General features: G+C 38.1%; 4 protein-coding genes across 4 annotated transcripts; 2 read left to right on the top strand and 2 right to left on the bottom strand.

Annotated features, from left to right (window-relative positions):
• Positions 1-17,649: 17,649 nt before the first annotated feature.
• LOC140232128 (85/88 kDa calcium-independent phospholipase A2-like) lies at positions 17,650-30,490 on the bottom strand. The gene is made up of 12 exons (XM_072312276.1): positions 30,372-30,490; positions 29,149-29,362; positions 28,219-28,403; positions 26,482-26,764; positions 26,059-26,173; positions 25,098-25,229; positions 23,876-24,154; positions 23,224-23,374; positions 21,851-21,984; positions 20,359-20,513; positions 18,626-18,787; positions 17,650-17,868 (listed from the first exon to the last, which is right to left on the bottom strand). Exons 1-12 carry the CDS (start codon positions 30,488-30,490, stop codon positions 17,650-17,652), a joined length of 2,148 nt encoding a protein of 715 aa, XP_072168377.1.
• A 9,537-nt stretch (positions 30,491-40,027) lies between these two features.
• LOC140232127 (hatching enzyme-like) lies at positions 40,028-45,222 on the top strand. Its single transcript, XM_072312275.1, has 9 exons — positions 40,028-40,228; positions 41,043-41,160; positions 41,606-41,790; positions 42,172-42,376; positions 42,608-42,769; positions 43,010-43,183; positions 43,430-43,557; positions 44,179-44,314; positions 44,816-45,222. The coding sequence occupies exons 1-9, from the start codon at positions 40,028-40,030 to the stop codon at positions 45,124-45,126; spliced, it is 1,620 nt and encodes a 539-aa protein (XP_072168376.1). The 3' UTR covers positions 45,127-45,222.
• A 3,014-nt stretch (positions 45,223-48,236) lies between these two features.
• Positions 48,237-61,536, top strand: LOC140232373 (COP9 signalosome complex subunit 3-like). The gene is made up of 13 exons (XM_072312499.1): positions 48,237-48,315; positions 50,314-50,443; positions 51,704-51,825; positions 52,754-52,896; positions 53,562-53,636; positions 53,844-53,948; positions 54,770-54,910; positions 55,438-55,539; positions 56,877-56,948; positions 57,586-57,672; positions 58,259-58,372; positions 59,412-59,492; positions 60,476-61,536. The coding sequence occupies exons 1-13, from the start codon at positions 48,261-48,263 to the stop codon at positions 60,524-60,526; spliced, it is 1,278 nt and encodes a 425-aa protein (XP_072168600.1). The 5' UTR covers positions 48,237-48,260; the 3' UTR covers positions 60,527-61,536.
• Positions 61,537-70,959: 9,423 nt separating this feature from the next.
• Positions 70,960-122,380, bottom strand: LOC140232126 (protein unc-13 homolog D-like). The gene is made up of 30 exons (XM_072312274.1): positions 122,265-122,380; positions 118,814-118,907; positions 114,637-114,723; positions 113,354-113,461; positions 112,494-112,553; positions 111,436-111,502; positions 106,657-106,852; positions 104,585-104,629; positions 102,449-102,526; positions 100,117-100,201; positions 99,544-99,648; positions 96,650-96,846; positions 95,864-95,981; positions 93,226-93,350; positions 92,144-92,234; positions 91,404-91,676; positions 90,512-90,642; positions 89,495-89,618; positions 87,990-88,058; positions 86,963-87,037; positions 86,345-86,446; positions 85,543-85,827; positions 84,822-84,901; positions 83,128-83,194; positions 82,409-82,459; positions 78,464-78,619; positions 76,927-77,056; positions 75,850-75,973; positions 74,620-74,819; positions 70,960-73,049 (listed from the first exon to the last, which is right to left on the bottom strand). The coding sequence occupies exons 1-30, from the start codon at positions 122,378-122,380 to the stop codon at positions 72,958-72,960; spliced, it is 3,531 nt and encodes a 1,176-aa protein (XP_072168375.1). The 3' UTR covers positions 70,960-72,957.
• Between the last annotated feature and the right edge of the window lie 2,500 nt (positions 122,381-124,880).

Below are 124,880 nucleotides of genomic sequence, written 5' to 3'. Positions count from 1 at the left end.
ATACCCCCCTCCTCTATTACCGTCCTCTTCCCCTCGGACTGTATACTAGTAGCTAAACTGCACTTTAACTGTCTTCTCTCCGACCCCACCCACCGTCTCCCCTAACACACACCTAATTATTGATTGTAACGGAATTAATGACATGAGCACAATATATAGGCCCTATATCATGCAAATACTAGGACTCATTTTTTTTTTCTCAAAAGTCCCCCTCCCCTCTCTGTCTTGTGGACCTAAGATGGCGTGTCTGTCTGTCTTCTGTCTGTCTGTCCATCTGATCCGGGGCCGGCGGAGCGTTTTCATAAGTGGGGGGGGGGGGGGGGGCACTTCCGGGTTTCATGAGCTAACAAGCAAAAAATATAAATAGATAAAAGGTCCTCAGTTCATCTCTCCCCCTCATTTTCGGGTTTCTTCAGCTGACAAGCAAAAAAAAAAAAGTCTTCAGCTCTCTATCTATTTCTTTCTAGTGCCACTTACGTACTTCCGGGTTAAAAAAAAAAGTGGGGGGGGGGACCAAAGTGATGACACCTCATGTATTCATTTGTATGGTGCACAAAAAGTGGGGGGGGGGGCGAGCTCCCCTGCCCCCCCCCCCCCCCCGGTTCCGCCTGCCATGTGATCTGTCTGTCAGAAGCAGAGCCAGCACAACCGGGTGGGGGTCTTCCCCTTTCATTTTTTTGTTTCTTTTCATAATACATAGGGTCTTACCACTTTGGTGACTTGTCCCCATCCCCCCCCCCCCCCAAGACTTTTGAAAAAAAAAATAGGGTTTGACTTTTTGTTGTCTATCTTTGCTTCTCATGAGCAGCCAAAGTTTCAGAGGGGGAGTGGCATCAATATACACCGCCTGAAGCATGGTCCTTTGATCGGCACACAAATTTGATATCTAGTACGATTAAAAAAAAAAAATCGATCGTTCTTTCAAATTAATACTTGAAAGTGGATAATTGTTAATTTCAACATCATGTTCGTTTAATGACGAGACTATAATCATAGAGACAGAATGATAGAGGCTTCATCGGAATTGAATGGCTCAAAGAAATCTTCACTGAATAGTGATTTTTATTTTTCGACTCACATATGTATCAATCGCAAAAGAAAAAAGACTATCCTTGGCATCACACTATGGAAAGGGGGGCATTCGGGAATTCATATAGGGGTGGGGAAGAGGTATTTATTGTCTAATTGCAGTTGCTAAATCAAGGACCAAATACATGAGTCTAACTATTTTTTTTTTGTTCAAACCATATACGTGTACTTAAAGGTGGAGACATCACCTCTCCCAATTGGTGTGCATGTATTCAGTCATCTGTAAATCTTTAATATTCCACAAGTTAATTTTCTATAATCATGCGTGTCTGTTGATATTTTGATGAAACATAATACACTGCAGATATCGCTTTCTGCTCTTGTCATTAGACTCCTACATGAGCATAATAGTGTTGTCGCTTTACTCTGTATTGAACGGGATAAACTGTTCAAGACAGTCCCGCATGGCAAACTGTGGATTTGTGAATTTGTTGATGCGATTTTATTTCTCATTGATATGTCACGACTACAAACAAATACAGCACATGATATCACTGAAGAAAGCAATATCAAACTCCTGAACAACAAAAGCAAGAGATCAATTAAGCAGAGGGGTGACGATCGTTGTCCACACAAACGTCATAACCCCTATAGTACAGTCTCCAACTGTCCCAACACCAAAACTAAAAATTGGATAACTTTTGCATCGATTGTCCGATTTTCCTCAAACTTTCACTGATGTGTTCTACTGATGTTGCTGCTTTCACTCAATCCGCATTGCTCTTTGGTTTTAAGGTTCCCTTTAACTCGTTTATATGTCAATCAGGATCTGTACACGCCTCTCCAATATATCTCAGTCATCAGTTTGTTGCGTTCTTTTTTTCCACGACAAACAACTCTACGATATAGATATGACCTATAACTCTTATACATTACATTCACACAGACAGATACCAAATCATTATAACCATTATCATAACCGATATAATCTAATTTGACATCGTGATTGCGACCCACTGTCACTGTTTCTTAAAAGGTGAAAATTACTGTACAGTGCTATATATACCTTTCTCACTAAACGTTATGTATTTGAATGAAACTTCTATCGTTCATTTTGCTGGATTTTTCTTCTGCCTGTTGAAATTGACCTGAACATGACAAGTACAAATTAAATGTTTAAATGCAAAATCAACAACGTGATATATTTGAGATTAAACCTGTTGGAAACAAAGAATATGATCAAAATATATAGAAGAGAACAGGCGCGCCGGAAGCAGTTTTGGATTGGGGGCAAATATTGGAGGGGGCTCACGATAGACCATATACGTATGTTACACAATATACACATACACACACATACACACAAACACACACACCCACACACACACACATACACACACACACACACACACACACACACACACACACACACACACACACATATATATATATATATATATATATATATATATATATATATATATATATATATATATATATAGATATATATATATATATTAATGTACAGTGGCGTACCGTGGGTCGAGACATTGGGGGCACCTTGTGGAAAAGTAATTTTGAGGGTGTGTATGCTTGTGCGTGTGTGCGTGCGCTGTCAGTCTGCAAACTAATGGGACCACAATACATTACGGAATAATTATGATACATTCAACAACGCAGTCATTGAGCAACATTGTAAGTTTTCCTTACATGGATTATGGAACGACGGTGCGAAACTAAAAATTACTGTCAGCAACATCAGGAGAATTGCATAAAAATAAAATGCGAGCGAGTGGAGCGAGCGAGCTTGAAAATTTTGACATTTTACAGTCCCGAAACTGCCGTTTGTAGCTATATCTTTCGCTTTGGAAATTAAGGGGGGCGCACTTGGCGCAACTGCTGGCAATCACTGGCAGGAACATTAGGAGAATGACATAACGATTGATGCGAGCGAGCGAAGCGAGCGAGCTTGAAAATTTTGACATTCTACAGTCCAAAAACTGCCGTTTGTAGCTATGTTTTTCGCTTTGTAAAGTAAGGGGGAGGCGCACCGGGCTCAACTGCTGGCAATTACTGGCAGCAACGTTAGAAGAATGGCATAACGATTAAATGCGAAAGAGCAAAGCGAGCGAGCTTGAAAATTTTGACGAGTCCCCAAACTGCCGTTCGTAGCTACAATTGTATATATTTTTTTTTTCGCTTTGGAAATTAAGGGGGGGGGGGGAGGGGGGGGGCGGCCCAGGCGCAACTGCTGGCAACTACTGGTAGTAACATTCTCTTTTACAATGGCATGAATATGCAAGCGAGCTTGAAAAGTTTGACATTTTACAGTATAAAAACTGCCGTTTGTGGCTATACTTTTTTCACTTTGGAAATTACACTGTAAAAACATCGGTGTTAGATATAACACTATGGGTGTTAAATCTAACACCGATCAAGTGTCAATAGAGGACCACACCGACTGGTGTTGAAAGTATTTTGTGATGGTGTTGAAAAGTGTTCACCTGGCACTTCGTGGTGTTAATTTGACAATGTAGCTGGTGATATTCTGACACTGCGTTGGTGTTAATTCAACATTGACACCACATGGTGTTGATATTGTTGATATTGCTGGTGTTAATTTCAATGGTATAACACCCGCCCAGCTGCAATAAGGGACCACACCAACTGGTGTTACTGTGGTGTAAATGTTATCACACCTTTTTTTTTCTCCAAATATTCAAGTACTTTATCGGAAAGTTCTTGATCGTTCAAAATCAACAAGAAAAACAGTAACCAAGTAACTAGTCAAAAAAACATTTTCATACATTGAAGTGACACCAGGAGGTGTTAATTTAACACCTAAAATGAGCACCGAAATTTTTACACTAGCTCGGTGTTTCATATTTAACACCGAACGTTTTGCAGTGTAGGGGGGGGGGGACGCACCGGGCGCAACTGCTGGCAATTACTGGCAGCAACATCAGGAGAATGGCATAACGATTGAATGCGAGCGAGCGGAGCGAGCGAACTTGAAAATTTTGACATTTTACAGTCCAAAAACTGCCGTTTGTAGCTATATTTTTTCGCTTTGGAAATTAAGAAAGGGGGGGGGGGCGGTGAGGGCGGGGGCTAAAACTATTTTCCGGGAGCGCTACCTACGTCAGGTGTCACGTTAGTAACAACTAGCGGTGGAAGAGGGACGTATGGAAGATTTTTTTTTTTCTCTCGAGGGGGGGGGGGGGGGGGGGGCACACGTACAAAAATTACAAAGCAAAGAAGAATATTGTTAAAAAGTTGCTTCAAAAGGAGGGTTGGCATGGGCCAGTTGTGCCCGCCTCTAAATCCGCCAGTGCTTAAAGCTAACATTTTGATATTAACACGATTTTCCATAGCCAAAGGCCTCTGAAAACTGCAACGGTTACCATTGAATGCGGCTGAGATAATCTGCTCACACGCAACGAAAAATGAATGTCTGAACATTAAATGAGAGTTAGAATTACTAGTCTTAGCTAATAAATTGCCCTAATTGTATTTTACATATATATATATATATATATATATATATATATATATATATCTTATTTTATTTATTCTTATCTATTTATTCATTTCTTATTATTTTTTATGGGAGGGGCTTTTTTTTGGGGGGGGGGGGCAAAAATGCGTTTTGCCCCCCCCCCCCACTTCCGGCGCCTATGGAAGAGAATACAACATTGTCCTACACCTCATCATGCCTCATCCATGAAGAACCCAACTTATATAGACATATATATAAATATGTCTTAAAAAAACAACAACAACAACGTCGTATATTTCATCTCTGCAAGCCAGCTGGCAAACTTATTCTTCCAAGAAGCAATCTTCCACAGGAACAACCTTCCAAAACAAACTGTAACTTCTAACAGTTTAGACGTATTCAAAACCAAATTAATGGTGCAAAAACTCACATTAATGTATCTATAATTTAGTCGCAAAATGAATCCCCACTCTCGTCCAGCCCTCACTGAGTAACCTTTCCCCGGAGGTCTTCGGAGAAATAAACTACAAGGTATACAAGGTGCAAGGTATGTGGGTATGTGATATAATTTTAACGAACAATGCACCTTCGAAAATATTTCTTATATCTTATACCATAGAGTGCATAACATTATTAAAAAGACCCTTTTTTTCTGTTCATGTTATATAACCTTAATTCAAACAGTTTGGAAATTACGCTAATTTGATTTTGCTTTCAAACTCTTCCATTGTGCTATATGTAGGCCTAACGATGTTCCAATTTGAGAGAAGCAATAACGTGTCTATAAACATTGAACGTACATTCCTGCATTTATATGCGGCGTATATAATCCCAAACGAACACCCCAGAATACTAGCAAAAGGGCAACGTATTATACGAAATCTATGAGCTGGCAATCATTAATGACACAATAAAACAAGGTGTATCATTACAACAGTGTGATGTGTGTTATCACAAAGCCATGTTTTAAAGTACTCATCATAAAACATACATGGCGTGCTTTCGCTCACGTAGGCACGCAATAAATATGCAATCAAAATTTATATTCCTTTTAAGATGGAATTCAGGAGAACAAAATCGCATTAAGAAATCAGTTTACGTGCAGATACCAAAGAAAAACGTTCGTGCAGAGATTGATATATCTGATTCGAGTATTTTGCTATTACTCCTTGTCATCTGCTCAAACGATCGTAATTGGTCTGTGATTGAAAAAAAAAATGCATGTCAAAAAGGCGTTTCAAATAAACTCGCTTTAATGGTATACAACAATAATTATCTATTTTCTACGTGTATTAACAATGCATTGATCATGTTGATTGTGTCACGGAGCACGCATTACAATTTTATTTACAAACATGACATTGTTCCCATTACACTATAGCTTAATTTCGAAATGATTTATCAATGGGGCCTACTTTCGCGATGTATTTATTGATGTATTAATATTTTGATGTCAATCTTTTATGAACTGTCTCTTCTTGTGAGAAAGAGAAAAGTCCACTTTTTTAAATCTTAAAGGGGAAATTGTTCGCCTACCAGTGTTACAGACTATAGATGTTTGATTGTAGTGCAGCATATCATTCGAGCCCGTGTCTGTCCATAGATGCCCATGACCTCGTAGTCTATCAATCATTGTGTTATTTTGTCTGATATATTTAGGTGCAGTTTTAAGTCGTTCATAGAGATATCCATAATGGCAAGAGTGTTGAATGCTGCATTGACTATATTATAATTTTATGTACATGTACCAGTTAACGGGAGGACTATCACCGAGGTTGGATCAATGTGAATCGATACTGAGAGCGCGTTTCTCCGTTGCCATGTATACCTTGTGGTACTCGTGGTCCCCAGAAAGATACACAAGTAGGCTAGAATGTTATTTTGTACGTCGATCTGGCAATAGCGCTTTTCAGTGTTGAGATATTCCTTCGACGTACAAAGAGGAGAATTTTACCTCAAACATTACGTGCATTTAGTCTCATAGCAATATATATAGACCTATGGATAGTGTAACGCATCCGTGAAGTTTGAGGAAAATAACATAAGCCGTTCAAAAGATATGAATGGTTAGATATTGGTGTCACCATCACTGGATATAAAGAGGCTACGTCATGTAATACTGTAGTAATAGTTCGTGATGTCATCATTATAGTAGTGGAACGATACGAATAAAATTCCTCAAATTTTGTTTTCCTAATGTAGCATTATGAAGGAGCACTTGACATAAAGGGCCTACCACCTTCAGAAGGTAGTGATAGAGGAGTAGAATCTCTTTCCAGTTTATGCAAATTTATGAGTATAGGTTGTTATGAAATTGACTGCCTAGCATTCCACTGGCTTTGGTGTTCCACGCTCCAAGCCGCTCTTCTATAGTTTTGACATGGAAACCAAAGAAGAGCTAGATTGTTGATTTTAACAATTTAAGTTGTATTGCCGATGAATTATTGTTAAAATCCTTTACGGAACTTTCAGGAGATATGACTTGTTACGGAATAAATCCTTTCAGTTTTTCTTCAATTCCAGCTAGTTATCTATACCCTATGCAGGACTGAAAAAAAAATGGATATTAGTGTCTTGTGAAAAGCTATAAAAAAGATAAAAAGTTACCATTTTACTATCTTGCGCACATTTTGTGCATAATTTTGTTCGCCAATATACCTGAATGTGAAATCTTTTGGAATATGTGATTGGCTAATGCGTGTTTAACAGCATTTTACAGTTAAAAAACTACATTTTTTAATGATTTTCGTCCGCGTGTCCTATACTCTTTGTGAGACACATTAAACAATAGTTGAAAGGGACAGCGAACTGCTGCTCGCCCGGGGTTTGTTGTGATTGAGGAATGGCGCATACGTGAAACAGAAATACTGTTTCTGTCAAAACATATTTGTTAACACCTGCTATAAAGCGCATCTCTCAGCGGCACGGAGCATGGGTACAACGGAGACAATCTTGTTTCTTCTCCTTCTTTAACACTCCCTGCCTTAACATAATGTAAGTAATAAGACGAGGGAATGTCAAGTTTTCAAAAAAAGGTTGAATATTTTGGAGTTCTCTTGATACTTAGATACTTATACCGGTTTTTTTTTTTTTTTTTTTTTTTTTTTAACTGTGACATTGCGAATAATGCAGGCTTTTAATCAGCAATAGAATTTAATTCGTCATGTGGCTCATAAAAAACGGTAATATTTGTATATACGTGGATTGTCTGATTGTCCTTTAACTTCATGACGTGTTCTATATTTTTTCGCATTCATTGAAACCACATATATGTTTGGGGTAAATTGCATTTTGTATTCATACTCTCGGTATTTCATCAGGCAATTACTAACTAAAATCAATCTATCTCAAACCACCCACCGAACGCTCTTGATCGTTTATGTCCTGTGTGACGTCAAGGCCGATAAAACTTAAGTCATCGTGACATTCTGTGTCAAAATTCCCCAGTGGAACAGAACAACAACACTTGTAGCAATCAAATCAAGGACTACTCGCCATGTTATTGACCACTATGTCAAATAGAAAGAGATAAAAATGCTCACATATTAGGCGATAGAGTTCAATGCTAAAACTTCTCGGAGAACAGAAACGTGCAGCTTCAACAATGACATTGAGGACTAAACACACACGCGCGATTCGTGAGCAGCGGGACACGGGAGAGGAGGGGTCGCAAAGAAACACAAACTTTGGACTTTCAAGAAAAAGAAAGAAAAACTAAGAAAACACGATAATTGTCAAAGTGGTTACAAACTAGAAAAGAAATACGTTAGAATCTTATCTACAAAATCCCAACAAATATACCCAAAGTAATGTACATGTATTACACGATTTTCCGGGGAGGACTTGCAATGTTGCTCCTTGGACCCGCGTTCCATTTCGCCGCCCCTGCTGTTGTTGGTGACGTCATGGCCACATTTAGGCCGTGTACTGCGCATGCTTGACAGTTTGAGCAGATTGGAACATGATACACGGGTCATAGCCATGAATCATTATGTGAATAGAATTAGGGCCTACCAAGTTTGAGCCTACATGTACTACAGTCATTTAACTATTATGAAAAACAACAAAAATATAATTTGAAATAACGAAACTGACAAAATACGTATACATCGGGATTATAGTCTCTTATACATTCTGAAGAGATGATCATATTGATTGACAAAATTTGCAAATGCACAATTTTTTTTTTCAGTAGACCATTCTCATGATATGAGAAACAAACATGTTTATTACTTTTATTTATACGCTTGCCAGGAGATACTGTAACGAAGTGGATAAGACCGCAGACTATTTGAATTTCAATGTTCCTGGTCGGATTCCCCTGTGTATGGCTGCAGCGTTTATGCCCTCGGCAAGCTACTTTATCCTCAGTTTTTTTTTTTTTCCTTCTTTTGAGTTCATGCTTAGGTGTTTTTAGAGAGTATTTCATGCTTTCTTACAAAACATATTAATTCAATCATTCATTCAAAGACTGGCGACGAGTATGAAAACATGGCGGCTGATTGTATGTTTACTCGAATAGTTGAATGTTTTCATAGCTACTGATATAATGTATCATCGTGCAGGTGCCTTCATCTTCACATTTAGCTTTGGCGTTTAAAAAAAAAAAAAAGTACATGTAGTACCTGATGTTATGTGGTGTCATAATTTCTCTTCTGTTGTTCCATATTTTCGTTTTAATACAGGATATTTGACCACCTTAAAATACTAAATCAATAATAGTATTGACCGTTGCAAATCAAACACCCACACACCCTCTCACCTATACAAAGGCACAGGCACAGACAGACACACACACACAAACACACGAATACACACACACTCATAACGCACACACACACACACACACACACACTACATTTCTCCATTAATCCTGTCCCCATTTACCTAGTTACAATGCCATTTGGTACATTGTACTGGTCCACATCAGGGGCGGATCCAGGAATTCTGTAAAGGGGGGGGGGGGGCGTGACTAATATTTCTGGTGCCACTTCCGGGTTTCATTTCATTTTTTTCTTTTTATTTCTTTTGTTTTTAACGAAAAATAAAGGGGGGCGTGCGCCGGTTGCGCCCCCCTCTGGATCAGCAACTGCATAGTGTTTTGTCAGTAAGGTGTACCATCAAAGAGGTACATCAAACCAAGGAGGCACCCTTTATACCTCCTTTATCAGACGATTCATATACTCCTATGATATACATATACCACTATGAGAACAAACTTTCCTCCCTCTGAAAAGCACCCATACCAACAGGTGCATTAAAATTAAAAAAAAAAAAACTACACAGGGACACAATAAAACAAAATCAACAACAAAAGTTTATATATCGTATTTTTTATCTGTTACAAAAGTGAAAGAGTTGGGCATTATTTTTCTCATAAGAAAATACAAGAAAATCATTTAAAAAGTTAATCACACTGAATTACTACTTTCTCAAATGTGAAGCATGCAGTAAAATACCAAGCACACAGGAGCTTTCCAGCCTTTCTAAATCTCTCCATGAAATTAAGAAAAAAAAAAATATTGACATTTTGCTGACGAGGGTAAAGATTCTAGATCTCCTTGTGGGTTAAATTGGTATTTGAAGTTCCTTGCTTGAATGACGATTTGTCATCGTAATGTCACCATTATCACACACTGTATCCATTTCACCGATAATCATACAAAATGATTTGCATACCATATATGTCCTATTATCTCTGAGCCAACTTCAGTGTCATTACACTCGATGACATAAAAGATGACATAAAAAGTTCTATGTGAATTTGTTAACATGATCTTGAGCTTACAGCCACTACATACACGCAATGCGACAGAAAATCTTAAAATACTTCAACAAGAATCCAGATCAGACAATGGCATTCTATTGTTTAGCTTCAGATGAGGGAAACTGCTCTCAAAGCATGCAGATGTCAAAGTGCTTGCTTCAATGTTATGTAAAACCAGAAATTATCGCGTGCATGAAACTTTTGCGAATTTCGCGAGGAGCCAAGATTCGCCTAAGTAAAATTCCTGCAAAAGATTTTGTCTACGCAATGCACTAAATGTCAGTGGCAAATCAAGAATATCTCATTCCGCAAAAAAAGGCTGTCAGCTCCAATTCATGAAAATTAACGTCGCAAATGTTTCTTTTAACAGTACTATTACCTGTTGAATCTGTGCATATCATTTCACTACTTCAACTTCTAGTTACTCATCTGGTGTGGCCTACAATCTCTTTTCTTCTTATCTCTACCTTCTTCTTCTTCTTCTTCTTCTTCTTTTCCCATCTTTATTATCTTCTTCAGTTTCTCCTTCATTTTCATCTTTTTTTCTGCTTCATCCCCTCCCTTCTTTCCTTTATCAACTCTATGTCCTTCTCTGTTTATAATAGAGGAGTTGTCTGTGTGTGTGATCTTTAAAACTTACTCGATTTACTCATCATGTTCTGCACATGACTGATATGTTATGATAAAATGGAAATATTTTATTAAGTAGAGAATTTCACTACAAAAATTTAGTACTGTGATAAAATAGGCAAAGTGAATGATTATATATATTAAATAGTCAAGTTTTATACATAAACCACTCTTTAACCCTATAATGTATTGAGTTCAAGGAGATGTTTGGCCGGTACCACGAATGTCTCTCTACTAGAGCTAGTTCCACATTCAAGTGCACTTACAAACTCATAAATGATTGCATGTGACAGATATATTCACAAATCCTCAAAATGTTATCATGATCCAGCATTAAAGAGGAAGGGGCAATAGATACTGCAAGCAATACATCATTCCTGCATACAAGGGAATATCCTTTGACTTCCATAAATTTCGACTTACACAACAGAATTCACAAATGTTTATATCCCTCCCGTGCAGAATTTTCCTTCAACTTCGCCAATGATTCAAATTTGAGCAAGGTTAACCTAGGCCAGATTGACTGTGCGTGTAATATCTACCTACATAAAGCTATTTTCTAATATTCACTTCAAGTGATTTAATTTCCACATAAAGTAATACAAAGCAATATACATAACGCTAACATGAGTACATAATATTTTAAGGAACTTTGAATCACATAAGTTTCAACAAACCATGGACACAATTATGATAATATAAGCTTAGTTTTTAGATAAATAGACAAGTAAGCAATATAACTTTATTTTGTAAGCCTTCATGGAATCTAGGCATTCACAAGAAAAGCATAGCTTGTAAAATTTGTGAATTACTCTAGAAGATGAGGGCATCTCAAGATCCATCGACAACTCCATGTATATATATGCACGTACATCTATCTGGCAGTATGTGATAGAGTCACATTTATAGTGAATATGAACACCACACACACAAATAAATTATGTCAGAATTTGCACAAGTGAATACAGTATTGCATGAAATGAGTAAAAAATTACTGATTTGGCTTGAGCTGCAACCATAAAGAGAATTCAACATATCAAATCAACTTTTGCAAATACATTTGTATCATGAAAGACTGATGTACTACATCACAACAGCTTAACCCATTGCATATGTTTACTTGGTCTACCATGTCCAAGCACTACAGAATTATCATATCTCAGAAGCAAAAAGAAAAAATTAAATTGCATTTATTCATACAGAAAAAAAGCCTCAAATTCTGTGAAATTAGCATCATATATGCACAGATGTTATGTATGTGTTTACAATTACAAAATATTTGTGCTAACATGATGACAAAGTGAATTTTCATTAATAAAACACATTAATTCACTATCTGAACTTGGGATCATCAGACTCTGTAATGTCAGCACGACTTCCATGATACACCTCACTGTTGCTTGTTTGTACCAAGTTCAGTTTGCAATCATTACCCCTGCATTCCTGACTGTCGGGGGATAGACTTTCGTGTATTCATGTATTATATGTTATGCATGTTACGTATGACCCCAGTTTTTGCCAATGAATGTATATCCTATATACACTGAGAGTAGCATACAGGAATTGTTATCGCTACGATTTGTTTGTATGTGGTACCATATACAGCGAGGAAGTTCGAACAGTGTACAGAAGCCACACTCATTACAGCAGAACACCACAACAAATATATGCTCATATGGAATGAGCAGCAGTACATGACGACAATCACTAGGCATAGGGGCATCTGAAGGATAGTTCACAGAAAGAAAGATTCGTACGAGGTGCTCGAGAGAAATGGGTTCAACAAGAACTGAAGAGGATCAAAATGAGTCTCAGGAGCAAATGGTTCCTGGAAATGAGAAAGAAGGTATCAAATTATTTCCAAGATCAGGAACTAGTCTGAAAACCTTGAGTACAGGAAGTTTTGGGTGAGCAAGTTGACGTTATGAGTTTTCCTCACTGACAAGAGAGAAATCGCCTGGACTTTCAGATGGAACTGTCAAATCTGAAGAAGGATGTGGCTCAAATGGCAAAAAGTGACACATGCTCAAACTGCTAGTGCGTGGCAAGAATTTCTGCAGAAGGGCCATTCGAGACTCACACATGTACTGAGAAGATGGTTTGCTACTTCTGTGCTGGATATGCCAGCAGAAGCTGTCCAAAGAAGAAAACAGAAACCCCTACCGTCCCACCATGCTGCTTCAAATTTAGGATGACTGGTTCCTAGTGCTGCAATTGCTTTTACCCACGAACACGATGAGCGCCCTCAGTCCCCCAACCTACCATCAGCAGGATAAGTAACAGGACCAGAACCCTCAAATGAAAAGTGCTTAAAATTGATGTCCAGTACAAGAAATGTTACAAGAAGCTAATGAACTAGAAAATCACTTCAAGACCCATAAATGGGGGGGGGGGGATATTCAGCAAGCTCTTCTTGCTGACGCAAACAAACTCAGTGTTTCAAAGTAGGATAGAGCTGTTATTACTGACAAAATCAGCCTCATGGCAATCATTCAGATTCATCAATCAACAAGGTCAGCACTACTGTGATGCCGGGCAAAGCACTCCAACATCACAGATGCTCTCAAAGTGGACCAGAATGTGGCTGGGTCTCTAGACAAGCTCCCAATTCTCAAAGACAACAAAACTCTCAAGCCCACAGTGGACAAAATGCTCTATAATCTCTCTAGGGGTTGTAAACCAGAATGGCATGGTGCTAAATGATAAGAGGTACATGAAAATCTGAGGTTGTTCATCTATGGTGACAATAAAACTCAAAAGCGACTTACATCACAGACTTGTTGTTTGACCGCTGCATTGATTTCCCACAGCATACCAGTAGTATAAGTGGGATGCGGCATGGACTTGAACATTGATGAGTCCAAGTGCAACCAGCGTAGTCGAAAGACAGGAGTTCAGCCTTAGCACTTGGCGGAATTTGAGAGACTGTCCCTAACTGACATGTACTTTGCTCTCTTGCACTAATATTATATGACTCATGTAAAATGTGATCTTTGAAAATCTGGTCACTCTGTTTGTAAAGACTGATTTTGAATTCAGAACACTGTGCGCTGGTCTTGTGTTAGATGCTCCAGGAGACAGACTTGATTTCTCTACAAAATACATCTGCAGACACTAATGCCTCGACAAGTGTGGATATGATGGCACAGTTCTTTAAACAGGTTGAAGGTTTAAGAAGAATTCCCAAGGGCCGGCTATCAAAGTTTTGGGGACCTCCTACAGATCTGGAGAATCTAGCCTTGAAAAAAAAAAAAGTTTGAAGAGTTAGAAGAGGTGATGGGATCATTCAACCTCTCAGATGAGAGGGAATCACGCATCCTCATTGACTTCCTTGCAGGCCCAGCTAGGGAAGAGGAAATGCATCTACCAAAGGCAGCTAGACTCGAGTCAGATGAAATCAAGGAGGCACTTAACCTGTGCTTTGGACAGGATGAGACATTCTAGTCCCTGAGCAGTGCATTCTATGGTTGGGAGCAGAAGGATAGGAAACTGTGGTCAGAATCCAGCCCTTTACTTGAGGATGTAAAGTAGGATGGAAGCAGCAGCTGGCATAAAGAGAGTTGGAACCCCTACATAAACTCAGTGACAAGAAACTGTGTAATCAGTTTGTTCAAAGGACAAGAGAGTTCTCAATGTGCAGGGAGCTATGCCGGATCCAGCTTGCTACCAATTCCAAAGGCTTCGACACAATAAGGAAGGAGGCGCCAGTACTATCCCTAGAGGATAAAAACACTGGACAGACTAGCCAGATTCCAGAAGTGGTAAATGAGGTCACCATGAAACACTCATTCCTGCAACAAATGGTGGAACTGCAGAGAGTTGGCATTAGTGGTCACCACACTCAGACATGAAGTGGCCAGTTCAAGCATGAGTCTCCACCAAGATGCAAGCCACTATCAGAGGTTGAGTGCAACAAATGTGGCCATGGAAAGAGCATTACAAGAAGTAGTGTCCACAGAGAGGTGAACAGGAAAAAGAGGAGAATCAGGGAAACTAAAGAGTTCTGCTGTTGCAGGCAACACATCAGAGATTACAACAGCTTTGCCCATGGCATGTCCAAATTCAAAATCTGCAGGGATAGTAGGTCAGCACTCTTGTTTGTAAAAAGCCCTATGGTGATGGCTCAGGTTGGGTCAACAGAAACTGGCTGTCTGTTGGACACCAGAGTGGAGGTTTCCCTTATCCCTGCTGAAGTACACCATGAGAGGTTGGAGAAGCTAGGATTGATTGGAGTAGTGGATTCCTTCATCAGGATTGTTGGTGTGGAAGGAAAGGAGATCCCAGTGCAGGGGTATGTGCAGGTTACATCAGTCTCCACAGGAAGATATAGTGTCATGGTTGAGTTCCTTATTGTCACTCATAAAGTGGTGCATGGGATTGACAAAGTGGACTATCAAATCCTCTTAGGTTGTAATGCTCTATGTAGTTTGTTGAAGTCAGAGGACGTATGCCATCTTGCATTGAAAAGCAAGGAAGGAACTGTGAGCTCGCAATGGTCCTATGACAGATGCCGTAATTCGATGGAACTCTGAAGCAGATGCATCGTTCCAGAATGTTAAGTATTTACTGATCTCATCACCTGTATTATCCTATTCAAGGTTCAATCAGGAGACCTGATACATGCTTAATCTGTCAGTGGAAGGCCAGCATTTAATTTTCACAAATGTCTACAGAAGGACATACAAGACTGAAATGTACTGAGGAGATGATTTCCAACTTCTGTATGGGATATGCCAAGATAAACTGTTCAAAGAAAAAGACAGAAGCAAGTGGTGGTGAACCCACTTCACCTGTTGGTCCAGAAGCCAAGAGGTGTAGTGACATGAAAGAACTGATCTTCTAGTCGCCAAGAGCCCCTCTGGCACTGTATTGATTGGACGGGTAGAGGTTGGCTGCACTGTGGACACAAGAGTGAAGGCATCCATTATCCCTGCTAGACATTCAGGCAGACACCAAATCTGCTCCGTGATAAGTTCTCCAAAACTCTTTACCTAAACCAAGATGTGGAAGACCAAGTTATTAGCTTTATCATAAAAGAACTGCACATCTTGACATGGTGGCACTGGCACCTTGGCATTCAAATTTGGATGGAGCAGTAAGTGTAAGTTTTGTGCATCGGCCATTTTGTAACTCTCACTCTGGATTGCCAATGCCAACACACGTAGAATCCATGAGGAGAAAAGGTCCTCCAGTCTCATATTTGTGAGGCTATAAAATGAACACTAGCCTTACTTTCTAAGTCGTTTACCTTTTTGTATGGTTATTTCAACGTATCATTTTCTCTCTATTCCTCGCCATCTCTCTTTGTGTAATGCATATCATATGGCATTTTTCATTGCATTAGGGACTATGAAAGTATGTGGCAATCCCTGTAACAGAGACAGACAAAACAAACTAAAGTAACTACTGAGAAGGGGAGATAACAGCAAAGGTCAGCATGATCAAAATTACAGGTCTTGAAAATTCCACATCCAACTTTCCCCACAACACATCTAAATAACTGGGCATGGTTTCACTCAAGATATGTAGCATTGAAGCAATTGACCACTCCTTCCCATATTGAAGGAGTACAAAAGTCATTCAACATTTTACACCAATCAGATAGGAAGGCGACTATGCCTCCATCTGTTTCCAGGCTGCTGGTTGCCAACTAACTCTGATCTCTATTCACCTGTTGAATCAGACTGTGATTCCGAGCACAAAGGTGAGCTACTGCTGGTTACTGTCCAATAAGGAGCACATATTATACAACACACAGATGTGATATAAAATTTAGATATTGTATAAAAGATAAATACAACATTAAGTTCTGTACAGTAATATAAGGGAGGATTTAAAGACCAAACCAACACAGCACCCAACAATGGATTTATCCAGAATGGGCACCCATGGTAGTACCCTGTGATGACCTGCTGACACCATGCTCAGAACACCCAGATGAGCGCTTGCACTCATGCCAGCATCTACCCCTGTCCCGCCAGCAATGACCCCTTTACAAATGGCTGGGTTCAACCCAACCCCCAAAGGACACTCACCTACCCCAATCCAATGTATTACCAACAAATTAAAGAATACACCCATTTTTACCGGTAAGGACAAGCAGGGCCAACGAATCGAAGATTCGGTGAGGTACCTCCTCAAGGTGAAGGAGCCGGCTGCTCCTATATTGTTGTACCACGAGGTGATGTGGCACACTGGTAGGGGGCCCAGAAAACTAATCTTGAACATAGAAGGCCACTGCAAATGGTACCGTCAGCTGAAGAGGTATATTACAGAACTCATGGAGAAGTCTGGGGAGCTGGACCTCACCGTCTCTCCAATGGCTGCCTTCTATGTCCATCTGTAAATGCCAAATGAGACCATAACTGTCTACGCAGTCACCTTGGAGGCATTGCCATTGAGGCTCGACTAGTGTTGAGTGGAGCACCAAAATACATGTCAATTCTCTGTAGATTATTCCTTTGAGTACCACTCTCCCTGGCCCTAACCAACCCAACACATTACAGCTAACCCCCCTACCCCCAACATTGACTATACTCACCCCCATAGGACCACCATTTCACAATACCATTGTACTTGTATGCAAAAAGTTGCTAGTCGTACTAACAAGGTTAAATGACAGCTTCACAGGTAACTACTCATGTTCCACAGCTATTTTTTACTTTTGTGGGAAAGTGGTGAAATGATCGAAGAGGGAAATGGAGAGAAAGTTGCCATGGACAACTCAGAGAGAGTTGATCGTGTTGGTGAGGGCCCCAATCTCATCTGCTCTCTCAGTGACGTATCTCATGCTGTCACACATCATCTGCTCCAGCTTTGTGTCATCCTTCTCATCCAGGGCGACGTGGCCGCTGAGCTGGGGGCTGAGGCGGAAGAAAGGCACCCCGATGGTATAGCACCAGGTCCTTGCTCTGTCCACGGCTCGCAGATCTGAGTCACACACCTGTGGGAGAGACATCAAGGACCTACTCACTGACGAAATGCACATTCCTGAGCTAGGGGTCACAGAAATTTTGGAGAAACCTTCCAATCCACTGCTTTTGGGTGATATGTTCAATCTCTAAATTACTTGTAATTATTGTTCAACCTCTTCAATGTGTCCAACAGAAAATGCAGTATCATGAGGTCATCATAGGCAAACCTGGAGTCAATGATCAATAACCTAGTAGTTTGTTTTCTTGCACTTCTCATCAGAGTAAATACAATCGATCACTTTGGGGAAACCATACAACCCATTGCTTGTGGGTGATATGTTCATTCCCTAAATTACTGGCAATTATTGTTCAACCTCCTCAGTGTATCCAACAGAAGATGCAGTATCATGAGGTCATTATAGACAAACCTCCTGGAGGTGATAATCAATATTTCTTAATCATACAAAATATTTGTTTCTTGCATTTCTGATCATGGTAAATACACACCTAAGAAAAAGTGAAAACATTGCACTACAACATTGCTAAAGTTATCAGACATTCACAAGTTTTTGTGATGTTTGTCTAAAGAAATACAGCAATTGACATTTCATGACCTGTCATCTTATTAGTATTCACCAATCATTCCAAATTGTCCTCCAAACCCCGTACCCCAATAACTGCCCACCCCATATACACCTATACATATATCTCATTTGTATACTTAAAACTTTTGCATGCATGAAAGTAAAGAGATTATCAGAAATGCCATGAATAGAATGCACTTACCTGCTTAATCATGAGATCCAGCAGTTTTACACCTCCTTGTAGATTCTGAAAAAAGTGAGCTGGTTCTGTAGGATAGAAGATCTCAAGTTTCCCCACAGGCGAGGGCGGTCTCCATCCTGTACCCAGAGAGACGACAACACCAATCTCACGCACAGGCTCACCCTGTCAAAAAAAAAAGCAATTGAGGGTAATGAATAGAATCAACATACACAGGTACACACACATTTTGATTTTACACACTAACACTCACTCACTCTCTCACACACACACACACAGTGAAGCATGCCCAAACATGAAAATAACAATTATACACAAAAATCAAACTGTTACAGTGCATTTCAAGTGCAAGTAGGTTGATCTTTAGAAAAATATGTGCATCCTGATGCATATCACTAATGACACAGATCACAAACGTTTCCTTCAAAGCAGTTTTTCTTCAAAAGAAGAGTCAAGAGACATAATTCCCCGCACTACAAACAAAAAACACTTTCCATCTGGTTATCCCTTTCAGGGACTGTTTCATTTCCTTAAACTAAAAGACAACCTGTTTATTCAATCATTATGTTACTGATGATCATCTATAAATATGCACTGTGATTACAGCTTATTACACTGGAAGTTATTTCACAGTTAAAGGAAACCCAAACCCAAAGAGAAATGTGGATTGAGTGAAAGCAGCAACATTAGTAGAACGCATCAGTGAAAGTTTGAGGAAAATCGGACAATCGATGCAAAAGTTATGAATTTTTAAATTTTGGTGTTTTTTGGTGTTGGAACCACTGGATGAGGAGACTACTAGATGTTATGACGTACGTGTGGACAACAATATAAAGACAATATAAAGAAAATTTCAAAAAAATTAATTTTTCATGAAAATTAAATATTCCATCAACTTGATACTGACATATGTTAAGGGTAGCCATTATTCCCCCTGCTTTCTGAAAGCAGTTAGTCAAGTGCTCTTTCATTATGCTAGAAAAGTGAATTTTTGTGGAATTTTCTTCATGTTTTCTTTATATTGTTGTCTGCACATACATCAGAACCTCTAGTAGTCTCCTAATCCAGCGATTCCCACACCAAAACCTTAAAAATTCATAACTTTTGCATTTGTCCAATATTCCTTGAACCTTCACTGATGTGTTCTACTAATGTTGCTGCTTTCACTCAATCCACATTGCTCTTTGGGTTTGGGTTCCCTTCAATCAACCTGCTTGTCAAATCTTTGCCATCACGTCTTCTTTGTTACCATGCTACAGCTCTGACCTGTCATCCTACCCTTGTGATCATACTGAAGAGACCCCACTGTTGGGTCAGAGGTTAAAGTTCAATTCTCTGGACATGTCCATTTTCCCTGTTATACAATTTGTGTATTCTCTAATTGACAGTCATAAGCATATAGATTTAGACATGAGCGACAGTGGAGTGTATGCATGTCATGATGAAGCAAAGGACTCGATTTGGAGCAATCAACTATTACTATAATCGATTTGGAGCAATCAACTATTACTATTATTGATTTGGAGCAATCAACTATTACCATCTGAAGTTATAACTTTCAATACACTTTTGCATAAAGATCACAACTTGGCCAAATCTTTACAAACTATAATGAACTTTCTGAGAAAATGCACATGAAGATCACAACTTCAGCAGGACTAAAAACATAATACAAGACTAATTTGAGTTGAAATTTTTACTAAGGCTTTCAAATATCAATTCCACAGCAGCTGTACCTTTGATTTCTTGTGGATGTAGAACTCATGAATCTCTGTCAAGGCGTCCAGGGTGGGGTTGTTGCAGATGAGACCCCCATCCAGGAAGCGACCCATCGGAGGGAAGAACGTCGGGGCCGCCCCCGTGCAGCGTGCCACATACCATGCTAAGCCCTCTATATCAGTGAAACAAAGAAAAAAAACAAGGTTGGGGAATTATCAAATTCCATGAAAATGTATGTTTTAGAAAAGAGATGCCCATATTTGTTGTATGTTAAAAATGCAGTGCTAATCCTAATGCACCTACCAGGAGAGAGCCAAGGTTACCTGCAACTCTGTCCATGAGTCTGCCCCCAACAGAGGAGATGATTTAGAACACAGAGGGGATATGGGTGCATCTCAAGAACTATATTCACTTTTCCCTTCAATACAACATACTGCATGTCCTTAATGCTTGGGTTCGACTACACAGTAAATTGCCAGAGGGTAGAATCCTTGATTTTGTGAAATTAGTTCGGGATGGGGTCCAAAAAATATGATTTCTTTTTTGGCCAATTTAAGTAACATTTTACAGATTTACAACATATAATTTCCCTGACTTACAAGAGAAATCTCATCATGGAGCACTGGGTGATGTCTAGGATAATCAATTAATAACTGGATAATCGATCATGATGGAATTGGAGAAGAATTCAACTTCTGACCTTCCATCACTGGGAGGAATGATAATTTCAAAAGTCTCTTTATCTTTGTGCTAATTTATATACATCTGTTTCTCTCTCTCTCCCTCTTTGTCTGTCACACACACACACAAATATATTATACAAATGATGCACAGGATAGAGTGTGACAACGGTTGCAAACATGCACTCGGCTGCGCCTCGTGCATGTCGCACCATTGTCAATACTCTCGAGCGTGCCGCACCTTCACTAACGCCACGAAATAATCCTGTGCATCATTTGTTTTATAAAATGGGTCGAAAACCAACAGCATTATTCACGTACCTTTGTGGGTCAATACCAGTCAGCTACATGTAGCACTCGCTCAAAAGTCAAGATGTCCGAAGATGTCCGTCCCAAACATTTACGCATGTCGCACTCGGAAATCCCGCACATAAGTACTGTACGTACGTATAAGAGTATACGTACGTCACGTGTTATGCACAAGAAAGGCCGCCGGCTGTTGTGGCAGCCCGCGGCCCAAACTAGAAGTTGTTTACAGGATTGACAGCGCGTATAGTAGCGCGTGACGCACTTGTAACAACTGATTGAGTGCGCACTGCTAGTGTAAACATTGTGACGTACGTCAGGCCAGGGAGGTGGAAGAGAGACTCTTCTTAGTGCATTTACTAAGAAATTAATGCACGCACACGTGACTCATTTCAGCGCTTCCAATTGGCTACATTCTTGAACCCATTTTATAATTACAATTATAGCCCACACCTTGCAGAAATATGGGATGACATAATCAAAAAACCATGCCAACAGCAACATTTTGCTCACGGATACTTGCCCTGTGGCTGTATGGGATCAAACTCGGGTCGATCCGCCCCTATCCGCGCAGACGATGTCTTGGGGGCCTCGAAGTTGCGGAAGAAGTGGAGAGCAGCTGGATTCCTGTCAGCCAGAGTTCCAGAGACCAGGATTCTGAGGAGGTACAAGTGTATGGTTGCATATTGCCAAAACCCCAACAGAAACATCGTGAGATTTGTCCAAAACACTGAATGCAGAACTTGATTACTTTTGTCAGACTGACATACGAATTGTACGGAAATATGATATACAGTATGTCCAAAAAAGAATTACAATCAGATTTTTGCATTGATAACACCCAATACAATTAAACCGTCTAAATGCTACTTCAGGGTCTTAAAATATAACATCTTAGCTCTATTTTGCAGAAAACCCCATTCAATTTGGTTTAAGCGGTCACAGAGAAATGCGCATTGTTGTAAAGCATGTCATGAGTCTGATTCTCCCAAATTTAGCACTTGGATGCTCTTGGAACTGCATACTAATGTGTAAACACAATAGAAAGAACTTGGAGGGAAGGGATTCTTGACATGCTCTACATAAATCCTCATTTCTCTTTGACCACTGAAGCAAACTGAATGGAGTTTTCTGTAAAATGTGGGCAATGAATTATAGTTTCCTACCCTGAAATTGTCTTTGGATTGATTCACTATTTTTAAAGTTATCGTTGTGGAGGGTGCTGTTGTAATTTTTTTGGGGGACACACGGTATATTCTTAATTTTTATGTTGTTGGCAAACTGATGTATCTACAAGCTCGACAATTTTTCTGATGTTCTGTTGAAAGATGGGTCCAGAAGGATGGGTCCATATCATCCCAGTGGACATTGGTTCCTAATAAATCTATGTCATGTGAGCTCTAGTTTGTAGACAGACATATACAATAGTCTTGTCAACTTGGCTCAACTGCCAGGCTTTCTATACACTCTACAGAAAAAAATACAATGTCAAAACTTTTAAACAATGTATCTAGTTTGTACAAATGTGTATCAATTATAAATCCACATAACAAATACAGATGTATACATAACAAGTATACGTCTCTTAACAAGTAAAGAGACAGAGAGTTTGTGCACATAAATGATACAATGATTTACTGATAAAGATATTGATGGAGAACTTTTATCAGCTTTCAACTGGATCACATAAAATTAGGAGCAATATATGAAATAAATTTTGATCATGATGAAATTCATTCATGTTAAATCATCACTTCTACAAAGTTTTTTCCCATTTTTTATGAATTTGCAAAGAAAACAAAACGAGCTAAATGTATTGTCAGTAGTAGCTCAGAGTGAGAGAATTATTTGTAAGTAAGCAATTGTATCATCATTCATCTCAATTTTTCCACTTACCTTGGATATTTGAACTGGTCCAAACGTGTCTTCTCTCCGAGATAATCCTTGAGGCACTGTTCAAGCTTGCCTGCATCATAAGGTCTTGGGCCATCGAACACTTTGTCTTTAAGATCCAAGTAAAGCTTCTGGCACTTTTCCACCGAAAACCCTGATAAAATGGAAAAATGTTAATCCGTGATTACCATCCTCTTTTCTATTTATCTTCCAAACTGATGCCAGGACACAGACAAGGGCAACACATTTGGTTCTTTCAAATGATTAAACGTAAAGCAAATAATGACAGACAACTGGACTTGAAAATCTCCTAGCCATGGTCAATAAACTTAACATGATTGTCAAAATTCAAAATGTGGCTCATTAATTTGAGGGCAGCCTCAAAGGTACATGCAGTCTACTTCAGCTAAAGGATCTGCCAATGATTAGCAACAACTTACTTGCTCACTTACTTACTTACTTACTTACTCACTTACTTACTTATTTACATACTTATTTCAGTAAAGAAAGATCTTCAAATCACCATTTTTTCAAAACATTTATCACTGCAGATATATTTTGACAATATTGATATCTTCTACAAATACAGTAACATCATACAGGAGAGGGAGTGTACATATGTCAGCTGGCATACTTCAAACACTGTCATCATTACCCTGCAACAGCGCAATGGCCAGAATGCCACCCGTGCTGGTGCCGACGATCCAGTCAAACAGCTCTGTGATTCTTCTTCCGGAGGATTTCTCGATGGCGGCCAGGAGCTTTATCAGAACAAGTCCCTTGATCCCTCCCCCATCCAGGCAGAGGACAGCATCTTTGGAGCGAGGCTTTGGCGGTGTCCCCCTCTCCTTCATTGCTATGGCAACACCATCGACCTCATCCCCACCACGTCCCAGCGGATTGCTGATGTTCACTCGGCAGAGTCTGTCTAAAACTGAAAGGAGGAAATCAGCAAAGGAGGGGTCAAAAAGTTAAACCAATATTATTTCAAAGGGCAAAGATATAAGACAGGGGTGAGGCACTGCATAACAAGAAGGCACCTGCCCTCCAGTAAATTACTTTGGTCTTGGTCTTGAGTACATAAAATGTTCCTATCATCAAATATGACAGTCTAGGAATCTATGCCACTCAGAGCACATGGTACTGCACTGCAAAATGTTGGATTTTATGCTGTTGAGCACACTCAAAGTTTATGATATTGCCAAAACAAAACCAACAAGAAAAAAGGCCAAAATGAATTTTCACCTCTTTAGGTTAATAGAGTATGTTCTAAGCTTTAAAATGATATATAACTTGTTAAAATCGGACAATCCTAACTCGTTCAAAAAGTGATTGAAATGAGAGAGAGTTAAGAGATTCAGTTTCATAGGAAAGGGAGAAAATTGGTCACTCAGGTGAGCTGTGCAGGAGTATCGGTGAGAACATGTTCTATTTTAATAGACTGAAAGCAGCACCTGCCTGAAAAAATATGGTCCGCAAAAACTGTTCATATCTCGATTTCAGTTCTGTTTTAAGCCACCAAAATTTGACAGCAAGTAGAAAAAAGATTATTCTCCCAGGTTAGATAAAATAAAAAAATAAAAAAAATGTCACTCTATATTTCATATTCTGGTCCATTACAGAGAATCCTAATCTACAACTTTTTGTGGGTTTTGAACCAGGCAGTCATGCATGGCAAAATCATAAATCTGGTGAACAGGTGGCACTCAATATTGCATAAAACATTAATTAAAGAAGAAAGGTGGTGAAACCTCATTAAGCAGTTAAACATATTCCGATTCAGACGATAGGAGGTAAATAGACAATAGATGGATAGGAATAAATGATAAATGATGAAATGAAGACTGGAAAATATTAAGCTCAATATTAATGCTAACCATGGTTTTGTTGATTAACATCTTTCCTGTCGGTGACATCATGCCTGCCATCCTCTTGGCATCCCCTCATGCCTGGTTTGCATCGACTGGCACCAACGCCATGCAGAAGCTCTATTATCTCAGAGTGCACATCTGTGATAAAAATAGTTCATGCAATAATTTGAAATTGCAGTGGTGGCTCTGGGATTATGGGCAGTATAGAACAAAATATATTCATTGCAGTGTTTTGGGACAGTCACTTACATTTAAGATGTAAAAATTTATTCTTTATTTAAAACTTCTTTAATCTTTACAGGATTTTTTTTACCCAAACATGGCCATGAGGGGAGATCCAGAATCCCTGGTATTGAAAAAAAAAATAAAATAAAAGAATAAACAAATAGCTCCAAACCACTATTGTCACTGTCATGAATGATTTATATATTTTACCTCGAGGAGTATTTATATGAAATTTAATGTGCAACTGGATCTGCCAAACAGATCTCAGAAATTTTCACACTTTTGGGTTTTGAACCCTGTTGCTGGGCACCAATAGGGGCGGCTTGAACCACTTGAAGAACTTTGTAACCTCTGCTCAAAAAGACTAATTCCTTCCAAGTACAGTGGATATTTGTTTGTGTGTTTCAAAGAAGGATGTATGTACAAAGTCTATGAAAGATAGATGACAGATCACAGACTGAAAGTGATTGCAATATCTCAATCGAGTCCTTCGCTTAGTAAGCTTAGAATAACAACAAACAAACAAACAAACTTTCAAAAATAAATATTGACAGGCCTCAACCCTGAGTTTGTGTTTACTATACACCATGCAGGAGACGACAATTATGCAAGGTCTTTGACATGAACGTTTTCTCCAAGGGAGTTAATAATGCTGGTACAAAGTCGGTGACCACTATACACAAGTGGTCTCTAGGACAGGTTTGACAGTAAATTCTCAAATCCACTGACTGCCACATATTACCGTCTCCTTGGATGTCCTTGGCAGCAAGGTGTCTAGGGGATTCCTTGTCATGATTCAGACGGTTTACGTCAGCATCACGGGAAACAAGCAGTCGAATGATATCCCGATCCCTTTTCTGATGAAAAGAAACAAACATTACCATCATAGAAATGATGTTTTAGAAGAAAAAAAAAAAAGAGAGAGTATTAATATTCACCACTTACTCTCTGCATGTCTAGATGAAGAAGATTATAGACCCAGAAGTGTGGGGAGATTTATGCTGGCCTGATTCACTGCCCACAGGGCTACATTCTAAAACCACTACTGTCTATGGTCAGTGTGGAAATGAAGAGTGAACACCACATGATTGAGATGGGAAGGTCAGTAATCAGTAACATAGAAATCTGAGAGAGAAGCTGAAAACAGGTGTAACCCTTGCTTCACCTTAACGGCATAGTGGAGGGGGGAATTTCCATCTCTGTCCGAAAAGTTTGGATCAGCCCCGGCGTTCAGAAGGTCACGGAGGCACTCTATGGGTCGATTGCGTTTCACCATGACGAGAAGGGCAGTGTCGCCAGTCTTGCTCATGGCGTCGATGTCGTAGTCCTGTTGGAGGACTAGCTTGACGAAGTTGGAGTCCCTGGCCCAGTGTAAGGGAGTACCGCCATGTTTGAAACATGCCTTCTTGCCATGCTCGCGGTGACGGTCAAAGATGACTGTTGCCAAACTGTGAGATTGAAATTGGCAATTGGTTATTTCAGTGTCTGTTATCAGAAGAAAAAAAATCCAGCCACTATTAAAACAGTTTGTAATGCACATGCTGTCTTCATTAAAAAAAACACAGCAGTATCTACTGACAACTACTTTTGAACATTTGTTTTCAAAGTTATCATTTTCAGACTTCATTTCAACATTGTGTATGTTTTCTACATAAGGTGTTGATGATACGATAATAAGATAAAGACGTCTACCGGAAGTGTTTTCTACCTGAAGTTTACCCTGACAATCTTGCTAATAATTTGAACTAGATATGATTTCTATCATGTCTTGCCTGAAATGCCCCCCCCCCCCCCCTTCAGATGTCAAATCAAAGATATGACTCTAAAAATCTGTTTTTTATGCACTGCACAGTGTATGACAACCTCTATTAAGAGGCAAAACATTCTGCCCCTTGGGCAGAACATAAAATTGGAGGTCATGGGTGTAGGGGTGCCATAACCCAGCCACGTAAAGCATCCTGCTTCATTTCTTGCAAAGACCAGGGTGTAAACCCAGTGAAGTGGTCCCCCACCCCCATGCACACATGTAAATGGGGGAGATGCTGACCCTTCACGGTCCATTCCGGTTGATTAGAAATAGTCAGTAAATGGTATCAACCAGGCACAGTGTGCCATATGAAGAAGAAGAAAACCTCAATCATCTACAATTCATGTGGTGATGCATTCATCAATATTTATGACACAAGCATACGTACACAATTTACCAATGCATAATATGCTAGCCTAAATCTCCATTGATTTTTGCTCCTAGATACCATTCTATGAAATCTAATCAGCCATTAAAAAAAAAAAATGATATACATTTCTCTAAAACAGAATGAGGTATTAAGTGAAAAGCTGATGTAGTTGGCAAACAATTAAGACTTTTTATCAGTGCTTTCATGCAACTGCATTGACAACATATCTTCAGCGCAGGAAGAAATGTTGCACTTATCAGTACTGTCGAACAGTTCAGAAAGAGAATTTGTTGACATTTGCAAAATCACCTTGATGTAATCAAACCCCTAAAATGTTCACAGAATTAACAGTTTTATCAACATCCCAAGGGACAAGAAGCAACATGCAGACAAGTGGCCAGTTCCTTACATCCTTTGGTGATGACTGAATCATATGTAGTGAAATGCTCAGTGACTTCCAGCTGTAGTGGCCATTCAGTGTTACAAAATCTGCATATACCATGTGCTGTTTTATCCTCCATTTTATAGGCATTAATCTACAAACAGCAACAACCATCTTCATTACATTCCCTCAATATGCTGGAAAACTCAACACTGATATCACATTATTGTTCTTTTAAATCAGCTTCACCAATCACATCTTGAATCAATGAAGATATCCATGCTTTCAAAGACCAAATAGCATCTTCAATCAGTCAGACTTTAATGCCCACATGGCTACTCACTCCATATGGCTGTGTTTCATGGCATAGTGAATGGGATAGCCAAGGTCATCCATAACGTCCACCGTAGCTCCTGCTTTGGCCATGACGAGCGCTGTGCCAAACTTCCCCAGCTGACAGGCCAGTAGCAGGGCCGTTAGTCCAGACTGGCTGGGTCTGTCCAGCAGTGCCCTGTCCGGGGGCAAGAGCTGGACACAAGGTAGCATTTTAAGATAGTAGCACACATTTGTTGTCTACTATCTGCTGTTTGTCACACCATTTCCCTTTTAAGAAACCCTACAGGAGCTTGACCATAATCTTTATGATTTATACTGTAAAGCAAAATATTTTTGTGGTGAGAAATTTTAGTGAATTGGAGCCAATGGCCTTTTGCTCAGCACAATATTTTTGTGAATTGCCACTGGCATTCAATGCATATAATGTACACAAGAACTTCCACATGCACTTTAATTTCATGAATCTTGGTTCTGGTGAAATTCAAGATAAAATGCACATGAACATTTCTGGTTTTACAGTATTCCACCATGTACTTTCTGATATTGTCAAGACAGACCTATTTCTCAAACACCGTGCCTAAATAGAACAAAATGATTGAAATGGCAAGCATAGCAATTTCAGAGAACTGTGCCATCATCTTGCCATATTTCCCATGATTTACAGCAGTAAATATCAATGGATGTTCAAAATTCTTCATTACACAATGATGCATTGATATGATTCCCTAGCAGTTGCCTTATGTCATACGGCAAGCTCCAAAAATCAATTCTTTCAGAAGTCAAGTTGCCAATTATTCTCATAACTATAAACTTTATGCCCTCCTTGTTAATACACATTTAATTTGACCTTTCAAGTTTTGGGTGTTTTTTTTTTTCAGTGAAACTTGCATGAAGTCATTATGTTCCATTACACAATTTGTTTTTCATTTGTTTTTACCTTGGCAATGTGGTCCCCATATCTTGGTATACGGGCAGCATAGTGGTAAACAGTTTCTCCATTTCTGTCCCCAATGTCTGCAGATGCACCAAAGTTGAGAAGCTGTTGAATGAAATCTTTGTCACTGCTTTTCACTGTCCTTGACTTCGAGATGCATTCAATGGCCAACAGCAGTGGGGTTTTTGCTCCAGAATAGTTCTGACTGTTGATATAGCTGAAATGATTCAACGAACATAGAGTGTAAATTTACTATTAATTTGATTCCAGGTCTAAAAATCTTGATCAGTCTATAAGTAACCACCCTGTACACACATGTTACATGAGCCCGTTGAGGACGTGTCAACAGTATACTCGGGCAGATGTCTATGGAAAATGCCTGTTGTAGCAAAATCAAACTGTCCTCAACTTATTAAAACTTCTTCATAGACTGGTTTGCTGTAAAAAAAGAAAAAAATGATGATAATAATAATAATTAAAAAAGAACCAGCGAGTTAATTCTGTGTAATATCCTGATTGACATTTGACATTGACATTTCATGTGAAGCATAGCACAACTATCTTGCAAATGAAACCAGTCCTCAGATCTTTTTCCAAATTCAAACATCATACAATCTCCTTCACTCTGTTTTCGATCATTTACCCCCATTTAAACATATATAGCAAATATGCACTTTATAACAAAAATATACCTAAAATTAAGTAATATAATTGGTATCTTATTTTTTGAAAATGCAAGAAAAAAAAACCTCTTGAAGGTTCACTGAGTCTCATAGCTGGTAGCGTGCTCACCAAAAACATGTCGGTCACAATGTAACAGCTATCAGAGTACAAATTGAAACTGGGGTTCAGAGTTTTGCAGGATTACCATGTTGTTACAAACAGCAGATATTGAACCTAACCATAATTACATTTGCATTAGATAACTTTCCCTAGGAATCAACATTTTTGTTTTGTTTTGTTTTTTGTTTTTTCCTTTTGTTGACTGCAGAAATAAAGTTTGCAAGAAAAAAACAAACACACTTAATACTTGAATACTATCATGATTCAAACTTAATGACTGAAATGAGTCTACGGCAATTACCTCTAACCCTAATCCAAAACCTAACCCTAACCCATTAATCTTTACTTTAATCTTATCACCAATCAATATTTGGCGGGGGGGGGGGGGGGGGGGGGGGGTAATTGCCCTCAAGGGGTAATTGCCCTGATATGGACAGAAATACCTTCGTACTGCTGGGTCTCTGATGGCCTCTATGTCTCTCTGAAGAACTGCATGATGGGCTGGGGAGCACCCCTGACCAGGCTGGCCTCCAGAACCAAGTTCCATGTGTCTGGTCGCCATATAGAAATGCTGATCTAGATGACACAAAGTGTCAGAACTTAGATTTATAAAGCCTATATTGGCTGAAACATTGTTGGCATGCGAAAAGTTTGAAATAGAGAGTTAAATGTTTTACTGATGGCAGGGGAAGATTACTTTTGATTTTAATTTGTCTCATGAACAAAGAGCGTCAATGATGTTTCAGCACTGAATTTTTTTCATCTTGATTCAGGAACAATATTGTTCAAATTGATTGATTAAGCATGCTCATCACCATGAATCAACTGAATTGTTTCTCATTCCATTCCCTAGTTATGACTAACATTGTTCTTTTTTTTGGGGGGGGGGGGGAGGGGTAGTATTACAATCACTGATTTCATCACAGTGGCTGGAAAGGGAACACAGAATGATTTTTGTTTGTTTGTTTGTTTGTTTTGTTTTTAAGAAGCAGAGCAGACCCAATACACCCATTTGAATTCATATAATGGCATGGCATGCCTTTTGCTTCACTTTACTCTGTATTAGAGTTATCAACAGTTGGGACTGGAAAGCTCAAGTTAAATCAGTGCTATATCCAGCATCAGGGCCAACCTTGCAGAGGATGCAATCCTACAACTTTGACAAAAATACCAAATGTTTGCTTTCCATCATAGCTACCTTCCCAGTACATGTTGTCTGCCTTCAACTTCAGACAGCTCTAACTACTGCAGCTGTGTAAACTGTTGGCCATGTACACTGAGGTCCTGCAGATACAGATGATTTTTTTTTAAATAGACACACATTGCTCTTTTTAAACCAAGACACTGTACATAAGCCTACACTGCACAACAGTACAAGAATACACCTATTAAACCGCCATGGCCACCCCAACACGTTCAGTTTCTGGTTGCAGCACCCAGGTTAGAAAGCAAACGGTGGCCTGTACATGTAGTGAAGAAGAAGAAGAAGTACTCTTCTCTTGCGACAGGAATGTACTCCAACAGAAGAAGAAGAGGAAGAACAGGAATGATAAGGGGGAAAAAAGAAGAAAAGAAAAAGAAGAAAAAGAAAAGAAACTAGAGAAGCACTCTGAGAGTGCAGACCTCCACCAAGCAGCACATTTGCACAACTGATCTTGTTCTTCCATAGAGATCAGTGATTTCCATCCATATGTATGCATGCTGAAAATCTCTAGATTTCCCAATATAGAAGCCTTTTGTTGTGTGATCAACTTCCAACTGTGTGGCACGCCTCACCCTAGCAGAAACTAGAGCATGCACTTTAGTGCATATATGCAAACCTCAAAAACTGCACAGCCTGAACTCCCAAGTTCATTGACCCTACCTGCCAAAATATTGAAAACCCTCCATAAAATCAATAAAATTTCCCAGATCACTACCAAAATTTAATCATCTGCTCCTTGTGTCATTCTTAACCTTTTCTGTAAGTTTCATCCAAATCCATTTCCAACTTTTTAGTTATTTTGGACACAGAAACAAAAAACAAACCAGCAAATTAACAAACAAACCAACGCCGATGAAAACGTAACCTCCGCCCTTGGCAGTGGTAAAAAAAAAAAAAAAAAAAAAAAAAAATTGGCTCAACCACACTAGGACTTACAGTAACAAGATCTGTATTATTGCAACTGATTGACAAATTGCCCTACATCGACGTAAATAAGCACTGAATTGATCAGTGTTTTAGTAGTAGCCATGATAAAAAAATCATGGGCGTACATACTTGAGCAGGATTCGAACCTACGACCTCCTGATCACCGACAGGCGTCATCTCCACTAGACCACCGAGCTTTCGCCCGAAAGCAAGTGTTGGTTCTAATCCTTATAGCATGCAGCGGGCACTTTGAAGATCTGTATTAGTATAGAACTACTTTGTAAATCACTGATACATGTGTGCAAGCTAGCAAATGACGAAATGTTGCTCAGAATTGACAGTGCTTTACGTTACGTGTTTCATAAAGCTGTTCGTAAGGTTACGAACGACTTACGAGCGACTGGTGATCAGTTCTTGTGCTGAATTATGGAAATTCTGATAAGTATAGCACATCGAAATGATCACCAGTCACTCGTAAGTTGTTCGTAACTTTACGAACAGCTTTATGAAACAGGGCCTTGCAACTACTACTTAGCCAATACACAAATGGGCATACTCGTGAAATAGGCCCCACCACTGCGTGTCCGTACTATAGTATTATTACGGCGGCTAGCCTGTTCATACTAATGAATTCAGCCCCACCGCGTGGTGTTCATTGGTAGATAAGAACGGCGGAGGGGCTTTATTCCACAGTATAATACTTGTGAATGTGGCCCCACCAAACAGCGTTTACGCGAGATTGATACAGCGGTGGGGCCGACTTCCACAGCATAGCATCTTTCGTCCTCCCTTTCTCCCGTTTTTTTCTTTGGTCTTCAACTTTTTATCCTCATCAGGACTCCCTAATGTCCCTCGACTAATTTGACAGCCAATTTAACCATAACCCTAACTTAACCTTGCTTGCCAAGTAATGCACGGGTGCACGTGCACTGCGGTGGGGCCGATTTCACGATTTTGCCCACAACTGGTTAAAACAAACTGATTTCTTCTCGACGTTTTACTGCACTTGTTCACGACACATACTGATATAGATTCTAGTATCACTTGATCATTACCAGGGTCGGGAGGTCTTTTCACCTCTCCCCACTCATACCCACCCCTGGGTTCAGTATTTAAAGGCTATATAAATTTATATGCGTCTTCTTTAAGTGCTACACCTAATCTGCTAACCAGCTAACTAGACATAGATTCTATACACAGCCCAGTCGCTGTATAAATAGCGACAGGCTACTAACCAGCATACTTCCCACAGTAAAATACCACATCACATGTATTAATATAAATTTAATTACTAACTGGTTAGCCCGACCAGACGTTGTTAATACGCTGGAGCTGTGTCGCTACTTACTACAGCGACTGGGCTGTGTATAGTTACTAACTGGTAGTAGTCAACTCACCAAGTGTGGTTCTGCGGGCTTTTGATTGTCGATCTATTTTTGAGCGACTGCACTAAATTGGCCCTAAATTGTTACGAACTGTCTCACTCAGGTTGTTTACAAGTCGTTCATCATAAGTTGTGTCACTGCCACTGGTCACACAATCGACGACGTTATTTTCACGGCGGGATCGAGATCGAGGGTCGGCGGATTTGGGTTGTGGATGGTGAACTCAGCCCAGTCTACGTGTGGTGTACGGTACCCACTCTGCACTTCTTCCTACTTCTTGGGTACCTTCGCTAGCGCTTGGTGCGGTGCGGGAAATCCCCGCGTCCAGGGATTCTTGGTGTGTAGGCTCTGTGCCAGTAGTTTTTGCTCTTTGTACTGAAATGCTATGACGTCAATCTATATCCAGGTCGCCAAAAAATAGAGTCTAAGGTTTTGATATGCGTTGCAAAAAATAATATTCGGGGATTCAGTGATTCTCATCCTGAACATGATATTTTTTTATAAAGTTTTTAATACGTAGGTATGGAATTTAGACTGGATGAGTGTTATCTTTGAAGATTGTGTTTGTACATGTTCAACGCTTGCATTGTCGGTTTTTTTGTTCTAACTGAAGTGATCATGGAGATATTGTACCTCCATGAAGTGATCATATGTATTATTGAGATGTTTGGGGATGGGGAGTTGGCTCCCTAGATAATGTGTCACAGTGACTCACAGGATCACATGATTATGCTTATCTATTACAAGTTAATGAACAACTACTAGAGTAACTATGCCTGTTGTTTAATTCAAAAAGTACAAATCTGTAGGTCTACCAATATAATAATAATAATAATAATAATAATAATAATAATAGTGGCTACTTGTATAGCGCACAGGTCCACTTTTCAGTGCTCATGGCGCTTCAAAAATGAAAAAAATATCATATATGACAGATCCTATGCCATAAAAGTTCAAACAAAGAGAACACGGGAGCTCAAATCAAAATCTTTGTGAAAATGAAGCGTTTTGAAATCATAAAGTCTCAGGTGAAAACGTGCAGAATAAGAGTCCGAGGTTTACAATACATGCTGAAAGAAAATATAAAAAAGAGATAACTGCGTCAACAGGAATTTCATTGAAAGTCATTAAATGTACATAATTATCCCACGAGACAATCTAAAGAATTTCATCTTCCTTTAGTGAGAACTTTACACACTCAAAATACATTTATTTATACCGGACCCTGCAGATTTGGAATAGCTTAGATAATGATCTAAAAGAATCTGTGAAGTTAATTACATTTAAGTATAAACTCAAAAAAAAAAAAAAATATTTGTTTTCTAAATATACCAGTTAATTCTGTTCAATGAAAAAAACCCGTCATGTTTCACTTTTCCTTGAGATTTTGTAGTGTGTCCACAGACCTTTTTCATCCCTCTCCTTTTCCCTCTCCTTTTCCTTCTCTATTCTTCCTTGCTCTTTTTTCCTCGTTCTTCGTTGTCCAGTATCTGTCTGAGTGCATTTCCTCAAGTTCTGTTATTTCTGTGTTTTGTGTTATTGTTGTTGTTGTCGTCATTGTGGTTTGTTGTTGTTGTTGTTGTTGTTGTGTTTTTTGTGGCCGATTGCATATCTTCCTTTCCGTTCAATTTTCCTGGCATGTATAGTGTCTGTTCCACAAATGTGATATGTTACATAGTTTATACGTTTGCATTCTAAAATCCTAGTAAGTATTGTTCATAGTATCAGCATCATATATCAATGAGTATCAAAAATGAATATGTTTTATTGGTATAACAAATTGGTGCTGTCATTGTTTTGTTCCAGTGTTCCACGTCTTACAAGCTTGGCTTTTTTAGTGGAACACTGTTTTCCATCATTGTGATTATTTACTATTTTTGTTGCCATGGCAAAGTGCATCGTTTCTTTTTTACATCATTCGTGTATATTCTTTATATTGTATTAAAAAAAAAGTCCTTTATCAGACGAGTGTAAGAGAAATGAAAAAAAAAATTGTATCACTTTGGATTATGTCAACTTTTTTTTTCTTTTCTTTTCTTTTTGATGATGGAAATAGATGAACTATTGAATTGAATTGAATTGAAAAATTGAATGTTCTCCTAAAGAATGTTTTATCCCCCCCCCCCTTCAAAAAAAAAAAAAAAAAAAAAAAAAAAAAACTAAGCCGCAGACAAGATATAAAAATTTGTCGATAGAGGGAAACTCTGTGATACATGTAGGCTTATGTTAGGGCCTATGATAGTGAAAGTGTAATTTTAGGCTGAATGTTTTGACACTCTGAACTTTGTTGATATGTGTATACATATCTTTATTCTTTTACTGAGCTTCAGGTGCTTTGGTTTCTTGCCTTTCTCATGTAAACAATCTCGTCTTTATCAATTTGATTATACTAGAAGAGGATATCACATTCGTTTGCGATTATGATATTTATTATGCCTGACGTGGACAGTGACAGTCTGCGTTGGTTAACAAAAGTGTCAGACTTCCTTGGTCCAGAATATCTCAAGAGTTTTTGTCATAAATTAAATCTTAATGTTGAGCCTTTATAGCAACAAAAAAAAGAGAGAAAAAAAAAAGAAAACAGTTTACCCAAAAAGCAAAAGTTGAGTTACAATAAAAAAAAGATACATTTAAGTCATCAGAAACTTTACGTGAAATTGTGCAATTTAATCTTATAATGCTATATCACGAAACTTATAGGCCTAATTCTTCGCCACCACATCATCAAAATTTTAATTGTGGAGATGTTGCTAATGATTTTATATACTGATGTTCTACGGACAAGTTTTCCATTATTTTGATAGAGTACAAAGCTTTCCTGATTTTTGTTGTTGAAACATTTTGTATTACCCAAAAAGAAAAAAAAAACAAGCAAGGGAATTTATGATTCTTTGACCGTTAAAATTCATTTTACACTAAACTTCACTGGAGTGAGATCGAGCTATAATAATACAAACGGCTTTAACATCGTTCATATTATGCACGATAAACGGAATCAAACGTGCAAAGTCTGTGCTTATTAATGATATGCTGTGCATGCGATGGTTGTAAGGATAGTTTGCCGATTCTCGCAATAAAAATAGAGGAACTTAACATCAGACATCGAAGCAGGTGTTAACGTTTCTTTCATAGTTCACTAAATTGTTTGCCCTTAATGATTAATTTGCAACACACGTTATACGTACGAAACTATTATTGTATACAAGTATTTGATGTCTGGGAGATTGTATAGACGATGGCTGGCTTTAGATTGCTGCTGATTACAATTTTCAGACATGACAAATTACCTCATAATGTTCCTTAAACTGTCAGTTGTTTGGGACATGACCACAATCCTGTCCCAGGGAATCCCATTGTAATATACACACAATACACCCGGATCCAATCAACGGACACGGAGTCCTATTCATACCACTAAACGTGATCTCAATAGGGCCCATGATGGTGGTGATGGCCTATCTATACAGATTCGTGGGTATCACTCCTTTATAATCCAGCATTGTACAGGAAGGCTTAATTCTACAGGTAGGAATAATAGACATTGGATAAAAGAAACACCTGGCAGAACTCTTCTCATTGCATGGCCATAAGGCCTACTCAAAGAAAATATTTGACGGTTACTGGGCAACCTCTTGTTGTATATCACGACCACACGAAGTTTTCACTCAGACTTATAAATCGTTCCCGGTTACTTTTATTGAAATATCGTAGAGATACATGTATTGCATTTTCCAACGAAAAAGAAAAAAATGTGCAAACTTTACAGAAAAAAAATCCATGAGCGTTTGTAGACCAGGTTGTTGTTGATAATTTTCAGTCAAAATGACAGAGAAATTACTGTTTCACTCACCGAGCTTAAGTGCTGTTTGACGAGCATCAATAAAAACGGCACGGCCTGTATTTTTTTTTTTTTTTTTTTTACACCTGTAGGCTACCGTCTTGTCATTGTGTCTATCTTCATCGTGTTGTTCAGTGTTTAAGCAGGGAGGTGAGAGGGAGTCTCTCTTCCACCTCATGGTTTAAGGAACATTGCTGAAAAATGGCTGTCGAACCCATATGTTTGATTTGATTTTAATTTGATTTGATTTATTGATTTCCGCATTACTATATCATTGTAAATGTACACATATTGTTAATAGTATATAAACAGAAATCTTTATATTGGATTTAATATGTCTTATAAGTGTATACATACGCGGTACAAGAGATAATTAAAAAAGAGCTACGGCTTATAGCTTCTGCTTGCAGCCATGCAAAGAGAAATATAGAGAGGCAGAGGGACGTGTGTAGAAAAATTAGAGTATATTGAACTACAGATATACGGTATATAAAGATAGAAGAAAGGAAATAAGGAAAGGGAGATTTGACTGCCTTCCGAAAGGTTCGTCGTGTTTATTCACACAAAATATCACCTGGATTACCATTCGGCAGAATGGTGTTTATTATTCCGAAGGCTCGTTATTCCGAAACACACAAACTCCTTATACTTAGAGAGGTTCGTTGATCCGAGAATGAAAAAAAAAAAAGAAGAAGAGAAGAAAGGTTTGTTACTCCAAACATATACGTTATTCCGAAGGTTTGTTAATCAGAAAATGAATTAGGGTTCGTTAATCCGAAGACTTCAGCAATAAAAGCTCACAATCAATTGTACTCCGTTGTATGAACATTTTCAGATTTTCTAGTGGGATAAACATGTATAATATTATGTATATTCTCGTTCAACTGAAATAATGAGAAAAATAAGATGGTGAACTACACATGTAGTCATGTGAAAATGAGGCAAACAAACAAACAGATTTACAGCAGCAGCAACTACAACAACAACAACATCATCATCATCTACTCAAAGCCTAAAGATAATTTTATTTTTTTGTTTGTTTCACCTTTAAGTGTCGCCTATTTCTTTCTTTCTTTCTTCTTCTTCTTCTTCTTCTTCTTCTTCTTCATCTTCTTCTTCTTCTTTTTTTTTTTTGTTCTTTTCGTTCAGTGAGTTAAAAGTAACACAAAAGAGTCAATTCAGGGAATAAATCGTTTTTACAACTACTAGCACCAAGTCTAATTTCCATATTATAAATGAGAGATTTCATTTTCAATTTCATTTTTTATAATCGTCCAATCTGGAAATTCCCGTTTTGTCAATTCGTTGTACATAAACACATGACCACAAAAAAAAAATAAAAATAAAAATAAAACATAAAACATGCAACGTTGTTGTTGAAAAAACCAAACTTCCACATCCCCACAACAATTTTAAAACAATGAGAAAAAAGTCACATGGATAAAGCCGTGATGCACAAAACTGCCACCATCATCTATAAATATATAACTGAATTAAATTCTTGATATTTTCCAGAACAAATGGGGTTTAAAACGGTGCATATACCGGGAATAAGTCTATGCAATTCCAATTACGATACCTGTCAAGTATGCGTTTGCAAAAACGGTGCATGGTATACTGGGGATTATATTCAATACCAATTACTCAAGTATATGGCAAGTATGTGGTAGCAAAACGGTGAATGTGCTGGGGATTAAATATATTTGACTGCGAAGATATCACGTCATGCTCTTACATATATGCACCACCCTCTTGAAGTGTAAAATCATGACTGTAATCCTGTCCACCGTTTCTAAACGATCAGTTGAATACACTCAGTAAATTGTAAGTAGAAAAGGGTGTACTGAGTAATAAAACCAAAACAAATAATGTAAATGAACAATTTCTTTATCACAAAGAAAATCAGATACCACCTTCATGGTTTATATTCATCACTATTTTCTAGTCATCATGTATTTAGGATTTGACGTTCATCTTCAAGATGTTTAATATTACCCTACATTCTGCAAGTCATGAACGAGTTCTCGAAAAATTACAAGCATCTAATTTCGTCTGATATATTATAATAAACATCAGCTTACAATAGCAATAACCTTATGTATGTGAGTAAATGTTTATTTGCCGTATAATCATGCCATTTTCTCCTCTTTTATTTCGCTGGGGAATAAACTTCAAATGTAAGATACAAAAAGTTGTGGAATGTATTCACCGAAGAATATTAATATCATTATACGTTTTGTCACAGTTTCAACTCTTAACAGCATATAAACGAAAAATATGGACTGATCTGTTTATCGTTGTCATGGAGATAGAAACACGTTCAAATTCAAGTTGATTTAAAGCTACTTAGTAGGAGAGGAAAGGAAGAATAGAAGATGGTTTCAGGTGAGCTAGGATTCAGTTACGTAATTCCTTGATACACCTACACCTTAACACCCACGGACAAATTGAAAGCAAAACCCGGATACAGCAGCAGCAACAATACTGCAAGGCCTGGCGGCACTTCTTTTGTATTAAACCAAAGCAACAATGAACGTCCAATCCACGCTCGCTTCTAAGAGGGCACCCGCTGATTGGCTAGCCAATCAGCGAAGAGCAGAGTCTTCTTTATGTCGTCACCCTCGGAGAGACCCCTTATAAATGGGACCGAGATGGAGAGTTCTAATCACATTCTAACCAAGGGGAACTTTGGAGAATAATTAGCAGTCCTTCTCGAATCAACACATTAGTAGCTTCACATCCACGATGGACAAACCAGTCTTTCTGATCACCTTGCTTACCCTGTGTAGGTTGTGGACATCAATTTCTGTGGCGAAAGCTTCAACAGATTCAATCCAGAGCGATGTTGACATTCAAGATTTTCTCACGACGACGGCACAGCCATCCGGATCACCCATGGTAGTTGTTGAAGATGGCATCGAACTGTCAGAAGTGACGAAACTCAAAGTAAGCCTCACAACTTGCTACAAAAGTTTGATTTTGAATGATGATCCATTGATTTATATACATGTACAGTCAACGCCTATATTGCGTTCAAAAACTAACGATGCTAGTTATACTGAACTCTTTTGTATGACATCATAGACTAAATGGTAAAGTTGTTATCCATTTTCATTTTATGTACATTCTAATTCGTATGTTTGATTAAGCGATAGAAAGACTCTGGTCCAACTATTTCTCGTTTAGAGCTTTCATATTCGTTGTTAGGCAAATATCAATGTCAATTAAAGTCATGTACTTTTAAAATGGACATCGTACTGGTTTTATTCTGGATGTTCCTTTTATAATCTTGTTTCCCCGTATTCACGCGAATTTGACTATTGGGAATGAGCTGTATGGGGACAGGTTGAGACGAAGTTGAATAACCACTGCCGAAAACGTTTGGTACTTAGTAGTGCGCAATCATGAATCAGAATGCGCAAATGCGAAATCGGCTGCGACATAAGTACATTTGAAAGACGAAAAACGATTTTTGATGATGATATTTCAATTCATGTGCGTATTTGACGAAAATTCATTATTTTAAAATGAAACTTAATACGACAAGACAATGACATTGGTCTCGAAAACCTGTATTATTGTTCCATGAGTATATTCTTACAGATCTGTATACTGTCGATATCATGACATTACTTTCATAGAATACGAGTTTGCAAATTGGCAATCAAACCAAAATCCATCAATGTACTGAGTAGTCGAGTATAGACAATTTTAGATGATCGGTTTTCATTGTTCTATCATGTTCCTTCTCTCCACAAAGGGTCAACTTGAGCAGTTCGGCTATCTGCCACCAGGCTCCTCCTTCAACCCAAGTACCGGAGTCAATCTTACCAAGGTGCTGATGGACTTCCAGAGGAACGCTAGTATTCCTCAAACAGGTGAGGTCACTCACTATTATCTCGTCTTAAACCAGGATGGCTTTTGATATATTTAAGTTGCCACTTGGAAAATGAAATCATCTGTATTTTTCTTTCTTTTTGTTTTCATCTATGCAGAGAGTTTACACGTTTGGTTTTTCGGGTAAATAAACTTTTGTGAATTATTGCACATCCACACATCCATTTTAGGGACAAGGACAAGTGTATAAGCGTGTACTATACTTTGTACTGTAAAATCAGTGAAAAATGTATTCTAAGAAATGCAAAATTTGGAAATAATGACCCATCTGTATTGAGGTCTTTCCGAGAATTTTCGTTATCTCCTCATTACTGCTGTTGGTTCATTTCATATCAAATCTATGCAGAGTATGTCCTTACTCTTTAAACGCCTTGCGCTGGTTGGTATTTCAACTATTCAGTTTATATTTTTCTTTGTCGTTGACAGGCATTCTTGATAATGCAACCGTCGAGATTCTGAACACACCTCGCTGCGGAGTGCCTGACGTGCTTCCCTTTGTGGCTGCTAGAACCAAGTGGCTCAACAGTCGGGTAACATATCGCTTTGGCGCCCTCACCGCCGATATCCCATCATCATCCCAGGTGAAGAGCGAGATCAGACGAGCATTCCAGGTAAGACGAAGTTATCAACTTTCGGGCAGTTGGACGTTTTATGGATTTCACTTTTTGAATTCCAATCGAGTTAATCTATCCAAACGTTTCTTTTATTTCGATGAAAATGGTCTGCTAAGATGTGCGATACGTTTTTCGGGCTTACGATGAATAATGATACGGAAACCCCTTCTAAAGTCAGACTGTATGTTTATATCACTCTTTCATGCTTGTCGAAACAACAAAGCAAAGATCACTCCTCCTTGGTCCCTTGCTGTATCTTGATAAAGTATCATGCAATCAAGAAACAGTTACTGATATAGTTTGTACGATATCACTTCAGTATCGAATGCGTGCATGTCTGTTTAAAATCGACTTTCCTTGGCGTTGTTTGTTTCACAGGTCTGGGAAGATGTGTCAGGCTTAAGCTTCCAGGAAGTCATCGGTCCTGGTTCAGTCGATATCCAGATCTTGTTCGGCAGCTACGAGCACGGCGATGGTATCCGGTTTGACGGTCGTGGTGGTGTACTCGCTCACGCCTTCCTTCCCCGAAACGGAGACGCCCATTTTGACGAGTCTGAGACATGGACAATGAATACATACTCAGGTGAGTCACTCATCAAGTAAAATGTCTTGATGACTTTTTTTTTTCTTTTTATATAATGTGAACTCACCTGTTTTCTCTGAGCAGATTTTTGGCCAAGTTTATGTTTTATCTTCGTACTCCCTTGTTTATTCCGGTGAATATTTTAAGACATAACCTCAAAAGTACATTGATGCAATTCGCTCTTCTGCTTTCAAATCCTCAAGTGTTAACTGATTTGTCTCTATTAATCAGGTACCAACCTGTTCCAAGTTGCCGCCCACGAGTTTGGACACAGTCTTGGGTTGTATCATTCGGACGTGTCTTCTGCCCTCATGTACCCCTACTATCGTGGTTACCAGCCCAACTTTCGTCTCGATCGGGATGACATCCTGGGAATTCAAAGTCTGTATGGACGTGAGTATCTTTAATCTTAATCTTTCTTATCTTTCTTATCCCTCGTGTATATGAATGAAAGTATGTAGGTATACGCAGCCACTTAAAAGCCTGCGTGCGTGACAAGCGATGTTATCAACCTCATGTATGGGATTTTGTTTTCTTTTTTTAGTTTCTTGTTGCGTGCTGATAAGTACTTGGTGTTGACCATGCATTGCTACGATGCTTACATTCTTCTTTCTCTTTCTGTTTAATCATCAGCGAACACTGGCTCTGGGCGACCAACAACCACAACAACCCGTCGACCGACGACCACGGTATCAACCACCACAACACGCCAACCACCCACTAGCCCGCCCCCTCCCAGGTCAGCTTGCAGCGGTTCTTTTCAATCCGTCATTCGAGATGTCAGGGGCCGAGTCTTTGCCATCAGTGGTGAGTAAAGCACGCCATTTTACTTATACGAGTGTGCTTGTCACGATTTTACGTATCTTCCTCACTAATAATCTTGTCGTGATTTTTATCTACTGTTATACGGATGTTATGAATAAGTACCGCTTGCTGGTAGAAGTTTTTATCTTCCAATAGCAGTTGAAAATCTATATATTTTGCAACTTTACAATGATTCAGATTTCTGTATATATTAATCATTTCGTTTCTTGTGTTTATTCTCTTTAACAGGACCCTACTACTGGCGACTCGACGAATCGACCGCGACGTGGGGACGAGTCGACGCCAGATTTGGCACCAATTTCCCTTCAGCTCTTGACGCTAGCTTCCAAGATGGCATCTTCTCATATTTCTTCGAAGTAAGTTGCTTGACTCCGTTGTACTTATAAGCAATTTCCCATCATGAATTATTGATATTGTACTTTTATTTTGTTGACCCATCTTGAAGGCATATTTTGTATCAACAATATATATATATATATATATATATATATATATATATATATATATAATGCTATAGTATTCTTTCTTTATTTATATTGTAGAAACTTATTTATGCGCAAATATGAAAACGTTGTTTATAGTTTTAGTATGCATGTAATGGGTGTGTGTGCATAGATATATCACAGGAATTGATAGTGGCAGCAATAAATTGAAATTTGTAGCAATGATTGATGTTATTTCTATTAATGCTTCTCTGTAAGATAGACATGGTTATATCTGCTTAAAGAATCAAATTTTGCAATAACGATGGCCTGAAGTATCAATCCAATCCCCACTTATCACGATCAAGTAATGAAGATATATAGACAATTTAGTACAAGCAAAATCATTATACATTTTGCAGGTAAGGTTATGTGCATTGTTTGAAAGAAAAAAAATCTTTGAATTACACTGTATTGAATAATTTTTCTAGGCGCCAAATGCACATTACGTTGACTCAATTACATCAAGCATTTCCCTTCTGATCTCGTTGGCAGGATTGTTTCGTGTATCGTCAAACTATCGCCAATCATAACCAGTCGCCTTTCCCGACGAACCGAAGATGGGTCGGCCTTCCTTGCAACATCGATGCCGCCTACCAGTCAGGAAATGGCGACAAGTACTTCTTCAAAGGTGAGCAACGTTATAGTTTACTGCTCTACTGAAATTGTTCACTTATAAAAAGGTTTCCCCTGACAGATAAGCCATCCCATTAATATGTTAAAAAGACTTGGACATTGGGACTTAGGAACCAGAAAGAGAATGCTTTTGCGATTCTGGGGGCACGAGTGTGGGAGTATACTGTTATTATTGGACAAAATTCTCGCCTTTCAAACAACTATCCCGAATCCGAATGCATAAGCGTTTGGACGAGCTGTTACCACCTATGGTGTTTCTCTCGACCCTGGTGTGATCCCGTGTATCATATTGCTAAACTTAGTTTCGTCTGTCTTTAGTGCTGATTTATTGTGATTATTACCATTATTATCTGAATCATAATCATTATATCTGTGTCGTGTAGGCGCTTTGTAAACTTTCCTGCAACTTGAATCAAAGTTCATGATTAAGAATGTTCGGGTAAATATTCATTATCAAAGTGTTTTTATTTTTCCTTTCCAATGTCTGCATGAACAGGGAGCTTTGCCTACAAGTTTAGCGGCACCAACAGCTTACTACGACGGGCTCGCATTACGAATATGTTCGGCAATGTACCCGTGGCACTACGGAGCGGCGTCGAAGCAGCAAGTTTGTTCGCCGACGGCTTCGTCTACTTTTTCCAAGAAGGTCGCTACTACAAGATGAACGACGCCACCATGTGGTTCGAACCAGGTTCCTCTGACGTCATCAGCAACCTTCTACCACAGTGTCGGAATCTGAATCTCAACAGCCAATCAGATTGCTCTTCACACACACATCAACACGACTCTGGCTGTGGCTGTTCGTGAGAGTTCTTTTCTGAATTACTTTTGTGATATGTGAACTTCACATCACTTAGCAATATTGATCTCATTATAGCAGCTTTGTACATTTGATCACAAAAAGCCGAGAAACTCAATTTACAGGCCCGTAACTAGGGAGCCCTCGTCCCCCCCCCCTTTGTCAGCAGCAAAAAAAAAAAAGAAAGAAAGAAATAAAATAAAATTTTAATAAAAGAACACATGAGTCGCGGACCCCCCCTCCTCCACCCACCTTTTTTTTTTTGGGGGGGGGGGGGAGGAGCTTGTCTGCCGATGAAATCCAGAAGTGGCACGAGAAACCGAAAAATTGCACGGGCAGCCTTTTTTTCTTGTCAGCTGATTAAACTCGGAAGTGGCACCAAAAATATTTTTATAAAGATCCACCTCTGAACCCTCCCATGAATATCCTAGTTACGGGCCTGATTTATCAAGAATACATTCACGCCTCTCTCAATAACTACATACATTTGATTAGTAGGAAGGACTTCGAAATGATGACAAGTAATGTTGTCCTCTGATGCCTAATTATGTATGGGTGCCTGTGCCTACGTTTTGCCTAGTCTTTATAGAAATATGACTGAACCAATGTTTACATTCACTTTGATGCTAATAAGTCACATGTTGTGATAAACGATTGAGACGGCTTTAGCCTTTTGTTGTTGTGTTTTCATCATCACCTTAACTGCATAGGCTATGGTGTATTCAGCTTCTACTACGTACAGGTTAGATAGTTAGCATAACATGAGTTGTCAAAAGGTATGAGTTGTCAAATAGTGCAGAAAATATTCAATGCAATGAATATTAAGCATGGACGGCAATATTGTTTAAAACTACCGAAGTAATGCTAAGACTGTTGTGGTAATAATGTAAAAATGGAGAGAGAATCAGGAGATTTGTTGTGTGTGATTTGTATTATTGACATAATGTAAATAAAAAAGAAATCAAGTAGAAATCTATGTCCTCGTATGTATTCATAATTATTCTAGGTGTCTTCTTTTGTCTTCGAAGTATTTCTGTGTTGTATTTAAGCTAAAGAGAGACCGTCAGCAGCATTTCTGTAGAAACATAAACACAAACACATACACACACTCAAAACAAAAACACACATACACCGTCACAGAAAGCTTGAAGTACGAAACATAAACCTGAAAACACACACACACACACATACACACACACACACACACAATGGTTCTTTACATAGGAGAACACTTCACAATCCCATCCCGACAGGAAGTCCATAGTCAGCCACTGTAACTATCCTTCAAAAAAAAAAAACAAACAAACAAACGAACAAACAAACAAACAAAACTGCATCATGTATATGATATATATATATATATAGCTCTCTGACAAACCTAAATTACAATTACATCTCACATAAATTACAAGTCTGATTGGATCATCTTTTATCATGCAGAAAAAATACAACAAACAATACGGAGGCAAAACAGAAAACACTCTTTATTGTTTTGCAAACACCCGCTCAGATACAAAAATACAACACACGTCGGAGTAAAAACTCCATACACAATTCATTTTAACCCAATCCCAACGGGAACCTGGTTTCGTAGCTATTAGGTCTATCGGATTTTAGAATTTAGTCAGATGTTCTGGATTTCAACATCTTGCATCATCGCTATTAAAGAGAAGTCAATGTGTCCTGTTAATGAGTATTTTACATGTATACCGAAATTTTATCCCACCATATGATCCAAAAAATGGTCTTAATGATAATCATGCGTTGTTCAGGCATCATCGTGATTTTTTTCTGCACAAATTCATCGGGAGACCAAAATGTTTTTTTTTTTTTCAATTCAATTCAATTCAAATGATTTCCATATAAACTAATACAAAGCAATGTACATAACGCTAACATGAGTACATAATATTTGAAGTAACTTTGCATCACATAAGTTTCAACAAAACATGAATACAATATTATAATGATATCAACTTTGGTTTGGATAAATAAACAAGTATATAAGCAATACAATCTTATTTTGTAACTCTACATGGAAAAGAGAAATTCACAAGAAAAGCATAGCTTGTAAAATTGTGAATTACTCTAGAAGATGAGGGCATCTCAAGATCCGTCAAGGACTCTGCACAATAACTTATTTGATATCCTGACGTCAGGCGACACGATCAGAAAATAAGAAAAGGACTATGACAAGGAGGACTATGCGTGTGTAGATATCGGCAGTAGATCGAAGTCTGAAGGCATCCCGCCAAGATAAACATCAATCTATAGTATTAGCCCATATTGAAGTACAGTGTATCAAATTTCATTGCCTTTTTCTCCCCCCCCCCCACAATAATAATAATACTCATTGTAATAATAATAATAATAATAATAATAATAATAATAATAATAATAATAATAATAATAATATATAATAATAATAATAATAATAACAATAATAATGATAATGATAATAATAATAATAATAACAATAATAATGATAATGATAATAATAATAATAATAACAATAATAATAATAATAATAATAATAATAATGATAATAATGATAATGATAATGATAATAATAATAATAATAATAATAATAATAATAATAATAATAATAATAATAATAATAATAATAATGGTAATAATAATAATCATCATCATAGTCATAATAATGGGAAGAGGTATGTCTTGCGTCGACCCAGATATGCTAAAAACTCCCTCCGGTCTGACAACATCATTGGGAGAAAAACAATCTGACAAAATCACTATCATAAAGTGGGTGTGGTGTGGCGGATGTTATGTGTTGCGGTGTGCTGTGCTTTGATAAGGAAAACCAATTAATCGGAATCTTCTCTCGGCAGACAGCTCGGATGAAAAAAAAAAAAACAACAACTTGATTTGGATTCAAGGTAGCACAGTAAATTTGAGAGTTGACAATACATGTATCACCCCATATATTCTGGTATCATCTACCAAAGTTCTTTGACCTCACCCCTGTGATGCAGATCATCCAGGATCGTCTGCATCATCATTTTAGTGATCATGATGTATGGGAGGTGGATAATGGGATATTTCGATGTGAAGATAATGCCGCAATTTGGACACTGTAACTCTAGAGGGCGCTTTTAAGAAGTTGCGAATTTAGTGAAACATGGCTTCACAACTCGAAGGATTTGTCAATTCTGTCGTTTCGTGTTCTACAGATGGTGAGAATATGTCTTCATTTCCATAGCATCTAATATGAGCGCATGTATGGGTTTGAAAAGTAGATTATGAGTGTCTTTGTGAGATAAACTCCTATATAAGAACCATAACCCTCCCGAAATGGATATTGTAGTCCCATCTACTGACATTTATGATGGCTTCGTGTGCCTATTATTTTGCAGTTTAGTCGGCAGTCCTGATCACCTGATGCGCGTTGTGTTGATTAAAAAGCCACTTTGTACTGACTGTTAGGAGATAACGTGGTGTCGTCAGTCAACAATAATCAACGCAAATTATTTAAGCTGAACGTTATGCTCTCCTGTGGGTTACTGTATCCATCCATAGAGTAAAAACCCCCAGTTTTCGGCCGGCCTCCAATCACAACAAGCCCGCAAATTCTGTCACAACAAACGCATATCACATCATTCACATACTGGCACATTCGTTCACTACAGGAAAGTGCGTGAGTTACCTCCAAAAATCAATTTAAAATCCCAAATTTTGCTGTCAAAAATGAAGAATTGGTGCAACTTTTCCAAAGCGCACGCAACTTAGAAAATAGACTATTAGTACGGTATTAACGTTAGTCGTTAGTATCTAAGTCCCGTGTATGTAAAGAATCACGGTCGCCGAAAAAGCACTTAAAAATTGAAAAATTATGCCATTCTGTTGCGAGATTTTTTGCTTATCGCAAGCTCAGAGTATGATGGTATCATCAACAACACAAAAGAAAAAAAATATCCGTACATGCCAATGCAGTGAATAAATGTAGATAAGCTATAGTAGGGGCTGAATACGAGTGCTGAGTCACCAAAATTCGGACACAAATGGGCGCCGCAACATCTGGGATGCAACCTTGCACCAACAAGGTATGGTGCATGCTCATTTTTCAGCGACCTTGTATGCGTATTAACATTGAAGGCGCAAAGCATGTGTCCGAATTTTGGAGAGGCTGTCTGAATTCTGGGGAATTATCAAGGTGATAATATGTGGGGGTTTTGTGAAATTTTATGATGTATTTAACAAAATCAATATTGGGAAAAAGTACCACAAAAGTTTGATATATTTAACATACATCGTTATGACTTTTTATGTATTATTTGAGTTGAACAAATATTGCAGAAAGGCATAAATGTCCGGAAACTGACAGTGGTTTTACTCTCAGTAAGGAGATAATTAGCACAAACAGATGGGCCAGTGGAGGTTATCACCAAAATGCACAAAAGCGCACATGCACATACAGTGCATGCACATCCTTTGGTTATCACCATGTATGTACAATTGTAAGCATGTGTCAAATTTGGGGGAGGGATGCTCTAGCACGGAAACCGATTTGCCATTCTCAGTTATCAGCAAAGAGTATAGTAGTGCACGCAATGCTTATATAACTTTCGTTATCATTAGCGTATGGATGTATTATTAGCATGTCAATGATCTGGGAGCTGTATCCTTTTCCATGAAAATTCCACTCAAGTCTTTAATATTTCAAACAACTGGTGAGCGCATTGTATTAATGAAATGTTAATTTTACTATTCAAGTTTAAATTTGCCGATCTAGGGCTGTGATTTAGTGTGAATTAGATGCAATCAAGAAGGATGACTTACCTCACCCAATTCTCCATAAGGACAGTGGTTAAGAGTCTCACTACAGTGACGTATGGGACTCGATTCCGTTTGTCTACGGAGGAGAGCCAATAACGTCAACAAAATAAGAGACTCGGGAGGACAGATGGATCTTTCTGTGTGGGTTTGACCATGCGCAAAAGCACATAGGTTTCTACATGTAGCAAGCGGTCAAATTTAAGACGGCGTTATGGTCGAATCATGGATGGTTTGCGTTAATAGTATATCATATTCATATGTAGATCCTACAGTAAAGGCACATCTTGGAAATATGGAGATTTGTTTGTTTGTTTGTTTTTTGTATTTGTGTTTTCCCAAGCATAATCATGCCTGTTTGTGATTTTTCACTTGTCTTAAATGGCAATGGCTTGAACCAGGAAACTATTCACAGCTTTGTGAGGAGGTCACCAAATACTTGGACCTTTTGAGGAAGAATGCAGCACATCTTGACACTATCCTGGAAACACTTGACCCGCAGCTTCACTCAATCGGAGTTCTAGCTATCCTGTAAGTTTATCGTCTTCATTGTAGGAGTTAGTGAATAATCAGTTGAATTAGTTTTCAATTGATGAGTAATCATGTGACTGTGCCTCACAAAACCAAGTAAAAGTCACACCCCTTGATTTCTCGTGAGGACTCAGAAAGGATGAAATGGGTCAACCAAGTCAATTTTGAGTTTATATATTTTCTGAAAGAGCTATTCTTCAACCTAGTTTTCAGGTTGGGATCATAAAATGAATAGAAAAATTTATTGTGAACATTTTTCTACAACCCTTTTTGGCAGAGTATAGTGTGATCAGGTATGTCCAGAGGCCCTTTTCATTTCTTAATGAAATCCTTTGCACACTCTTCACTTTCAACTCTGATAACTTCTGAAAGGATAATGCTACTGCATTGAAAGTTGGCATTAATCACAAACAGAATGTGTTAATAAAGCATGTATAATTTCAGCTTAATCTGATAATCTCTTTATCGTTGTTGCTCTGGTGGTTTACATTCTGTTTTTAGTCTCATTCATCGCACAGACAGCATGGCTTGGTATAAATCAAGCGCTTGAATAAGACCCTGTACTTCAGAGCCTCTGTTCTCAGTTCACATTTTTCCAGAGTATGAGCTTTCTTTCCAAGATTTAGATAGGTTACGAGAGTCCATTTGAATTGAGTTATGCACCATTTTAAAGCTTAGAGTCTGCTCTTTCAGAATCTGTCCTAAACTAAAAATCCATGTCTGGCAACTTTTTGTTGGTTTTGTGGTGCAGGGTCTCAAATGTAAGTACATGATAGATTTAGGATGGATGGATAGATACGTACTGAGATATGAAATCAAACACACAAAATGAATAAATTCATTAATGAATAACATGAATAAAAGGAGATGCAGGGATAAATGAAGTAGCCAAGTTACGTATCATGCTATCTGAGATTCATTACTTTTCATAGTCTTCTTGAGATGATTAACACCTTACCCTGTCAGTAATTGATTTTCAGCAAATTCAGGACATTTCAGTACCATACAGATATTGTCATTGATACCAATATTTTGTATTATTGTTGAGCAACCATCACATGATGCAGTATGTGGTGCCTTGGTGTACCAACTATAGATCCACCATTGGATTGTCCGATTTCCCTCAAATGTCACTGATGTGTTCTGCTGATATTCTGCATTCACTCAATCCACATATTTTGGTTTTATTCCCCTTTAAATGTTCAGTACCACAACTATGACCGTGTATTGCCTTTCCTTTTTTTCTTCTTTTTATGACAGTAATGTCAAGTTTCAGGTAGCCACATCACCCTCAGTTACAGAATTTGAGACCCTCTTCTCTCAGACACAACTCTTCTTCTCAACATGCAATGGAGAACAAGTGCGGTTCACAACAGAAAATTGTAAGTTTGCTCACTCAGAAGACTTGTAAATTTGCAACTTATTCATAGATTTGCATTGTTTGGTAATCATTTTACCATAGACCATGGTAACTACTCAAATCCATGTTGCAAAATTACACAAATGAATACTGTTGGTATATCGGTAGATTTAAAAAAGAGAAGAAGAAATTGTTGCTGAGCACTTCATGAACTGGCATAATCATAATAAGCAAGATATACAGTTATTAATTTAGCAAGGCTAGCTATCTCTACTCACACAAGGTTGTCTCAATACTTTGTTGTTGTCATTTTGAACAATTGTGATTGAGCCTAATATAGGATATTTTCTAGTGCTGGTGTCAGAAGGAAGTAGAACAAGACCATGTTGCCCTATAGATATTCGTGCCGATAGCATATACCATGATAGCAACAAGGAATCTGCAAATCCAAATGGCTGCTAATTGTTGTTTATGATCGCAGTTGTTGCATTGTAAAGTCTCTCTCTTCACATAAACATTTCTATGGCACAGATGTAAGTTTCACAGAAACTTTTCAAGGGCAAGTAAATTCAAGTCTTAAATAAGGTCTGTCAAGATATTTTGAATTTTTTTAACCAAAACGAGCAGGTGCCTCAAACACGCAACTCGCCAACCGATACAAAACTTTATAAGACAAACCAAATCAGCATCAAAATATAGTAGCAATTAGTACAGACAACTCCCATTATAACATTATAGTCCTTGGAACCAGCAGGTTTCTTTCATTATATCAATATTTTGTTAGAGCTGAAGAAATAAATTATATAAAGTATATAAGGTACATGTATGTAGATAATTATTTTGGGACCGGAAGTTTACTTCGTTGTAAAAGAAATTTTGTTATAATTGGAGTGCGCTGTAACTGCATGTTGCCCATATATGTTGTCGTTGTTGTTGTGATGGTGTTGTAGATGCATCACTGGCTCACCATCTGACCAAGGGCTTGATCCAGAGAAACCAGGCCATCCGGGGCATCGCCATCCTGCGCAACGCCATCCCCCGCATCCAGATCCACCCGGGCCAGCTGACGTCCTTACATGCAGACCTCTGCCAGGTGAGTGAGAAGAAATCTGCTCTACCGTCTGCCTGGTCCTGAGTCTAGCCACACTGGAGGAGGCCAGTGGCTTCCTCTTTATTGGAAATGAAAAGAAGTGACAGAGTGGGAAGGAGGGATGAGGAGGAGGGAAGGAGGTGTAGAAACTTTGACACGTATTAATGTTCGCATTTGTATTTTTCACATGTTCGATTTAGAAACCGAGTGTAATGGTGTGCAACACTAGCTATGTCTTTTCTTGGGGTATTAGCATCTGAATGTTTGCAGTTACATTACAAGACAGGTACCATCATTAGTATCACAATGTGTATTTGAAAGTTACCACTTCGTATAACAGTGGCGGATCCAGAGGGGGCACACCAGGCGCACGCCCTCTCTTTATTTTTGGTCAAAACAAAAGAGATAAAAAGAAAAAAATGGGGGGGGGGGGGCATGTGCGCCCCCTGTAATTTTACAAAGGCACGGAATTACTGGATCCGCCCCTGTATGATGTTGTGTGCACCACAGTGCTAATGTGTATGATTCCACATGTCATTTTCAATCTGATTCATGCTGACCGTTCTTAAGCACTCTTTCAAAGATGAAATGACAGCTAGCAGGGAAATGACTTTTGTGATTCTCGCATAGATTGAATTTAGGTAATTTTTTCTTCTGCTTCCTAACAGCTCTGTCTGGTGGCCAAATGTATGAAACCTGCCTTACCCATTCTGGACACAGACATCACGGAAATTAGTAAAGAGGTGAGTGAATATCAGTGATGAATTTCAATTTCACATCTATTTAAGAAAAGTGCATGCACTCTATATGTATAGGTAGCTGAATTCATAATTTAGCCTGTGACAACATTAAAAGTGCAGACTGCTTGGACCATTTCAGCTCATGATTTTGTTGACAGTGGAAAAGATTAATGTGCAGTGATTATCAAATCTGGCTTTGTTTTACTCCAGGGCGGGCATTTCGATGCTACACATTTCCTGTGCTTCTACTACTACGGTGGCATGATCTACACAGCGCTAAAAAACTGGGACAGAGCAGCGTATTTCTTTGAAGTGGTGAGTGACAGCTGTCACATGGTCATGCATATATTTTGACAGGTACCATAAGTGTCCTTGCATCCCTACATATGTGCATGAGTGTGAAGAGCAGAAATCCCCAATGTGTGTCTGCAGTCTTTCCAAATATTGATGTTAATTGCCAAAGATTTTGATGATTCTGACTTGGTATAAGTCAAGTTGTTTACATTTGTCAGTTTTGGTTTTATTTTCTAAGATGGATGGTTTAGTTGCAAAAAAAAAACAAAAATAACAGTCTTTTTGCTAGCACTGTGTGGCAGCAGCAGTGAGCAGAGAAATCGTTTGAAGTTTTGCCATGCCTGGTCCATTGCGTGTCTGAGCCTCATGAAATTTTGGCATTAAATTTGATGAAGGTCACTCGACTTGGGTTATCTCAGATCTTGCGTCACATTGTCGTGTTTACAGCACGTAGCACAAGAGACAAGAAAAAGTGTGATCTGAAGGTAGTACATTTGTATTGAAAAAAGTAATAATAATAATAAATAAATAAACAAAAGTGGGTGTGATGGAAGCATTCCAAGTAGGTATCATGTCCTGACATTCTGCTGTTGTTTTTTTTTTTCATCTCAGATATGTTGGTTACATATCAAAAAACAAGAATGAATGTCAGTCATGAATATGCATGTGTGCCTTTATATCTTTAGTCTTCAGAGATGTATTAAAGAAAGTACAAGTTATGTTGTCAGCTGAGTTTGTTGCTTCTCTTTCTCTACCCTTTTTGCAATGTGATTCATGAATGGTCCTTTCTATTACGTATTTTAACAAACTACACTCTGCAATCTCCCTTTCCGTTCTGACAGGCCATTACGACGCCCTCTATGGCAGTAAGCCACATCATGCTGGAGGCCTACAAGAAGTTCATCCTGGTCTGTCTCATACAGCATGGCAAGGTCCCCACCCTGCCCAAGTACACGTCGCAGGTGGTCAACCGTTTCATCAAGGTAAGGATTTTCCCAGGTACAGTAGATTCTTGTTGCAGCACAGCCTTGGGACTAATGAAAAATATTTTGTTAAAGCAAAATGTTGTTTTACCACGGGTAGAAAATGAAAGAATACAAAAAATGTAATGTGTGGGTGGAGAAAACTAGCTTTGTTAAAATTACAGTTTAATGTATAATTGTTCTTTTAAATGAGAATGAAACCCAAATTGATATGTGGATTGAGAGAATGTTGCAGTATTAGTAGAACACATCAACAAAGTTTGAGGGAAATTTGACAATCTGTTGGAAAGTTATGAATTTTTAAAGTTTCTGTGCTGCCACCACTATTTAGAAGAATACACTGTTCTGTGATGAGACCATATCAATATCAAAGAAAATGTTAAAGAAAATATGAAGAAAATGCAAGTTATATGTTTTCTTTCTTTCGTGTACGGAAATACTAGAGATAACAATGAGAAAGGAAACTTTGTGTGATGTGATTATGAATTGTAGAAATGACAACCATATTATTGCTTCCCTCTGTCCAGCCGCTGAGCCAACTTTACCAGGAGGTTGCCAACTCCTACAGCTCCAACAACCCGGGTGAAGTCAGCAACGTCCTGGACAAACACGCTGACCAGCTCAATAGGGTGAGATGAATATTCTAGGCTCTCCTACCTGAAGATATTTGGCCCACATACTTATAAAAACAGGGGAATGATGTTTGTGTGCCAGTTTTAACACATAATGCACTGCAGCGTAACCCAGGGTATGGCCTTGTGTAGCGCCATCTCATGTTTGTAAGATGTACTAAACATGGCCATCACAGCAGCCAAATTTTTTAGCATTCGGTGATAATATGCCAAATGCCAATTTAGCCGTTCTGTGACGTTTTTATGAACAATAATTACAAAAATAACAATTATCCTTTTTTTTTTTTTTTACAAATATATTACACCAATTTTTAACAGTTATTCAACATAAGGTCATTTCGATCTACAAATTTGCCGCATGATTACTCATTTTATGTCTTCCATGGACTGGTAATGCGTAGTGCTGGTGCAGCTGTCTGTTTGTGACAGTGAGATCACTGGTGTAGTGTGTGTGATGAGAGCTGATGTTATGATGCTGCTGCACTGATGAGCTCATCAATACAACAAAATTTTCTTCCATAAAGCACCATAAACTACTGTCACCCATTTTTGGGGTAACCCATATTACAGTGGTAAAAAGTAAATGATAATGATAATAATAATAATGATGATGATAGTAAAGATAATAGCTAACAAAATTATAGATTTCTATTTGGTACCCCAGGATATCAGAAACTGCATCACATATTATATGGCGAAAGAGCTTTGGGAGAGAGAGAAAAAACATAATCAAACATCTTGTTCTGAAAAGGACTGCTGTGAAAGATAAGAAAGAATGTTGGAGAGCAGAGAGAGTAAAAATGTAGTCAGGAAATTGAAGAGAAGAACAGAAAAATTAGCCCCTGTAAACAACTATAAAGTGATGACTATAAGGAGTCCTTATCTGTACACCAATCCTCCTTGATCATTACACCAATTTTATGTTAGAGAAATCCAAGTCCAGTTCTTTCCAAGAACTGCGAGGAGCTGGAATTCCCTGTCGTTGGAAATTGTTTCAGCGCCATTTGTGGGATCATTCTGTAACCAATTAACGGTTGATCACAGTTGCTAGTTATTTTCTTCAAATTTGTTATGTGCTTGTAAATATCTGTAGATAAACTGTATTATAATGTCACAGTCTGCCAGAATCTTCAGCCTATTGAAGGAGGCAGACTTAATCAGAAGAAGAAGAAGAAGAAGAAGCCATGGGATCATGTTAGACCAAAATGAGAAGAAGATGGAGAAGAACTCAAAGTGTGTGATTATGGCACATATAATGCTGTAGTTAAATCTGATATGCTAACTTATAACATTGCCAACAGTTGGATTTGCATGTACCTTCTTCCACTCCACAGGACCAGAACATGGGTCTCGCCAAGCAAGTGGTCTCTTCCCTGTACAGAAAAAATATTCAGAGACTGACAAAAGTAAGTGAGAATTCAGTGGTTATCAATGTTTTGGTATCAGTAAGACAAATTTTTGTTATCAGTCCCTGAATATCAAGGGAAATGATATCTCTTAGAGTAAATGCTATGACAGTTTAGATATCATATGTTAGCATAGTTTGCGCTCATCGATTGATTTATACCTGTATTTTGCAGTCACTGCTCAGATTGAGAGATTCTTATGTCAGCTAATTATTGTATTTCTGCAAGGGATTTATTGTTGTATATCAATGCCTCATGCTGGTTTGGGTTTCAGAGATGGGAAATGTCTGTTTATCAGGCACATTTCACTCATTGTTGGAGGAAATATTGACATTTCTTTCTGTCTTTTGTTCATGGAAGTTAAAGCTACTAGAGATCTTAACCCGATGAGGATGAGCTCAATTTGCTACAAGACATGTGTTTCATAGACACCTGCCCAAGTATACTCAGGACTAGCCTTATTGGTCAGGGTGAAAAACACACATTAGGAAGTTGCTTAAAGAGTGTTTCGTCACCGGCTGGCATAGCAGTACAATCCCATGTTTTATGAAGGTGTCCTACCTAGTAGTTGTGAGCTAAACTTTGGTTTTGTATTGTTTGTTCTCTTTTTTGTGTGTGTCTCTGTGTCTTCCTGTAGACATTTTTAACTCTCTCCCTGAGTGACATCGCCAGACGAGTCCATCTACACACAGCCCAGGAGGCAGAACAGTATGTCAGGAACATGGTGAGTCTCCACCAGTGTTACTGTTACAAATGGGTTGTGACCCTTTGAGAACTCGGGCACTTAGCTTCACTTGCCCAGCTGTTTCATCAGCATTTAGTAATAATAATTATATTCAAGTTTGACCTAGTTTTAGATTAGTCCACCCACTCGGGTGTAGCAATGTGCCTCAGGCCAACAGGAAGGCCATGGTGATGCAGTATAGATGAGAAAGATTAGGCAGTCTGTAAAATAATTTGTTTCCAGACACCTATGCCAGCGTGTGCAGTACAGCTTGTGTGGCAGTTGGCATACATACATATAGCACAGTCAGGGTTACACAAAGGTTCCATTGTACGTCAAGAACACGCTTCATCCTTTGCCTGTTTGGTGTGTACAGTTTACCGTGGTATGCTGCAAACCCACGTTTGTCTATCATGCAATCAGCACTGGTGCAAGTCTCTGTCGAGAGCATTTCCCGCAAGTCTTGTCTAGATATTTGCGTGGTAAAATTTACCATGGTATAAAGTTGTTAACTGGTGCAAAATGCATTAGAATGTTTCACTAGATATTTTCTCAAATGCCGTATCTACCTTTCGTGTTCTGACAGATTGAAGATGGAGAGATTCACGCGACAATTAGCAAACAGAATGGAATGGTCCATTTCCATGACAACCCAGAGAAGTACGATAACCCAGCAGTTCTCAGACACATGGAGCAGCAGGTAAGAAAGAAAGAGAGAGAGATATCGATGGTCTGACTTTTATTTTTTTCCTTCTTGCTTGTACCCTTTCTCGCTCTGCACATTGTACACGTTACACATGGAATGGATATCATGCACCTGTATTCATCATTGTTATCACTGATGATTTCAGTGACTTCTGTGTGTTTCTAAATGGAGGGATCAATTTGATGCAAATGTTTAAGAGGTGTTTCTTCTTAGTTACAATCATTTCATGACTTTCCAAAAGAAATATTTGCCATTGTGAGATAAACCAGGTCATGAATATCTTCCATAATACTTCTATCTCATATATTTTGGATGTCATAAGAGAATGGCATGACATTTGTCCGTAGCTCAGAAGTGGAGCAGCTATTGAATCTCTCCCATTTATTTCCCTGGCCAGTTTTTCCTTCTCTTGCTCCCTTTGTTAAGAGGTGTCATGGTATAGTGGATTGCTCTGCCAACCTGCAGGGCAAGGATTCAAGCCCTGCCATGACACTTGTGTCCTTTAGCAAGACACCCTATCTACAATGCTCCTTTTCACTCTGGTGTATGAATGGGTACCAGGGAGGAAGATTAGTGTTATCGTGCTCAGATTTGACAGTGTGTATCAGAGGATAGCGAAAATCCTTCCTGGTTTATAGTTGAGTAACATCACTTCTGGTACAAGGTTGAGTCCAGTGATTGGGACAACACAGAATGCAGCATAATATTTCACTGTGGTTTAATTTTTACAAATTTCTCGAGCCCACTGATACTAGCAAAATGAACAATATGTCAAAATATTGCCTCCTATTACACAAATAAAATGTATATTGCCTTCAAGGTGGGTGTGACTGTGGTTCTCGACTGCCAGTCTAGCAGCTTTCAAAATTGTCTCAATTGTATCGATTCACAAAATATGCTAAATGATATATAACTTTGGTGCATGTATTTATGATGTTGTAGAATGCTTTTAGCTTGTCAGTGTGATGGAAATGTGCAGTGTAAAACAAAACAAAACTAAAAAAAAAAACAATGACCTTCCTCATTACTGCAGATGCAACAGTGTATCAGCCTGGATGATAAGTTGAAGAGCATGGAGCAAGGCATTGCCGTCAACCCACAGTATGTACAGAAGGTAAGTTGGAAGTAGCATACACTAGAAGGGCATGTGCTTTTACTCCAATCTTTTGGTGAGAGGGAGCATGCTGGAGTGTTGGATGGGGTGTTGTAAGCTGTCAGTCATTAGGTCCTAGGTTCAAGTCAGACAAAAACACCTCTTCTCACCACTCACTCGTAGGCAAAGAGAAAGTGTGCTTATGTGTGGGATCGGGCATTATGAGCTTTAACTCTTGAGGTCATGGGTTGTGTTGGTCACACACTTCCCCAACTGGCCACATGTAGTGTCTGCTAACACAGTACTCGTTCCGTCTACCCAGCTCTGAAAAGCAATGTCCAGGGACAGGGAGTAATGTACTGTGGTGGGCTGTAAAATCTAAATTATAGTGTACCCAATGTGCTTGAGCTCATTACAAGAAAGAATATCATTTGCGCTAATAAAGATGTGATGTAGCATCAAATTACTACGGTGCAGATTTACAGAACTTGACCAGTTTCATCAAACTTTTCTCCCTTGTAGGATACACTACAGTGAAATTCAGTGTTGGCAGTTTGATGTGGTCTGCAGCAAAACTTTCCCAAGCAATAATGTGCTGAACAGTGTATGTGAATGTATTATGTGTATTATTGTGTTTCTAAAAACTTTTTTTTCAAAATTACCATCTGCACTTTCAGTGACATGTACTAGTTGATTTTTGCACAGTAGTTTCAATGTAAAATAATGTCATCACAAATTTGAGCCAAATGGCAATGAAATATCAAAAAGGAACTGATAAGCTAGAAAACAATTAACGATAGGAAATGCAAAACATTAACTTCAATATTAAAATTCTTCCACAAATACATCTGCAATGTTCTTGTATGTAGCTGTTCATGAACACAGATCATTGTGTATTAGATAGTGACATTCTGTCCATTTTCATTTGTGATAAATCATGTAAAATGCCAATGCCAACTCACAGATTTTTGTTTGTTTGTATGTTTGTTTCTGTTAATCTACAGAGTATGGGAGTTCGGGAAGATGATGATGTTGGTGCATTCGGTACGAAATAGGCACCTTCCCCTCCCCCCCCCCCCCCCCCATCCCTCCTGCTGAGCTTGGCCTGTACATATTGACCATATGTTCATAAATATGGAAACAGTAAAAACGAAAGCCAGAGTATTGTAGCTATTTATGTGGAATTCCTGCATCCTGCTGGGAGGTGTGATAAATGGTGTCACGCGATCTTTGCTGAGGATAATACTTGGACTAAATGTTCATCAAGACGGCATGTACTCCCAAAATATGCACTCCCAAAGAGGAATCAGTATGGAGTGACGTCCCATTGGTTTTATCTTGCGTCAAGATATCAATGCATCCAACCTCTTGAAGTTGATAGCAAATATTCTATCAGACTTGTACCGAGTCTGTTCTTGTAGAAATGAATTAAATGATAAACACCACCAATGTTATAATTCAGATATCCGTTATGATACTTGCTTTATTCTATTTATGATAAACGAGTGAACTCCTTACTTTTGAACCACAAGTTTTGATCTACTTGGCCCAATGTATAGCCTTGTGGAGTCCTGTCGGTAAGTGACAGAAAATCTGCATTCTTCAGGGCACATTTAACCAGCAAGTATCTTGGTCAGAATGTGGTGTTAGTAATCGGGCCACAAATAGGGGGAGAGATTCCTTACTCACCTGTGAATACATAACTTTGCAGAATTTAGTCATTCTGTATATTTTATTTCAAGTACTGCCTATAGTCATGAAATACTTTAAAAAGAAAGGGAGCACATTTAGGAAAAACACCTGTCAACTGTCTAACGGTAATACACTCAGCAAAAAAAGAAAGTAAACACTTCTGTATATTTTCCAGTTAATATTTCCCATAGAAGATTTTGATAAAAATCAATGTGTCATATACCATATCAAAGATTATTTAATTGGCTATCATCCTGGTAGGTTTATACAAAGGGAAATTTTACGCATGAGTGAACACATTCGTTTTTGTTCTCCGAGGCAGAAAAGTAAAAATTGCAGAATTTGACATATTGAAATTCATTTGCAAATGCCCTCCAAGATAGCAATGATAACAAAAGACCAATTTAACGCAATGTGAGACATGAATGAAACTGCAGAAATAAGTTCCCATTACCTTGTTTCCCTTTATATTCAAAACAAAAACATAGTGGGGAAACCGAAGGTGAAACATAAGCATTTTCCATCAATTCAAACTTTAAATGACAGAGGGAGTAAGCCGTAAGGGTGATAAAATCGACAGAATTTCTTCATTTCACCTTTTGATTAAGGAATTTAAAAATGCACGAGGCAAACTTAAGAACCAAATATTATTACGTTTCAAATTTAACTTTCTTTTTTTTACCATAATTTTTCTCTTATGTCTTTTGACTGCGGATTTGACACAAGATTCTTCATTTTCCTCCATTATTTTTTGCCTTTCTTCATCTTTGGAGGGTTACAGAGACATAATTGAGATCATAGGTTGATTTTTGCAAATTAATTTGCATTTCTATTGTGTTGAATTTGTCTTTTGTTCTCATTTTTATATGGAAGAGCAAATACGTTTGAATAACAACTTGTCCATTTTGCAATTTTTACTTTTGTCCCTTGGAAGAGAAAAACAAATGTGTTCACTCATGCGTAAAATTAACATTTTTATAGCTAATTTGATAGCTAATTAAATTACCTTTAACATGGCATATAAAACACAATTTTTGGCCAGATATTCTATGAGAAAGATAAACTTGAAAAAGTGTTTACTTTCTTTTTTTGCTGAGTATATTTAGGAGTAGGGGTGGAAATAGACATAATTTCTCTGCCTTCAAAATGTTACACCATTATTCTGAGAGTCAGGTATACTGCACAGAAAGAGATTTTCTCCTCTTAAACTTCAAAAGAATGGAAAGAGAGAAAATGAATCGCTAGATTTTGTTGACAATCCTTTCTAGGCACACAGGATCTACCATTTTTTATTTACTATAGTTTCGTTTGTTTGTTTATAGAGGTTTCAATTCTTGTCAGGAATGAATATTTTTTTTTTGATACACCACAGAGTTATATCAGTTATAAACATGGTATAACTCCTTGATAGTTTGAGCAAAAACTGGGTGCATCCATCCCCCAAACTGTCGCAAGATGAAAGTGGATGGGTATAGGAAAGCTTTCAAAATAGAGTTTCTTTTGTCAGAAAAAAAAAAGAAAGAATGAAAGAAAAGAAAGTCCCTTGAAGGGTGAATTTCGTAAACATAGTTGCTCTCTAGACAGGTGCTAGAGAAAATTGATTTCTATTTTCATTTTCTGGAGCTTGAAAGTGATTTGTCACAGAGACAGCCTGTTTAACCCTTTTTGTGCCAGGGGACTTTAGACATTGTGTGCAATGCCATGGGGTTTTCTTTGTCAAATGGCACCCAAAGGGTTGAATAAGAATGTAGGGAACGATGATGTGCACTGAACAATGTCACTGTTGTTTGTGAGTGAGTCCATTGTCGCAACTTATTCTGTGATCTGTACTAGACAACTTTTGATCCAAAGTTTACTTGATTTTATGATACACAGAATATCGTTTGAATGATGTGAGATTTGTTTATTATGAACATGTACCAAGTACTTCAAATGAGTGTTGCAAGGTTCTCGCAATTTTTGAATGTTCAAGGGGTTCTTGGTGCATAATAGCATTTAAGCTGTTGCTTTTGAGATGCTGGATTCCCTGCAGGCCTACTGTGTATCTTACCCAATTCCCATAAGCAGTGGATTAATAAGAACGCTACTGTTTGTAACCCAGTTGCCCGAAAAGTTGTGATTAAAATCTAGTATGATAGCCAAGTTCAGCTTGGCTTTTGTTAAATCACAACCACGGATATGGACCTACCATTTGTTATTCAGAAATAACTCTTTTTCCTTTTTAAATGCAACAGGGCAGTGTTTGATGATCATCATCGGTACACATGCTTGGTACTTGTGTGATATGCAATGTATCATGTTTTATTAGAAGTGGTTAGTATCCATGTTCTATTTGCAAACCATCAAATTAGCTAAAATGCTTGCAACTCTGGTTACGATGTGATTGAAAGTACAGTAAACCTCGGATAAGTCGACGTCGAGTGAGTCGAAAATCACTTAACTCGAAGCAAAATAAAAAGTCCCGATTTTTCCCTATGTATTTTCTCTAAGAAATATTTGGATAAGCCGAAGTACGAGAGTCGAATTTCGGCTGTGTCGAAGTAAAACATTCAGTCCCTTTTGTACAAAATACACGTAGTTTACATCACTTGAGCCGAAGAAGATTTGTCTGGCATTCTCATTACATTTAGAGGAGAACAAAAAAATCGGCATGTCGCAGAACCCCGTCCCTGGCCTGCTGCAGGTAAGCATGCACACTCACCCTACCGCTCTGCACGCATGTCGAATACATACACATGTATACATGTATACACACAGCACATCGATCCATATACTTTATCCATACACACAGCACATCCATACTTTATCCATATCAAGCCAGAACTCCTTGGTCAACCAATCGCTGCTTTAATATTTTAGTGACAGGCCAAGTGGGCGGAGCTTGTTTGTGCGTGCCCGGCTGGCTGTATAGTTTTGTTCAATGGAGGTGGGATGGGCCTGGGAGAGTGTTTGGGTAGGTTGACAGAGATGGCTATACCTATGTTGCACCATAGACAAAGCACATGCACATTGCCACATTAGCGTAGACATTCTCAGAACTACGTTTAACTACTAGTATTGATACAAATTCCATGTTCAATTTAGAACAAAATAAGAACATTATCTTCAAGAACAGACAAATTTGAATGCAAACGCACACACGCACACACACACACACACACATACACATGCATGCAAATGTACTATAATACATGTACATAACTGTGAGTCGAAAAAAAATCGACTCTCGCGAGAGTCGAATTTCACTTAAGTCGACGCATTTTTGTCAGTCCCGAGAGCTTCGACTCATGCGAGGTTTACTGTACTACAGCAGTTTACCTTTTATATGCTGTATATTTTACAGTTGCTTCAGTCTCCACAAATGTAGCAAGCAATATCCCATTGTAGCAAAACACAATAGCAGTTTAAAAAAAAATACCATGCATGTGTTCTGTGGTGAGTGGCCTGTTGTAAATCATGCATGAATGTCAAAGGACAACTGTAAAGTCTGAAACACAAACATTTTTTAAGTCGAGTGTATGTTCCAAAAGGTGTCTGCATGTTCAATCAGTATATCACAGATAAGGTAAATAACTCCCGCTTTTGAAGACATGTCTTTGCGTAATCGTGTTCATTTCATTCCCTCTAATTTCACAGTGATACAGTGTGTCAATTTTGATATTCGGTGAGACATTTGCCGCAGAAATGTCAAACTAGTGTTGTACAAAGTGGATATCAGAATGTCGTTATGAATACATTTCACCCCTGTGTGAAAAAAAAGTTTTCATTAAAAAAAGGATAAAAAATAAGTTTCCTCTCTTTATTTAGCTGTCATGTACAGTACAGAGTGTGTGTATCTGACATCATTGTGCATTCATTCATTCATTTATTTATTTGTTCATTCATTCATTCATTCATGCATTCATTCATTCATTCATTCAAACGATCATTCATTCATTCATAATACTGCAAAATCTTACAATCAGTTTGCTGATGAGCGAGTGAGTCTAAAATTGACCAATTAGTGGTAAATATTTTGGGATTATATTGATGAATACAATGATTACATGGAGTTCACAGTTTGGAGGCCAAGGAGGACATTGCCACGATTGACTCAGAATCAAGGGCTCAGTAAACTCCATAAAAGCAAGAATGGTGAAGTATTGTCACATGCCATTATTTTGTAACACTACCAGTAACTCTATCTTGGGGGATTGCATTTTTTAATAGATTTGTAATAACTAGGTTTCCTTGTATATTTGCTGCCATTTTCAGCGAAGTGAACTAGAAAGCTCAGTTTTTACTGGTACACACATCATACATGTATATAAAACAAATCTTTGAGCTTATGTCAGTAATATTATTTGTGATAGTGATGGTCAAGAGTAATTGTCATCACACACATTCATTTCATTGATAATACACTGTAGAACCACAAATTCCTTTCATGTGAACCATCGTTGGCAAATTCATAAATCTGGATTTTTTTTTTTCATACATAAAGGTTGCATATTGACAAATTTTGACACGCCATAGCACCTGCATCTATACACTGTGTTGATATTGAAAAAGGTTAGTTTTTAAAATCAGGTTTGTCAATTAAAGATGGCTCATGAAACAAAATTCCTCTATAAGATTCAGTGTACTTCAGACTAAATTTATTCCCCCCCTGTGATAAATTGACAACCTAGATATATACTTCACATACACTAAGGTTATAATATCCCCCCCCCCCCATAACTGCCTCAATCAACAATCAGGATTCTTAGAGAGGTTTGCATAGTTTAGAAAAGAAAATTCAAATGATTTATCACTGCAGTATCAAGCACTTTCATCTTTTCACTGCTCTTTAACATTGGCACATACTCAGAAGAAAAAACAACAACAGCACACACATCAGGTAATCATAAAACAAGACACACAGGAAGTAAGTCACATAAGAATTAAAGCAACCAAGAGACTGTTTATTTCATTTCTTGTGTTTTACAATGCACTGATATGTGCATTGTCTACCAAGCTACAGTACACTAGACAAACACCACATTAAACTAAAAGCACCTACATATCATGTAGCTCACATCTACACCTACTGTCAAATACTGTACTAGCTGCTATTTTCGCGTACTGATATTTTTGCGAGATGTTTTTGCGAATTAACAGTAAGCAGTCATAAGGGCACTATTACACCAGTGCACGGGCGACATTTCCTGTGTTGTTAAATTCGCTGTCCAACAGTGATTCGCGAAATTCACGAAAATTAAACCACCGCAAAAATAACAGCTTATACAGTAGATGTACATGGCTCTTATTCATGTATACTTGGAACCCATATGGAATGCAAGGAGGGAATGTACATACACCAGATCACATGATCTTGGTTTCTAGAATGACTTTTGCCTTTTACATGCAAGAATTTGGGCTAGGAGACGATTCTTAAAGGCTAATACAACTTATACTGGTATCATATCTTGTTTGATCCATTCACTGCATAGAATATGAATGCTTCTATCTTTGTGTTCGTCACCCTCTCTGGCCATTCAATATCAAGGAAATCTTACAAGAGTTGCAAGAGATACTAACAAAAACTGAAATTTCACACATGCCTCCTTTCTAACAAAAGCTTTTATCCAGCAACCAGAAAGCCTGCCTGAGTCTTGTACAAAGTACAGCATAGCAAGAACTAAACCGCACTGGATTCAAATGATCGATATGAATTTACCAGAAACAAGTACACTGGTTATATCATATGTCCTAACGGTACGAATCTATATACTGTATAAGCTGTTATTTTCGCGTACAGATATTTTCGCGAGATGTTGTTATCGCGATGTAACACCGAGGCCTTCGTAAGTGCACTATAAGCATAGTGTATGCCTACATTTTTGCGCGTTGTTCAATTCGCGGCCCAGCTGTGTTTTGTGAAATTCGCAAAAATAACAGCGTATACAGTATCTATATAAATATAGTCATAAACTAGTCAAGTAGAAATGAGTCCTGTATAGGCAATAGAGTTTCTTTTCCTATTGTGCTATAAATAGGCACTTCAATCAACAGAGTTCTCGTGCGCTAGATTTGTGGAAATTGATTACATGCAATGAAAGCCCATGGTTCTATTACAGTGCATCGGGTGAGAATGAGAAGGGCGTTAAAGGGATGGTACAGTATTGGTGAAGATGAGAATTGGGCGTTTAACTTTTTGCGAGATACCAAGAAAACACTTATGATATAGTACAGAGCATGCCATTTAAAGAGGAATTCAAAGTTTATTTGATGAAAATCGAGCTTCGAATGACTGAAACATCCAAAAACAAAGTAAAACAAAGCGATCGTAATAGAGTGTGGGTCCCACACTTTATTAGAATCGCTCTTTTTTGGATATCTCAGCCATTTCAAAACCGATTTTCATCAAATAAACAATGAATTCCTCATAGAATTACATGCTCTTTCATATTTGGTAAGAGGTTTCTCATTATCTCACCAAAAAATGTTAGAAACCTGAAATTAGGTCTCGACCAAAACAATACGATCCCTTTAAATTGCCACTAAACCCATAGTGTTCAAGACAATTTAACGCCCTTCTCATTCTCAACCGATGAGTGTTACTGTATATGCTGTTATTTTCGCGTACAGATATTTTCGCGAATGACGAGGTCATAGACATTTTCGCGAGATGTTGTTTTCGCGAATCGATGCCAACGCTTACGTTAATGCTCTATTAACAAAGCGCATGGAGACAATTTCGCGTGTTGTTAAATTCGCGATCCAACTGCAATTCGCAAAATTCGCGAAAATTAAAACCTCACGAAGATAACAGCTTATACAGTAATGCATATAGAAGTCACCACATGTATAGCACTGTCATTGTTGACTTCCAATGACATTCCATGTATCAAACTCCCTCGATATCACATAGTCAAACCTATGAGCTATCCTGTGGAGTAAAACAGAACTGAACAAGGAAAATGAACAAGATTCACAGAAATATGTGACTTTTAACAGACCTTGTTTCACTACTTCTTAATAATATGTGCTGAATTCTTTGGCACAAATGATTTATGGCCTTTATCTACAATTTTGTGCTCTTAAATATATCCCACAATTTCAGTAATTGATGGAATTCAGTTTCTGACATAGGCCTTCATTTACAAAAGATTTCTAAAAGTTTCTTTGAAAATCATGAACAGTGTATTCTTAACCAAAACTCTTCTGCACTTTTAAAAGCGATATATCCTCTGACTTCATTTTCACAATGCCGTCATAAATGAAATGGTGGCATACAATCAGAGAAGTACACTATGCACACAATGTCATATGCCTTACACACTGAACAATTTTCTCTCCTAATCATGTTAGAGTAGACTGAAAAATAAGGAGGTTATTAATTTTGACCCATTTAGACTGACCTGACTCACGAAATTTGCGAAAATAAAAACCTCACAAAATATTTGGCGTATACAGAAGCCTGCTCATTTACATCTATCACTTTTTGTTTTTCCTCCAAGAGCAGTTGTCTTCACTTGATAGAAGAAGGGCTCGTGCTGAAATGGCACAATGAGCAGTACATTGTACCTGCTGATTTGGCAAGTATGACATCAGATAAACATTTTGGAGAGAAAAACTATTTAGTAATTGATGTTTGACAAAAGACATGCCAAAGCACCGAAATAAAAAAAACATTATAAAGGCATTTTTTCTTTTTGTTTTGAGGAAACTGCAGTCCCTACAGAGTTTGAATACTGTGTGTCCTACCAGGGTCCATTGGAAATGGGTTTTCCTGTGTGACCCGTGTCCCTGATGTACCAGAATGCCCTTGCACAAATAAAAACCGCCAAAATATTCATTGTACAGCCAGAGAAACCCTGTAATAAGTGCTGAATTCTGTGTGGCATTTTGTCTACAGACATGACAACAAATGACTGTAAAAGCGGAAATTTTCTCACAAGAAAGATAGATTTTGTGTTTATGATTTTGCAGAATCAAACTATCAAAGAATATTACATATAACATGCAAAAACTCTGCATGATTCTATTTTTGCACTAGTTTCATGCCCTGCAAGGTAAATGAAAATCTCCAATTTTACAGTACTCTTTAATTGATGTTGCATAAAAAAAAATCTATGCCTTGTTTATCTCTGATGAAATCCTTATGAAACTGGTAACCTGACATGTGCACTTAGAACCTCTATGCAGAATTTATCAGGAGGATTGCAGGAGAAAAGAGAAAACCCATTATGATAATGTAGACATTTTAAATATAAAACTGCTACAAGCATGGTGACTGGTCCAGTATCTTTGTAACAATGATAATGATGATATTATGATGAAATATAATGATGGTACTACAATTGTATGTTGATGGCAGTTAATCTAATGGAATGTTTCTCCCCATTTAGCTCTTTTTTTTTTTCTTTGTCTTTCTTTGTTTTGTTTTGTTTTGTTTTGGTTTGGGTTTCTTTTTTTTTTTTTTTTTTTTGGGGGGGGGGTCAATACTACCCTGTAAAGGGGGTATGATATAAATACTGTACTCATAAGGCCGATAGGCAAGGATACTATACTGTAAAACACGATAATTTCGCGGCATGAAATCTTTGTGGATTGGAGTCAACGGCCTTTTTCGCAGCATGAAATTTTCGTGAGTTGCCTCTAACATTCAGTGCATAAAGTGTATGGAGAACTTTCGCGTGCATTTTAATTTCGTGAATCTTGGCTCTCACAGAATTCGCAAAATTAAAATGCACGCAAACATTCATTTTACAGTAGTAGATAGCATTCACCTTCCAGGTAGGAGCATTAATCCCTGTACATCATGGTAATGCAATCACAAGTGTTCCTACTGATATTTTTCTCATAAATTCATCCACTGTTATAACTGGCGACATGTACTTTTTGAGATATATGATGCCTGCCTGCTGCACAACAGTTCATGAACTACACTGCTTAATTAGGCATACATACAGGGCTTTGGGATTTCTGTACATTTGTAAACATGCAAGATGTGTTCTGGCAGGGAAACTCAACATACCAGGCAGTTTGAGACTACTCTGCACTATTTTAGGTAGAGCTTATTCAGCATAGTTGAGAATATGCTTCTTTATCAAAACTAGCATAACCTTGAGCCCTGTGTGACATCTCATGTAATGCAAACACTAAAGCTTTTGGGGCAACAACAACAACAACAACAACAAAATTACACTTCATTGCATATCAACACATTAAAAGTAAATAAATGCAATTTTAGTCTAACACAGTAGGTACCAATTCAGCAGGCTCTATAACATTCATGTTTGTGGTATTGACACCAATATTGCTGCTTTATCTGAGATATCATGCAATGCTAATCTAGTCTGGCCAAATTAAAGAGAGTCATACCAATATGACTCACACAAACACATATACATCACCCAATTCTGCTTTGGTATTCAGCATCAGGCAATTACTGCTAATGCCTGAATCTTAAGAGTAGTTTCCATATTGTGATCTGCAAAACTTTACAGGAAACATAAGACTAGATGCAATGTCCTCTTTCTGCCTTTTCGTCTCCTTGTCTATTTCTCTCTCTTTTTTTTCTTCCCTTCTTATATTTACTTTCACTATGTTTCTCCCAATCTCCATTTTCTTCCTCTTCCTTTATTTCATCTATAATACCTTCTCTCTCCCTCTCTATCTCTCTCTGTCTCTCTCCCTATGTGTGTGTGTGTGTGTATATATATATATATATATATATATATATATATATATATATATATATATATATATATATATATATATATATATATGTCTTTCTCTCTCTTTGAGAAGGGGTACTAGAGTACACCATGTTCTTTGTTGTTGCATAATGAAGTCACATAACATTTCAAGGAGTTCAACTCCATAATAATCATTCTAAGGAGTTGTACATCCAAACAAATTTGTTGACATCGCACAGAGCCCGCCACAAATGTCAGCACTACCTACATGCATAATTCTCCTTCATTCTCTTTATAAATGCATCAAACATATTTACAAAAACAACTAATCAATTCATTCTAGAATCTCCATTTTCATAGAAACTTTTATCCGCATTAAACTCTTTAATACATCTTTCAATTAGGTATTTCAACTGTATCCTACAAAGAATTATTGGTATAGTACTGTATTAAAAACAAATTGTAATTTAAGGCTTTCTGTGCATTTCTGGCAAAGTTATACTCATTAACTTTTAACAGGCACATTGGTATTAATGACATACTATTGATTATAATCACAAGAAATACCTTCTATATACTGTAATGGCAAGGGCTCACTATAACTAAACAGAACAACAAAAACAGATCACACATACAAATAAGCTCTATAGAAATTTTGAAGACATTGCTATGTCTTTGTTCCAACACACTTTTTTTTTTTAATTACTGTAAAACAAGATATTTTTGCGGCATGAAATTTTCGTGAATCGGAGCAGATGGCCATTTTTGTGGCATGAAATTTTCACAAATTGCCACTGGCATTGAATGCATATAGTGTAGACAAGAACTTTCACGTGCATTTTTATTTCATGCATCTTTGCTTTTGTGAAGTGAAATTAGAATGCATGCAAACATTCCTTGTTTTACAGTTATTCTATCGATGAACTCTGTTTTCATGTCATAGAGGCATACAGTTATGCCACACTATTTTCATCACAAACGCTGTTGGGTATGCAAAGAAACAAGGTAAGTTTACAGACAATCTCTCTAGCCTGCAGGCCACATTTTCTCAAAATGCTTTACACCTGGCTCTAGGAAGCCTTCTGATACACAGTATGTCCTTTGGATTCTACTTGAGCGTCTTCAATACAGATATATACATACATATACAAACATATATACACATATGATGCATATTTGGCTCGCTAGCAGGACTAATCTAATAAATAAACCTGGTACTATTTACATATTTCATATGCAAAAGAGTAAGGCCAATGAATCTACCCTCAGTACACTTGATGATCAGATTTTCTTGAAAGATCCACTTCACTTATACTGAAAGAGCAATGAAATCACCAACCAGACAAACTTTGTCACATTCACCATCAGCACCCTAAACTAAGCAAGAACTAAATTTATGCTAACAAATTGCACCCATGTGCACTGTAAGAAATCCAAACTTGACATTTGCGACCTGACACTGGACGAGAAAGAAGAGTAAGGCACTCACTCTGGTGACTATCAAGGCAGATCACATTCATGTCTTGACCAATTTTTCTCTTTCGCCTATAGGTGATAAGTTCCTTTCACCATGGCCCAGCCTTAGCATTGGCAAGGGCACGAAAATCTTGAACCCCTGAAATAACAACCAATAGCCTGACTAAATCATAAATACTCCACAAAACTCCATACATGTACACTGTCTGAATTCAAAATCAATCTTTGTGACCTGATATTGGACGTCATATCAGAGCAGCGCAAGTACCATGGTGATCATAAAGATGTGAGTGCATTTGCAGTTGGAGTTCCTTTTTGTTCCTTTATCTATACCCAGTGGATTTTCTATCGGACGTGCTGGTATCATGACAAGACATCACAGGACGAGTGTTAGCAATAGGGTGTCGAAATCTTCAACAAAGATCCCCAAGAGTCAAGCTGTATCCACTTCTAAAACTCCTGAAGAATGAAAGGTTGAGGTGGGCACATTTTAAAAGGTGTGACCATCACAGAGTATGGGACTATAGTAATAGGGTGATGAAATCTTCCACAAAGATTCCCACGAGTCGGGCTGAATTCAGTCCTAACACTCCTGCAGAATGAGAGGCTGAGGTGGGTACACCTCGAGAGGTGCGACCATCACGGAGGCTGCGCTACTTGATCCTGTGGAGCTTGAGGAATTCCGTGGCTTGTTTGTCGGACGTCCTCTCCTTCAGGGTTTGCACGTAGGTCCATGCCTCGTCTCCTGTGGGAACAAAGCAGACAGGGTATAAACGATGAAAGTGAGCACAACTTCATTTAGAACAACATACAGCTAGTTAAATGGGCATTCCAGACGATTTTCATAATTTCACATCATGTAGTACATGACCATGTGCAGATTTGTGGAATTTGTTGTGGTCCTTGAGCAGAGAAACAATATTTTGAAGAACCTGAAACAAATTACTGTGGAGTGGATATTTTCGCACGGCTAATTTTTTGCGCTTGGCCAGGTAAGAAGAGTTTCACATGTTTTTAATTCCGCGGCATCAAGACATCAACTACTGGAACACATGGCAAGCAAAAATATTTGTATGCTTTCATTTTCGCGCTAGTTTCTGGTTGCGCAAAATGCGCAAAAATTTCCACACTGCGAAAATTTCCACTTTTACAGTACACTGGATGATGGTGATGACATAGGAGGCTCACATATTTCAGAAATGTAGCAGGGAAATTCCATTACAATACTGCTCGCTTGCAAGTTCACCTGCGTATAATCTACATGCCTTCTTCTTCTGTTCTGCTTCCCTGAGCCCCGACTCTTGCATTCTTATGGTGAGGCTGCCATGTCATCATCCTTGTTCATAGCAATTTGTTATACATTTTGAAAACATTCTTATTCTTTATCCCAATCATCATAAATCCTGAAACTCTGTACTCAGTATAACTAATTTATAGTTGTTCAAATTTACAAATCTGAAAATCATCCAGACTTCTCCTCTAACAACATACATTTGAGCCATTTCAATCCAGGTCACCACTGAATTGGAAAAATGAGCAATCAATACCTGAAAAATGAAAAATAATTTTGTTTCCAGAACATTTCACTTTTTTTCTATTTGCATATGAGCCACTTACCCCGTTGAGGACGAGTCCCGAGTATACTCGGGGGACGAGTCCCGAGTATACTCGGGCAGGTGTCTATGGGAAATGCGTGTTGTAGCAAAATCAAACCGTCCTCAACGGGTTAATAGCACATTACTGACACAAGTAAAGGGTAATATCATTCCCCAATAGTAAGTGAAGTGCTCTTTCATTCTGCTAAAAAAGTGAAGATATGTTAGATTTTATTTTTATTTTCTTCATACCATTGCCCACATGTGACGCAACAAAATGTTGTAGTCTTCTCATCCAGCGATGACCGCACCAACCCAGATATACATTTGTGCTTTATTATCCTTTAACCATGTATGGTTCGGCCATGTTATTTGGATGTCAGAGAACCGATTGCCCCTGAGGGCATACAGGAACAACTTTGACACTCCCAGACCTCCTGGACGCCCCCCATTGCTCTCAAGTGACCAGATTAGAAGTAGAATACAGGATGCTGAGAAACTGGCCAGGGATAGAGACATATGGAGGAGGGTCACCCGAAGGAGTGCAAGGGGACACCACGTCCTGTGCAATTAAGTCAAGTCATTAATTCAAGTCAACCATTTATTTGGCAAAGGCTTTTTTTTTAGTCTACAAGCCATTCATATTTGATTTTTTCCTTTCATGAATAGGAAAGTTTGGGACAGCCTGCAAAGCCATGACTAGGGTGGGGATCATCTCACCTTTCTGGACAGCCGGAAGAAGATTGAGGGGGACCGGCTTCTCCTCCGCCAACGTCTTATCCAGCTTCCCATGGACCCCAGGGACATCGTTGATGTCAATGAAGGCTTCCCCGCCGAAGTCATTGATCAGGATGTCGTAGTCCATCAGCACAAAGTGGATGGTGGCGCCATACGCCTGCATCTGTCTCTGTGGAATGATGCTGTGGGGTGGGGGAATGGAGAGAACTGAGTCATGACACGCTTTCAGCGACTTCTCTCTACGAAGTAGTCAAGGGAACGTCTCCTCTTCCTAATGACTATTTAAAATCATGCACACAGACTGATGAGACAAATGCAAACCGCTGTAACGTATGGATACGCCATATACATCGCTGGGTTTTTAGTTTAGTGAATTTCACATGCGGGGTGACGTTCATGAATTTAACAACACACGAGTATACTAACTCTGGTCTTAACTCAAATACAACGTGCACACATACATTCCTCTGTTCATCAATGTACTTCAGAGTCACAAATTTAGTCACTCGCAAAATTCTTAGGAAGTCCCAATTACGAGGTAGCAAAGAATCAGATTACAATGTAGCTAATGGTGGGTACACTTTTCATTCACTCATTGACATACACACGTACATATTTACCACATAAACATACATAAATTATGTAAATACATAGAGGTATAGATACACAAATATATGTACATACATTGTACAAACAAACATAACAAATGTACATATGGACATACATGTACACATGTAAGTTGAACATGTACATGTACGTACATACACACAGATATAATTGTATACCAACATTATGAATGTAAACAAACAGAAATACAAACACACATACATATTGACTTGTACATACATACATACATACATACATACATACATACGTACAAAAATATGGGAAAGAGAGACAACATCTCCTGTTTCCATGTCATCAAGTACTGTAAAAGCTGTTTTTTCGCGTACAGATGTTTTCACGAATGAGATCACAGACATTCTAGCGAGATATTGTTTTCGCGATTTGACACCATGGATATCGTAAGTGCACTAATGCCTGTCTTTTTACTCCGCCACTTTATGTGATTAAGATCAAGTGGCAATGTTCTTTAATGCGAGTTGCTAGCTTCGCGGCCCCGAAGTGATTAATGAAATCCATGAAAATTAAATCTTCTCAAAAATTACAGCTCTTACTGTACTTGCACATCATACAGTTGCGTTTACTCACAATTCAAAGCTCTCGTCAAATAGCGGGTGAAGAGTCTTCTTGACAACCTGTGTCTTTTTGAAGCGAACTTCCGGAAAGGCATGATGGGGCTGGACGTAAACTATGACGTACGGATCACTCAACCCTATGGAAGACAAGAGCAGATTGGAGATGTTGTTACAGTGCAAGAGTTATGCCCCACGTATTCTCTCTTCTTCCTTCTATCTTGGGGTTACCCCCTTCCTCCCCATTTTTTTTTTTTTTCTGGATTCTTGGCACTGCAGTATGAGGTAGTGTTTGTAAATATCTATCTCAATAGTATGTTGTGCTGTTTTGTGTCCATAGATGGTAAATAACCAATCATGAAAAACACCAGACAAGGAATGTTTCACCAATAATTCAAGCAAAAAGGCAAAGACAAAGCACAAAATATTTGTCTTCAAGCTTTACGCTATGGTTGACTGTTGACTGATGAAATATTTGCACTTATCCTCCACATATGAAAGTTTTTTTCTCATCAGGTTAGATGCTACATTGTCAGTTTCATGCTAACCCATATGAAAGCAAATTAAGTGTAGTTAACTATTTTTAATAATAGCACAACTTAGAAGTTGTGACAACTACACAATATCCAATTCACAATCAGAACACAGCCACTGTCATATCATATCACACATCCTGCACACTTGGGTCAATGCCTAGATTATTACATTATCACAGAAAAAAAAATCAAACTGCACAAAAAACAAAAAATAATAACATAATTTTCTTAGTAAGCTCCACCACAATTTAACCACAATGAATACTTGAATTTTCACAGAAATATTGAGTTGTTCACATTATTACATTTTTCTCTACTGTCCACCTACTGTAAAAGTGGATATTTTCATGAGAGTAATTTTTCGCGCTCAGACGGGTAAGATGAGTTTTGCATGTATTTGATACTGCGGAGTCAAGACATTTATTGGAACATATAGAAAGCAAGAATATTTGCACACTTTTATTTTCATGCTAGTTTCTGGTTGCACGAAATGCAACAAAATTTCCACACCAAATTTTTTTTTTCTCCACTTTTCATCATCAGTGGAGCAGTCTCACCATTGTCATCGAGGGGTCGGATCTCGCTGGCATTCATGACACGAACCCTCAGCTTGTTCTGGCTTTGTTTGTAATTGCACTTCACGGTCAGGGTGCCGAACGGAGCTTCGTTCGTCTTGTTGGCTGCTCTCTGAGGTGTCAAGATTGAGAGGTGTAAAATCATCAGTCCAAGGAAAGGCCATCCTTTCCTTTACTACAGATTGGACATCACTTCACATTGAAAAGGGGCAGGCAATAAAAGCAGTTCTTGGAAGTTGACATCCTAAAGCCATCCTTACTTTTACTACAGATCGGATATCACTTAACATTTAAAAGAGATCGACGATTTGAGCAGTTACTATGTCAACATCCAAAACATTCACAGCTGATAACTTGTCTCCCTACTGCCAACTTGGTGAGTGCACAATTACTGTAGGTTGCATTTGTTGTAGAAATGTCTCTAAAAAAAAGAGTTCCTCAAGGGCCAACTTTGCAGTTATGTTTGTTGATTCCACTATCCATGTATTTAGTTTGTTATTGGCCAATCTGATGGAGTCATTCCCTTGGGGCAGTTCACCAATAATTATGTGATGCATGAATTGTTCTGTTCTCATTTGCTAAAAGCCAAAAGCTATGAGCTTGTGTCTGAATTTAACATATAACCACTTCAGTTTACTTTGACACTATCACCTTGGTGAATTTCCACCCCTGTCTTTCACACAATTAACCATGTTTGATCCAGTACATTACTGACAAACTGATTTATTATTTAACTCTTTATACACATGTCTGTGAATATTAATGCAAAAGTAAATTACAGTAATATACCTTAGTGACTATAACCCTGCACTGGTAATACACTCACAATCACTCACAGCCTCTTATGATACAGAAACGAACAAACAAACAAAAACAAAAAAAAAAAAACCCAAAACACAGTAGTCTGAGAGGTCAAGATCAGAGATCTACCCCATAGGTATTTTTCCCATCCTATCCACAGTCCTCATAAGCTGACCATGTATCTAGATCTAGATCAGGGCCCCGTTGCTAGAAACTTTGCGTTTAAACGCAACTTGCAACTGATTGTCACTGGCCAATCAAAATCATTGTTGCATGCATGTCTTCTTAATAGGGCAGACCCTGAGCCAATCAGAATGGTTGTTTCAAAATTAGCAATTATTTGCAATTGATTGCAACTTTCTTGCAACGGGGCCCAGAAGTTCTAGGTCTTTTTCCCACTGCATCCAAAGTTCTCTTGAGCTGATCATGAAATCTGAGGTCTAGGTAATAGGTTGTATTTTTTCCCTCTCCACCCACAGTCCTCTGAAGTGATCATAAACTCTGAGGTCTAGATCAGAGGTTCTGGGTCTCTTTTCCCACCCCAGCCAAAGTTATCTTCACTGATCATGAAATCAGAGGTCTAGGTATAAGACGTTTTGCTTCCCCACCCCACCCACAGTCCTCTGAAGTGAACATGAAATCTGAGGTATAGATTGGAAGTTCTAGGTCTTTCTTCCCGTCTCACCCGCAGTCCTCTGAGCTGATCATGAAATCTCACCTGCGCATTGATCCTAGCCACGAGGTAGTCTTCGATCAGCCGCTTTGTGGTGGCACCAAACTTGCTGAGTTTCCCCATGGTCTCTACGAATGCTGGACACTCAATGACTTTCATGGACAGACCCTTGCCTTCGGCATAGAAAAAATTGCTGACAGCCTGAATCAAGGAAAATGCCAAGGACCAAAAGAACAAAGAGGGGATTAAAAAAAAAACCCCAAACGGTGAATATGAGTAGCATGCTACTTTAACTCAGTTGGAATCCTAAATTCAAAATGCTATTGACATTGTTTAAAGATACAATGTATGTTGTCAGTCAATATGTACCTGCATCAATATCCAGAGCTGCCAACCTTTGGAAGCACAAATTAGTACTCAGCAGCTCCAAAATTCGTATTTTTCCACCAGAATTCGTATTTTTTTCAATCTCCCTCTTTTTGCTATTTCGAATTAAACTAGTCGACTTACAAGGCCTACAGGCTCTAAACATGACGTTATGACATATGACGAAGCATCGAGCTGGTCACCAGCACGATAAAGATGCCAAACTACGCAATGTTCAGCGTTGATTGATTGCTTTCTCGCAATGAATGTGTACAAGTGCAAGTATGTACCTACAAAAACTTGCTGGGCTGATTATGGAAGCTTCCACTATCTAGCAGGGGACCGGGAATGCTTTCATCTTCTCAGGAGAGCTTCTGTGTGAGCGGATGCAAAACTCTGTTCTGTGTTTCCAATTATTGTTTACTATTAAAACATAATGCGTTATTTTCAGGCTTTTTTCATTTTATTGGATTTTAAACATCAGTATTTTCCGAAGTATTCCAATTCCTTTTCCCCTGACTGGAATCGGAAAGTCTGCTATAACGATGATCGCAAAATGCCGCGCTGTGTGTGGAAGCGCCGCTGTGCAAACACGTGGCTTCACTTTCAAGTTTAAAGGAATGCGCCATGTGCTCCTGCCTATAAGAGGTTACTGCATGTTCGATGGATCGAATGCGCCATAGCTGAGCCGAGCTGAATGGCTTGTTTACGGTAAACATACAGTTTACGTTCGATACGAAGAAATCATTACGTCTTTCATGAGGGAAAAACACACAAAACAAAGAAACAAACAAAATACACCCACGAACGAATGTTATAGCCAAAACTTTGAAAAGTAATAAGCAGTTTTGATGAGCGTGAACTGAAATTAATTGTCATTACACGTTGTATTTTGCTGTCTAACCAGGTGATGACTGCATCTCATTGGACCTACTCTTAGTGAATTTGTCTGGGCATACGAGACCTTTCATGTATTTCTGTGATTGCATTTTTAATTGACTGAATAATCAATCCTTTTTTTTTATTGTTCAGGGAACATTAGATATTCGATCAAGTACACTATAATCGACTGTTCGATATTTCCTACTATGCGCCAAAAGAAAGGCTAAAGAAATAGAATCATGATATCTTTGCAATGATTCCTTTAATTCAACTAATGAGCTGGTTCTTCGATCGATATTTCCAGGATATTTACACGCTGTTTATTCCAGTGCACGCATTCTTTCGTCTGGTACGCACCTGGGTGTGGCACCAGCTTTTGTGGAAATTTCCACAAGGGAGAGGGGTGGGGTGTCAAGTTTCTTCGAGCCGAAGAGACTGCATACACGATCTCTTCGCTTTTATTTGTCATTCGTGTTTTCCCCTTATTCTTTGCTGATATTGAACATTTTTTTATTTAACTTTACGAAGGTTGCTATAGCACGTGGTTCTTTTTGTTGTGAGGTGTATGTAATTTCTTTTTTTATCATTCTTGAGAGGGGAAAGAAGAGTAAGGGGGAAAGAAGAGTAAGAGGGAAAGGGAAATAAAACAAACGTCACGTACGCTCAGCATTCACAGGAAGCGTCTTTTTACACCAGTCACCAGCATAGTTATCATCATCACCATCAGACATCACTCAAGATCATTTCAGCCTTTTCCTATCAATTGCATTAAAAAACACGCATAATCCCTCGAGATAAATACCTAGGAAAATAAATAAAAAATACAAAGTATCAACACCTCCCAACAACACAAACATTTAGAAATACAACAAACGGCACATCGAAGCGGCTGGGATCAAACTCTGTCGCTTCGATTCGAAAGAAGTATTGCAGCGAAGCGGAGAAATCGCCGTTACGAAAATAACAGTGCGAGACACTTCCAAGAGAATTACGTTTAAATACTTCAAAGTATAAAGGGAACGGATAAAGTGATATAAAATGGAAGAAATCGTACCAAACGAGGTGTGAGAAACGACAGAAATAAAACGAAGTTTAGTAGTAAGCTTAGGCCCTAGCAAAATTTTGCAGCACCGAAAGCTACGCGAAAATGAATACACATTGGAAACTCGGTATTGCGAAGAGATCCTTGGGATCAAGTCAATAAACGATACAAAACAAAGGAAATTAATTCATTTTGACCGGAAAATAGTTTGTTATAAGTATTCTGTTATATGAGATCTCCTTTAATAGGCCTAGAAATACATCGAGTATCCACGATACTCGGGAAAGAAAGTTCGAACGCTTTTCACCTGCACATACTGCAGTGCACATCAATACATGCACGAACAGAAACTCACCTCTTCCTTGCAGAAAATGATGCAATAACGTTATAAAAAAAACACACAACACTCTAAAAATCATTTCGTACTTGGGAGGAAAGGGACAAGCGGATGAAGAAGAAGAGAAAAAGAAGCAGACATTGCACAACGGAACGCTTTCTACCCCGCCTCAAAACGAAATAGGGTACTGTAGTGGCAGCTGGCTACAGTGTGTAGCTAAGCTACTATACTCACGCTCCCCAGCCGGCCACACATGGGGATACCACGGCGATCCATGTAAACATCCAGGGTCCGTAGGCGGCAGGGATTCACGCGCGCGAAGTTCTGTTCGGTGTACACAGTACGCAAGCAGCGATATGCGTGTGCACACACTTTTCTATTCAGCGCTTTCCACGTACGGTGCGTACGCGTTGCATCGATATCCCAGCTGAGTACAGCTCATATGGCACATGCGACGTGCGTTTGCCATTTTTTTACCCATTATTTTTCCCACTGTGAATTCGTACTTTCTAAGGACGTTTTCGTATTTTTGTATTCCCTTCGATTTTTCGTAACAAATATGAATTTTTCGGAACGGTTGGCAGCTCTGAATATCCCATGTCCTCATGCAACTCACAGGAGCAGTTACAGTTCGACCTCGATTATCCGGCCTCCTTTTATCCGGAAATCTCTATCATCCGGACGCGTTCACGCAGTGAAGGACTTTTTTTTTCATCCAAAAATTGAGAAAAAAAAAACAATGACTTTAACATCTTTTCATGGATCTATTTTAATTTCATAAGATGTGCATGATAGGTTTCTCAGTATCTAACTAGGTAGAACATGTATGATTTTCACATAAAGATCTACTTTATTTTTGTGAAGAAGGGACTACAATTTTGCGCAGACTAGCCTAGATTACACCACCGTTGCGGGGTACGCTAGCTGCCACGAGTGCACTGGGACGGCAGCTTGGACGGCAGCTATATACATTAACATTGTGTCTCCCATATCCGGCCAATTCGCTTATCCGGATGAGCGCCGGTCCCGACATGGCCGGATAATCGAGGTCGAACTGTATGTACATTTCCTTCCAGTGCTCATTCAGCCTAGATACCTTTACCATAGAAACACTTTGCAATGTGTGTACTTAAGCCTGCTTACAAATGGACAAGGGCCTATTAATTCATTTTAAGCTGTGATTATGACAGACATTTGTTTCCATTCATAAACTACATATTTTGCTATAATTCCTTATTCAAAATTTTTTGGAAAAAGTTTCCTGGTCTATTATTTAAAGTTGGAGCATTTTTGCAAACTGTCTAAAGCTTGCATTCTCATTCCTTTTTTTTTAATATATACAGTGGCACAGAAATCCACTTACCTCAAATGCATCGTGCATCCGTTGTCCCACTTCTGAGTGTTGATTGAGAGTCTGATAGAATCGAGTGAATGAGAGAATTTCCCTTGTTACACTCTATTTGCCAAAACAAATTTTAGCATTGTTGACACAAATATACTGTCGACACAGTCAATTTTTGCACAAACGCACCATATTCATTGAGACAATCACCTAAAACAGCTGTTGACAAGACCTTTGATGACAATGAATGTTATGTATCTTTATGTATCATGTATCTTTGCTTACTACACACTCTGAAACATCAAGCAGATATATTGAAATGGAAAAGCAATCACATTTAGTGAATTTACAACATAAGCTGCATTATGAAAAATACCTGGTGGTCAAATTTTTTTGTGATGCAACAATGTTAAATTTACAAATGAATGCAATTATATCTTAATGCTCAGGAAGTAATCTCAGCTATGAAAGTAACAAAATAAGAGAAAGATAACAAACTGAACAAAAAACTTCTGGATGTGAATTTTCATTTATCACAAACTGGAAAGCCACTTGGCAGGAGTCAATTTAGTACATATCACAAATTTCTATCATTAATGTTTAGAAATTAAAAAAAAAAAAAATTGGGCAGATGAAATGTTACCTCTATGAGTATCACACATGCATGTTTATATGCTTACTTTATGGAACTGAATAGTGAATGATAAAGCTAGTCAAAGAGACAATGATTTCGTCCTCACTTTTAGTCCAGAGCTGACCATCTCCTTTAAGAGGCGTAGGACCACGAGCCACAGCTCTTCCAGTATTCTACATTAGACAGTAAATGAGTGGAAAGGGGTCACTACAAAGGGCCTTCACATGAACACCAGTAAACATTTCAGAGCTTTTGAATTGGCACCTGTTTGGTACAGGATGCCTAAAATCTTCCCGTTGGGAGCTCACTTGGAGTGAACAAAGCAATCATCCTTAACCCTTTGAGGATAGACTGATTTTGCTACAACATGCATTTCCCATAGGCACTTGCCCAAGTATACTCAGGACTCGTCCTCAACAGGTTAATGCCCAGTCAGTATACATCACATCTGACTGTCATATTTTTTTATCATGGTCACAAAGCACAGAGGGAATATTTCCTTTCCTTTGTGTTATACATGTAATAATCCTAACAAATTATCATATTGTGCTCCATGGCTAGAAAGAAAGATAAATAAATCATATGCACATACAGATGTAGATTATATTTCCAAATAAATGTATAAACATATACATATATACACACACAAACATACAAACATACATTCATATGCAAATATACATGTACATATAGAGAGATTTAGTTGGACACACATATGAATAGACAGATAAACAGATAAAGTAGGTAGATCAGAGATAGACTTATGAGTACACAAACATATTTCTTTACTTTCATTTAAGAATAACTGTGTGTGCTATACAAGTTTAGGGAAAATAAAGTAGAGCCAAGGATCATACTTTCCCTTAAATGCATTTCATCAAAGAGTTCTTACACAATAAATCTTTTTTAAAAAAAGGTATGCTTTGTCACTTGTTAAAAGACAAGACAAAACAAAACAAAACGCTGATGTATTTAACAAGTAAGTTCCATGCATGTCTATTTTTGTGCCTTTGTTTTGGGCCAATCTCTGTAAAAATGACACACTATACAAAACACATTGTAATGTTTTGCTTCAACACTGTCACTAATCCATACTGTGCTTTGTTCGCCTATTGGAATGCACACTGAGGTGCTGTCGCCATCGACTGGCACAGATATCGGGGAAAATAACTGTCAGTGAATAGGGATGCACACTGAGGTGCTGTCGCCATCGACTGGCACAGAAATCTGGAAAATAACTGTCAGTGAATAGGGATTACCTAATCCCCTAATCCCCATTGTGTTATCACAGTCTTCCTGTCGAACTGTCGCACACTGCTACATCTGAGTGGGTCTGCTATTCTAAAACTAGGTCAAACTTGGATGGGTTTGTGAATGCAGGTGAAAAAGAAAGCTTGTTGACCTGCTCTTCCCACAATTCTCTGAGAGCCTTCAATGCTCCCAAACGAGATTCTTTTTGCCCATTGACAGAGGACGGGCAGATTGGTAATCAGCGTGTTTCAAAGCAGTCACGCGTTGCATGTATCCCTTTTCCATGCTCAATTGCATGTGCCATCGAACGATGCAAAATATGGATCACACATGATAAGGAAAAAGAACACACACTGAAAGAAAAAAATCCACTCTTTCAATCACAGTCATTTTTCTGGTCAGCATGACACAAATAAACATAAATCTAGGCCACAAATACAGACACTCTTGTCTATATTTTTGGAACCTGGTATACCAGGTTGCCATGGCATTGAAGTTGAAGCTACATGCCTGGGCATGTTATGGGTTAAACAGCAGGATTATAATCACCTGGTGAAATTTGCCTTCAGCAAACAACTGTGAAGAGTGATGAGATTACTGTCCAGGTATTCCATCAGAGGGGTGATGACCTGTAATAATAAGAAATAAAATACTTTGCCACCTTGTTGTTCTTGTAAAATTATGATATCACATTGAATCAATCACAATTTGAGGAATTGCTTAAGTCAAAGTTCAGAAAGTAAAAATTACACATTTGTTGTTTCACAAAATTTATGCAAACTGGTATTTGAAGCACATAATGGCATATTTTTACCAATATCTTCCAAGATAAATATTTGCCCTATTTGACTCATTATTTGCAAAACAAGTCTTCAGATTTCTAGGTCTTTCTTTTCATCACATGGCCAAATACAGCAGGATGGGCTGCTTCAGTGCTAGCACACTTCTCAACAGACTAAATGTGATTACAGAGTTTCAAAATATAAAATGCTTCTACTCACTGCATATAAGCTTCATAGTTAAACAAATACACTGTGTGTTTTGCTGCATTTTTACTTATGTGTGATGCGTGAATAAATGTAACACTCCACTTTGAAATTTAAACTGTGTTTTAAGCAATGCATAGCTGCATAGCAAAGAAACACTGCCCAATCAAGCAAAGAAAAGTAATAGGTTTGTTGTTGTTGTTTTTTTTTTTAATTTGGTGGCCTGACATCAATTTTTAGTGGCCCCAGGCAACGGGGCCACCTCGAACCCTGCCAATACTCACATCATCCAGAGATTTTTCTGGCGGTTCAGTGAGAAGGGGTTCGGTGTACTTCTGCAGGTCTGGCGCCATCTTCTGGCCGACGTGTTTGACCACGCGTCCGACGACGTTCAGCATGTCCTCGTCGGCACTGGACAGCATGGTGTGGAGCGTCTGGTTGCACTGCTCGGACCCAACTGACCCATACTCTATCAGGACTCCGTCCACCACCCTTTCAAAGTCCAGTTGGGCGGGCAGGTTGGACAGGTACTTGCGCACCTGTTCTATGTTGTTGATGGCAATGCATAGCTGCATAGCAAAGAAACACAGTCAATGTGGCATACACAAAATTCAAGTTAAAATCATGCTGACTGAAATGACATTACAATGTGACAAGTAGTATCATACCGCAATATTCACAATTAAGGTACTAAACACATGGCATTTATGACTCAAGTTGGGGTTCTATTCATAGGAAGAAATTATATCACGTACATTGTATACACTATAACGAGAATTACAGATGTGTGGATATATTCTTTGATACACAAAATACATTTACACCTATATCATCTTAGCATGCAGCGATGGCAAAAAAATCACATGCGACTTGTGTTACTTAATTGCAAATATAAAGATATGACGGCTTCCCACAAAATAAATATACAAACAAAAACATCTGAATAGCAATACACGATACTATAACTACAAAAAAAAAAAAAAAATCACGAGTGAATCTGTCTTGAAGAACGCTTACGAAACAAACTCACAAACAACAGATTGATAATTCCAAGATGCGTTCAACTTGCACCAATGAGATGCCTACCTGATCAGTGATGTCAAACCGTCCTTCATCATCATAGAAATGATTGTCAGCCAACTTCTTGTGGACAATGTTGGCATACTCCACTGCTTGCTGGCGAATGTCCTGCCACAAATACAAAAGGCAATCATCACTCTCACACAAAGTTTGCATTACTTTGATTCACTGTGAGCCTGAAACCGCGAAAAGTAATCTGCTCCAACATTAATCATTAAACATTAAACACTACTATTAATCATATGCTTATCATTTCATAAATATTGTCATTACATTGCTTTACACCACCCTCATCAGCTCCCCATGAATGCAACATGTACAGTTCTATGTCCATACCATGTGTACATAATAAATTCTACTTTTCCAGTCTTAAATCGTGCCCTGCAGACAATGAAAAAAGAAAATGCACAAGGACTTGTAATATTCTAAGACAATCATGGACTATCAATACAGTCAACCGTAAAAAAAAATGTTTGTGGATTCAGCACAGAAACTTTGAGTATTGAATACACAAACCCGTCTTCCAATCAAAATACAACAATGATTTTGACTGTACCTATGCTTCCTGTACAAGACCGATATAGAGCTGAGAAATATTCTCATACAATAATGTGAAGCACTTACATCCGTCACCTTGGCGATGAAGACATATGCCCCAGATGCATCGGGCCAATCCAGTTTACTCCAGAACTCTTTGATCTATGCAATATATAGGGATATTGGCAAGGAGTCAATCAAATCTGAAACAGCAGTTGTCATTGGGTGGGGTTACCCCCCCCCCCCCCCAAAAAAAAAAGGACTTTATGATGCATAGACAGTGGTAGCTATTGTCATTACCTTTAAACATGAGGCTCATGAGCACCGGATGATTATTAGATTGACAGCATTGATTAAAACACTTTATAGACGTTGTCCTGAAAGACCAGCACAGTATGTTATGCGACTCCTGAAGTATGTATCTAACAGACTTCTACAATTGAAGGGGTCGGTGCAATATAGTGCTAACCCACACTTTTGTCAAAATTGAGTTACATGCATTTTCATAATCCTTATCCTTTACTCTAACCTCCATGAAAGTATCATATATGAATTCAACCAACAAGAAGGCAAAATATGCTTGCATTCATGTTTTATTAATGTACGATGTATGGACTTTCCAAACATTCAACAGCGATTATCTCAAAATGACTATCGTGTGGGTTAGCACTATACTGCACCGACCCCTTCAATTCTTCTTTTAAATCTGCGGATAATGTACCATCAGTAACTCATATATTTTGAATAGCTCACTTTCACTCAAAATCATGATACATCACAAAGAAGATCAAGCATACACTAACACAGAAGGGCAACCCACCAAGAAAACACATTTACATGTGAATATGCATTTGCTGAATGGTAATGATGCTACATTAATGGTAACATCTACACAATCACAAAACTACCAAAAGAATAGCATGTGACAGTCATGTAAATGTTGGGATTTCAAGAAATAGTACGAACTTCCTTCTGAATAGGTGATTGCATAAAACTGCAGTGCACTCATGCATAAATCGTATCATCAGTACATGAAAGCATCAAAGTGCAACGCGCCAGGACTGATTACACCTAGCAACGCCTGATGCAACAATCACTGAAGCACGATAATCACCTGAGCAAAAGTGGTAGTGACATCGACAGCCGATGAACTGTGCTTCACCATGTTGTCAACCAGCCTCACCTGAAACACAGAATATCAACTTTAATTGTGCACAAGATCATTTAAGACATCAAAAAATGAGCTATTCTCAGAGTTTGGAAAGTGATCTGATTACAGCAAGCTTGGCTCATTTGCACGAAGTCAGTCTTTGATGTTCACATTATCATGCTTGAAACATGAACTAGAAAAGAAAATATCCTTTACGCTAACTACCGAAAGCATGACACAGAAGAGTATCCCACTTTATACAAGACTGTAATATGATATTTCTTTTATGCAATAGCTTATTGTAAAGCTTTCAATCAAAACTGAAGGAAACATCATTCTACTTGACACTTGGCAGGGTATTATCCCTTCCTGCCAACAACCGATACTTACATGTGAAACACAAGGAAAAGTAGAAATTACGCGGTGCGTAATATATGTCCTCGCCGGAAGTAGCGTTTTGTAGCAAAATGTACAATATAGGTCAAAAATCAAGGTCAAAGGTCAAAATTCTGTGTAGAAGTTTTGAAGCCCTCACCTAGTGCCATCACATAAAGCAAACGGAATTGAAATCGGGTTAGAAATGGCGAAGGAGTAGCATTTTGTAGCAAAATGTACAATATAAGTCAAAGGTCAGGTCAAAGGTCACAACTGAAATTCTGTGTAGAAGTTTCAAAGCTCCCATGTAGTGCTATCATATAAAGCAAACAGAATCAAAATGGGCTCATAAATGACAGAGAAGTAGCAAATTGAACATTTTGATCACACACGGACGCACACACGGACAGATGGACACACGGACACACACACGTACGGAGCCCGTTTCATAGTCCCCTACTCGAACTCGTTCGGCAGGGACTATAAACCTTTGAACCAAAGAATTTAATTAAATTACATCTATTGCCCAATACGGAAATTTCTTGTTCATCTTAATAGCATTGTTACAGAGTATACACATACTTGGGAAAGTGTGAATAATGAATAACATGAAACTTTGCATTTGTGTCAGAGCCATCCCCAAACTTGAAAGAAATTGGTAAACATGATGGTTTATTGCCACTTGGTCTACTATCAGATGGTTTACTTCCCAGTACGTCTAACACCACTACAGCTAAACTCATTTAGTCTATTATCAATTTTGTCTAATTTCCGTTTGGTCCAATTCTCACTTGGTCTAAAGTCCAGTTTGGCCAATTATCAATTCGTTTAAAGGCCAGATGGTCTCATTGCAATTTTCTCCCATTTTGTCACATATATTGTAGGTTATTAGACTAAATAGGCACAGCCCATCAGAAAGCAGACCAAATGAACAAGCAATGAGCCAAAGTGGCAATTCGACTAAATGGTCATTAGACGAACTGGTTGTAGACAAAACAGGATTAGACCATGTGGGTTGAGCCTAAATGGCTATTGGGCCAAGTGGAAGTAGACCAAGTGATAGATCCCCGGGCCACTCTACCCTGACCCCTTACCTCATCCACCTCCACTGCTTTCTGAATCCTTGCCCTGGCCTTCCTACTCGCCAGGTCAAACCACTGATCCACGAACTTTTTGAAGATCGTGTGAAACTCGTGTGTCTTCAGTTCTAGTCGATATCTGCGCACGCACAAACACAAAAATAAAGAACTGATATTTAATACACACACAAAAAAAGCCCATAAGTGACACACTGTGCAGTTTTTCGCTTGATTTAGCTATCAACATAGCTTTGTTTTGTGACAGATAATACAGAAGAGTGCAACAAACACTTACAATGAAAGATGACAAGTAACAAAAAATACCAAAGTAACACCCGATTTACAACTGAGGATTGCATAAATAGAAATTGAATGAAATGACACACATGGCAGCTTACCCCCCACGCTTTTGGCTCTTCTCAAAACAAAACAAAAGAAAAAAAAAGGAAAATGATAAAAATGATTAAAAAGTCAGAATAAAGCCCTTGACTTCGTCAGGTTTCCACTCCTACCTTTTACCCTTGATCCCGCATCGGAATGCAGCCCCCCCCCCCCCCCCCCATTGTCACCTCAATGGCAGAAGCTGGGAACTATCATCAAATTTTATCAAAAAATCACATTTTTATTCACGACATTATATGATAGAGATTTGAAAGGTCTTTCACATGATGTGACCATCACTTTTCAGGATTTTTTGTGGGTTCCCACTGTCAATCATATCAACTCGATCACGCCCAACCAATCTTACAGTATTTTGGCCCACTGATCTACCTTGATCAGAACTGGTCCAGCTTCCCACATGACAATTTTTGACATGTCAAAAATTATCGTGTAGGAAGTTGAACCCGTGCCAGTTATTGTAGATTGACCCCGATCGCCCCTGATCAGGCCAAAATCACAGATTCCTAAGGAACTTCCAAAGAGATCAGTGGGCCAAAAAAGTGTACGGTTGGTCGGGAACCCACCTCTAGGGCCCTTCTGTCGGTCAGGCAACCAAACGTTCCGTGGCCCCCTGTGAAGTATGTTACTTACTCTCTATCACCAGCTGCTTGGAATCCCTTGATAGCCAGATAGAGGGAGAAGAGAGCCATGGCTGTCTGGTGAGAATCCTCCAGGGAGACCTTCCTGCACTGCCCCATTTTTTCCTTGGTCTCTTCCATGATCTTGTGATCAAGGAGTGAAAGGAAAGCAAGAACAAAAACAAAATTAGAAAAATGAAAAAATGATGCAAAATGAAATCAGTTGTCACATGCCTGGCAGAAGGGTCCCCAAGGCTTGCAGACTCAAAAATTCTAATCATAATAATAATTCATTACATCATTTGAAAGAACTTTCAAAACTCTGTCAAATCATGTAACAAACAAAAGTTTGATTTGGGGGTTACATTTCATGCTAAGACCCTTCTGCCGGGCACGCAGCGAGATGTAAAAACAAACATAGAAAAATAAAAAAAAATGATGCAATATCACATGGGATGCAAAAACAAGCTTAGCCGAAATATAGCCAAAGATACGAGCTAAGCCCACTAACATACCAACAAAGTACCAGTAATCTATTATAACAGGAAATATTGATTCCTCTTCACAGATAGTCTGCATTGTAAATCAAGTCCACAACTCAAAATTGACATGATTGTCAATGTGAAGATTGAGTCCTGGATGTACACCAAACTTCCAGAATGAAGTTCGCAAAACCTCTTGTCACACAACGCTATTTGTAAGATTCTTGCGAACAACAGTCATTTTTTTTTTTTTTTTTTGCACTACCATGCATGTTAACAAAAAAAAAATAAAGAGCGCCCATCTAACTCGTTTCAGCACTTTTGATTGCCTACATTCTTGAACCCATTTCATAACCTCAAACAAAGATGTAGATTCAAACTTGGACTTGCAACAATGTAAGTCACACAAGAGGCCCATCTCACCTTCTCAGCCAGCTCCATGTGAACAGACTTGGTGAAATCCACCCCGAGAGACTTCATGTAGACCATGGCGGGTGGCCTGATCTGCACCTTGACATGATGGATCATGTTCTCGACTAGCGAGACGAGGATCTTGACCTTCCTGGATTCCTCCGTCTCCTCCTCCTCCTCATCGTCATCGCTGTCGTCGCCGTTCTGCATCAGGATGTTCCTCCTACATTCAAGGACTTCCTCGCACATAAGATTCTGTTTGACAAACCAGTCCCCTGTGCTTTGCTGTCAAATTCAAGAGAGAGCCCTGTCTTTATTCTTATTGCTTCCACATGGATATTGTTTTAAACACAAGAATATTGCTCACACAAAGATATTACTGAAATACAAATACGTAACTTCTCACACCAGAAATATTGCTCATACAGATATATTGCTTGCATGTTTCGAGACTAATCTACAGAAACAAGGCATTGCAAATGCAACCAGCAAAATCATTTTGCAGACATTTTACCAGCTAGATGAATCAAGTTTGATACTCTTTATGATGAAGTTTGTCAATGAGATATCCCAGCAGAGAAAAAAAGATTGCAAATCGGAACAAATTTACAAAGCTGAGCTCTATCTTTGCATACCTACATGACCTGGTACAATATATATGCGAACCTTTTCTCTATGATTCAATCAATGTTGCATAATTTCTAGAATTTTATTCTTCTTCAAAAACAGGTACCACTAGTATAAGAACTTGCCGTTATTGCATCTGTCGCCATCTCCTTCACAGTTTTAGGGAAGAGATCCCACCCAAGCTTCTGGCTGAGCTGTTCGATCACAAGAAGGCATCTATGCAAATGAAATGAGCACGACAAAACTGGATTATGTAACTAAAGAATATAAGCTGTTAGCTGATAATCTATTAACAGGAAGAACAGTAGGAGGAGACAGAGCATGAAGAGGCAGACAAGGTAGAAAAGGAGGTGGAGGCAAAAGGAGGAGATTATGAGGAAAATGACACAAGGGAATGATAAGGAGAAGGATGAGCAGAAAACAGAGGGAGGGGAGGCACAGGTGGAGATGGAGAATGAGGTGGCAGTGGAGAGGAAGGATCAAAGAAGAGGACGATAGGGAGGAAGAGGAGTTAGATAAGAAGAAGACAGCCGTTGCTTCACCCAGCCGTTACCTGGCAACAGGGTGAATATGCTTGCAATAGTGTTGTATTTGTACAGTGTAGTATTGTACAGTGAACAAGGAGTTTTTCTATTTCTTTCTCTCCTGTTCTTTCTCACCATCTTTCATTATCGCTATCCCCTTCTTCTTTGTTTTTCTCTCTTAGCATCACCTGTGTAGGCCTACATGACCATGTATATTTGTTGTGTGAAATAGTTTGTTTTTGTTTATAGTTCAGTAAGTCGATAGTTGGTTCAAACCGTTTACTTATTTCTTTGTGCATGAGGCCCAAATATTAAGCTCGGCTTACTGGGGATCCTCCTGTATGGTACCTTGACCTTTTTTTTTCTTTTATTATGTCTCCGTTCTCTGTCACAATGATTTGCTTACCTTTCATGTGCAAAATCAGCCATGAATTATTATGAACCATGTGTATATTTCTGAAAGTGATCATAGTTGATTATTTTGTACGATACACAAACAATAAAATGAAATGAAATGAAAATGAAAGCAGAAGAGGAAGAAAAGAGGAATGAGTGGAATAGGAGAAGGAGGAAGAGGAGGAGGAGGAAGAGGAGGAGGAAGAGGAAGAGGAGGAAGAGGAAGAGGAGGAAGAGGAGGAGGAAGAGGAAGAGGAGAATCAGTATGTGGACAAGGGTGTGGTTACCTAATGAGAAGGTGCAGCTGCAGCACTGCTTCCGTGTCCTTGAATGGAAAGGCTTCATGCTGCTTGTGAAGCAGCCTGGTTGAGTGGTCCACAAACGCACGGCAAGAGCACTTCAGGTACTCGGTCTAGGTCACAAAACGATACAGAGAGATCATAAAATACTCTACTATACTTTTATTTATTTATTTATTCAGTCTTTTTTCAACAGGGTAGCCCCATCAGTAGGCAAGTACTGTTCTTACTGGGGGCCCTGCACAAACAAACATTACAGTTGACAAGACAGAGACATATACATCAAATACAACACAATGTGGACAGGTACGATTCTTCCACTGAGTCCCCTACATACAGTCACACAATAACTATATACTGACAATTACACGTTTACTAGTCAAACAAGCAATAATAACATGGTGATGGTCCTATTAACCCTAAAAAGGCCGGGGGGGGGTTGAATCAACCCCCCCCTCGACATTTTTCGCGACTACTCCGCTGTGCGAAATTTTTTGACCGCGCCGTTCGCTGACTTTTTACTTTCAAGTCTCGCACATCTTTTGACACCATTTTCGCGAAAATCGCGCATACCGTTACGACGCTGCATAACGTTTTATACATGCCTGTCAGACCGAAAATGGCTCAAAACCGTGATTTTGTGTATAAAGTCTATGCAAATGGAGTTTTCTCTTCTTATTCATAAAGATATGATTATTTTCACTTTCATCGACTGAAACTAATTGATTTTAGCGTAATTATGCTTGAAATAGGTTCTGTCATAAATTTTGCGGAAAAAAAGTGATGAAACAAAAGGTCGAAAAAACAAAGAAATACATAAGAAATTCATAAAACAATAAAATACATAAGAAAATAATTTTGATACCGAACTTTTTTTTAAAGTTCTTTATTAGGAATGCTACAAAGAATGTTTTCACCAAAAATTAGGATTCTGGGAGCTTTAACTTCTGATTTAGAGCAAAATGTATGATTTTATGCATATATTAGCATAATTAATTATTTTGACGAAAATTTCCATTTCTTTTTGTATAGCCTGGTAGATTACGCCACAGGTAATGCACATGCCAAATTTCATGGCGATTGCGCGATCGACGGCCGAGATCTCAAGGGGGGGTTGAATCAACCCCTCCCCGGCCACAGAACACCCAAAAAAGCCCGGCCTGGTTAGGGTTAAAACTTTCACTGAGAGTGATAAATACCCCCACCCAAAGCGGGAAGAAATGACCCTAACCAGCAACCTAATACTACAATTATCATTCATTTCATTTCCACATTCTCAAGAGGCAATAATACAACTGCCACAGCAAAATATGGCCTTTAATTGCGCTAATGGGAAAATATTACGACAACATTTCTGAAGCAGGATAATTTTACTGCAGAGACAGGATGAGACAACAGTTGATGGGAACCTAATTTTAATCAAACATTCATACAAAATATCAACTTTGAGCATGTTCATTTCATGTAATTCATTTCATTTTCCATGTTTCTCAATTCAAGATACACGAAAATAAACGCATACATGTAATTTTCATCAAACATTCTTACAAAATAACAACTTTAAGCACATTCATGTCATTTAATTCATTTCATTTTCCATGTTTCTCCATTAACCCTAATCAGGCTGGGCTTTTTTGGCTATGCTATATCGGGGGGGCGGATTCCGCCCCCCTTCAGATCTCGCCTATTGAACGCGCGATTGCGCCGAAAATCGGCACACGCGACGCCCGCGACGTATTCTATCAAAATGTATGGTTGCTTTCTCTGAAAAATTTTTCTTATATTTTATATTAATTAATTATTGTAATTTATGCATAAAATCAGTTTTGGGCTCTAAATCACTTATTAATGCTCCAATTAAGCTAATTTCTTTTTAAAAATGTTTCTTGTATCATTCTTCTGAGACATAGGATAAAAAAAAAATCTGTATCGAAATTAATTTTATTGTTTTTTTAATTTCTTATGTAATTCTTTGTTTTTTGACCTTTCGTTTTTGTTTGTTTTTTGGCCAAAATTTGTCACAGACATTTTTCGAAGCATTATTATGCTAAAATAAATAAATTTCGGCCATTCTAAGTGAAGATATGAATTTTTATGTGAATTAATTGAAAAAACACAATTTGCATTGGATTTAAACACAAAATCACGTTTTGGAGCAATTTTGGGATTGACAAATTTTTTTCGAACGGGCGTCGCGTCAAAACGGTACGCGCAGGCGCAACAATTTGGGTCTCAAAAGTTGCGCGATACTTGAAAGAAAAAAGTCATGAAACATCGCGGCGGGAGCTTATCGCGTTGCGAAGATATTGCGCGAAACGTCGAGGGGGGGCGGATTCCGCCCCCCCCAGCCTGATTAGGGTTAATGATACATGAAAATAAACACATATATGTAATTTTCATCAAACATTCTGAAAAAAATAACAACTTTGAGCATGTTCATTTCATTTAATTCATTTCATTTTCCATGTTTCTCAATACTGATACAAAAAAATTAACACATATACATGTACGTACGATACATGTGAACACTCTGAGCATAGAGGCAAATGGATAAAGTGGTCAATGACACAGTAATGCTGTGATACCCAAAAGAAAATAGAGTATAGGATCAACTTCAGCAACTCACCATTTGTGAATCAAGGGCATGCTGATCCCACAGGTTGGCTATCCCTGTCACAATGGACAGCATGATGTTGAGGTCAAGGTGGGGCAGAACACATCGCTGGCTGTAGGCGATCCACTGGCTGTTTGCACAAAAGGCAATGGCACACACTTTGAAGTCTTTTACAGTCAAATCTCATGAAAGGCTTCCAGGCACCCACTAAGAAAACATATTTTTCTTGAAAACATGCATAACATGGGACAGGAACGATCTATCATACATTTCCGTTGCAGCTTATTGCTAACAGATGATGACAGTACTTATAGAATTCACAGAGACAGTATTCTGCTACCCAACTGGTCGATTTCTCATCACATGATGTTCACTTCTAACAAACACTGACTGCACATTTCAGCTATCGACTCTACAAATGCCGTCAACCAGTTTTGGATAATTCAATCAACCATGAACATTACTCCCAAGAAACTAAACAAAAGTGAAGCTTCCCATCCACTTTGGACTGTGAAATGTTTATTAGGCCCTGTATCTTGGCTGGGACCTTGGCTGCTGTCATCCAAGGTATTAAAAAAAAATAGGGGAAAGTTTTTGTTCATGCAGTGGGACAGGATTTCACATTCAGTGACAGATGAAACAATCTGTTCAATAAGGCAATGCTCTATTTAACCTGCCTTCACCTCTTTAAATACAACATCCCATCTTCCACCTCATTAAAGTCTTGTACCATTGCACATGTGACCCATTCATTATTAGTTGTATAACTGTTGATGGTTTAAAGCCTTGGGTCCTTACCTTGCCAGCTGGTAGATCTCTGGTAGCTCATGCTGCTGCGCAAGCTGGTGGAGGATGGCGGTCGATTCGGCCGACAGCTGACCATTCCAGCGGCAAGTGGACATGGCCTTGTCGCATACCTCATAGTGGGCAAAGTTGTACCACAGGTACTGGTGCACTGCCCCCATGGCGTCAGCCCTGGCCTTGGGTGTCTCTGTCTGTGGATGAGAAGCAGTAAGTAGCTGTTGTTGGCCTGTTCTTCATGTAATAATTTTTTATTACATCATGACACTCAAAGCACTTCATTAAAGCATACAGTTAAACCTGCCTATAGTGGCCACCCAAGGGAGACAAAAAGAGTGGTCACTGTAGACAGGTGATCGTTACAGACAGGTTCTCTAACATTCTATGTGTATCACATACATGTACAGTACTGTGTGTAAGTATGCCCATATTTCATGCATTGAGTAATGCCTTTACAGATCAAGTTATTGCACATGAACGTGAAAACAGCAAACAAGCTTTTCAAGAGTGCAATGCTGTGCCTGAATGGGAGGTGAATGCTGCGGCAGCAATCTTTATCTCATTGTAAAGGCCTCACGCACAGTTTTACTACTGCAAAGTACATTACTGCCAAACATACATAAAGGAATCAAGGTATTTGTTATACTGACAAGGAAACAACTGAAGAATTTATTTCTGAGTCAAGTCTGTAATGGAACCAGGGCTGCCAACATCCACACATAAAACACTTCCAAAATAAAGTGCCCAGCTGAATAGCCATTTCGAAATGCACATTCTACTTGACTAAAATCCAGAACTTGAGAAAAATAGCAACCCAGAGGTGTGGTATCATGGCATACAATTGATGATGTCAGGTAAAACTTGGCCATTATGAATGGTCGTACCTAATGTTGACTAGGAGAACTATATCGAGATTGCTAAATGCACCAGTGACCGGTTTGCTTTATATTCTGCGGATCTTAGGCCAATTCACCCCTGTCAACTTCCAGCATATTTATGAACTCATCATCCTAATGTGTCATCCATGCAACCATGGGTGGTGTATCATGGAATCGAATCGATCAGAAAATCATGACCCGATAGTCAAGATTCAGCCTCTTGGCTGCCATGGCAGTATTATTCATAAACCAGATTTAAGAAATAAATCAATCAATCAACCAAAATCAGGGAGAATTTTACAGATCAAGTAAGGAGATATACTTGTGTATTGGGTATTTGTAACTCCATACACTAAAATGAAGAAAAAGTGCAGTTTTCTAGCAGCTCTGGAGAACAAATTTCCAAAACAAACCACATACAACACAAAAACCATACTCAATGCACAGAGGATATAGTTACATGCAACTAATGGAGCTTTGATTCTTGACTAAACCCAACAGGGAAATTTGAAACCACTTTTCTGAGCCAAATATCTGAAATGAGATCCCACAGCGTAATCCCAAGCAATCTACAGTTACACATTCTCCTGCCGTCATAAATGTCAATGGGACACTACTTCCCCTCTCAGGATCACAGATTCACATTTAGTATCAGAGCATTCTTGAGAATGTCTGTTTCTCATATAAAACTAAGATTTTTTTTCCTTATATTGCATGCTATTTTATACCACCACGGGCATAAATACCACATTCTCTGCATGTTTGAACTTTGCACAGATACATTTGTGACCCTGCATCACAAAACCAACAACAAGTCACCAGACATGAAATTTTAGTTAACAGCATGTTCTGAAAGAGCAGACTCTAAGCTTTAAAATGATGTATAACTCAAATCAAATGGACTCTCCTAACCTATCTTAATATTGGAAAGAAAGCACACACTCAGGAAATGTGTGAACTGAGAAAAGAGGCTCTAAAGTACAGTGTCTATTCAAGCGCTTAATCTTCACCATGCCGTGCTGGCTGTGCGATGAATGGGACAAAAAACAGGATGTAAACCGCCGGAGTAACAACAATAAAGGGATTATCAGATTAAACTGAAATTGAGCATGCCTTATTAACACATTCTATCCATAATTAATGCCAACTTTCAAAGCAATAGCATCATCCTTTCAAATGTTATTAGAGTTGAAAGTGAAGAGTGTGTACAAGGTTTTTAAGAAATGAAAAGTGGACTCTAAAGACACACCTAATCACACTATTCTACCAAAAAATGTTCAAGATAAACTACTAGAAACATACTTTCCTGCCCATTTTATGATCCCACATTTTAGTATAATGTAGAAGAAGACTTGCTCTTTCAGAAAATATGGAAAAGTAAAAATCAGCTAGGTTGACGTATTTCACCTATTTTCAGTCCTCACACAAAATCAGTGTGTGCGACTTTTTGTTCGTTTGTGACGCACAGTCACATTTGTACTTGGGTGGAAAACTTGGGTCATACTCTTCTCTAAAACCTGAGCATGATTTAATGATTGAAAGAGTGGAATAAAGTAGTCTTTGGGTTATTAAGAATGAGTGATAATACAACTTTGCACACAATGAACAGACAATAGAGAATATATATCATCATCACGTACTATAAGGAATCAAAAATATGACATGGTCTGAGTGAAGATTTTACACAGTGATCTTTGAGGTGTAAAAATATCAGGGGCTGCGGAACTGGGGGGCTGCAGCCATCGCCCCCCCACACACACACACACACACATTTTATATTTCTCATTTCGGACTTTAAAAGAAGTTTAGAGAGAAAGACAAACTGGCAACGCGGTGTGATGTAATGTCTAGATTTAAAGGAAAAATCTTACAAACTGACCGATATCTCTGCAGGAATTACTGACTGACATAGATTAACAGGGAAGTTGACCCCAGTCTTTGTTGATGTGGAGACTACACACGCCCAGGATGTGACGGTGACATTGAATACCATATGAACGCGAGATACGATACCTTCAGGGTCAGCTGTAGCTTCAGCTTCAGTTCGCCTTCCACTTTGGACTTGGTTGATCTCGCCTGCAGGGGAAAGGAACATTCTAGCCCTGTGCTGGATATTGTCTGTCGACGGAAATGGGGAAAAAAAAAGGGGGTGAATAAAAATGTACATTGTAAAAATGTCTGTGAAGATAATCCTGTGTGAGTCAGTGTAGATCCATATTCGATTGCTGATCTTCCTTAGATTCCCAAGCAAGTAACCAAATTCACTTCATTTCGTTTATTTTTTTCTATCCATGTAATATAAAATGATAGCAAAGCAAAGATATACATTCAAAATACAAATACAATTAAGTAATTATGAAGTTGAAGGTAATAAATGTATGATGAATGTAACAGTATTTAAAGGAACTGAGCATTATTCTAAGTTTTGTTTCATCACGAGGCTTTCCTACTATATATTTACTACAAATACATGTATCACGCATATTCATACAGGAAACTACACTGTGCATAATCATTTCAAGAAGCACAACGTGTCACTTTGTCGGAAACTTAGCTCCCTTTGAGGCAACTACAGACCGGACTCACATTCAGTGGTATGGTCACCCATCCCAGGAAGTCATCCAAATTCTTTCCACTGCTTTTGGCCGACTGGGCTATTTCCTTGAAAAATCTGATAAGAAAAGGAAGCAAAGTTTGAGACTATACATCAAACACTTGATGTCAAAAGAGTACCAATAGTTTTGTTTTGTTTGTTTTTTTTTTTGGCAGAAGAAGATGTAGAAGAAGTAGTAGTTGTAGTAGTAGTAGTAGTAGTAGTAAGAGTAGTTACTGTAGTAGGAATAGTATTAATAGTAGTACACGTAGTAGTAGTAGTAGTAGTAGTAGTAGTAGTAGTAGTAGTAGTAGTAGTAGTAGTAGTAGTAGTAGTAGGAGTAGTAGGAGGAGGAGGAGGAGGAGGAGGAGGAGTAGTACTGTACTTTCCACATTATTTGATACATTCTCTCGCTACACCAATGCAACATTTTTTAATCCTTTTTTTAAATATTCATAACAGTTTCTGAATACCACGTAATGATCTCACACCTTTAATTTGCTTTAATACACACTACGCACTTGTTTTTGCTCAGCCATGCAAATCATCGGCAACTCTTTGGTGCCAAAAACCTATCATGGCTGACCAGATAAGATGCTGATGACTCAGATGGTAAATGTATCTTATTTCAGTGCTTTACCTCACATGAAGCACCCTTAGGAAATATGAGGGTACAGATTCTTCCTACATACAACACAAAGTTCAACCTCATCTGTAGAATGAACATATTTACGTTGTATTCTGGTGTATACAGAAATGTGCTGGTCAAATCCATACCAAAGCACATAGAAAGCAATTAAGGTATGTAGATATATGACAGTTAATGTAAGTTGTGTTGTGAGTAGTAATTTGGAATAATGGGGCTTTTGACATCTCTTTGAGATGTGAAATGATTGGAAATTATGGTCTGAGTTGGTAAAACAGAATGTATCTGTAGGTAACAGATAGAAATAGGTCACTCTGACCAACCTTTTGCCCATATTAGCAATCCACCTGAACTAGCATCTTAGAGGTCATAGTAATCCATTTTACTAACGTCACAAGATTTTGCATGGTTGAAGAATAATGTCTCCCAACTTTGTGTACGAAATCTTATGGTAATACACCGAAGCATTTTAGAAAATGAATCAAAACCAAACTCAATGTCTCACGAAAAAACAGTCCCCTTTCATACTAAGAATAATGGTTCACATTTCTTTCAGGCTCTGAATGAAGTCACTGGAAGTCTAAAGTATTCATTCCTCTTCCATCATAACAAGTTTCCAGTTCTATTATTCCGTGGGAAGGTTTCAATTTCCAACCTCTAAAATATACCAGCTTATGAAAGGAATCCTGTTTTCAGGGTTGCAAAAGAGATATACACAAACCCTTTGTGTGCTTTGAGCCGACTGGCACATAAAAACCCCCAGTGGTAAATACACTGTCCGAAGTGTCTGGCAAAAAAAAATGGTTAAGCAGGAATTGGGAAGCTACAGGAACTATCTAGGCTCCTTTTAAGAGACTGTCCTTGCTTTGATTTTCATTTGCCTATTTCTCGACAAAACATAGTCACCACCCATTAGAGCTGGCATAACCCTTGCTTTTCTTTCACCATCTACACAGAGATATCTACAAAACTGGTACCTAGTACATTCTCTGTTGATAACAGTACTTTTAGGCTGAAAAAGGAAGCGAGAGTGAGAAGAAAAGATGTCCTTCACTGTAATCGCCTTTTCAGTAAGAGTGATAGGCCTGACAGAGTTGGTGCCAAAGATAAGTCAGTACAGACAAATTCTCCAGGAAATTCTATGTAAAGAATTTTTTTTTTTGCTCCCAAATTTTTATTCACAGCCATTCAAAGATGGACTTTGCAGGAATTAAAAATTCTATGAATACATCCAAACATATTGCTCCAAAAAATTATAAAATTCCTTTGAGCACATAATTTCACTTGTAATTCTGTATGAGCAGTATGCTGGTATGGCTTGAATGTATAGGGTGCATCGATAAGAGTGTTCAGAAAATACAATCATTAAAACAATGGTGGCATCAGTGAATAGAGATCATATGGTAAGGTGATATCAAATGTTTGTGTGTGTGCCAGAACACATGATTTTTTTTTTTTTTTTTAATCATTTTTTTTATTATTATTATTATTATTATTTTTTTTTTTTTTTGGGGGGGGGGGGAATAACAATGTGTGAAGACACTGCCAACAGGAACAAAATACACAAGACATGTGTAGCTGTATGTAAGTGGATTGTTACCCCCACCCTAGTACTTGTCAGGTTCGGGGCCTTGGTTACTTAACCCCCATATACAAAGACAGAGCAGTATGTGTCTTACCTTCCCATTCCTTTTAGGTTGGACACTTCACTGATGTTTTTCATCGTCTGCATCACCGATGAGTCCTCGTCATGGTCCCTGGACAGAAAACAAAACAGAGACCATCACATTTTCGAACATTTCTTTTCCACAGATTTAACAGAGCGCCATTATCAAGAAGTTTTGAAAGACTCAATGAATGTGGTCGAGGAATTACACTCTGGTGATAGAAGAAAATAACTGATGCTGCACCAAAATTTGAACCATCTTTTACCAAGTCATGCTCACTGACACTGCATTTTGTGTCCTAGACTAGTAATATCCTCTGGGCACCTCTATTGGGACCCATCTTTGTTACATGACAAAGCATTACTGCCTTCTATAAAGAATTCTTCATTTGCCTTCTCAATAAACATATCATACTCATATTGCAACATTCTATCAGAGATAGGCTTCAAACTTTGTACATTTCCCCTTCTTACAGCATATTGAAGATCGTCTAATTTTACACACAACTTTCCAAAAAACATAATTCACTCATTAGTAAGGGAGAAGAAATATTTTCTGAACCAGGGATTTGTGTAAAAATACTTGTGTTCTAGGCAAAGTAGATTAATGTGATCATTGAAAATTTAATAAGATAAGAAAAGTAAACACCTAGACTCATGGCATTATCAAAAAGACTCTAAATTAGCAATACAATTAATATTTGCAGTGCATTTTTGCTCAAGATGCCCAAAGGTACTGTGCCATACAAGTGGAGAATGTTTAATGCACAACACAGAGCAAGCTTCCCTCGTCTCCTATTGACTGATTCTGTGACACGCTATGTGCATTTTTGGCATGGGCAGCGCCATTACTGCGGTGTCTCAGCCGACCCCCCCTCCTCTCTCCCCACCCCTCTCACGCGCGCAGAATGAAAAACTGATGCATGGTTGTTTTAGCCAATGGGCATCTCGTACTGAGTGCGCGAATGCTTGCTTAGTGCGCGAACCTTTGTTACAAGTGCGCGATAAACATGTTGCCCGTGGGGTGGGGGAGAGCAGGGGGGGTCGGCTGAGACACCGCAATTTGAGCTCATGGCTGCGCCCAGTGCCATAAAATGTCTGCTGCCCTCAACGAACCCGAATCGGTCAATAGCTATAACAATTCACTGCAAAAATTGAAGAAGAGTATTGCTGGAACTTGGTGATACATGTATTTCCCTTCAGCTGCATCGCACAACTGCACACTCACTTTATTACACATTATCCATGCCTATTCATTCAGATTTGTGAGTGTTTGGTGCTTTTTGTTTTCATGCAAGACATTTCATGGTGTTGCAGTTTAGTGCATCTCTCATAGACTGCACTCTGTCATTATATTTCGTTTTTCACACGCATATTTCATAATTTAATCACTTTCTTCTGCTCTCAAAAACAAGGTCAACCAAGCGATACAGTATAACAAAGAACTTTCAGGTTCACCATATCATGTCCAGCAGTCATGCAGAAACCTGTGACAAATACTACTAACATTAAACTTTACTGAACTGGACAAAGGCAGGATTGAGACCTACACTACAGCAATAGAAACTGGTTCACAGTACGAAAGCCACACCATGCATTATGTCTCATTTTTAAAGGGGATGGCTAGTAACTGATCAGTGGGAATCAGTGGGAATGCTGGGGGATGATTGTTCCAATCCTTGTGGGATTCATTTAAGAGTACATTATATATCTATTGTTATGTGAAAATGATTTGCTTCAGAATGGTCTCATATTCAAGTACTTTGCAGTTTAACGTTTCCAGGTTAGCATGCCTGTACAGTGACGGGGCATTAAACAGCACATTACTTGAATATGAGACCGTTCTGAAGCAAATAATTTTCACACAACAATAGATATATAATGTACTCTTAAATGAATCCAACAAGAATTGGAACAATCATCCCCCAGCATTCCCACTGATTCCCATTGATCATTTACTAGCCATCCGCTTTCAGTATCGGTTTTATTATCCAGTGCACAGCGTTTGGTATTCTTTGCCTGATAAATCGAAATGAACTTCCTTAGGATTTAACTATTTGTTGATGGGTTTTTTTTTTTTCTCTCTCTCTCTCTCTCAACTGCAAATGTCTCATTTCTGAAATTATTGAGAAATTAAAATCCAGCTTACCACACTTCAACCTGAAGCTGCTCATTCTGGACATCCCCAACATCACTGAAACACAAGAGCATGTATAAAAACCATCAGTGTCAAAAGATTTTCTATGTATACACCTCACCTTGAGTTACATGAAATGAAATGATAATCCACATGCAATATTCTGCATTGATGTATTAATATGAATGCACCCTTTAAAAATTTTCAGGTTTTTGAAATGAAAAGCTTGTATGCTGTATCAATGTACTTTCCATTACAAGCATTAAACCCCTCCCTTATCCCTCCCCCCCCCCCAAAAAAAAAAAAAAACTTTTCTTGGTTAAACAGATGCATGTCAAAAACAATACAACCATTCAAGGAATGCTATGAACTTGCAATTCAGGACACATACACTGTTCTTGCTATCACACACATTTCCCAAGGCTCTGCTCTGAAGTGTTAATCTTCGGTATCGGCCTTCATTGTGTGGGGAGCATTATTTGGCATGTGAAATTGATACGTGTTTCATTCATGGACCCTGCAAATCTCCTCAAGATTGAGCACCACACAGGCACTTGTCTGAATATTGTGGGTTGACTAGATGTCTATCATAGAAACTGGCTGCCCAAACTAAGTTGAAGTATACAGAAAAAGGTACAGACATTACTGTATGTACCCTATACACATTCTACAATAGTCTCACGTTGCACCAGTACCTTACACCAGTACTTATCCCCTTTCATAGAACAGCAATATATAGGTACCTAAGTAAATTGGTAAAGAGGTATTTTTCCCCGATGATGCAAGTTAAGTAGAGAAAATACGAGAAGGGGACATTCCTATTGTCCAAATGTATTGAAATGATGAAATAACTTTAAAAAAAAAAGAGAGAAATCTAACACACACATTTAAAACAAACTTATTGCTCTTTCAATATCATTGAGCTTTACAACTAGGGACATCTTGAATTCATTCATCACAGTGGTACTTTCTGTGAAAACTTTTCATTTACAGGGCCGGTGGAACCAGAGGGGCCGAGGGGGCTTGCCTCCGCCCCCCCCCCCCCTATTTTTTTTTTTGCACAATACATAGGAAAGCATAGGATGAAACCACTCTGGGCCCCTCACTTTTTTTTTTTTTAACCCAGGAAGTAGCACTGAAAAATAGAATGTGGTTAAGCTTTTGCTGATTGCAAGTTGTACCAGAATGAATTTTTTGTTGGTAAGGCCTTTTTTTTTCTTTTTCTTTCGTTTGTTTGTCAGCTGAAGAAACCCAGAAGTGGAATCAGAAAGTTGCGCTGAAGGCCATTTTTTTTTTGTTTTTTTTTGTTTTGGGTTTGTCTTTTTTTTTTTTTTTTTGCTTCCTTGTTAGCTGACGAAGCCAAGAACTGGCACCAGCAATATAAACTGCCCCCCCCCCACTTTTGAAAATGTGGCGCTGGCCGTGATTTAGTTTATCCATTCAAACACGAGTGAAGAACTTATGAGGGATCAGTCTCAGTTTTTTCTATGGCCAACTCTTGACCCCTATCTGACCACTTGAGATATATGTGCCCCATATGCAGCCACCAGACATTGCTTTCCTATTTTTGACAGTTTCAAATTCTCCAGACTGGAAGCTGTCCCATTTTCTCTTCAAAAGCCTATCACAGAGAGAGTGTAAAATCCAGCTATCAATGGGCTAGTACATGCTTAGATGTACTGTAGTCATGTGTGCATAAGATCAGAAATTCAAACATCATAGGTCAATCTAAGATACTTAAGCAACATGCTTCCTAGAAAGCAAAAAATTCAGACTTCAAAATACTTTTGGAGACTGATATATGGATATAGTTGTATGAGACAAGGAATTTAAGCTTTAAACCAAACCTCAAGTTTCATTTTTTTTTTTAATACCAAGATCACATCATTTTCACATTTTAATGGGTTTAGGTTTCCAACTTTGACAATGTACAATGTAATACATAGACAGGGTCACATAATGATTCTCGTTTATGACACGATGACTTTGGTCAAGTTTACACACACATACACACACACACACATAAACAAACAAATACAAATAAAAACACACAAAAACTCATACTAAGACAAGACAAAACTTACAATCTGAACTGCTCTTTCCATGTCGGTGTGAGCGTCTTTTCTTGCACCTTGGTGCTGACCAGGGCATCTTTGCTGAGATGGTCCACGAGGAGGTCGTGCTTCATGGAGGGAAGATGGCCACGGGCCCCGTCCTTGCCATCGTAGTATTCCTTCCAGAGGGGGACGATCCCCAATATACAGAAGGGGTCACTCAGTCCTGATTAGGTTGGACACACAATTGAAGTGAATCTTGATGAGATTATTCAACCCTTTCATGTGCCTTTCTGAAGCTCAAATATAAACATGGACTGAGCGACAATGTTTGTGGAAAATCTATCAATCGATTTCAAAGTTACACATTTTTAAGTTTCTGTGACATCATCCTCAGATAAGAAGACACTTCATGATATCGTCATGGAAAACAATATGAAAAGAAAATTGAAAGAAATGTAAACATATTTTGAAATTCCAGCATAGTGAAAGAGCACTTGACTTCCTCTTTCACAAAGCAGGGGGAACAATATTACCCTTAACATATGTCAATAGGCCCACTAAGTAATTACAATTTGTAGCTGATAGAATAATTATGTACTTTCCATGAAAAATGAAATTCAGTGGAAATCTCCTTAGATTTTCTTTATACTGTTGTCCAAAATAATGTCATGAATTGTAGAAGTTTTCTTATCAAGCGATGACAGCACAGAAACTTAAAAAATTCATAACTTTTTGAGTTTTCTCCAACTTTCACTTACGTGTTTTTCCAAACTAGCTGCTTGCACTCAATCCAGATTTACTGTTTGGGCTTTGGGTTTCCTTTAAGCGAGACCTTGCCAAGCTTTCTCTGCTTCCAGTTAATCCCCTCCCCCTTTCCAAGTTTGACCTTATTATCGCAAGTTGTACGCCCTCTCTCAAGCCTTACAATGCCTCAGTCCAATGGGAAGGCCATTGTGGCACAACAGGGATTAATGGGGATGGGAAATTTCTACTCATTGACAGGTGTTTGCTGGACATTTGTGCCAATCTCCAAGGAAAGCACTGCGGTGAATGTGCGAGATGCCGAACAAAGCACAATATGGGTTTCAAGTTTCCTCTGCACGACTAGGTGATGTCTGCTTGTTACTGTTACCCAAAGGCGCTACTACTGCCAGGGAACTCAGTCCAAGGACCTCTGGAATGACATCCAAGGATCATTACCTCCGCCAAGGAGGTATGTGCTTTGTCTTTTTCAGACAGACAGACAAACAGACAAACAAACAGACAGACACAGACAGAAAGACAAATTAACGCCATTAAAAACATTAACCTCCTTGATGGAGGTAATGATTGTAAGTTCAAGCAGCTTTCACAAGATGATTTTTTATTTTGTGTGTGTGTGTGTGTGTGTGTGTGTGTATGTGTGTGTGTTTTATTATGTATCAAGGACAGTGCAAACAAAAAAAATATTACAGGCAATGAGACAAAGAGTATACATTGTAATACAGCAATTTTTGCTTTCATACTCTGACTCTCAATATGTCACTTATTCCTTTTAATTATCATGTTGAACGTCAAGAATCATTTTCACTAATTTTGTGGGATTGTATGTTTATCAATTTGACATCACATTATGAGTCTCTTCATTATTAATCAAAAAGTCATGTCACCAGCAAGTCTTAAAAAAAAAACAAAATAAAAACTGTTTCTGTGGCTTGGTGATGTATTTTTCTTCATCATAACGTTTACTATTAATGTCTAGTGTATCATATGGTAGATAAAAAAAACTGATCAATGTTCCCTTTGCTGTTCATATCAATATGTAGTTTTATCTATATATGTACATGTAATTAGCAAAATTTTCAAATCCTCTCATTCACTAAATTTCTAGAGGATCCTTAAATTCTAAAAGATTGAGAAATCCTTTTCTCCAAGTTTTATAAAGTTCTTTGTCATTTTGAGTAGAGTTAATTACTTGAGCAATTTCCATCTAATCTTTCTCCAATATACAAGATAATGCACTGAAATTCAGACTTGGCAATGTAATAATGACAAGATGATCATTTTTGCAGCAAAATTCTACCAAGGATTTGATGATAACGATTACAACCTGAATGATTCCCTGATGTATTGGTTTTGCTGCAGTTAAACTGTTCCATCAACTGTCATGTTTGGCTAACATATCTTATCTCAAAATCCATACACAGATAAACTTTATAGCATTAATGATATGATTATGCTGAGGCCAAATGGAGATAAAACATAACATATATGCAGTGGTGACGTCACTGCGTGAGCCTTTGCTTGTTCTTGACAGTCGTAACACAAACATGAGACATAGAAAAGGCAGTAGAGTGTATCAAAGGTCAAGCATGTTTGTGCCCAAGCACGTCAGGTGTGGTGCAGCAGATTGGATCTCTCCTTCCAACCCCCCCCCCCCCCATCTCTCTCTCTCTCTCTCTCCTTTTCTCTCTCTCTCTAAGTGAAGGAGAATACTTGTAAAGGAGACCAAATGGTTCCAATCAAAAAATGGTCCACTGTAATTAAGTGTGTGTGTGTGCATGTGAGTAAAAGTGTGTGTGTGTTTGGGTGTTTGCATACGCATTTGCATATACGCACTTAGAGCAGTTTGTCTGCCTTTGTTTTAATAGTTTCCTTATCACTATACACAACACAAACTGACGCGAAATTGCTTTTATCGTCCTTGCGCTGAAGATATATCTCCACACTCTTCGACATAAAGAGCGGATACTCTCCTCAAGACATATAATCATGTAATTACAGCATATCACACAGCTTATAATGAAAAAAAAAAGAAACAAAAGAAACAAAGAAGACCATATATGCAGCTTCATGGCCCATTTAAATCATGAGGCAGGATGCCATAATTGACACTGAAAGTTCCCAATACTGACCACCAGTACGAGAGGCCTCATTATCTACTGTCTGAGCAGACCATAAATTACACACCCCAGATAATTGCAGTATCTCATCCCAAATGTGGGAAAGCTATGGTACCAGTAGGCAGCTTGGCTTGTCTTGAATAGAGAATATTGCATTTTCTATGAACTGGTTGATAGATTTCTTGATCGACATAATTTTCCAGCCAAACCGCATCACAACTTCAAATGGAGAAGCAAAATTTGGACCAAATGGAGACTGGTTTTGCCATTTTGAGCACTCATTTTCATACAAAACAACAGTTCATTTCTTAAAAACTAAAGTAGAAAGTTTATTTCTTGAGTAGAAGGCATTCAGAGCTTTGTAATACATGTATCCCCCCCCCCCTTAAAGGTAGGGAATCCCATTTGCATGCCTTAAATGAAGAGTTGTATAAATACAGTGCTATGTTGAAGAGAGTATCATTTTAGAAACTCCCATAAAGTATTGAAAGTGGAAGGTAACATTTAGTACATTTTTATTGACCGTTAGATTTTGAATTGAATTTTTTTCGGGGCTCACCGTAAATTCCAGTACATTACTAGGCTACCTTTGCAGACCCATGCACTGCATGTGTGTCCATCATGTATATTTTGTGAAGAAAGTTCATCAAAACTTACAAACATTTCTATATACATTCTTGCCACACACTCTATATGTTATTACATCAGCTCTTATACTTTTAGATTTGTGTTTATAGATAAAAAAGACAGAAGACTGCAACAAAAAGGCTTAAGTGTGGCTGACACACAGAACTACTGAGTAGTTGAGTTTTGTGCATTATTCAAATTGTAGATAACTGTTGAATTCCAAATTTCTCAGCAGTGGCCTAAACAAGTCCCCTGAGGTTCATATTTAATGTTTTGCTGCATTTTGGGAGGTCTGTAAAAGGTATCCCCTACCTTAAAAGGCATAATTTACCATTTGCAGATGAAAGCATTAGTACTATAAAATAGTTCTAAAATGTGAGTTAGGGATAGAAACAACCACTGTCAAAATTTGAATCCGTATAATCGATGTTAAGTGTTGTTAAATACACAAAATGTGAACAATAGTTATAATAAAAAAATTTCCAGACTAAACCGTATACAGTTACGGTTTATTGAGAAAAACCCTGATATCTCCTTATATTTTAGGTTTTATTGCAAATATTTCATATGGTGGGATGTTTTATGATACAACAGACCTACACATATGCATCAAATATGATATCTTGAAAATTTTGAAATTACTGCTCCCAAAGGTAAACTGGACCTTTAATAGTCAGCCTATTCTAAATTTCTATTGGGGTTACAAAAAAAAAAAAAGAAAGAAAGAAAAAACATGAAATGTGCCCTGTAAGGGATCACTTCCACAGCAGAAAATATTGCTAGTAATGTTTAATAACATCCAATAATAAACAGAAAACAAAAGAGACAGAGCTATGAGTGAATGCATAATTTCAAGATTGCTACGAGCCAAGCTTGTGTTATCCATTGCGTTCATATCACATATTGACAAAACCTCGCTGGTTTGGTGAATAATAGTTACTTGGGCATGACTTGAGGCTGAATGAACAGGAAATAAAACATTCTGCATTCGAAGTACTGTACTAGCACGTTGCTATGCCCCAGAATCACATGGCCAACACAGCATGCTAGACCTATGTGAGTTACTAGTTGCAAGTGAATCAGCGCTGACAAGGCTTGATTTTTTCATATGTAGAAATAATATTTTCACACATTTTTATATTTGGCATTGTTATATTTGTAGTTCAAAGGCAATTTGCAACATTTGCAAAAATAAAACCACCATGAAAATTTCAGCTCACAAAGTATTATAAAGGTTCATGCTACAAGCATATACAATAAATGTATCAAAATATCTACATGTATGTATTCCACATACCATTTGCATCCTTGGGCAACAGTCCTTTGGCAGAAATAACATCCACAAGTAGAACAAGAGGTGGAGGCTATGTTGGAAAAGATACCAAATAAAAGTAAAAAATAGCATGTAATATATAAATAAACAAATGAATGAATGAATAAACAAGCAAACAAATTGATAGATAAATAAATAAATTAATTAATAAATAGATGAATAAAATCAAATAAGTAAATAAATAAAAAAGAAGAAAAAACAATCACACAAAGTGTAAAATTGGTGATTATCTAAGCCTGGTTTCGGGGTCAGCACATCAATGTAGCTGCATTTAAATTGTCACAGTACACTGATATCAAGAAGACGGTTAACTCTTCTGAGCTGCCAGCATTCAGAATGAACAATCAGGGATACGTCGGCATGGAAACCAGTGCTTATTGGGGACAATGTCCAACCTTGCCACAGCTCCACGTAAATGGAAACAGGTATCAGGGTTTTTAAGCAGTGCAAAAGGCATTGGTGGCTCTGATGACTATTTACGACCTCATGCATGCTTCTAATTATGTTCTAAGATATGCATATACAGTGTAAATGGTATGTTTATAGGTCTGCCAACATTCCCATATCCAAATCAGGGAGATTCCACACAGCAATCAGGGAGATATCCGTGTGTTACATGCATTTCAATGGGTGAAATAATTCCCTAATCAGGGAGATTTCAATATTCTCTTATTTAGACATGAACAGATTTTGACATTTTCAGGGAGACTCCTGTAGAATCAGGGAGACTTGGCAGCTCTGTTAATACAGTATATATACCCAATTACATATCATGGTAATAAATACACATGTAATTGGATAAGAAGAAACTAAGCAAAGAAGATGTAACATATTGATTTGTGACTGGAAAGAAAAAAAAAAAGCCTGCACTGATCGTCCTTGTCAAAGAGACTTATCCCCTGTCCATGGAGGATTAACACACAAACAACCTAAAACCAACCAGGCATAACAGCAAAACAAATACAAGGGACAGTTGGTCATGGTCTGGCTCTGATGGGTGAGTTGACTGCGTGCATACTCACCGACTCATTGCGGACTCTGTCCACGAGAGTTGCATGTTCCGTGGCCTTCACGCTCAAAGCCTATTGAATGCAGGGACAAGCAGATGAATATAAACACAAATTCAAAATCTCAACGGATGTGCTAACATGTGTTAACATTGATAAAGTCCTTTGATAGGGATGATCATTACTGCAGACTTATATTAGCACAAAGAAGCAGCATTTTGAATGAGAGGCAGTGTATAAAAGGATCAGATTAAGAACAAGTCTTTGTACAGCAGACAAAATACTATAACTGATAGGTACATTAACCACAAGACATCATCTACACTGTAGGCCAGTGCTTCTAACTGGGGGGCCATGATGTCAGTCAAAAATGAATTTAAAATGATTTGTATTCGATCTAGCTGGGGCTCGAAAAAAAAGTTGCAGGCACCAAAGTAAGCCTCAGTTCAGAAAAGGTTGAGAAGCACTGATGATATAGGCCACATGAAAGGAAAATCCTAACTACAACCATAGCTTTCACAATGTGCTAGTATTCCTCATCTTTTTTCTTCTTTTTTTTTCTTTTTTTTTCTGGAATTGCACTAAAGCACTGACTGGTTCTGTTTTGAGAATGTAAGGTAATAGGCTAGACAAGACACAGACCTGTACATTGTGATTATTGCAATTTCCACGGTCTATATCTTGAAATCCAGTTTGGTGCAAACACATGCTATTGTTTCTCTAAACACCAACATCTTGAAGAGAAGAAAAAAATCCAAAACACAATTAAGTTCACAAACCAGCCATCAAACATTAGCACTCAAACAATCTGTGAAGTAGTCTTCCTGCCAGGCTGAAAGACATTTTTTTTTATATTTTGTATGCAGTAAATTCACCTCCTGTGCATATTGAAAGAGTTTGGTGTTGGGAAGAGCCTTCATCTCGTGTGGGACTCCCAGTCTCTGGTTGATGGCAATCAGCATGGCCGAGTAGAAGAATTCTGTCTATTGTTTTAAAGGAGACAAGCGCAAGAAGGCAACCTCATCAAACCTGCTCAAATGATCCACATTGCATTTACAACAGTACTGGTATGATAGGGCATCATTTCACATTCTAGACGTACAACTTGAGGTTTCTGCATCTTGTGTTAAAAAGGGTTTTTTCATTTCATTTCATTTCATTTTATTGTTTCTGTATGGAACAATATAATCAACTCTGATCACTTTCAGAAATAAACACATGATTCATAATAATTCATGGCTGATTTTGCACATGACAGATAATCAAATCCTTGTGACAAAGAACGAAGACATAATGATAATAAACAAAAAAGTCAAGGTACCATACAGGAGGATCCCCAGTAAGCCGAGCTTGATATTGAGCTAAGAATCATGCCAAACATGGTGTGACACATCATCACATAAATCTATTTATTAACCTACATGTATATAATGAAGTTGTTTATTCAACTGAAGCTGACAGCCTTTTTTCGCGGTATGAAATTCTTGTGAATTGCCACAGGCATTCAAGGCATTATACTGCAGATAAGAGCTTTCACATGCATTTTTATTTTGGAAATCTTGGGTCTCGCAAAATTTGCGAAATTACAATGTACGCAAAAATTTCTGGTTTTCCAGTATTGTGCTTGAGAAATTTGTTGCATTTGTAATGGCCACTCCAATACAAAATTATACAGACAGCTAATACAAATTCCTGCTTCAGAGCTAGTTTTTGTGTTACATAAATTACAAGTATTACCTCTGCAAAGGAGGGAGGTTATGTTTTCATTGGCACTGGTTTGTTTGTTTGTTTGTCTGTCTGCAAAATGACTCAAAAGTTGTGGGCAGATTTGGATGAAACTTGCAGGGACAGCTGATAACGACACAAGAAACAGATGATTAAATTATGTACCTTGTGATCCGCGAATCTTTATGGATTTTTGAAGGATTTGCATCTTTTTGCAGATAGGATCAACAAACTCAGGAGTTGAAGCTGCACATATTTGAAATTTGCATATGCCCTCTAAAGCAAATATTTTCCGCTCGGGCAAGGCACCGCACAGCTGGAAGGCTTCTATACTGGGACACTGGACGATTTTCAGCCTGTGTGTATGGGTGGAAATTAGCTGCTTGGCAGAGATCTGCACTCTACGAGTGCTTTTCTTGTACGAGATAGTTACCTCTTTGTGAGTGGGATGTGGAATATCTTTGTACAGCCCTCTGCACACGCTGAAGTCAATATCTGCATTGTTGTTGGCTGACTCAGACTAAATAGAATGAAAGAACAAAACAAAACCAAAGAGAAATTCATGGTCATGTGGGAATGGATATGAGACAAAAAATGACACAGATACATGTTGATGACTGCTCACGACGATTTCAATATTCATGACTAAACAATTTCATTTGCCATTGTCATTTCCTGTTCTCTTCTGAATGCATGAGCACGGCCAAATCTTTTTTATTAAAAAATCTAGATACTCACAGGCTGGTCAATGGTAGGCATATTGTTATGCTGCAATGAACAATTATTTGTGTGATGATTTATGCTAGCCTATGATATGGAAAAAGATTCTACTTTGCAGACCTACTTAGATTCTTGATGACTTTATTGTCAGGACTATCATACACATAGCATCTTTTCATCATTAGATTGAAAATTCAAGCAAATGTTTACAAATTTGGCTACATTTTTTATGTTCAATTTAAGTCCCACTCAATTTAATTTATTTGAGCCTTTCTCTCTCAAATGGAAAACTGTCACATTTAATTGTCTCACCAGCCAACATATTACCGACATATAGTTGTAGGTGTTCTCTGTTATTACAAATCTCAGTTATTACAATTCCCTTGGCCACACTTTCCATAATTTCTGTGTGTAATATAGGTTCCCTGTCAAACTCCACACATACACTGCATTAAGTTAAACTGGGACTAAGAATACAGAAAAAATACAGGTGTCACACACACACACACACACACACACACACACACACAAATGAATGATTTTCATTCTTCATCATATTAAGCAAGAAGCAGATCACAAATACATTAAACACCCTAAACAGCAGTGTTTTTAAGAAATGAACTTTACAATCTACTCTTATAAATACCACTTAAAATTTCCGTGGTCACAGATTTCCTGCATGTGCATCATCCATACCGACAACTTCCTTTGCATATGTGACTACTGGAATTGGAATTGCTGCAGGCGGAAGGAAGGCATAGTGTGTATTTAAAAAACAAAACAAAACAAAAATCTCAGCCAGCTTTTGTCATACACAGGAAGTTTTATCACAGGTTTCGGCTTACTACGTGGGGAACAAGGATCTAACTTGGTAGGATTACATGCTAAAAACTGACAACTAACCAACTATATACCGAACACCCACGGCCTATAAAGAGCAAATCCATGATAAAAGGAAGACCACTGACTCATGAATGAACACTTTGAAATTGCTAGAATTCTCAAAGATAATTAAAATTGAGTCAATAGATTTGGCAAATGTTGCCTGAGTAAATGTGCATGTGCCAACCAGCATCTTATACTGTATATATGCCATATATTTTAGCGAGTCTTTAATTTTCATGAATTGAGACTTCCCAACGATTTCATGGGTGGTTAAATTCGCGATCATGGAGGCCTGTACTGAACGGAGAAATGTATACGCATAGGTCACATTCATATCTGGATCAGAGTCAATATTTTCGCGTGTCTTTAATTTCGCGAATAGCAGCTGACTCGCAAAATTCATGAAAATAAAAACCTCACTAAATATTCGGCATATACAGTAATGTGCACACACTGACTGGCAAAATGTTTTATCAAAGTTTTAAAAACATAACGTGATTTTTTTTTTTTTAATAAAAAGAGGAGTTTTAAGATGATGCAGACCAGCAGCTGCCCTACTTCTGCTTACATTCATGTTGTATCCATGAGCCAACAAAAGTAGTTCACTTTAGCTCCAGTTCATTGGGTTTACAACCAGGTGGATCTGTATAGCTACATGAAATGCACCCACTTCGAGCCAGGTACAGCTTGCACAGCTGTCTACAAACATGTGGGCCAAGGGCTCAGGGAGATCTTTTGTCTAGAGCAGGAGTCCACATACATGTGTTCTTGAAAAGCCTGTCTGTCACTTACTGTATGTGGTACATGTATACAATGTACCTTAAGTGAGCTACAAGTATGACACCAAGTCTAGCAAAGAGTTGTGGTTGTAGCTACACCTACATTGTACCGTGCATTCCTGGAATTTGGGGGTTGGTATATAATGAACCAACAAAGTACTGGTAATCTTTAGCAACCATTAAAGTGCCAATACGATATAAGTTGTAACTTGCAAAGCCTAAATTGGTTATCGGTAAATTTCCCCAGAACTTCACAAAACTGTAAGTAAAACAACAACATCATTATGGCATTAACAATGCAATGGTCCCTCATAAGGCCATTTAGACAACCTTAGGTTAAATAGGATTGCATAATCAGTTACATTTTGTTGAGTTTGTTTCAGGTCATAAGGGTTACAGAATGAACAAAGCACAGGAAGGGTCAACAAAACTTGACTGATGTTTAAAGGGGAACTCCAGTCCAATAAAAAAAAGTAGTCTAAAAAGAAAAGGTACAATTTTACAAGCACAATAGTGAAAATTTGTTCAAAATGAGATAAAAATTAGGGAAGTTATGAAATTGCGAAGCTTTGCTGGTTTTCACCCAAAAAAAAATGAACAGTCAATATGAATCTATGCAAATAGGAAGTTGATGACATCCTCGCCTCACTACTTGCCATAATTATAGTTTGCACATAAAATCTTTATTTTATTACATTTTATGTTATTTTAAAGCAATTTAAGCAACAGTCGGAAGTCCTGACTCTGACTGATCATAATTTCGAATTTATTCAGGCAGAAATTAAATAGCATAATGTTTTACACTTTGATGGCAGAAAAAAAAAAAAAAATTTTTCATCATTTCTTGGTAACTGGCCTGGAATTTCCCTTGAAATATCTTGCGGTATCATTAGCACACAGACATAAAATTGTTCGTTGTTATTTATACTTCACGTATACAGTCGAACACAAACACAATCAAAGCATTTTCACAATAGGTCACAAGGATATCTGGAGATGATCACTTCTTAGGGAGTATGAAGGAAAACAAGTCCTCCAGATTTCAACCCAGAAGCTTGTAAACAACACTCACAGCTTTGTATCCTGGAAGCGATTTCCTGGCATGCTTCCCTGTGCCCGCAAAGTCTATGGATTTTCTATACACTCCATTACTTTAAAGGGATGGTATAGTATTGGTGGAGATGATGATTGGGCTTTTAACTTTTTTGCAAGACACCAAGAAACCACTTATGAAATAGTACAGAGCATAGCATTATAAGGATTTCAAGGTTTATTAGATGAAAATTGGTTTTGGAATGGCTGAGACATCCAAAAGCAAAGTAAAACAAAGCGATCTTAATAAAAAGGTGGGTCCCACCTTTTACATGTATTAGGATCGCTCTATTCTGGATATTTCAGCTGATTTCAAAACCAATTTTCATCAAATAAACATTGAATTCATCTTGGAATTACATCCTCTTTCACATTTCAAAGGAGGTTTCTGAGCACAAAAAAAAAAAAGAATGTTAGAAACCTGAACATACACATGCATGTAGGTCTCAACCAAAACTATACAATCCCTTTAAAACATTTCTTTCATATACACTTGTACAACCATTGTACATTGCACATGATGATATATTTCCCTGCACAGAATTCTCTCTGGGCAGGGAGTATGAGGATGTTGGCATACGTGATACACAGGAAGTGACAAGTGCTGCTCATCGCTCTGATGGATTTCGCAGAGATTGCCAACATATTTGGGCTGTGGATTCATGGCTTTCTTTAACCCCTTCCATGCCAGCCACTTTGCATGGTGTGTACAATGCTATGGGGTTTTCTGTGCCAATCAGCACCAAAGCAACCAAAGGGTGAAGAGGAATTACTCATACACAGCTACGTTACTTCACAAGAAATTTTTATCTTTTATACTTCACTACTGGACTAAATGCAATTCTCAACTTGTCATCAGAGCTATCATTGACTTTTGATTTTCATGCACAGTCATGATGTTTGATTATGAGAAATGCATTTACATTGTATTTTAACTTTCATACTAGGCTGATAATGTTTCTTTCAAAAGACTACAACATGATTCTATGACCCAACAATTTACTTTAAACCTTCCAACAAAACATAAGTACAGTTTTCATTGACAAAATCAAGTGGTCATCTCAAAAGAAGTTCACTGAAAATGGAAAAAAAAAAAATCAAAGTGTCTAGAAACTATGACTACATAGTGCAAACCTCTATTGGCTGGTACGCCTCTTGGCCAGCTTCCCTGGCAGCTGAGTGCAGTGCAATGAATTGTTCAAAGAAGTTCCCATCAAGTTTGGCAACTCTGTCGATAAAAAGAGATGACACATCTGTTAAAAACAAACATTAATTTTATCATAGCAATTCGTAACATTTCAACAAAACTCCTTGCAATCACCGCAACCAACATCCAACTATTCCAGTTGATTTATTTCATTTCCAACAAACAAATAAGTAGAAATACAATGAAACACTCGTATACACAGACGTCATCATGAAATCAGTACCACAATGCGATGAACAGAATAACATTGTAAAAGAGATGACAGGTAAATTATCAACAGAGATACAAATAACTGTTACGTCACTGTGGTAAATGCATAAAAGATATTGCTGGAAATGGAGGGGACTGCTAAAAAGCAGAGCTTGTAGAATGCAGTCCCCTCATGGAGAAAAAATATAATTGCAAAAAACAACAACGATATCCCTAAGCGGTAGTAAAAAAAAAAAAAAAAAAAAAAAAGACAGACAGAGTAATACACACATACGGGAGCACATTAACAAACACAAGGCGGCTCTCTTGCAAGGAAAGATTGATGAGATAGAAACTATACAATAACTTGCTCAGTGAACTTTTAATAAGATTTTTCTACAAAGCATCAAGTATTATGGACAAGTGATGGGTGATGATGACAATGATGATGATGATGATGATGATGGTGCTTTTGGCAATGGCACTGATACAATGATACCTCTAGTAATAACAATCATCGTACTTACAATCATCATTACATAGTGCTTGCCATAGTAGTAACAACCATGTTGACGATGGTAATGATAATGATAATGCAAACTTTTCAAAAAAGTATTTTTCATTTAAAAAAAGTATTTTTCATTTCATCATAACTGAGATCATCAACATCAGAGCAGACTTAATATATCACAAATAACAGAGAGGCCGAGATCAGACAGCAGTAAGGCGTGAAATTTTGTGGCGTCAGTGCCTTCCGATGGGGAGAAGCCAACAAGCTTGGAGAGGGTGTGGGAGTTTGGTGTTCCTCCTTCCACAGTCAGGAGCTTTAGCATTTGTAAAGGGGATGGCTAGTAACTGATCAGTGGGAATCAGTGGGAATGCAGGGGGATGATTGTTCCAATCCTTGAGGGATTCATTAAAGAGTACATTTATTGTTGTGTGAAAATTATTTGCTTCAGACTGGTCTCATATTCAAGTAATGTGCAGTTTAATCGCCCCGTCACTGTACAGGCATGCTAACCTGGAAACATTAAACTACACATTACTTGAATATGAGACCATTCTGAAGTAAATAATTTTCACACAACAATAGATAAATGAATCCCACAAGGATTGGAACAATCATCCCCCAGCATTCCCACTGATTCCCACTGATCAGTTACTAGCCATCCCCTTTAAGCTGTAAATTGTGCAATCTGGTGCATATTACATATAATAGTTCGACTTATTCTGTAAAAAATAAAAGAGATACTCTCCCAAAATCTAACATTTGGTGGTTGGAGGTTCATGCTTTGTTTCGTTTTTGAGGGGTTTTGCAATTAAGGCATGAGAAAAAGTTTGTCAGGTGTGTAAACAGGACTAAAACCCTTGAGGCATGACCGTTAAGCCAGATGCATTTATAAGACTCAGTACAATACATTGTATTTATGTCTGCTGTAAACAACCCTTGTGTGTCTACGTACTAAGTTTCAGAGTCACATGTTGCATATTAAAGTATATCTTTAGGCATGTTGACTGTACAAGTCAATTTTACTACATGAAATTAATAGTGACCATCATTTCTACCCAACATCTAGCACTTGTACTGTCGCAAGCAAAATCTTGAAAGTTTTGAACATGTTTTGTTGGTTTTCCTGCCAACAGTACCAGCATTAACTTAATAGTAAAGGGCCACAGAAAAAGTGGGACTTGTTCATGTTTACACTATTCGGAATTTGAAATGTGCATTTGCATGTAATTATAAACTACAAACAATCGATGAATGAAAACAGAACCTGGGCCAGTCGTCAAATAAGAGCTGGTGCACACCTCTACAGTTAGATCCCAATATAAGCTTACAGTGTACTACGGAGCAGTAGGGTACAGTCACTTCAAGTGCAAATGAATACACAAGGTGGGAGTGATCACAAGTTATCTTTGGCAGGGATAAGCCATTCTCATTCCCATTATTAAAAAGGAGCCAGTGGAAAGGGGGATTTGCTGGTGTAACATGCCACAGTGTACAAGCTACACATGAGTGCCTTTGAGGTGATAAATCTAGCTTTACAGAACTCCTGTCCTGGAGAAAGAAATGTGCTAACCTCAACTGAACCAGCTGATTGAGAAGCTTTAAAACTGATCAAAAGGGACCAAGTATTTTAACGATTGACTACTTTTATGATGGTAGAGTGTAATTAAACTGAAAGACGAAGAGGTACTTGGTACCTCCTTTGTAAGATCAATGTAAGAACCTTTATTGTACATAAGCTTTGTATTATTTGGCAAAAACAGTTTTAACATACATTAGTTAGAAGAAATATTTTTACTCTGGACAGTGTTAATTGTGCAGTAAGATAATGATGTTCTATAAAGATGTGTTCTAAAGTTAACATTTAACAAGTAAAGTAATCTGTAAGAGCATGTGCAATTGTATACTTTGCAAAAACATGTAACATTAATCATCGCATGCATCATGCAGACTTCGTATCGAACCATTTCGATAAATTTGAAAATGAGTAACAAGCAGTTTGACTACAGACTGTACTTCATACTGCAATATCTGCTTGTATATTCTTTGCAGTACCGTATTTTATAAATGTTATAATTTCATATACAATGTTCATATAACAGTTCTATTTCACCTTGGCCTGTGGCCTCTGTTACAATACAAAACAGCACTATAATCCCGTATCCATATAGTGCATGATAATGCATGCACTAATTGTATGATATTGACTCTCTCATGAATATGAAAGATACATAACAATTCCTTCACTGTTAGAGACCTAACAAGTGTAGTGCATGGAAGCACCAACCTGAAGCAGCATGATAATTCATGCTGTCTTCTTGGACTGCCTATTGTTATGGTTAACATAATAACTGGACTGCCATGATAAACGATACAAGCACAGCTAATGTAATTGTATATGAGCCCACACCTAGCGTAGGAATGATTCTACTGTTCAATGCATGCCTTTTATCCAATCCAAAGGGGATTACCGGTAAGTGTGACCAAACGTCACTAGAGTTCCACCCTGATTAATCCGGATTAATCAAGGTGGGACTAGCGGCTCCTCCATGGCTATACACAGGACTTCCTACATGTATCTCTTACAAGTCTATATTAGACAAAGCAGATCTTAAAGGGATACATCATGCTGAGTCAACAAACACAGACCATTTGTAGTTTAGGAATAGTTACAGGCTTACTTTTCACTGCTGGTGACACACTCGATGTCCTCGTCTGACTCATCTTTGGCCACCAAGTGGTAGATGGACCGGCTACGTGAGCGGCCGCGAATTATCTTGCTTGCATTCTCCTCCATCTCTTCTTACAGCCTGAATGTTCAGGTTCTCTGGTATAAAAAAAGACAAAACAAATATGCCAAGGTGATTGCTGTCAACAAGATGTTTGAAGTACTACTACCAACTACGTGGTATTAGATTCAAACAATCACAAACTACGTGTAACTACACACACTGCTTCATTTATAACATCTTGGGATACCCTGAGTTTAGTGGTACTGACCTGTGGAAATCATTCTGAGTTTCTAAAAAACAAAAACAAAAACAAAAACAAAACAAAGCAAAAAAATTTCTATGACGTGCATGTTGTAAGGAAAATTCTTTGTCTACCATGTCACAGTCATGCACCCTTTCTAACACATTCTGCTTCACAATAAGAAAATGACCAGGATATCAACTTACAGCGAATACACTTTCTTTCATTTTTTTTTTTTTTTACTCATCAAAAGGAAGGACAGAGGAGCACTATAGCAGCAAAGTAAACACAGAGTTAGGGGGTGATAATCAGGATGAGTGACACAGCTATTCTGCTACTCAGTCTGCTCTGGCTGTGGTGGTTTTGGTTCCATGAAATTTGATCAATGCAACAATGGCTCCCATGAAATATCAGCACACTATTAAGCCTTTTCTACCCACAAACATCCCTAATCCTAATTCTCACATCAAACTAAACCTAAAACTCTATCATAAACCTTACCCACAGTCCTGAGGAAAAAAAAAAAAAAAAAAAAACATGACCAGAGCAACTGTCATATAATATCAGCAATTGTTGTGTCATCAGTGGTTTCACTCTTACTATTGTATAAAAATATATGCACAAAAATATGAGCATCCAAAAAGCTATAAAAAAACTGCATGGTACGTACTGTACATATTTCATGGTAGTTCTATTTTCATGAATTTTCTGAGTCAAACCAATAATTGCAAAAATCAACCACAATGCCAAAATATCACCTCCCTCATTGTCATTGACTATACTTGCAGTAATCATCCCCAACCTTACAAATCACAGCATTTGCTTCTTAAGAAAGGATGATACATTTATTTCTCGTTTCATGGATGGGGTTCTTGATCACATGGGAGATTTCAACAACTTGCATTCTTAATTGTCCTACAAGTTCAAAATCATAAATGGATCATGCTCATAAAAATCACATGGCATACAATTGTATTTCAACATCTTACAGTACTGGGGCAAGGGGTATTCTCAGATGTAGACCTACTCTGAATCATCAATTTGCAATGTCTATAAATTAGAAAAACACTTGTAATGGAGGCAATCTTTCAGACTACTTAAAAACACACAAGTTGTCAACCATTGCTTTCGATTGTTGCTCTTTGTGACGTATCAAACATAGCAGCATCAAACAGAGCTGCCAAAGCTTTCCTTCAGAAAGCAGGTATGGATGCCGTGTACACACCATGCATCTCAACTAAAAAGAATGAAATGAGTCTTTCAAATATCAGTGAGTATCAATAATGAAATCAAATGCATCCTACCCAATTTGTTGTTTGATCTGCTGTGACCACTTCAGGAATGCACTGTGGTAATTTGTGGGTTGGTCATAATATAGTTCTACAAGACAATTTCTTTGGTTCCAGTCTGGGTATGGTATTTACATTGTTAATTTTAGTAGCAACACCAACATTTGATCATGCATTCAATAACTCTCAGACTTGTCCAAATCTGTGAACACTTATAATATGGTATACAATAAAGTCAATCATATTCCCCTTACTCCACATTTAGCTTTTACATTGTGTCTATTTCCTGTTCAGCTGCAGGCTTAAAACAGCGCTATCACAGAATGTGAATACCTGTACAATCAAACTCTAAGTTCTCTTTTAGTATTTATGGTTTATTTTTGGTTCAGCACGTCAAGGAGACAAATCACTGAAGTTACCATAAAAGCATGGTTTGCATGGTACAAATGTAAGTGTTCTACCATCTGGTACACAGCCCAGATCCTTGACAAATTTACCACAAACTGACACAGTGCATGAAACAGAAATTTGGTACAGTACATCCTAATGATCAAAATGGATTCAAACCTGGTAGCAAAAACAAAAACAAAAAACAAAAATGATAGTCAACATGGAGATAACATGATATCCTGAAAACAGTTTGAAATTAATCCATTCATGAATACTGACTTTATCATCATGATAGCATAAATGTCATCTAATGATACTTTGCCTCTTTCCAATCATTTCAACCTCACATTATATATTTTTATATAGAAAAGTTAACAGTTTAAAATTTATTAGCAACCAAGGGCACAGTGAACACTACAATGGCATTTGATATGATATCATTAGTCCTTAATTACCATGCTATAAATCTTATACAACTGTAGTTGGGATGATTCACACTGGCAATAGGAAGCAGTTAACTTGAAAGAATAAGTCCCATTTTATTGTTTGTTGCAGAACGTGTTGTCTTGGGATTTATTGTCTAGCATGTGAATGTAGAGCACTGAACTTAAAGGAAAAGTTCACCTTCATTAACATAAGGAATAT

This window comes from Diadema setosum, chromosome 8 (genome assembly GCF_964275005.1).
Source record: "Diadema setosum chromosome 8, eeDiaSeto1, whole genome shotgun sequence".
NCBI lineage: Eukaryota > Metazoa > Echinodermata > Echinoidea > Diadematoida > Diadematidae > Diadema > Diadema setosum.
Note: the sequence above shows the minus strand (reverse complement) of the source record. Positions and strands in the feature narration are given on the sequence as shown.

Bases quoted from the DNA above. Each gene is read 5' to 3' on its own strand.
- LOC140232128 (XM_072312276.1), bottom strand. From the start codon at position 30,490: ATGGCGACCAGACACATGGAACTTGGTTCTGGAGGCCAGCCTGGTCAG. The intron at 29,363-30,371 runs GTATTTCTGTCC...GAATCATTTCAG, and splicing joins AGAGACCCAGCAGTACGAAG to CTATATCAACAGTCAGAACT. The intron at 17,869-18,625 runs GTAAGTGCATTC...TCTCTCCCACAG, and splicing joins TGGATCTCATGATTAAGCAG to GTGTGTGACTCAGATCTGCG.
- LOC140232127 (XM_072312275.1), top strand. From the start codon at position 40,028: ATGGACAAACCAGTCTTTCTGATCACCTTGCTTACCCTGTGTAGGTTG. The intron at 43,558-44,178 runs GTAAGTTGCTTG...TCTCGTTGGCAG, and splicing joins TCTTCTCATATTTCTTCGAA to GATTGTTTCGTGTATCGTCA. The intron at 44,315-44,815 runs GTGAGCAACGTT...CTGCATGAACAG, and splicing joins CGACAAGTACTTCTTCAAAG to GGAGCTTTGCCTACAAGTTT.
- LOC140232373 (XM_072312499.1), top strand. From the start codon at position 48,261: ATGGCTTCACAACTCGAAGGATTTGTCAATTCTGTCGTTTCGTGTTCT. The intron at 48,316-50,313 runs GTGAGAATATGT...GGCTTGAACCAG, and splicing joins CGTTTCGTGTTCTACAGATG to GAAACTATTCACAGCTTTGT. The intron at 59,493-60,475 runs GTAAGTTGGAAG...GTTAATCTACAG, and splicing joins ACCCACAGTATGTACAGAAG to AGTATGGGAGTTCGGGAAGA.
- LOC140232126 (XM_072312274.1), bottom strand. From the start codon at position 122,380: ATGGAGGAGAATGCAAGCAAGATAATTCGCGGCCGCTCACGTAGCCGG. The intron at 102,527-104,584 runs GTAAGCTGGATT...TTTTCTGTCCAG, and splicing joins CAGCTTCAGGTTGAAGTGTG to GGACCATGACGAGGACTCAT. The intron at 88,059-89,494 runs GTAAGGGGTCAG...TCTGTGTTTCAG, and splicing joins AAGCAGTGGAGGTGGATGAG to GTGAGGCTGGTTGACAACAT.